This window comes from Esox lucius, chromosome 12, assembly GCF_011004845.1.
Source record: "Esox lucius isolate fEsoLuc1 chromosome 12, fEsoLuc1.pri, whole genome shotgun sequence".
Taxonomy (NCBI): Eukaryota; Metazoa; Chordata; class Actinopteri; order Esociformes; family Esocidae; genus Esox; species Esox lucius.
In genome coordinates this window covers 12,824,659-12,937,284 of record NC_047580.1, presented here as the reverse complement: position 1 = coordinate 12,937,284, position 112,626 = coordinate 12,824,659, and the positions used below count along the sequence as shown (strand labels likewise).

The 112,626-nt window shown below is 41.2% G+C and overlaps 3 protein-coding genes and 1 long non-coding RNA gene across 9 annotated transcripts; 2 read left to right on the top strand and 2 right to left on the bottom strand.

Moving 5' to 3' along the window:
• Positions 1 to 20,740: 20,740 nt before the first annotated feature.
• commd7 (COMM domain containing 7) lies at positions 20,741 to 28,910 on the bottom strand. Its single transcript, XM_010875726.4, has 9 exons — positions 28,765 to 28,910; positions 27,205 to 27,258; positions 26,998 to 27,100; positions 26,718 to 26,774; positions 26,562 to 26,599; positions 26,379 to 26,469; positions 21,465 to 21,514; positions 21,242 to 21,290; positions 20,741 to 21,146 (listed from the first exon to the last, which is right to left on the bottom strand). The coding sequence occupies exons 1-9, from the start codon at positions 28,858 to 28,860 to the stop codon at positions 21,070 to 21,072; spliced, it is 615 nt and encodes a 204-aa protein (XP_010874028.1). The 5' UTR covers positions 28,861 to 28,910; the 3' UTR covers positions 20,741 to 21,069.
• Positions 28,911 to 31,581: 2,671 nt separating this feature from the next.
• Positions 31,582 to 80,960, top strand: dnmt3bb.1 (DNA (cytosine-5-)-methyltransferase 3 beta, duplicate b.1). 6 transcript variants are annotated; one of them, XM_020052120.2, is made up of 22 exons: positions 31,582 to 31,705; positions 36,134 to 36,244; positions 46,027 to 46,177; positions 49,245 to 49,339; positions 50,392 to 50,568; positions 61,934 to 62,101; positions 62,502 to 62,660; positions 65,130 to 65,237; positions 66,175 to 66,316; positions 70,563 to 70,685; positions 71,136 to 71,180; positions 71,295 to 71,374; positions 73,779 to 73,891; positions 74,150 to 74,333; positions 74,815 to 74,899; positions 75,018 to 75,163; positions 76,266 to 76,356; positions 76,542 to 76,690; positions 76,898 to 76,983; positions 78,046 to 78,115; positions 78,274 to 78,392; positions 79,918 to 80,960. In XM_020052120.2, the coding sequence occupies exons 2-22, from the start codon at positions 36,185 to 36,187 to the stop codon at positions 80,057 to 80,059; spliced, it is 2,493 nt and encodes an 830-aa protein (XP_019907679.1). In that variant the 5' UTR covers positions 31,582 to 31,705; positions 36,134 to 36,184; the 3' UTR covers positions 80,060 to 80,960. The 6 variants fall into 6 exon arrangements, with proteins under 6 accessions (XP_019907679.1, XP_010874026.1, XP_019907681.1 ...); XM_010875724.3 differs by having other exon boundaries at positions 31,582 to 31,818; XM_010875725.3 differs by lacking the exon at positions 31,582 to 31,705 and adding an exon at positions 31,828 to 31,928.
• Positions 80,961 to 96,426: 15,466 nt separating this feature from the next.
• LOC105013881 lies at positions 96,427 to 109,288 on the top strand. Its single transcript, XM_010875722.4, has 25 exons — positions 96,427 to 96,766; positions 97,777 to 97,905; positions 98,093 to 98,238; positions 98,492 to 98,690; positions 98,796 to 100,375; positions 100,569 to 100,683; positions 100,854 to 100,919; positions 101,047 to 101,132; positions 101,221 to 101,277; positions 101,896 to 102,045; positions 102,177 to 102,284; positions 102,408 to 102,549; positions 102,674 to 102,994; positions 103,145 to 103,189; positions 103,315 to 103,394; positions 103,584 to 103,696; positions 103,866 to 104,049; positions 104,189 to 104,273; positions 104,952 to 105,097; positions 105,184 to 105,274; positions 105,553 to 105,701; positions 105,900 to 105,985; positions 107,424 to 107,493; positions 107,581 to 107,702; positions 107,787 to 109,288. Exons 2-25 carry the CDS (start codon positions 97,791 to 97,793, stop codon positions 108,007 to 108,009), a joined length of 4,479 nt encoding a protein of 1,492 aa, XP_010874024.2. The 5' UTR covers positions 96,427 to 96,766; positions 97,777 to 97,790; the 3' UTR covers positions 108,010 to 109,288.
• LOC109616437 lies at positions 106,386 to 107,648 on the bottom strand. The gene is made up of 3 exons (XR_004576643.1): positions 107,568 to 107,648; positions 107,339 to 107,469; positions 106,386 to 107,005 (listed from the first exon to the last, which is right to left on the bottom strand). It is a non-coding gene; the product is annotated as an uncharacterized LOC109616437 (long non-coding RNA).
• Positions 109,289 to 112,626: the final 3,338 nt, after the last annotated feature.

Genomic DNA, 112,626 nt, shown 5'->3' with positions numbered 1-112,626 from the left:
TGTATGTCACAGTACATGTTGGCATTCATGGTTCCCTCAATGAACTGTAGCACCCCAGTGCCAGCAGCACTCATGCAGCCCCAGACCATGACACTCCCACCACCATGCTTGACTGTAGGCAAGACACACTTGTCTTTGTACTCCTCACCTTGTTGCCGCCAAACACGCTTGACACCATCTGAACCAAATAAGTTTGTCTTGGTTTCATCAGACCACAGGACATGTTTCCAGTAATCCATGTACTTAATCTGCTCATCTTCAGCAAACTGTTTGTGGGCTTTCTTGTGCATCATCTTCAGAAGAGGCTTCCTTCTGGGACAACAGCCACGCAGACCAATTTGATGCAGTGTGCGGCGTATGGTCTGAGCACTGACAGGCTGACCCCCCACCCCTTTAACCTCTGCAGCAATGCTGGCAGCACTCATATGTCTATTTCCCAAAGACAACCTCTAGATATGACACTGAGCATGTGCACACAGATTATTTGGTCGAAAATGGTGAGGCCTGTTCTGAGTGGAACCTGTCCTGTTAACCCGCTGTATGGTCTTGGCCACCGTGCTGCAGCTCAGTTTCAGGGTCTTGGCAATCTTCTTATAGCCTAGGCCATCTTTATGTACAGCAACAATTATTTTATTCAGATCCTCAGAGAGTTCTTTGCCATGAGGTGCCATGTTGAACTTCCAGTGACCAATATGAGGGAGTGTAAGAGCGATGACACCAAATTTAACACACCTGCTCCCCATTCACACCTGAGACCTTGTAACACTAACGAGTCACATGACAACGTGGAGGGAAAATGGCAAATTGGGCCCAATTTGGACATTTTCACTTAGGGGTGTACTCACTTATGATGCCAGCGGTTTAGACATTAATGGCTGTGTGTTGAGTTATTTTGAGGGGACCGCAAATTGACACTGTTATACACACTGTACACTCACAACTTTACATTGTAGCAAAGTGTCATTTCTTCAGTGTTGTTACATGAAAAGAAATAATCAAATATTTACACAAATGTGAGGGGTGTACTCACTTTTGTAAGATACTGTAGGACTTGATGATTATTTCACAGGTTTCTTGTTCTTTAATGTTGTTTCAATAAATGAAATATCTGGACATTTGAGAGTCTATGTGACGATCCTGACTGGTTTATTTTGGTTTTATTGCACTCAGCAAGTGATAAGACGATACGTGTTGCTCTCTGTGGAAATTCTTTTACATTGATTTTTACAAACACATAGGCTCTCACACTAAACAGCTTCAACAGCTACTAAGCAGCATATCCATACGGTCCTACCATGATCCATGAATATAGAACGAGAATATGATTGAATTTCAAGTGAAAATGTTTTTGAGGTCTGTTTATTTATGGTCATTAATAGGATGCTTTGCTCAGCAGGGAGGGATGGAGTTAAAATTAAAACAGAGGATAATCCTGTCTCTGAATTAGTGATGCAAGTACACACACACACACCCACACACACACTGAGTGTCCCACCTCAGAAGTAATGGAGATAGTATCTTCTCCTATCCCTGACCAGAATCTGTAGAGAGTAAAATCAGCCACAAACAGAGCTGCTTAATACCACACACACATACACACAGTATGAAGCAAATCCCTTTCAGTGATCCACCCCTTTACATACACTCAAACACACACACAAACAAACAAACACACACACACACAGCCCTGTTGAGTTCCCCAAACACACACAAGCCAGTTCCTCCTATGTAAATGACCTAACTCTGTGAGTAAAATCAAGCATTAACTCCCATCCCCTGAAGACACACACTGACACACGCACACACAGACCCCAACACACACACAGACACATGCACACACAGAACCCCAACACTCACAGACACACAAACACACCCTGAAGAGACAAAAACCAACAGACCTAGAGACAGTGAGACAGTGGCTTGTGTTTGCCCTGGGCCAATGGTTGATGCTGCCCCCCTGCCTGTCTGCTTAGACTGTCCTGCTCCTGGTTCCATACACACACTTACACACATTAACACACACAGATATACACACACACACATTAACACACACAGACACGTATACACACAGACAACACACAGGTCCTCTCTGCTCCTTCTCTCACTCACCCGGCCAGCTGGAGCTCTGCGTTGCCATGACGGCAGTCAGCTGGAGGGACTGCAAGTGGGCGTTCAGGACGCCTGACCCCCCCATCCTGCCTCTGCCTGCCTGTGTGTGTGTGTGTGTGTGTGTCTGTCTGTGTGTGTGTGTGTGTTTGTGTGTGTCTGTGTGTCTGTGTGTGTGTGTCTGTCTGTGTGTCTGTGTGTGTGTCTGTCTGTGTCTGTGTTTGTGTGTGTGTCTGTGTGTGTGTGTGTGTCTGTGTGTGTGTGTGTGTGTGTGTGTGTGTCTGTCTGTGTGTGTGTCTGTGTGCAGGAAGGGTCCTAGAAAAAACTGTAACAAACAACAACATACCAACAGACACACTCATATATGGGCATTGACGTACCCACACACATGCACACGCACACACTCACTTGCCCTCATCAAACAGCTCAACAATCAAAATGCTATTATTTCTGATTCTGATGGTGGTGGCGAGGGTTTGTGGGGGGTGTTCCCCCCCCCCCCACACACACACAAATACAGTGACTTACACACACAAAGACAGACAGACGGGACAGACATACACAGACCGACTGATGACAGACTGGTGAGCACAAATTCAGGAAGACAGACACTAAGACTGATAGATGCTCACAGACACAAAGACAGACAGACGAGCGTAGACACAGGAAGACAGATAAAAAGACAGACGGGCACAGACATATACAGACAGACTGATGAACACAAACAAAAGAAGACAGACACTAAGACAGACAGATGCTCACAGACACAAAGAAAGACAGACAAGCACTGATACAGGAAGACAGACACAAAGACAGACAGAAAGACACACCCGCCCAGAGGAACCCTAAGAGATTTGAGCAGTAACCCACAATGTCACTGAGGAGGTCTGTGCCAGGTTCCCCATTGTCTTAATAACAGACCTACATATACAGTAGCAATCAGCCAGTCAGATACAGTCAGTCAGCCAGTCAGACACACAGACAGTCAGTCAAACACACAGACAGTCAGTCAGCAAGTCAGACACACAGACAGTCAGTCAGCCAGTCAAACACATAGACAGTCAGTTATACAGTCAAACACATAGACAGTCAGTCATACAGTCAGACACACAGACAGTCAGTCATACAGTCAGTCAGACACACAGACAGTCAGTCATACAGTCAGACACACAGACAGTCAGTCATACAGTCAAGTAGCCAATCAGACACACAGACAGTCAGTTATACAGTCAGACACATAGCAGTCAGTCAGTCAGTCAGTTAGACTGATCCAATACTATGATGCTTTCAGGCAGCCATACATCACCATCTAGAACACAGGAAGTGAAATAGGGAAATACGTGTTTGTCTTTGAAACCAGCACCAGATCAATATCTGTTTTGACGTGTTGCTCTAAGGTGTTGGTTCACACCTTTAATTATTGTTGTGATTATTTTCATCAGAGAAAAACAATATATTTTGAAGGGAATTTCCAGCAATTCAGAAAAGGGACATATGGACAAAACATCGTAGTTTGACGGCATGTTTTCTGTATTTGCATTTTGCGATGGGGAAAACATTATTAATGTTAAGAAGAAATAAAACAAATAATGTAAGAATATTCATATTATCATAGATCATAGACATTGGCGTCACAAGGATCACAATACATTCAGGGCTTAGCCCACCCACCGCTCCGCCCAGGACGGTACAGTGTTTTGAAAGTACATGAGGAAAACGTCAATGTACACGTCTACATTGTCATAATGCACAATCGGAATTATAGATGAGTAGATCAGGGGCTATTTTTTTATTCTAATTTATTTTGGTCAATTTGAGATCCGGGGCTATTCATAAAAGATGCCCAGGCCTAATGACGCCACTGGTCATAGATATTTTATATTCAACTTCACACCAGTTCTACACTTGACATGAATATATGCCATTTCAATATGGTATCTGAATAAACAGGACTACAAAAGTCAACAACTGTCTGCTAGAGGTCTGGGACCATTTGTACGATCCCTGGCTGGACTCCTGGAAGCTGACATGGCCAATGCCAAATATACACATGGTGCTTAGTTTCAGCTCCTCAAAGAGTCAACCAGGTTTACTGGCCAAAATATCCTGGATCTGGGAAAAGTTCAGAATGAAGAATTTACTGTAACAAAGACCCACAGAATCAGTGGAAACATAAGCCACAACTCTGTAACCATTGTAGAAACCATTGTAGAAACCATTGTAGAAACCATTGTAGAAATTTTTTTTGAAAACATTGTAGAAACTAATTTCCCATTTAACATTACTTTCACCAAACTGGTTCAGAGGCACTAATTATTCACTTAATATGCTTTGTATTACTCTGAGGTGACGATGATTATTTATGGATGGCATTCCATTTATCATGCAAATAATACTGCAGTATTATTTTAGTCAGAAAATGTCTCCTTGCTGCGACCCGATCCAGGCAGGTTGGTTACCGACTGGTACCACACCAGTTTATTAAGGGCAAGGAAACTGCTGCAAGCGGACTGCCTGGTATGCTCCTTGCATAATGCCGGTTGGCTGTAGACCCTACACAGCCCATAACGCCAGTTGGCTGTAGACCCTACAGCACCCATAACGCCGGTTGGCTGTAGACCCTACACAGCCCATAACGCCAGTTGGCTGTAGACCCTACAGCACCCATAACGCCGTTTGGCTGTAGACCCTACACAGCCCATAACGCCAGTTGGCTGTAGACCCTACAGCACCCATAACGCCGTTTGGCTGTAGACCCTACACAGCCCATAACGCCAGTTGGCTGTAGACCCTACAGCACCCATAACGCCGGTTGGCTGTAGACCCTACACAGCCCATAACGCCAGTTGGCTGTAGACCCTACAGCACCCATAACGCCGGTTGGCTGTAGACCCTACACCGCCCATAACGTTGGCAATACGGCTAAACCTATTCTTGCCCTTTTTCCCAAATGATGTGCGCCTCCATCTGTACATATTCAAGTCAAGTGCGGGGCATTGTGGCCCAACTGTCAACTAGTCAAATCACCCGACATAAATACTGCAGTCTTCCTGCCATCCTCTCTAGACTGCATCCCACAGGTAAGGAGACACCCGAGGGCCAGTCTCTAGCACACATCCCAGTGTAAAGAGTCCACCCACTGATCCATACCCAGGGGTGTAATAATTGCAGCGTCTGGCCTGTATAGAGGCACATAATGGCTATTTAACGACCTTCTATCCATCTTACGTAGCGGCTAAACAAGACGGCGCCCCGTGCTCTGGGGATGCGCACAGCGCTTCACATGAATCCATTATGTTTTGTGAAAATGTTTGGAATAGTTCGGCTGTAGGTCCTCGGGGGAAAATGCAGAACCACACTGTAAATAAACTTTGGCAACGGAGAGAAATATTCAGCAGCCGCCAATTTTTCCATGGAGTGATTTGAATACTGCACTATGCGACCAAGACACGGTGATGTGTGTGTGTGTGTGTGTGTGTGTGCGCATGCGTGTGTGCACAGGTGTGACCGTGTGGGGGAAAGCTTGAATAGAACAATCATTGTTAAGCTTGATTTCATTGATTACATTCACGCACAATCACCGAATGTCTCTGGTTTTATTTATATACCCGGGTACAGTTATTCTAATTTAAACTCACTTAGCTGGATTTCTGGTGAGCTGAGTATTTTGTGATCAAATAATAAAAATGACAACGGCAAAAAAAAATACAAAAAATAAAATGCTTTTCAGCAGGGAGGGAAAAGCAGTTGCTTGTGAGTCAATTTGTCCCGTGACCATCAGTAGTTGACCCCTGGTATAGAAACACAAACATATCTGGTCTGATTCTGGTCTCCAGAGGATGTGGTGGAGCTGGTCAGAGTCTTGTCTATTTGTGTAGAGCTACAGGGGACAGCCTTCTGAGCTGAGAGTTGACTATTCCACTCATCCTCTCTTTCTCTCTTAACACTCCCCCCCATCTCTCTTCACAACCTCTCCCTCCCTCTCTCTTCACACTCCCTCCCTATATCTCTCTATCGCTCTTCGCACTCCCTCACTCTCCCTTTACTCTCCCTCTCCACTCAACCTCTCCTTCCCTATCTCTCCCCCACTCTCTCACCACACTCACTCTCCCCTAACCCTCTCTTTCCACACTCCCTCTCCACTCACCCTCTCCCCCTTTCTATTCATCATATGCGCCTTTATTGTTTTTTAATATACCCCCCCCCCAAACACACACATACAATTAAAATGGCTGTTGCTGAGCTTCACATTGAGTCCTTTCGTCTAAGAGAGTGATGTCACAGAACCTATTGACTCATATGACCTCTAACCTCTGTCCACATATCAAGCCATGCCCCCAGGTGAGGGCTGAAGTGTGCTTTCAATTCAGCAGCCTTGATGGGGCTTGTAGGGGGTTGCGGACAGGTTGAGAGGAGACCCAGGCAGTGGGTGGGGGTGAGTAATTTTACACCAGCTTTCACACTGTTGAGTCCATTTAGCTATAATTAAAAAGGACAACCGCCCCCCAGCCAGTCCCCAGTCCAGGTTTTCTAAACAACCCCCCCTCCTTTCTGTAACTTTTCCTCCTACTCTCCGTCTCAATAAGCTGCGTCCCTTTCTCCACTAGACTGGTTGTGATTTGCACCTGCTAGCTCAGAGGAAAGAGCTGTTCACACTGACATCATAGCCCAGACTGGGAAGAGATTTGCCTCATAGATCTGAGATTTCCTTTATAAACCAGAGCTTGATATTTCAGCTACTTTGTTGTAAAATTCCAGTCAATTAACCATGATTGTGTTCTGCCAATCATGTATGTGTGTATTCAGAAACAAACCAGTAATGATATTGGGTAACACTTTATTTGGAAAGTCAATCTGTAGATGGTTTACAGACTATCAAAAACATTTCAATTAACCTCCTACCAACACTAATCCTAACCTTGAACATAATTGTGTACCTAAACTGAACTCTTTCCCTAACCCTTACCCTAACACTTAATCTAAACCTAACCCTGAACATAACTTTAGCAAGCATTTAGTAGATTTTTGATAGTTGCTGATAAGCTGAAATGTCTGTAGAGATGTCTGTATCTTGACAATCCAAACAATTTGTAACTTGATATGGTCACACGTTTATCCATGATCCACAGAATGGTTAGAATTGAGCACAATGTTTTGTAAAACAAACTGTGTTATTATGATTAAGTGTTTCAGTTTGTGCTGGTATTCAAACTTGAATTAGATGGGCCTAATTCTTCTTCCTGTTTTTCTGAACATGCATCATATAAACGCCCAGAGACTTTGCTGAGGAGAATGTGGGGAACCATGTGGTTGTTGTTCGCCCGTTGAATCTATGGAGGTAGAAGCCCCTGGGCAGCCGCACACCCTAATTCACTTGGTTGAAGGCAAACTCTGTGCTCAGTGCTGACAAATCAACAAATAAAATCAGTGTTAAGATTAAGGTTAGGACTAGGATTCTCTATATTTCTTCATTTCAATATTGCTGTTTAACAGCGCTCAACTGTAAAAGAGACCTGGTTCTCAGCTTGACCTCCCTGTTTATGTACAGTATAGGTAAAATAAAGGGTTAGGGTCAGTTTTAGGTTTAAGGGTCAAGAAATATAGTGGCTGAATATATGCCTGGCTGTGAGAGAATAACAAAGTAAGAGATGGACAGAATGTAAATATTTTAATATTTCATCTAGTTTGCTTTGGCGTTGATGACAACCACATTCATGCATTCATTTAAGGGGGAGAGAGAATGAGGGAGCCTTGTGTAGTGTTTTCACTGTAACTCGGTCCTCTGCCCCTGGCCAGTCTATCCAGGTCCTCTCCAACCCCTCGTGTCCTCCAGGGCTTTTGTCTAGTCCTCTTCCATTCAACAACAGCTGTGCCCTGGGGCTCACCTTGTCAACCCTCCCTCTTTCTCCCCAGTCTCCCGGCACACTCAGATTAAACCCACCCTCCTCTGTCTTGATCCAGTTCATTCAACTCATCCCTTCATTTGACTCGGTCTCATTCCTGCTTTTTTTGTCCCAGTATCGAAATCTCACCCAACGTCCATTGGGTTTGAACCATGTACATCTGCACGCGAACAGTGCCAACATCCACCGAGGACTCAAGGTGCCATCTGGTGTGGATTTAGATATTGCTATAGTTTCACCGCAGTTTTACACCTTTCTGTTCCCATGAATAAGAGATGATCTTCCCGTTCCTAAGTCCTAGCCTCAAATCACCGGTCAGCATGTGGTCAAACCTGACCCTGAACACTACCTCCCACGTGTTGTCTATGTCAAGACCATATCAGATTATATGTTTTGGTGGAGAAGCCTCAGGTATTTCAGCCACGACACCCACAGAAACAAACAGATTAACAAATAGATCACATACTTATGTATGTCATGTGAACACACTGTAGAGATCATATATATATATATGAAAATAGCTACTACTGACCTGCAAGAAATATCGTCCTTGTTCGACTTCTCTCTTAATTCCTATGCAGCAGCTAACTCTTTCCTACCAATAGAAAATTAGATGGTAGGATTTAGCAGCCTAATAAGAATTTTTTTAATTTTTAAATCCAACCCCACTAAATTGTCTTTATTTCAACCCCCCTAAATTGTCCCCTTGGCATGCATCTCTTGATCTGAAACCATTGTCTGGAGATGAACCACATGGAGAATGTTTGTACAACACTTCCCTCTGGAGTTGTGTGAATGAAAGTGCAGCTCATGAAGTTGGCACGTCTTTTCAGTGTTCTTTTGTTAGCTTAGTGACAGAATTGAGAATAAAGGTAAATGTGAAACCTATCATTGATTCTCAGCAAACTTTTACCCCAACCACTAATCTCCATATTCATTACCTCCACCTTTATTTTAACAGTAAAAAGATGAAGCACAAATCATATATATCATATAAATGTTGATATAAATGGCTTTTTGTTACAGGATGAAGCGATCTACAAACATCTCCGGTCCCATAAAGACATACTCCCTTCCTGTTTAAGACTTCCTGTTTAGTAAAAATCACTGTGCATTTTGTCAAAGCTTTATTAACCTGCTAATAACAAAAGTAGGTATGCGTGTACATTTATGTCAGCCTCTCAATGCAAGGCACTTCAACCCTATTTGGTGTTACAGAAAAAGAGTAACAATGCTGGGTTTATTTTTGTTGTGTTTGCATTTCCTTAGAGAATTACAGCACCCAGCACCAGATTTAACACAGTTAAGCAGTAGGGTGTTTGTTTTTCCTTTGATAGCTGTGAGGCTCAATTAACTGGGTCTCTTTTAAAGGCGTGTAAACAAACAAAAAAAGATGAGAGCTGTTCTCTGTGCCAAGGCCCAAATTGGCTGCATTGTTAATGATTAGCATCAATATATACCGTGCATGAGAATTCTCCTTACTGTTGTCCTGCAGCCAAAGGCAATAAGCTGCAGGTTTCAGCACCCTTCACATATGCCTACAGAAATGCACATGTGTATGTGTGTGTGTGTGAATGGGTACTGGTGATCTGTGCCCTGCCTTTTCTCCAGGGATACAGAGTGGAGTGGAAGATGCAGGGAGGGTGGGTGGCTGAGTAGGGAGGGGGCAGCCTTGGGACAGGCCCAGAAAAACCTCAGCAGGATCTCAGACAATGGGATGGGCATGGTTGCCAGGGAAACGTGATCTGCCAAGGCAACTGCAGCAACCGGTAACTAAGTAACAGAAGCACACAACTGAGGAGGATTAGAATGGCACCCTCTAGAAATGGCAGATTATGGAATGGGACATACTGCGGGGTCATGTTGGAACAGGGCTTTGTATGAACTATGACATTCACAGCCCAGCTGTGTGTGGGTGCGTGTGTGTGTCATTCATTGAATCAATCAATCAAACTTATTTATTTCACACAAATGATAAATATAAAGTGTGATAATAAAATAAGAATGCATTAAAACAAATGTAAAAAATGAGTAATATCTTCATCATCTTATTACTGTTCATTGGCACATGCCTTCTAATAACGCTGCCAAAGGATTACATCCCTTGTCAACATTTATTCACCTACTCAAAAATCTGACCCAAAGTTTTTTGAATTTCCAGTGTGTTATCATTATTCTTTCAATCATCTAAATGCACAAACAAATGATAATGAAATAAAACAATATCAGATTTTTTATTCAGTTTTCATCTAAATGTGTGCCTTCTTCAATTTAAAAACACCAAAGAATACAAAGTTAATACATAGGTTCACAATTTGAGGCTAAAATGGGGACCTGCTTTCTTGATCTTGGATCACTTTTGGTAGAATGTTTATGGTGCAATGTGTACACAGTGATGGAAAAACACAAATAATTTGCAATAGATACCGGATCAGTGCAAAATAGGTGCCAGAACTAACTGAGGCGCCAGAACAGGATCTGGCTCCAATAAATCAATGATCTAATGCAATATTTAAAAACGATGTATCTAAAGCCACCTAACTCCACAAAATAATAGTAATAATAATAATAAGTCCTTTAGAAATTATGTTCATATAGATTCAGCACCAAGGTTTACTAAAGTATCAAAAGCAGCACCAAAGTCCAGGAGTAGAATGACAAAGATATTTTTATCATCAGGGTTCATTCTGTGATCATTCACCAACTTTACTAGTAAAGCCTTTGTACTGTGATTGCCATGAATAATCAAAATATTTGAGTTGTATAGCCTATAGGGATCTGTCAGTTTTTCTTCCAAATTTTTTTTTTACATTTAAATTTTTTTCTGGAGCTGAACATTTTGAATTTGATGCCAGCAACACATTTAAAGAATGTTGGGAGGGGCATCTTTACCACTGTGTTGCATCACCTCTTCTTTTATCAACACTCTGTAACCGTTTGGGAACTGAGGAGACCAACTGCTGTAGTTTTATAAGCAGAATGTTGTCCTATGACAACATATAGGATTGCAGCTGTTCAACAGTTCGGGGTCTCCTTTGCTGTATTTGTCATTTCATAATGCAACAAATGTTTTCAACAGGGGACAGGTCTGGACTGCAGGCAGGCACCCAGACTCTTACTACAGAGCCATGCTGTTGTGTTATGTGCAAAATGTGGTTTGGTGTTGTCCTGCTGAAATAAGCAAGGCCTTCCCTGAAAAATACATAATCTGGATGGCAGCATATGTTGCACCAAAATCTATATATATTGTTCAGCATTAAGGGCGCCTTCACAGATGCGCAGGTCACCAATGCCATGTGCACTAATGCACCCCCATACCATCATCGATGCTGGGTTTTACCCTGTGCACGGATAAAAAGCCGGATGGTCCCTCTCCTCATTAGCCCGAAGGACGCAACGTCCATGATTCCCGAAAATAATGGTGCAGGGAAGATCATTACTGACTCCTCCGACCCTGGTCAATCACTGTTCCAAAACATCTACCTCAGCAAACAGAAGGCAGTGCAGTGGCCCTCAGCAACTGACCATCCTTCACACAGAGACTAATAAGACTGTGCGCACTAACAATACCTCATCATCAGTCAATACCAAACTGTTAAAGATGCCATCCAGGATTTGTACAATTGACAACATATTTTTGAAACCTTCTATTTTGGACTGGATGTGTAATAAAAATACAAACAATATCATACCTCAGCTTTGAAAGTGAGTGGTTTTGATGAAGAGGCACCAATTGACATACAGTATGTGACATCTTACAGAATGTTTGGTGACCCTCTTCTGGTTCAACAACTCCACTTTTCAAAACACGTGGGCATATATCCCTGAATGTATCTAGATAACATTTACTTTAACTGCTGGCTTCATGGCTGCACTATACTGTACTTAAAGCATTGTTCACATTCCTGCATCTTGATAGAATTTACAGGAACTGTAAATGTGTACCTATAAATCTATCTTAGAGTGGCCATCAAGTACCTGGTCACCTCCTTGACCAAGGCCGTTCTCCCCTCATTGCTTGGCTGAGTTTTGCTGGACGGTCAGCTCTAGGACTTGTGTTGGTGGTACCAAACTTCTGCCATTTAAGAATGATGAGGACTTCCCATGCTGCAAATCCTGAAGGTTTGCCCAGATCTGTGGGTCAACACCATCCTTTTTCAGAGCTCTACGAACAGTTCCTCTGACCTCATGACCTATTTTTCTCTAACATGGAGTGTCAATGGAGGATCTTATATGGACAGCTGTATGCCTTTCAAAATCATGTCCGATCAATTGAATTTAACACAGCTGGACTCCAATCAAGTTGTAGAAAGATTGCAAGGATGATTAGTGGAAACCTTAGGTCAGTTTCGAGGGTCATTGCAAAGTGTCTGAATACTTAAGTAAATGGGATTTTTTATAAATTTGCCCCAAAAATTGTTTGGTCTTCATCAGATATTGTGCATAGATTGATGAGGAAGAACGCATTCAATCCATTTTAGAATAGGGCTGCAACATAAGAAAATGTTGACAAAGTGAAGGGGTTTGAATGCTTTCCTAATAGACTGTATTCATTATATATTATTTTTTATCCAGGTCAAATCAACAGATTCTGTAGGGTCCCAGCATTATACACCTGAGAGTAGAAGGCCAACACAAACGCACACTTCTAGCTACTTTTGTACTCACAGTGGAAATTTGATTGAATATTAAGAAATTCTGTGGCAAAGGTTACATTGAAATTGAAGCTAGCTAGCTAGCTAAATAAAATGTAATTGCATGGGTTGAAATGTCCATATGCATTACGCATTTGTGAACTTATTTACACCACAGAGCCATAATGCTAGCAAAGGCTAGCTAGATTGCAGGCGTGGCTAGTTTTGAACTGCACACTCCTTCCAATCACTCTTGTCTTCCAGCACCTTTCATCCAACACCATTTTGGATGGCCAAGCAATTTTATTTAGTAGAATGATTGCCATCAGCCTGCGGTTTAGTGCTGATAGCATTGGGAATCCTTTTCTCTGTCGGCTATATGTTGTTGTAGCTAATGACTGGGACCCTTGTAGAAGCAAGTTGCGACACTTCTTACCTGACAGCCAGGTTCAACAACACATTATTCATGTACTGTTGAACGGAGCCAGAGAGGACTAATTGTCCAGTCAAATTGTTACATTCAGTGTTATTCCAGAAAAGACAAGAGGCATTTTATTAACTGATCCTCTGAACTCTATTATGGCAATTTTAAGCTATTTAAAATACATTTGTAAATATTGTACCCTTTTGTGTGTACAGTTAAGTATAGTTTAGAAAAAGATGTGTTGATCGACTCAAGAGGAAAGGTAATTACTTTTTTATTTCCGTATTGTAGATACAGTACCAATGCAAACTTGTCATCTTGACTTCCTGCATGTATATTTAGATCTACAGTCAACAGACTTACAGGTTTCTGAATCATTTCCTCATTCCTAACACCTCCTATGACTTTGAGCTGGGGGAACAAGAACATAAATAGACGGACAAAGCTCCATTAACAGTCATGTTTGTGCAAGAGGCTCAAGACAGTGGATACTGGGGACTCACCAGAGCCTACAGCTGAGTGCCAGGATGTCAGGCTGTCACACATTCTGAAGTTTTGGCAAGATAAACCTGCCACGGGCAATAAATATGTGTGGGGAATGGAGAAGGGGAGAGAAATAGCAAGCGTTCTTTTTTCAAAGCCCAAAGAGTGGAGAGGCCCCCCGTCCTGCCCAGATTAGAAGGCCTCAGTGATGGGTGAAATACGACGGGAAGCTGCCTTATCCACCGCACAGACGTGGGCTGTCACACACGCCCATACAAACACAGGCCTGGGCCCTTCAGTACCGTTAGTCCTGTGGTCGAGGGGAGAGGGGCTCACTGGCATGATTCTCACAGCGCTAAGCAGGAAGCCATCAATTACCCCCTACATACCCCACATCCAGACGCTCTGTGTGTGCCTGTGTGTATATGTGTGTGTGTGTCTGCACGTACATGTGTTAGGGGTGACAGAGATACAAAGAAACATAAAGAAAGACTGGAGCAAGAGTGAAAAGAGGCAAGCGAGAGAGAGGTTCATAGTAACAGACATAGAGGAAGTGGAATTAGTCAGACATGTCCTGTTTCCCCTTTGAAACCACAAGATGGAGGACAAAAAAACACTTCTTATCATCTGGGCCAGTCAGCCATGTGGTGAGCAAGGAGAGGTAAGGGCCCTATTATGCTCAGTTACGAAACACACGCATGCACGCACGCACGCACATATGCGCGCACACACACATAAGCACACATGGGCGCATGCACATTCACAGAGCCAACTTTCCCCTCCCATGACCCTGATGACCTGGTGCCAGGGTGTCTCCTGGGTACTGGCCTTCCTCATTACATGGGGAGAGTGGAGACATTGTGCCAAACACCAGGCTATGATCCTCTGTAGTTCAGTTAGTCATGCATTGGCAGTTAGGGGGTTTAATTCCTGGGACAAATATTATGAATGCATGACTGTTAGTTGCTATTGATGAAAACATCTGCAAAAATAATTGTATTGCTCCTGGTCTAGAGAGTGCAACTTTACACAATCTTCATAAATACAATTTCAGCTTTACGCAATATACTTTGTGTGTAACATTTTGTTTTTCATACAACCTATTACACACAAAGTAATTTGAAAAACAACCCATTGGGACAAGAAAGGTTCAGTTCTCTTTTGTTTTTTGTCTCCCTCTGTAGGTAGAGAAAGCTGACAGGCTTAAAATGGTCTAACCAGAATCCTCAAACTGTACTCCCTAGACACTACCACATACTCCCTAGACACTACCACATACTCCCTAGACACTACCACATCCTCCCTATACACTACCACATACTCCCTAGAGACTACCACATACTCCCTATACACTACCACATACTCCCTACACACTACCACATACTCCCTAGAGACTACCACATACTCCCTATACACTACCACATACTCCCTAGAGACTACCACATACTCCCTATACACTACCACATACTCCCTATACAGTACCACATACTCCCTAGAGACTACCACATACTCCCTATACACTACCACATACTCCCTAGAGACTACCACATACTCCCTATACACTACCACATACTCCCTATACACTACCACATACTCCCTATACACTACCACATACTCCCTAGAGACTACCACATACTCCCTAGAGACTACCACATACTCCCTAGAGACTACCACATACTCCCTAGAGACTACTACATACTCCCTTCACACTACCCCCTACTACCTATGTGGTAGTGTATAGGGAGTATGTGGTAGTCTCTAGTGAGTAGGGGGAGGGCTGGAGGCGGTGGTGCATGGCTAGGCAGTGGAGGCACAAAATAGTCTGAAGAATGAGGTTGCCATGGATTTAATTTAATGTAATGTGTATAGTTGACCCTGAAAGCGTCGTAATAAATATATCATGCTACTACTACAGATCACTGCATTAATATAATTCTATCTTGGAGGTCTACCGAGTTCTTTGGACTGGATTTTTTGCACTGACATTTACTGTAAAGTGTGGAATATTATATAGCCGTGGCTTTTTCTAAGTCATGTCCAATCAATTGAATTTGACATAGATGGACTCCAATCAAGCTCTAGGGAGATATCAAGGATAACCAAAGCACGTAGAATGCATCTGAGTTAAAGTTGGAGTGTCATGGCAAAGGGTCTGAATTAGAAGTATTTATATGATCCAAAATGTTTATCTTAGCCAAACTGTATAGGAAAAATTCCTATCTGTCACACCAATGAGATAAGTCAGCTTTTGTAAAAGCACTACTCAAGACTATTATCCAATCTGAGAAGATGTTCCAGAGATTAGGGTTAAATGGATCTAAGTTGTGTCGGCTATACAGTACCAGTCAAAGGTTTTGGCATAAGTACTAATACAAGTGTATTTCTTTTCTTTCTATTGTCCACATTGTAAAATAATATAAAAACTATAAAATAACACATATGGAATAATGTAGCAACCAAAAAAAGTGTAAAACAAGCCAGTTGAGAGAATGCAATGTGCAAAAAAGGGTGGCTACTTTGAAGAATCTATAATATGAAATTTATTTTTGATCTGTTTAACACTTTTTTGGTTACTACATGATTCCATGTGTTATTTCATAGTTTTGATGTATTCACTATTACTGTATAATTTGGTAATACCCTTGAAGTGTTTTTGACTGGAACTATGATAAGACCCAAACGTATCTGAAAGACAGAAAAAGCCTGTTCTATTTCCACATAGATTTTCTGTCAGCGGACATTAACTTTTCACAGGCATTTTGTTAGTTTGGATGATAAAATACATGGGTTAAGCTATACCCTTTCGTTTTCTTCAGAAATATATTGCACATTTTAAACTTTTAGACAAATTGCCTGTGCTGTAAGAACGCACTCCGCATCCCTCTCCAAAATGCGCAATCTGTCTTACTTGTGCGCTTTCATTTATTTCGTAGTTAAATAGGCTACTGTTTGAGCATATCCATTACCTGTCTTGTGCACAATGTACATGTGGGATGTAGGCTAGAATAGTTACATGAACTGCCCTCCAGAGCTGCAGAGCTTCTAAAATATAGTTTTTTATCACCCCATTCACAGAAAGTCAGCCGTGTTTGAAAGTATTTGTGAATAATGTAGCCTAGCTATTTACAATGAATTTACAAAAGTCCAAACTATAAAGCCTTGTAACACACAAGTATCTGATTGCATATCGCTATTAAAATCGTACCAAATGTGAATTATGTGATATGTATTGTTATTATCAGGGTTTCATGATTTCAGATACAGCCGGTAGCCTATTTCACATATTATTAAAATAATCCGAAATCTGTGGCCACCATGCTTGGTCCTACTCGGGATCCAACAGTCAACTGTCAGATAACGTTTCGTATCTCTGATAATGGGATTTCGGATATATCCGAGAAGACTACCAGTCTGAATGTTTACATGAGATATTTCCGTTGTTTAATATTCAATAAATTGGCACAATTTCCCCACCGTTTGTATTATCTCAGGGGTGGCCCAATATCAAACCTAGAAGAAAAACCAGTCTGCATCTGGGCAACACTACCTAATGGTAATTTCCTTGAAGGACTGAAGGAGATCCGGTTATGTGCTAGCTCAATATATTGTTGTGAGACACAGCAGCAAAGTACATTCTTTGACTGTGAGAAGTCTTACAAGAAATTGCCATCTTTAACTGATTGGAATTGGACCAAAGTCGATTCTTCCCCTATGGACAGTGAGGAGGATGATTTAAGGGGTATTTAGGATCACAGGGAAGACCTAGCACCTGAGTGCACCAATTCCATCCAAATATTGTTAACTACTGAAAAGCCCGCATCCCATCGTCCCTTAATGTATTTCATTTATTGTACCCCACATTGAAACCAGGGAGTGGACAGTGGATCAACATAAACCGTATGTGTTCATGCCTAACGCTATATCTCCGATAATAGCCCGATTGGTCAACGTGTGGATGATTATCTTTCCATAGAGATCCATCGGCAAAGTACATGGTCTGGCCAGATGGTGGCGCTTAGATCATTTCAAAAGGCAAACTTGCAAGTTAACACCCCTCACCAGGTTTGCATGTAATGATTGACATAATATTTAGGTCACTTAGCAGACACACGTATCCAGAGCTACTCACACTTATGTGTGCCTCTGTAGTCATAGCTTTATGTACTGGCCACCAGTGGGAATCAAAGCCATACGATGGATGTTGGATTTTCTAGCAATTAAAAACAAAAGCTTCAGATGCTACTTTTTTGGCACAAAATTATCAGTCTGCATGAAATTTGATGTGGTATTTATGGACCAAGATGTCTCAATGCAAATATTTCCCCATTACTACCTACAACTAGACAAATTGACCAATAAACATACAGTGGATATAAAAAGTATACACACCCTGTTAAAATGGCAGGTTCTTGTGATATAAAAGAATGAGACAAAGAAAAATCATCTCAGAAGTTTTTCCACCTTTAATCTACCTATAACGTGACCAAATCTATTGAAAAACAAACAAATCTTTGAGGGGGAAAAATAAAAAACTCACAATAACCCGGTTGCATAAGTGTGCACACCCTTAAACTAATATTTTGTTGAAGCACCTTTAGATTTTATTCCAGCACTCAGTCTTTTTGGGTAGGAGTCTATTAGCATGGCACATCTTGACGTGGCAATATTGGCCAACTCTTCTTTGCAAAAGCGCTCCAAATCTGTCAGATTGCGAAGACATCTCCTTTGCACAGCCCTCTTCAGATCACCCCACAGATATTCAATTGGATTCAGGTCTGGGCTCTGGCTGGGCCATTCCAAACATTAATCTTCTTCTAGTGAAGCCATGCTTTTGTGGATTTAGATGTGTGCTGTGGGTCATTGTCGTGCTGAAATGTGAACTTCATCTTCAACTTTCTAACGGACGCCTGAAGGTTTTATGCCAAAATTGCCTGGTATTTGGAACTGTTCATAATTCCCTCCACCCTAAGGCCCCGGTTCCAAATAAAAAAAAACAGCACTAAAGCATGATGCTGCCACCACCATGCTTCACTGTGGGGTTCTTTGGGTGAGGTGCAGTGTTGTTTTTGCGCCAGACATACCTTTTGGAATTATGGCCAAAAAGTTCTAACTTGTCATCAGACCATAACATATTTTCCCACGTGCTTTGGGGTACTTTGTGTTTGTTATTGCCAACTTCAGCCGGGCTTGGATGTTTTTCTTTGTAAGAAAAGGATCCCTCTGATGCTTTGGAAGCTCTCTGCGGACCATGACTTTTGCTCAGATGCAACTAAGAGAATGTCAGGAAATGCTACTAGAACAGCCGAACTATATTTGTGATTAATCAGTGTGTTAGGACTTCTATTTAACATAGTTTGAATGTTATTGGTTAATTCTGAACACAGCCACATCCCCAGTTATAAGAGGGTGTGCACACTTATGCAACCAGGTTATTGCATAAGGTTTTTATTTTTCAATTTTCCCCTTTGAAGATTTCAGTTTGTTTTTCAGTTGAATTGTTCACATAGGTCACATTAAAAGTGATTTTCCTTATCTCATTCTTTTACAAAAAAAAAAACCTGGCATTTTAACAGGGGTGTGTAGAATTTTTATATCCACTGTAGAATTAACTATTGTGCCTGATGTTATTGATTCATGGTCAGGATTGGAGCTAGAAGAGTGATACTGAACAATGTGGAAATGTGAACAGATGACCAATGTCAGTCCATGCAAACATCAAGTCTAAGGACATGTTTGAAGAAAGGCTGTAGCTTAAAGTTCTTGTACTCTTTTTTACACAATCTCTCAAGGGATACCCCCAGCTGTGTAATTATTACAAAAAGCATGAGTAATTACAGTAAGTTATACAAAATACTTAACCTGAATAAAGCTTCTACTTCCTCTTCTGTGCTTTACTCACTAAACGGTACACCCTTCCACAACACACATACAGTCAACTACACACACACCTACATACTGCAGATGGCAGATTAGCAGGTGGGCTTTGTAGTCATTAGGCAAGATATCATAATCTGATGTTTTATTTCTTTAGTTATAAAACTGTGAGGAATCCCCTTAGTCTGACAGTCTAAATCATACAAAGGACTTGCTATTGTTTCAATTTCTATAGAATAACTGCATATTACTGAAAAGAAGGGGGTTTCCCAATGAGTTTACAATGGAAATGAGAGTGGACGCAGATGGGTTGATGAGAAACAGGTGGATTTCTGAAAACATGCCAGTAGAAAAAAAAGAGTGCTCTTCTCATGCTTTCAAAACTGTAACATGTATATCAAATACCTATTACAAAAGTATAGGAACTGGTTGTTAGAATTGCCAAGCTATCCTGTCAATTCATCTGTAAAATCAGAATAACACTAACTTGTTTAAAATCCTCATTGTAGTTTTAGCTATACAACAAGGAATATAAAACGGTTGAACTGGTAAGGTGAATCAAGGGAGGGAGAAACAGAAAGGGGAAGATTGAGAGTGACGATTAGGGAAGGCACCATGAAACAATATTTCCATCTATTCTTCTGACTAAGCTTAGTATTGATTAGGATTAGCACTCTGACTCACATGGGACTGTCAGGGAGAAGGGTTATTAGCCAGATGTTGGTAAGAGACTGACCTCTATAACAGACATAGGGTGAGACCAATCAGAATGAATACAGGGTGAGACCAATCTGAATGAATACAGGGTGTGAACAATCAGAGCAAATTCACCAAAAGAATATGAATGAATGAGTAGCCAGCAACTGAAGATCTCATATTAAACATAAAGAACCAAGCCTGGACATTTAAATTGTTGTAGACAATAAATCTCCTGCTCCACATCTGAATATTTCAAACAGTAGGCTATTAACACATGCAGAAGGCAAGGGCTTGATTATATACAGTACATTCACGGAAGTAGAGAAAACATTTTCTTAAAGCTTGCATTTCTCCATTAACATACAGCTCCGGAAAAAAATAAGAGACCACTGCACCATTTTCTTTCCTTTCCAAAAAAGTTGAAAAGGAAAGTTTTGAGTGAGGAACAGAAGCGTTCAATTAGCAGTGGTCTCTTAATTTTAATCCTTCTGTTCCCCACTCAAAACCTTCTTTTTCACTTTTTTGGAAAGGAAAGAAAAAGGTGCAGTGGTCTCTTAATTTTTGACTCAACATCTTGTTGGTTAATATGACAATGTAATCAAGGAAAGTACACAGTGTTGTTTTATGCCTCTAGATTATATTCAAAACACTCACAATATGAAATCAGAATGTCCATAAATTACAGGTTATTGCTGTTGGGCATAACATATTTCCTTTTAGTGATTTTAATGTGCTTGATTGGTAAATGAAATAGTGAAAGTGTATTCCTTCAGATTCGTTAGGTTCTATTTTGAACTACCATGTCCAAAATGGCACACTGTTCTTTAGATTGTGCTAGATAGTAATGCCCCATTAAAGGAAATAGGGTGCCACGTCCACCCACGTTTTCTCCTGTCCCTCCAGAACACCAACTGTGATTAGTACATTATGTTACTGGCAAACAGGCTCAGCTGAAACAGTCCATACTGGCTTTGGCCCTCTCCATTTCATGAAGGAAATTATAAAATTGGGGAAGGGTCAACTCTGAAGAAGAAAAAAAAAAGAGACAACAAATGTCAAGAACAATAGACAAAGTGAATAGTGACACTGACAGTGAGGTGGTATAGAAAGATACTCACCCATATACACATTTTCTGTTGAGTTCCCCTTTCGGATGACCAACTTAAGCTGGAAGAAAGGTAAAGATAATTTCTAATAGTGTAGTAGAACACTGCAACATGCCAATGTCCTTTTTGATTATTATTCACTGAGTGGTCTGAAGGTTGTGCTAGCACAAAATATCTGTACACGCTATGCTCATTCTGACTGCTAGTTTCACAATAATGAAAACATGAACAATACCTGTAGGAAGATGTTCCCAACCTTATGAAGCTCGCTTGTCCCCACAGTGACTGTGGAGAAAGACAACATTCACACTTTAACCGCACTTCCAACTATCAAAAGAGAATCCTACGTCAAATAAAACAGTCCTTGGTTTAGCCAAGTCACCCATACACATGGGTTTCCAATGCATGCTAGGGCAATTCGTTGCATAGTAAAGACTGTACTTATCATACCCATGTACAGTAAATAGCATTCAATAAATGTCGCAGAGCGAATACTGATTAGTTTAGCCATTAAGACACTGTTAAATGAAAGCTTTTAAACCATTCACTGTTCAAGAATGTCTATGTGTTGTTGTGGTACATTTAATTACAACAAATATTTGAATGGGTCTACAGCCAACAAACCAAATAGGGTCTCTCTTGGCTCACATTCTCATGCCTATTTAAATGCCCAGAGCAATTTAGTTTATTTTGAACATTTCCAATGGTTCTACATAAAAGGCAGTGTTTTCCAAAGATGAGCTCCTACTTGCTACCTTTCCCATCCTGTCTGTGTTTCTCTGACTTCTAGACAGTTTCTACTACCTTTTTATACATGCACTTTTGAGACTATTTACATTGACCATTCACACATGGCAAACAAACTAACTCATTGGCATTATTTCGCTTATCAAAAGTGGATAAGTTCTTTGTGGGCCTTTTAGGGGTTATTCCTATTGACACTGTGAGGGAACCTCTGAGTTCTTCCAAGAACACTAAAAGGGTTCCTCAAAAATCCCTTTTTGGCGGTTCCTCAAATAAACCATTTGAATAACTAAGTGGGTTATTCATGAACTGCCACCTTAACGTGGTGGAGGGGTTTGAGTACCCGAGTGACCCTAGGAGCTATGTTGTCTGGGGCTATATGGCCCTGGTAGGGTCTCCCAAGGCAAACAGGTCCTAGGCGATGGGTCAGACCCCCTTAATGATGAGAAAAATGTTGAGGTCCTTGACATCGCCCGGTATGGCGCAGCTGGGGCCCCACCCGGGAGCCAGGCCAGGGGTTGGGGCTCGTACGCGAGCGCCTGGTGGCCGGGCCTTTCCCCATGTGGCCCGGCCGGGTTCAGCCCAAAGGAGCGACGTGGGGCCGCCTTCCCATGGGCTCACCACCCACAGGAGGGACCATAAGGGGCCGGTGCGGAGAGGATCGGGCGGCAGTCGAAGGCGGGGGCCTAGACAACCCGATCCCTGGAAACTAGCTCTAGGGACGTGGAACGTCACCTCGCTGGCGGGGAAGGAGCCTGAGATCCTGCGTGAGGTTGAGAGGTTCCGACTAGAGGTAGTCGGGATCACCTCTACACACGGCTTAGGCTCTGGAACCACACTCCTTGAGAGAGTATGGACTCATGGTGAGAGGCGGCAGGCTGGTGTGGGTTTGCTTATAGCTCCCAAGCTCTGCTGCCATGTGTTAGAGTTTACCCTGGTGAACGAGAGGGTCGTTTCCCTGCGCCTACGGGTCGGGGATAGGTCTCTCACTGTTGTTTGTGCCTACGGGCCGAACGGCAGTGCAGAGTACCCAACCTTCTTGGAGTCTCTGGGAGGGGTGCTGGAAAGTGCTCCGACTGGGGACTCTATCATTCTACTGGGGGACTTCAACGCCCATGTGGGCAAAGCCAGTGACACCTGGAGGGGCGTGATTGGGAGGAACGGCCCTCTTTATCTGAACCCGAGAGGTGTTCAGTTATTGGACTTCTGTGCTAGTCACAGTTTGTCCATAACGAACACCATGTTCAAGCATAAGGGTGTCCATCAGTGCACGTGGCACCAGGACACCCCAGGCCGCAGGTCGATGATTGACTTTGTTGTTGTTTCATCTGACCTGCGGCCGTATGTCTTGGACACTCGGGTGAAGAGAGGGGCGGAGCTGTCAACTGATCACCACCTGGTGGTGAGTTGGATCCGATGGCGGGGGAGGAAGCTGGACAGACTCGGCAGGCCCAAGTGACCTTTAAGGGTCTGCTGGGAACGTCTGGCCGAGTCTCCTGTCAGAGAGATCTTTAACTCCCACCTCCGGCAGAGCTTCGACTGGATCCCGAGGGAGGCTGGAGATATTGAGTCCAAGTGGACCATGTTCTCCACCGCCATTGTCGAAGCGGCCGCTCTGAGCTGTGGCCGTAAGGTCTCCGGTGCCTGTTGAGGCGGCAATCCCCGAACCCGGTGGTGGACACCGGAAGTAAGGGATGCCGTCAAGCTGAAGAAGGAGTCCTATCAGGCCTGGTTGGCTTGTGGGACTCCTGAGGCAGCTGACGGGTACCGGCAGGCCAAGCGGACTGCAGCCTTGGTGGTTGTGGAGGCAAAAACTCGGGCCTGGGAGGAGTTCGGTGAGGCCATGAAGAAGGACTATTGGCTGGCCTTGAAGAGATTCTGGCAAACCGTCCGGCGCCTCAGGAGAGGGAAACAGTGCCCTACCAACGCTGTTTACAGTAGAGGTGGGCAGCTGTTGACCTCAACTGGGGATGTCGTCGGGCGGTGGAAGGAGTACTTCGAGGATCTCCTCAATCCCGCCGTCACGTCTTCCATTGAGGAAGCAGAGAATGAGGGCTCAGAGGAGGACTCGTCCATCACCCGGGCTGAAGTCACAGAGGTAGTCAAGAAACTCCTCTGTGGCAAGGCACCGGGGGTGGATGAGATCCACCCTGAGTACCTCAAGTCTCTGGATGTTGTGGGGCTGTCTTGGTTGACACGCCTGTGCAACATCGCGTGGCGGTCGGGGACAGTGCCTCTGGGATGGCAGACCGGGGTGGTGGTCCCTCTTTCTAAGAAGGGGGACCGGAGGGTGTGTTCCAACTATAGGGGGATCACACTTCTCAGCCTCCCCGGGAAAGTCTATGCCAGGGTACTGGAGAGGAGAATATGGCCGATAGTAGAACCTCGGATTCAGGAGGAACAGTGTGGTTTTTGTTCGGGCCGTGGAACACTGGACCAGCTCTATACCCTCTACAGGGGTGTTGGAGGGTTCATGGGAGTTTGCCCAACCAATCCACATGTGTTTTGTGGATTTGGAGAAGGCATTCGACTGTGTCCCTCGCGGCATCCTGTGGAGAGTGCTTCGGGAATATGGGGTCCTGGGTCCTTTGCTAAGGGCTGTCAGGTCCCTGTATGACCGAAGCAGGAGCTTGGTCCGCATTGCCGGCAGTAAGTCAGACTTGTTCCCAGTGCATGTTGGACTCCAGCAGGGCTGCCCTTTGTCGCCGGTTCTGTTCGTAATTTTTATGGACAGAATTTCTAGGCGCAGCCAGGGGCCGGAGGGTGTCAGGTTTGGGGACCACACGATTTCGTCTCTGCTCTTTGCGGATGATGTTGTCATGTTGGCCCCTTCAAACCAGGACCTTCAGCATGCACTGGGACGGTTTGCAGCCGAGTGTGGAGCGGTGGGGATGAGAATCAGTACCTCCAAATCGGAGGCCATGGTCCTCAATCAAAAAAGGGTGGCTTGCCCACTTCAGGTTGGTGGAGAGTGCCTGCCTCAAATGGAGGAGTTTAAGTATCTAGGGGTCTTGTTCACGAGTGAGGGAAGGATGGAATGGGAGATTGACAGATGGATCGGTGCAGCTTCTGCAGTAATGCGGTCGATTTACCGGTCAATCTACGTTCCTACTCTCACCTATGGTCATGAGCTTTGGGTCATGACCGAAAGGACAAGATCCCGGATACAGGCGGCCAAAATGAGCTTTCTCCGCAGGGTGGCTGGGCGATCCCTTAGAGATAGGGTGAGAAACTCGGTCACCAGGGAGGAGCTCAGAGTAGAGCCGCTGCTCCTCCACATCGAGAGGGGTCAGCTGAGATGGCTTGGGCATCTGTTTCGGATACCTCCGGAACGCCTTCCTGGGAAGGTGTTCCGGGCCCGTCCCACCGGGAGGAGACCCTGGGGAAGACCTAGGACAAGTTGGAGGGACTCTGTCTGCCGGCTGGCCTGGGAACGCCTCGGTGTCCCCCCGGAAGAGCTGGAGGAAGTGTCTAGGGAGAGGGAAGTCTGGGCATCTCTGCTTAAACTGCTGCCCCCGCGACCCGGCCCCGGATAAGATGATGATGATGATGAAGTGGGTAGGTTGTTCAAATGGTGCTTTGAGTAACAAATCCCTTTGAAATATCAGGGTCCCGCCAGAGTTTGAAAATTAAGGATACTCCAAACCCCTATTGCTTTTAGAGAGTAGGCCAGAAATCAAACAGGGTTTAACAAATAATTTAGTTACATGGACTTGCTTTGTGTGATATAACTGGGACTTATATGTATTTTTTTTATGTTCACCCATTCCTCATGCCCCGTATATACAACAACCATAAGGAATTTAAAACTCTGAATTGACTCCTAGAGGAAAACTATATTAAGTCGGATTTAAACCAGATACTGGGAGATGAACTCAACTATCAGCAGGACCATAATCAACAACATAAGACCAATCTATGGGAACACTAACATTCCTAGCCATGATTTTCAACCTCTTCAAAGATAACAATTACGGCTATAAACACTGCCAATGGTGTTTCTAACTCAGAGGACTGACCAAATGTGAGTGTGTCGGTTTTTTACTTGCCAATAATATAAACAAATATACATATTTCTTCCACATACAGAGCAAAAATCTAAATGAATTTATATCCCACTTAACACAGTCAAATGTTAAAAAAATCTAAGAATAAATAATTTATCACTGTTGACAGGGCTTGTAATAATTCTGATGCATTAATCATTTTGATCTGTGTATGTAGCAAATTAACATTGATTCAATAAATACATAGATTAATGACAAGCTGGGAATTTTATAATTTATCCTCAAATTACTGCATTATAGGTGGGGAGGATTTCAAATATGGATCATTTACAACCAAATGTGCTACTGGTCTTTTATCGTATGTTTACGGTAATTTGTTTATAAATAAACTGTCTTACCACCAAACTTCCACTCCATGTCAATCAGTTGGTTGACCATGAGAGTATGTCCTACAGCCAGCCTGGACAGAATAGGGTAGTGGACACTCCACTGAAAGTAGAATACATTCAATCTCAACTCAATATGGTACAGGGAGTTCTGACACAACATGGAGGATATTATATAAAACGTTCCGACCATACCTGTTTTAGAAAATAGTCTGCTTTATCTTCACTGAGACCTGTACATTAAAAGGTTTATAGTTAAGATTATGCAATAACACTCTAATGCTGGGTAGCATTAAGGACTGTGAACCATGGAGTATTTGCAGCTTTGACACTGTACATGGGTTGACATACCTAAAGTGAGAAGGTCCTCTTTGATTTGGTCTGGAGTCAGATTTTTCTTAAGGGCACCTAAAATATACATATGTGTTTTGGGATTAAATAAACCACAACACTTAGGGTTGTCGGGTTGCCATAACCACACTAAATACAACACATTATCACTATGGTTCTAACAGTAAGAACCAGAAGAAAGGCGTTGTCCTTTATATGCGGCCATGTCAGATGTGACATATTGGGTTGCATGTGTTCTTTCTAAATCTCTGTGTTTGTGATAGTTGTCTGTCAGTCTTACCATGGGGAATCAGCAGGACACTCTTCATGAGGTTTTTCAGTGGGCCGGCACTCATCCCATTCTCCCCTGCAAATTCACTGAGCTGCTGCAGGAGCCTGTCAGTCTGCACAAACACACACCAAAACGAGGGAAGGGAAAGAGTCAAGTGGCTGTCCGTCCACATGACTATCTGTGTGTCCATCCATCTGTGTGCGTGCGTGCGTTTACCTCTTTTGGCTCCAATAGGAAACTGAAAAGAATCTCAGTCAGCCGTGTGAATTGCTGCAGAGAAAAAGGTTTAAAAGAGTGTTTACTGGCCTATACAATAACCTGGTTCATTTTCAAATGTGTTTATTGTTTGTCATTTAGCATATGCTATCAGAGAGAGCAAGTTACATGAGCAAATAGGGTTAAACCGAACGGCTTGGGGGTTAGATCTAGCCAAGCTCATTTGTAATAATTGTATTGACAACATCTCCCTTATCTATGTCTCTGCCTCATATTTCTGAACAGAAATATTCTAGCAACAATTTCCTAGACCTAATAAGCAGTTTTATACCCCAATATTTGCATTGATCTACTCTGCAATCAGTGTATGGTGAGTAAGACAAAGTATAATGATTGACAAATATAAGATAGATTACTAATAGGGGGACTGTGTTGAAGTCACCACGCCTCCATTTTGGAACTCCCCATTATTGTAAAAAAAAAAATAAAGTGGCCTGCACTTATCCCACAAGGCTGTCTCATCCCCATACTGTCTTGCTCTCCTTTTACAGACATTATGCTCTGAAATTATTTGGACAGGATGTTACTTCTTTTAGCTCAGTATTCAAGCTATTTTGCGTGATATCAAATACATGCAGACAAGCAGTCCAATCAGCATTTTCATGTTCTTTTTCACATTTGAGACAGAGGCAAGAAAACCAAAAATAAACCTGCTATTAAAAATTAGATATTTGCTCACTGACATACTCTGATAAAACAAAAAGTGGAATTCAGGGAGAATAAAATTATGTGCTGTTCATCAAAAGTGTGGTGGCCTATGTTCATTACCATTGTTATCGTCGGTTCAACAGAAAGAAGACAAATCAATATATTTTATTTTGCAACCCAGGCTACATTATAGCAGCTATAATGTAGCCTGGGTTGCAAAATAAAATATATTGATTTGTCTTCTTTCTGTGACCGCAGCACACCGACTTGATACAGTACATCCTTAAAGAGTGATTCATATTCTCCTCCCCGATTTATTGTGGTTTACAAATCCGCATATATTCTCGGTATAATCGGTAATACCTAGGCCTAATATTTAACTTAGTAAATAATGTATCTGACATGTTCAGGGAAGGTGATACATTACAGTAGTCACCATATTTCCTTCAAATTATTTTGTGGGAAGGAATGTCGTGACATACTAATAATAACTCATCGATTACGTTAGTTTAGAGGTCGTGGTTTAATTTGCTCCGTAGTCCAACAGCAATATCATAGACAATCATGTGACACTAATCATGTGATCTGACGTTAACTCAATCGCAAATAGTTAAAATAGTGCAACTCTAGCACATTACATGCACTCAGAATAGCCACAGAACTACACACATTTTTGTCGTCATTTTGCAATATACATCACACTAAAAACAACACGTTTCGAAAACAGCAAAGTATAATGTGAATTCACAAATTTACAGCAAAGCAGTTGCAGGCAAATGCAGTGTGTGTAAAGCTAACGTTATTATTTATACTGTTCTTATTTGATCCTGAATGCTTTTACTGAATGCTTACCTGTTCGCTGAATTTGTTCAAGTTAATAAAGTCATTGCTCACGGAATCTGGTAATGTATCCTTAGTAAATTGCAGTTGCAACATTGTTGCTGTCATACAGAATGTTTTACTTCGGTGGCTACTTCCGTGATCAATGTCAATAAGGGAGTCTTTCTATTCAATTCAGCACATTCAATTTTTTATTCTGTCCATACAATACTGTTTTCAGATTGCAATAAAATACTGTAAGTCTATGTATTACACGAAATGCAATATTTTATTAATGTATTATTTCATACTTCCTCAGTTTATGTTTTCTTTAGTGCACATCCTTAACTTCCCTGGAACATCGGCCATAGGTCTACACCGAACCTTAATAACATGGGTAGGCCTAGTGATAGCCATACGAGGCTTCATTTACCGTTCTTCTTGCAGCAGAATATTATGCTAGCAGCGCCAACGGACAAGTTCTTTTTCAAATTAAAAGCCATCGTTGAAATACATAAAGCAATATAGTTAGTAATCTAGTCTGTACATTTTATGTTTAATGGTCGTTCCATTATTGTTCGTTTTTGTTCTTTGTTACAGACTACATTGTATTTATTGTGATGAAGAAAATCTTAGTGCTGCCAGCATAATATCATGCTGCTAAATTAACACAGTTCTTTGCCACAGTGCTTTGCCACAGTATGCTGGCAGTATATTAAAAGAAACTGTGATGCCTTGCTTGCATATAATGATTGATACATTTGCCGAATTCCGTAATTTGAATTTTTACCAATGCCAAAACTGTTTACCAAGGCAATTACAGTAGTAAAAAAAAAATGTGGTGTGATGGCCATGGTATATGGGCTCACGTGCAACGGCTATCAGGCAATCAGAATTCAGGTTTCTAAGCATCCCGTTTATGAAACACGATACGTAGATCGAGAGGGAAAATGGCATTAATTACATGAGTAGCAGCCGTGAAACTATTTTAGATAAAAGGTTTAACGTCTCATGGAGATCTTCTGAAGGAAGAGTATCGAGGAAATGTATCCAAAGACTATTACCTCAAGAGGAGTTCAAAAATACATTTTTTTAGACAAATTAATTTGATAAGGAGCAGTACTGCTCTTAGGATATATTTTGCCTTAGGATTTGTTAACTCATTAATTTTTGCTTCTAACTAATCCTAGCCTAGTTATTACCAATATCCATGTCAAGTAGCCTAGGAAAGGTATATGCGCTCGGATCCTATATCTGCCTGGCCAGTAGAAACAATGCAGTAATGTTATATTTCATGTATTTGAAGCTACGTATGTATTGCTTTAAATCCTTGTTTTTGTCTGTGTAAGGGTCCTCTCTGTTGGTTTAGTTTTAAAATGTGATTCAAGTGATAAAAAAAGTGATATATAACAAAAGATAAGGTCATATATAAAAGTTTATTATACCTGAGTTATTACTACTAGTGTCTAAGGTTGATTAGGTAAGCAAACAAGGACAAAGGAAAAGGCTCCAGGAAAAAAACTCCACCCCACCTGACTGTGGTGTATCCAATTAACACAATGTCCCTGTGAAACAAAATACCTTATTTATATAATGTATTACTTCAAATTGGGAATAATGTGTGTTATATGTATAGTACAATCTAAAATGTTGCAGTATATTAAGTTATGTGGGTGGTTGGAATGGGCTTCCATAGTTTTTGTTTTGTATTCCAACACGCTGGTTTTAAAATGACGACATTTTGGTTATACTGACCTGTAGTAACCCTCATACTACCGTCAGAGGGCATTTTGAGCTACATAGTTGACCGTGTTCTCGACTCAAATGTAAAATGTGTATAGCCTACCATGTTGAACAACCTGGCCATCTACAGCCAATAACAAAGTTCTGAGAAATTAAACACTAATACTTCGATGTTGTATGCAGGCACGTTTTATGCAGGTTATAAGGTTGTTTTGGGGCTGCAGTTTAGTACAGTGGTTGAAGCAACAAAGCAATAACCAAAAGTTGGTTGATTGAATCCCCTGGCTGGCAAGGTGAAAAATCTTCAATTTTGTCTCTAACCAGGGGTAACGAATTTCTAAACAGAGCAAACCAGTTCATCCTAGTTCACAAAGGAAAATTAGAATGTGTTCTCACGGCAGTGAAATTTTCATGCACGCATGTACTAGTGGGATACAAAAATCCGTGCAGCCAAGCCAAGATTTAAGTTCGATGAAGCTGGTTGATAACAATTGCTGAAACATCATCATGTGAGGATCTTCAGAATGCTGTCCCATGCCAAGGTTTAACGGAAAACAAATGCAACCTGCCCATGATATGTTGTCTGTGAGCGTGGAAAGTATATACAAACAAATCAGTTTATGATTTCTAGGGAGTGTGCTATCTTTTAAAATGTTAATATTTATGCCTCTGTAGTTTCTCACCATCACCAGATTCTGATCTGAAAGCATGGTATAGCGCAATGTTTACAAACGTATTCTATTTTATGACTTGGACCACAGCGTCACTCATGGACCTACTAAGATGTTTCTTAATTCTATTTACTAATCAACCATGATGATCAGGAAAGGGTCGCCAAAATTGAAGATCTTCAAAAACAATATGAAAGCCATTCCCATAAAACACTTGCAAATAAGGGATCTTGATTATTGCTTGAATGTTGACCACATTTTTATTTGTTTTACTTTATCTGTTACTTAAAACCGGATTACACCTACACTTACTTTTAAGAACAAGTACTAAGTAGACCAGACAGAACAATATTTTATAATGCAATACAGGTTTATTAAGGGTTAACACTGGAAGAGGTAAATCTAGCTTCCATTCCGCTAAAACGTGATTCGAGACCCGGGAAAAGTCACGCCTGAATACCGTGGCAAAAAAAGAAAAGAATTCCAGTGGGCAAGCTTGAGGAGAGAATAACACCGCTAATATATATATTGTCCCCCATCTCCCAAGGGTGTAGGTTAAGGTAAGTAAAGTGACACGTTCGAGGCACCTTGGCAACCAGTGAGCAAGCAGTAAGAGAGGACCAATCAATCTCAACTCTTCCCCCTCTTTCTTTCCGAACAACCTCTGCAACAGGTAAATGTGTGTGCAGTTGCCATTCTCACAACAGGCTACTTTCTGCAGAACAGCATTCGGGATATTATTAGAAAGCATGCAACTTGGGACTGTAATAATTCCTGCATGAGGTTTGGTAACTTCTATTACAGTACATTTTAGATCAGTCAACTTATTTGTAACTTTTGCTGCGGGAAAATATGCTACATTTTGATTTAAAAGATGTTTAAAGGTTGCCTGGAAGATTAAGTTGGAGATAAAGAAGAAAGGGATTCCTTATATATAATGAAATATAACATCTAGGTATATTTAGCGTGAAATATTGTTTTATACGTTTCTGTATGGGAATGTTTAATATTGCATAGAATCAATTAATCGAGTTGCTCTGCGTCGCGCGCGTAAAAAAAATGAAATGTCGTGTGGCTAGAGGAATCGAATATTATTTTTTGTTTTTAGAGTGTAAGTTTATTTCAGTTGATTAAACTCAACTTAAACGAAAGGTCAGAATATGTAGAATGTGCGCCTTTCTCTCGTTACAAAGTTTATTTTGTCATTGGCATACGTTTATTGTGGCACGATTTCCTTAAAATTATACCTAGTTCGATTGTGTTGGTTTTCAATTAAGACAGCTTATAGTTAACTATTTCACTGAGTTTTCTTGTTTATCCTAGACTATATCATTTTCTGTTCGCCTGAAGTCTTGAAAATCCTGTCATTGTTGCAGATAACCGTGAACTGAACGGAGTTTTATATCCAGTTTGCGGTTTTACCTGGAAGTTGGGTCTGTTCTCGTGCTGTGCTTACCCGCTTCTGCGAGAAAATCGAGGCACATTTCATAAGCTTCCACCGCACTGTGTTTCTTGCGGCTTAGGACATGCACTAGACATGCCGTAGTGGAACGTCCAGAGATATATTTTAGATGCTTACAAATATAAGTTGTTTCTAATTTTCTAAAATGTTCGCTTTTGTTTTGTTCATCTCAAGGGCGAGTGATGGCACGCGCCAGTGGTTTCTTGTGACCGCTCATACACTGTTCACGGACACGTGCCTAAACGTAAAAAAAAGTAATTATTTCCTACAAATATTACCCTCATAATGAGGATGCATTCTTCAACCAATGAAATAGATGACAAAAACCGTCCTCATACAAAAATGGCAGGATTGTCGTTTTATGGTTTTATTTGAGATATTTAGCTAATGTCTAAAGAGAGGCTTAATGTGGTTATCTTCGCCCCAATTTCAATAACAAATGAAGCCTACATGGGGAGGAAAAAATGAAGGAGACACCACATGGAATAGGACTGTTACTTTGAAGTGACAAAATCACAATTACAAACACATCTGCAGAGATCACATTAGATGATTAGCAGCAAGGGCATTGGAGAGAGGTTCATATTGGAGGGGACATATTAATTTTTTTGGCAAAGTGTTCTTATTATAATTATTGTGTGTTTTTGTGGGGGGGAGGGAGGGTGGCACCAGTTTATCTGCTTCTATCATTGGGGGGACATTTTCCCCTGTGCTCCCTGCACTTTTGCCCTTGATTAGCTGTACATGCAGAGGGAGGGCAAAATAAAGTAAACAGTAACAATATATTAATATCAAGGACATAATAAGGAGTTGGGCCATATGTTGCCTCCAGTCCTTCTTATAATGCTATCTTACAATGTGTAGTTCTATTTCATCATTCTTCTAGAAAAGCCTCCAATTCTTTGAGGGATGAACAAAGTGGAAATGTAGTTCGCACTTAGCGCTTTAGATCTTCAACGAAAGGTTCAGTGATGTTCATACCTGGTGATTACAGGCCATCGAAAGTGTTAGGCATCATGATGATGTTCATAAAACCACTCTTGAATTTGTTTATCAGTTTATATGGAGGCATTATCCTCCTGTAATATTGGAACATCATTAGGGACCAGTGTTTGCACCGTATGGTGCACCTGGTCCTGTAAAATGGCCTCGTATTCCTTGGCTGTTCTCCGAAGTGGCAGTCCTGGCATAAATTCCAGGTGTATGAAACTCACAATGCACAGTTCTTGTTCAGACTGGGTCACAGAGGTGCTGATTCAGTTTTGTTGTAATTTTTAAGGCTGTACTTTTGGGGAATTTTGTGATTATTCTGCTAAGTGTCCAACTATCTCTGTCAGTCAACTTGCTCCTCTTTGCCAATGTAGTTGGTCCACGTTCGGCATATGCTGTCGTGGTTTTTTAGACTGTTGACCCTCTGTTATAGGTCCCAGATTTGGGACTGGGGCAGCATATAATAAATTCCAGTGAAACTGGATAATAGATGAGATGGGAGAAAATGGCTTCTCATCCAAAAGAGCATTCATAGTATTAACTTCTATAGTTTACTGTAGCTCAATAAGTGACCCTATTCAACCAAGTTCGAAAATAGTACATGAAAAGTTACGTTCAACTGTTTCTTTTATCATGCAAGCCTGTGGGTACTGGTATAACCCAGAGACAGAGATTACCCTCAGCCAACTGGAGCAAGCTAACCGCTAACCAGAGCTAGCTAACAGCCAAGCAGAGCCAGTTACCAGAGCCAGCTAACATTATTGCACACATCATTTAGGAATACTAAATGTGACACTGGGGACTGCAGAATCAATGGCGGTTGTGGGGACTACCCCTCTGTGTAAAAAAACAAGGCCGCCTTATCTCTGACATTCAGGCTGTTGTAAGAACTTTGATGTGGCTTTTTTTGCCCTACCTCTCCCCTTCATTTCTTTTCTTTACCCTCTGCGTTGCCATGGCTTCTGCCCAGTTTTAGCTTTACAAGTGTGGTTTTAAATTTGGTGTGTGCACACATTAGTGTTTTGTGTGTGTCTGTTTGTGTCCCATAGTTTACAGGATGCACCTGTGTCCCTGGCTGCTGTCTGGTCTTGCATATGGGCTTATTTTTTAATGTTGATCTCATAGGGTTACCCCATAAAAAAGACTTGGCTTGAAGGAGGCTGAAGGGATTTCCAAGTGACATACAATTGCCATTCATTCATTTTATAGTAATGTGTATAACCAGATTTTTTTATTGAGGTTAACAAATGCTACATGTAGGCAAACACAAATCTTCATACAAAGGCTTAAACAGCTCTGATCTTTTTCATTTATTTTGTGATCGGATGCTGCATAGTGGACATTGTTAATAACATTCAGTTAGTGACTGAAAGGATTTATCTTAAATTATCTCTTTAGTACAACAACTGCAGTGCCTGGACACAGGAATTGAACCCTGTTACTGCCTAATCACCAGGCATCTACCAGCCTTGTCTGGTATGTTGCTCAGCGGGGTCAAATCACTTTGAGACAAATTCCTTTATCTCTCTGCAGAGGCATGTTTGACAATACTATTGATCTGTTAGGGCCTTCTCGCCCTTTGTGTGTTTGTGTGTGAGTGTCTTTACACCAGGGACACAACTATGGGCATGTCTGGTCTGCTCCCGGGCCTCATTATGAGCCCATTGTCCTGTATCCCTGCCCCTGGCCTTAAACTTAAGAAAGAGTTGCGCTTCATGCTCAGATACAGTACTTTAATGTTGCTTTTAGGTTGCTGATTTTCAGTAGTTGTTAGAGATGTGACAAACTGAAAATGTTCCTTAATGTTTATATAGGGATTTTCTGTCAGTTTTTCTTTATAACAATAAGAAAAAAATAACATTCAACATGAAATTGCATGTATAACAACATACATTGCATGTATGTTGTTGTCCAATTACAATGTCATTAAACCAGCTCTAGACAAAATTCAAATTGGAGCCTTCATGTAGCAAATGTAGGCGATATCTGTCTAATCATGATGGAAATTAATTGATTGAACTAAATCTTGAAATGAAAACATGCTACAGCATCAAACTAATATTATTAACTTATCATTTGAATGGAATTGGAGGGTAGACACAACAGTGTGATGTTTTCACTATCTCACTGTTGTTTAAACGTGAAAACATTTAGACCCTAGTAGTTGTTGCTATAACCTCTATTGTTCAAGTTATGACTGCATCCAAATCTGTTTTTATATGCACATTTTCTTTCTGAGCTTATTTTGATGGTGATTTTGTGCAAGCCTAATTTATGTCTTTAGATTTTATTTCATACAGATATATGTAGTTTCTCTAGTTTTGTGATGTTAGTGTCAAGTCTGATGCCTAAAGACAATTAGCTTAAGCAGTAGACTGTTATTGAATATTCAGGACCTTTCAAAACAAATTAACTTTTTTAGGGAAGTTTGAGAAATTGACATTTGTTTCTGATATTTTTCAGCTGAAAATAATGTAGAATTAAAATGTATTGTTTTTAACTCTCTGCTACACTCTGTTCTTTGGTTTACCTCCAGGTTAGAAGAGAAACCACTTAACAATCATTGAAGAAGACAACTGAAACGGTAATGCCATCCAACAAGTATTCCTCATCCATCATGGTGGAGAGTGACAAGATGACAGCAATAGTAAGTAGTGGGCCTTCTGATTTTGTTCAGTACTTGTCAAGACAGGTCACACTTCTGTTATAGGGCTCATACACTCCACCATCCTCTTTATGGTTCGGGAAGTAGAGAATACATGTATTTACCCCATAGACATTTTGTGATTAAAACTACTTTTTTTCCACTGTATTTTTCCTTCAAAATCCAACCACATCGGCACAAATTATGTTACCAGCTTGCATTTTATCTCCAAATAATTATGAAAAACCTAATGAATCAGCACTGTAAGCATTTATCTCAAATACATAGTTACTGTTGTTTAGCTAGCTAGCGGCTTTTAACAGTATAGAGACAAATCAGAACATCTCAAAAGAAGATATGGTATCAAGAGTAGGATGCTAATAGCAGCTTTTTGTAATTTGTCCTAAGTAACCGACCATTCAGAATTAGAACAGCAAACATGGTTTTGGGGACGTTGTCACCACACCCGTCTGTAGTCTACATTTCTATCTTCATCCCTTTGTAATTCAGCGTCCTAGTGTTATTGACAGACCCTCCTCCTGCAATTGCCAAAAAATGCCTCAGGACTCAGCTCCGTCCATCATTCAACTGGCCTGTGTCTTTCAGGCTGAATGTGCATAATCAATTGGCCAGGAAGAATGAACTGGCAAATCCACATATCTGGCCTGACATGTTGTAGTGTTTCAGCTGTTTTTGTAAAGAGAGCGCAGTGCCTTAAATGTACTTCTATAATCGGAACATCTATAATAATAATATATATATATATATATCAGTATATACAGTATCTCACAAAAGTGAGTACACCCCTCACATTTTTGTAAATATTTGATTATATCTTTTCATGTGACAACACTGAAGAAATGACACTTTGCCTCAATGTAAAGTAGAGAGTGTACAGCTTGTATTACAGTGTACATTTGCTGTCCCGTCAAAATAACGTAAATAACTCTTTACGTAAGGTCTGAGTCTATCAGAATGAACAAAACAAATATCTAAATCCTGAGCCCTCTAGCCAAAATGTTTGCCCTTCCTTACTTTAGGGTATCTAAGGCTGTGTGGATCTTTCCACAATAAAATTGCGACTCTATCAGCAACGGAAAATGGATTGATATAGCTTACCTACCCATCTGCAGTGTATGTGTGGAGTGGGAATCATTGTTCATGTTGGTTTCTTGTAAGAGTACATATTCAGAGGATAGTGCTTTCAGGTGGCTAAGCCATTCCTTGATTGCCTGGTTGAAGCCCTTCACATTCAAGGAGGTGGATATAATCCTTAAGTAACCACGTATTAATGCGCTGAAGGATAAAAAGGTGCATACTGTATGTAGTGCCCCAGTACCCAAGCAGCGTCTGCCTGAGATTACACTTGACCCCGAGACTTTGTGCGTGGTGTCCCTGCCAGGTGGGCTGATTCCAGTATGTCAGAAACAGCTACCCTGGGCTTTTCAAACACAACATTGTCTAAATTTGCTATGTCGATGTGACAAAAAAAGTGTGGGAGAAAATACCTTACTGAAGAAAGTGATCAGAGGGATCATGCAAGCTAACCTGCAGGCCACGGACAGGCAAATTATGGCGCTGTACAACAGTGATGTGTTGAATGGAATCATAGAACCGAACGTGTCGGTTCTTGTTACAGCTCACATGTTCAGTGGCCATCTAATTACCACAACAGGAGTGGTAAAACGTGTGTTGTCCTTTTTTCATACTGAAACCATGTGTATGTTACACTTTTTCAAAACAGAATGTGTTAACTACAGGTGCTGGTCATAAAATTAGAATATCATCAAAAAGTTGATTTATTTCAGTAATTCCATTCAAAAAGTGAAACTTGTATAATGTATAAAGTCATTCCACACAGACTGATATATTTCAAGTGTTTATTTCTTTTAATTTTGATGATTATGACAACTAATGAAAACCCCAAATTCAGTATCTCAGAAAATTAGAATATTGTGAAAAGGTTCAATATTGAAGACACCTGGTGCCACACTCTAATCAGCTAATTAACTCAAAACACCTGCAAAGGCCTTTAAATGGTCTCTCAGTCTAGTTCTGTAGGCAACACAATCTTGGGGAAGACTGCTGACTTGACAGCTGTCCAAAATACGACCATTGACACCTTGCACAAGGAGGGCAAGACACAAAAGGTCATTGCTAAAGAGGCTGGCTGTTCACAGAGCTCTGTGTCCAAGCACATTAATAGAGAGGCGAAGGGAAGGAAAAGATGTAGTAGAAATAAGTGTGCAAGCTATAGGGATAACCGCACCCTGGAGAGGATTGTGAAACAAACCCATTTAAAAATGTGGGGGAGATTCACAAAGAGTGGACTGCAGCTGGAGTCAGTGCTTCAAGAACCACCATGCACAGACGTATGCAAGACATGGGTTTCAGCTGTCGCATTCCTTGTGTCAAGCCACTCTTGAACAAGACACAGCGTCAGAAGCGTCTCGCATGGGCTAAAGACTAAAAGGACTGCTGCTGAGTTATGTTCTCTGATGAAAGTAAATTTTGCATTTCCTTTGGAAATCAAGGTCCCAGAGTCTGGAGGAAGAGAGGAGAGGCACAGAATCCACGTTGCTTGAAGTCCAGTGTAAAGATTCCATAGTCAGTGATGGTTTGGGGTGCCATGTCATCTGCTGGTGTTGGTCCACTGTGTTTTCTGAGGTCCAAGGTCAACGCAGCCATCTACCAGGAAGTTTTAGAGCACTTCATGCTTCCTGCAGCTGACCAACTTTATGGAGATGCAGATTTCAGTTTCCAACAGGACTTGGCACCTGCACACAGTGCCAAAGCTACCAGTACCTGGTTTAAGGACCATGGTATCCCTGTTCTTAATTGGCCAGCAAACTCGCCTGACCTTAACCCTATAGAAAATCTATGGGGTATTGTGAAGAAGAAGATGCGATACGCCAGACCCAACAATGCAGAAGAGCTGAAGGCCACAATCAGAACAACCTGGGCTCTCATAACACCTGAGCAGTGCCACAGACTGATCGACTCCATGCCACGCCGCATTGCTGCAGTAATTCAGGCAAAAGGAGCCCCAACTAAGTATTGAGTGCTGTACATGCTCATACTTTTCATGTTCATATTTTTCAGTTGGCCAACATTTCTAAAAATCCTTTTTTTGTATTGGTCTTAAGTAATATTAAAATTTTCGAGATACTGAATTTGGGATTTTTATTAGTTGTCAGTTATAATCATCACAATTAAAAGAAATAAACATTTGAAATATATCAGTCTGTGTGTAATGAATGAATATAATAAACAAGTTTCACTTTTTGAATGGAATTACTGAAATAAATCAACTTTTTGATTATATTCTAATTATATGACCAGCACCTTTACAATAGCTATTATTAAGCAGCAAATACTGTGCACTGGTGCCTGATAACATGTGTGCAGCGCATGCTTAAAGCATTGGTTTTAGTCACGCATTCTTATTTAGCTAACTAGCACAGACAGCTAACTTGATCTCTTAATGAATATGGCATATGGCCTGAAAAATAAATGTGTTTTTGAAACATTACTATCAATGCGTTAGCTTGCCTGCTCTTTTTTAAGTTGTCAGTTCGGAGCTGAATCATGTAAACTGAGTAGCTGCTATAGCTCTCTCGTCCAGCAAAACATGCAAACGAATCACAGCCAATGAGCAGGAATAGTATGTAATTCAGTGCATAGTAATATTGGTGCTTTATTGGTGGAATAAAGTTTAAAACAAATGTTTTTGTGAAAGGCTAAAATGTATTCAAATTAGCCAGCCAACCAAGACCAACAGTTATACCTTGAATACTGCCTTTCTGTCTGGACTTTAAACTTGTTTTTGTTTGACGTAATTCCCGATTTGTGCTTTTTCCTGATCTCCGTATAGAGGGATCTATACCTGCACTGTCCAACTCCAGGCTGGAATGATACAGCTGTATTGCGAGGCAGTGATTTAGACCAGTGGTTCTCAAACTTCTGGTGGCCCCAAGCCATCGCATATATTTTTTTGTTGCCCTGAACTAGCTCACCTGAAATTCAGCAGTCAAGGACTTGATGATTAGTTGACAAGTTGATTCAGGTGTGTTACCTCTGGAATACATCTAACAAGTGGAATGGCAGGGGACCCCGGGGAGTGGATTAAGACGACCTGGAGCCCCCACACTGACCAACTACAGACTATCTGATCTGGTGCCATGCTTTCTGAACCTTAAGGCACTCTTGCAGTCAACTAGTTTTGCAGAACTGTTAAATCCGTACTAAATACTATAGAGTGGCAGTAAAGTTTTATCCATCCCATGCAGTAGCGTGCCTGATGGATCCATGTGTCTTTGTGATTCACTGGTGAGGGAAGCAGTGTCCTTTGTACTACAGCACATAAGAGAGTACAATTGTGGAGCAGGTGTACTAGCAAGGTTGATGGAGCAAATGTCTTTATTACAGTACTTCAGAAGGGTACAGCACTTAACTATGGTATATTGGGAATATACCACAAACGCATGACATGCCTTATTGTTATTATACACTGGTTACTAACACAACTATAATAGTAAAAGGTTATGTAATGTCATACATGTGGTATACTGTGTCTTATAAACTGTATGGTTTGAATCCTGAATGGCTGATAGCTGTGGTTTTTCAGACCGTGTGTGATGGGTATGACAATAAAAACAATCCTGTATGCACACCTCACAATTCACAAACAGACAGACAGGCAGGCAGCCAGGTGTTGCTCCACAGTCTCTCAACACAGTTAATCAATCCACACATGCATCGTCTTATGGCAAGACTCCAATACATGACCATAGTTGTGTGCGTAGATATGTGAGCTTAGTAGCTCACTCCCCTGGCCAGATGTGGGTCTGAGAGGGGATGAGGGATGCAGATGGGGCTACGGCGGTGTGAGGGGTGTAGCAGAAGAAACAATGACACTCGCAGAGGGGTGTCTTGTTCTGGGAGAATGTGTTTTTCTCAGTTAAGATCTCACTAATGAGATAAACTCCGGAGGGGACCTGCCAATGTGGCTGTGTCACTTTCTATCTGTTTCTCTCTCTTTGCCTTTCTCTTTATACATATATTTTCCTCTAATTATTTTTCTCCCTTCCTTTCTTTCTTGACCTCTCCCTCCCTCTCTCTTGATTTTATAATCCCTTTATCCAGGGTGCATTGAGTGCATTGGGGCCTATGGCTGGTCTGTATTGTGCCGTGACCTACTGTTTTATTCTGTGTGAGACCCAAGTTGGCCTAGTTCAGGTGCAATTTGGGTTGACACTGTTGGAGGTGCATCAGAAAGAATCTCATGGCGCCTGAGGGCTCCCTTTTTTCCTCCCAAGTTTTTGAGGAGCAGGGAGAGGGGAAGAAAGGAAGGGAAAGAGAGTAGCGTAGAGACCCTGCTTGTGTATTTTATAGCGTTTGTATTTTATTTCTGGTTTCCCGGACTATGAGAGAGTGTTTCATTGAACCGTGCTCTGTGCTAGCCTGGGTTGGGTTGTGTCGTGGCCTGTGCCTGATGGATTGTCTGCGTTTGCTTTGGAGAGTCACTATGCCACTGGAGGACAGCTGTGGCGGGAAGGAAAGGGAACCGTGTCTGAGTCTGGCATTCCTGGGGAAGATTCCTGATATCCCACAGCAGCCTGCATTGTTCCCAAGGCCAAGGGCTTATGCTTCCTAAGAAGGAAGCCTGACTCTGCGGTGAAGGCTATTAACTCTCTCACCCCCAACTTCCTGGCTTTCTCTCCCTTACCCCTCGTTCTTCCTCTCTCACCAACTGCTCATCCTTCTACCTTTCACTCTCTTTTTCCTATACTTCTGTCTCATTCTATTCTCACTTTCTTCCTTCCTTCCTTTCTCCTGTCTCACACTCCTTTCATCTTCCTTCCCCCCTCACACCCTTTTTGCTGTCTCACCCAATTCCCACCTTCCTCTCTTCCTCATATCTCACACTTTCCACTTTCCTCTATTACCCTCTTGATTAAGCCTACGTAATAGGTGCAAAACTATTGACATACTGTATATGGAGTATCTCACAAAAGTGAGTACACCCCTCAGATTTTTGTAAATATTTGATTATATCTTTTCATACAGTGGGGCAAAAAAGTATTTAGTCAGCCACCAATTGTGCAAGTTCTCCCACCTAAAAAGATGAGAGAGGCCTGTAATTTTCACCATAGGTACACTTCAACTATGAGATACAAAATGAGAAAAACTAAAATCCAGAAAATCACATTGTAGCATTTTTTATTAATTTATTGGTAAATTATGGTGGAAAATAAGTATTTGGTCAATAACAAAAGTTCATCTCAATACTTTGTTGTATACCCTTTGTTGGCAATGACAGAGGTCAAATGTTTTCTGTAAGTCTTCACAAGGTTTTCACACACTTTTGCTGGTATTTTGGCCCATTCCTCCATGCAGATCTCCTCTAGAGCAGTGATGTCTGTGAGAGCCAGATATCTTGCTTGTTTGTAGGTGACCAAATACTTATTTTACCGAGGAATTTACCAATAAATTCATTAAAAATCCTACAATGTGATTTTCAGGATTTCATGTACCTATGATGAAAATCACAGGCCTCTCTCATCTTTTTAAGTGGGAGAACTTGCACAATTGGTGTCTGACTAAATACTTTTTTGCCCCACTGTATGACAACACTGAAGAAATGACACTTTGCTACAATGTAAAGTAGTGAGTGTACAGCTTGAATAACTGTGTAAATTTGCTGTCCCCTCATAACAACACAACACACAGCCAATAATGTCTAAACCGCTGGCAAACCGCTGATATTATTATGGATGGTTACACAGCCAGACAGCAATCAGCACTTGCTTGTTTGTGTTTGTCTGTGCAACATGCTTGAATCTGGCTAAAATAGCAAACTGACAAGTTTTGTGTTAGTAGTTGAACCTTAAACGCAAACTAAACAACCAAATATAAACAAAACAATGTAAATAGCAGAGAAAAATGTATGTAGGTCCTTTAAAATATATCTTACAGCACGTTTCTAGGCTACAGGGCCCACTTGGCCACACAGTTACTGAGGGAGGTGGCTAATATTTTTAACCCAGCTATTAAACAAAATTGAATAAATGTTTTTGTAACATTTGGCTTTTGCAATGAATTGCAACATTCCTATACTCATACTTGACTTTTGACTCTGTTTAGTTGCAAAACGTAAATGAAATGCTTGAACTGTACAGCCCTGATGAAACTCCAGCTGTGTGGCTAGTGAACTTGAACTTCTTACCCACCAATGATAACATTTACTTATGTAGATTTATTCCTTGCTAGCAACTATCAAAATGTTGGTTTTTATATAATCATCACCAAATTAGACTACTAATTTTGCCGTCATGTGCCCCATACATTTTTTGTCACACTTATCCAGATATTTTATCAACATAAGATAAAGGTATTTTCACCCAAAAAATTAGCAAAAAAGGGCACTCTGCAACCAATATGAATTGGGGAAATCATGTTATTTCCAGAACAACAGGATTATATGGCCTGTCTCTGTAGTCCAGGTTGCAGGATCAGAAGGAAAACATGCCATTGCATGTCTGCACCATGAGCAATCACTTTTCCTTATAAATTCTGTGTAATTTATTTCATCTTGATCCCATTATATTGAAGGAAGTATTATTTTACGGCTGTTTTCAGACATCGTTTTGCCAATAGCCACAAAGTACAATATTAAATATGGGAATCATAAATAGAATTTTCAAATGTAGCCTATTATTGCAAAGACCTTAGATTGCTCAAATGTATTTTATAGAATAATATAAAACAAACTTTTTTTAAGTATATGCATCAGATTTTTACTGGTATCCTAATGGATTACAGATACTTAAAATAAAAAAAGCATAGAATGTAATTTACTACCTAACTCACCTACCTAAAATCCAGCTAGGATTCCCCTTTTATCTATGTATTTAAGGAAAAAAATATTTGGACAGTAAAAGAGTAGGGGTTTCCAGGATTCTTTCGTCTTTTCATGTGACAAAAAAGTCAGTTATCGTCGTCTATATTGATAGTTATTGTATCAATGTCATTCACAAATGAAGGAAAAACAGCAGAGTGGCATCTGAAATTGTCAGGTATCATCTTGATGTGCAACACATCCAGGAGAACTTTGGACAGGGACAGCTACGAGTCTTTTAAGTCAGGTACTCCTCAGGTGTGGGCCAAGACCTCATGTCCTCCTAAGTTTAAACAGAGCAGGAGACAGGGAACATTTAGAAAATGCATTCCTTACATCTACAAGGATTTACAGTGGTGAAAGAGAACTGACCCTACTCCCTCCCGCACAAAAGTATAGCAGCGTAAGACCTTGGGCCTGTGACGGGGGTCCAGTGACACTGTGGCAGGGCCCAACATGCAGGAGCTCATTCCACCCACATTGCCAAGCATCCACTAAAGGGACATCAAACAACCGCAACCACCCTGAAATGTGGGCAGAGTATTGCCAGCAGAGTTCAACCCAATTGCACAATTGTTTATATGGGGCATATAGGAACAGGTTAATCCTGTTGCCACTGTTGTCCAATCAGTGATGTGACTTAGACCTAGTAATATACATATTAGTGTATGAATATATTCATATTAAAAGTGGGAGCTTCCACTTACAGTATACCAGATATATCCCTCCCATGACATACAACCATCCTACCCCTCCCTTCACCATATACACCCCTCCCTTCACCATATACATCCATCCCTTCACCATATACACCCCTCCCTTCACCATATACACCCCTCCCTTCACCATATACATCCCTCCCTTCACCATATACATCCCTCCCTTCACCACATACACCCAACCCTTCACGATATACACCCCTCCCTTCACCACATACACCCCTCCCTTCACCATATACACCCCTCCCTTCACCATATACACCCCTCCCTTCACCATATACACCCCTCCCTTCATCACGTACACCCAATTCTTCACGATATACACCCCTCCCTTCACCATATACACCCCTCCCTTCACCATATACACCCCTCCCTTCATCACGTACACCCAATTCTTCACGATATACACCCCTCCCTTCACCATATACACCCCTCCCTTCACCATATACACCCCTCCCTTCACCATATACACCCCTCCCTTCATCATATACACCCCTCCCTTCATCACGTACACCCAACCCTTCATCATATACACCCCTCCCTTCATCACATACACCCAACCCTTCACGATATACACCCCTCCCTTCACCATAAACACCCTTCCCTTCATTACGTACACCAAACCCTTCATCACATACACCCCTCCCTTCACCATATACACCCATCCCTTCACCATATACACCCCTCCCTTCACCATATACACCCAATCCTTCACCATATACACCCCTCCCTTCACCATAAACACCCATCCCTTCACCATATACATCCCTCCCTTCACCATAAACACCCATCCCTTCACCATATACACCCCTCCCTTCACCATAAACACCCCTCCCTTCACCATATACACCAAACCCTTCACCACATACACCCAATCCTTCACCATATACACCCCTCCCTTCACCATATACATCCCTCCCTTCACCATATACACCCCTCCCTTCACCATATACACCCCTCCCTTCACCATATACATCCCTCCCTTCACCATATACACCCCTCCCTTCACCATATACATCCCTCCCTTCACCATATACACCCCTCCCTTCACCATATACTGGTTCCTTTTAAATTCAACCCTATTACATAATCTGAACTAGCATATTACTATTGTGAAACGACAACTTTTTTAATTGCTTATCCTTGTGTCTATCTCTTTTCCTCAGGCTGAGGTGAATGGGGACATGCCTGTGGCCGAGGGTCTGTCAGAGAACGACAGTGGTGTGGAGATGACCAGTGAAAACAGCCCACTCACTGCCGCGGAGCCGCCCTCCCCCTTCAGCCCGAAGCAGAACGGGGACGCTGCCTCACCTGCAGGTCCGGAACATACACACACATAACTCCGTAATACATACAGACACACACACCTGGGCAAGCTTTCACCCCCTCAGAGCCTTTTTTGTCTTTTTATACAGAGAATGTAAATGAGTAACAAACAAAACCGTAATGTGCCGTATTTTAGATAGTAATTTTCATAATTTACACAAAGCTGACAAAGAGGCAGCCTCTTATTTCATATGGTGTATAAAGTATATTAAGCTACAATTAGCTACACAAAAGCTGAGTCAAGTTTTAACAGCTTATTAGCCAGAAGTAGGCTTACTAGTATTTAACTTACTACTTGAACTTAACACAGCCACAGCTATTTCATGGCACAAAACCTTTCATTTGGCATTGATACAATAACTATTATTATAGGTGACGATAACGGACATTTTCATCAAGTTAAAAGATGAGAGAATTGTGGAAACCCCTACTCTTTTACCGCCCAAGTGGTTTTAATCCAGCCTATATTACCCCAAAAATCATCCACGGATGCATACTTCAAATATCCACCAGAAATAGTTTTTGTCCATCCTGACCCAAAAAGTTGCAACACAACCGGGAACAGTTTTATTTTAGTCTTACTATACGCTACTGAAAGCTACTGAAAGTTGTAGCCAGCAAAGTTTTTATCTATCCAGAACAAATCCCAATGCGTAATTTGCTTTGACTGTGATGAGAATCGAACACGGGACATATTAGTTGCAGGTCCGCATCTCTAACCACTACGCAGGGTCGGTCATTTTTCCTCCATCCTTGCCTTGATGCCACATCATTTATCCGCTTCTCCCAACAGCTGTAAGCTATTTGGCTGTGCTGCTGGTGCTCATCCAACGTCTTCACATTTGTATATTTATATTGTTAGTGACTTAAATATGTTAATTGTATATTTTTACACTGTATATTGCATATAAAATGTTGTTGGGGCTGTAGCCTACATACCCTAATCGAATCGTCTTTTCACCAGTCATCTTTGTCTGCCACAGAAAAAAATCTGTGATTCTACAATACGTCATCTGAAACGTTAACAAATGTTATGCGGATTGGATGTGGTTTATGCGTTATTAAGTTGTATTAAAATATTTTGACATGCTTGGGTATAAAACAAAACTACTGTAGGTTCCACTTGTTTTTCTGACGTTACTCATCTCTGCAACGTTCCTCCTACCTTCACATTCCCTGGAGTATATCGCTGGTGGCCTATTTAGCATACGAGTGCAAAATAATGTTTTACCATGCTGACACAGAGGCGGTGCAAGATTTTGGGAAGGCGGCCGCCTTTGAGTTTTGTATGCAGGAAAATCCCCGAACATGAAATGTATGCGCTGCCCATGACATTGTGTACATCATTATGTTGTATGTCTGTCTTTGTCAGCTTTGTCAGGGTTCTAGGTGTCTTAACTTGTGTTGTGAAAGTTGCACTGTCTGTTTTGGCTGTGTCTACTTATGGTCCTGTGTTATGTCATAAATCTGTTAGCAATTTTTGCTATTAGCGCATAGGATGGGTAATCAGTTGACTCACCATATCCCAGTCTATAAGCCAATAACAAATACCCCAAAAAAATGTTTGTTAAAAAAGTCACATCCACAATACATGTTCATTGGATGGACTGAATGCCAATCACGTCTGTGAAACTCTAACCCTGAATAGATAATATGGCGAAATATTTCAAAGAACAGTGAATGACGTCATACATAATTGATATGTAATCACCATTTTAGCACACTACGAGCAAAAATATTTCTCTGTGGCATCAATCAGCTGGCTCATCTTCTGTGAGATGCTAGACTCATCAAAAAGTTCCTGAAAAGTCCCTTTACCTAACAAAAATGATAAAACCTGTTAAGAAATTTTCAATGGAAAATCAACTACATTTCAACATGACTATTATTTTAATAATATTTATTACACTACCTGACACTGTGGTGCTGCTTTGTCATGGCTGTGCATACATTTACAAACACTGTCAAAACAATGTTACAGTTGATAAATCTCACACTTGAAATGGTCCCACTCACATAGCTTTGTGCCCACGTGTTACTGACAAAGAAAGTTTGTTATAAGCGGGCATAGGATGAGTTAAGACGGCAAGCATTATAAGGGACAGCATCTGCATCAACCGTTAAAAGATGGAAATGTGTAAATTGTTTATATTATTATTAACGGTCATTTTGATATCTGTTCATGGGAATTATTATATACAGCTCCAGAAAAACTTAAGAGACCACTGAACCTTTTTCTTTCCTTTCCAAAAAAGTTGAAAATAAAGATTTTTAGTGAGGAACAGAAATTAAGAGATCATTGCAAATTGAATTCTGTTCCTCACTCAAAACTTTCCTTTTCAACTTTTCTGGAAAGGAAAGAAAAGGGTCCAGTGGTCTCTTATTTTTTCCCGGAGCTGTATGTTCCTCATGCTTACAAGATTTTTAAAGGACTTATTTTGAATTACCCAGAATTTAGAGTACCTTCCGCTATTCTGCTTTCTGTCTATCATAACACCTACATTAGGGGTTTATCGCCTAAAGGATCATGTTCTTACATTTCAGCATCTTATAAATCTGGATATGTTCTTAAATGTCTTGGTTAAATTGCCAATTTGAAAACAATTCATTTGTATCCATTTCTTTTGGTTGTTGTTTTTTCCCATTCACTTTACCCTAGAATTTGTTTAACAGTGTGGTGTTCATTCACCTCTCCTCCATTCCTTCTTTCTTTCAATGTAAAGTTATCATAAATCAATATAGCCGTTTGTGTACTGTAACCCAAGAAGGGTTTTCACATCAGATTCACCTTTTTGGTATTTCAGCTTACTTCTGATCAGTTTTGAAACCCTCAAACACCCTCTAAGCACCAGATTTATTCTCACTACTTTTAATGGTATCATAACACAATCATGATGCTTTGAGTGTTACTATCTTTAACTTAACTAAATGGGTTCCTAAATACAATCCTTTATAAAAATGCAAAAGTCTCATAATTCTTATATCACCTCTCAATGTGTTCACACTCCCTCTGATCCCTGTGTTTCCCCATTTCTCCCATCGGTATCCCTATCTCCAGACTCCGATGTCAATCAGTTGTCTAGTGGCAGAAAGAGATCCAGGAAAAGGTCTTCAGAGGAGGAGGAGTGCAGCTGGGATTCTCCCTACAGTGAGGTGAGTCTCACACAGACGCAATCTCCCTCCAGGCACAATCATGCCCGTGAACTAGAATAACTGTCAGTCTGTCTCGCAGCCAGCAGGATGAACTGGTTCTCAGCAGGATTGACTATTTCTAGCTGCTAGGATCATGGTACCTTTTAAGCAGATTAAACACAGAGCTTCTGTATAGTTGTGCATAACTAGATAAATTGTCTCTGCCACTCCAAGATCCAGTTATGGTGGCTGGGATACATGGTTCTGGTACATGACTGTGATACATGGTTCTGATACATGACTGGATACATGGTTCTGATACATGACTGTAATACATGGTTCTGATACATGGTTCTGATACATGACTGTGATACATGGTTCTGATACATGACTGGATACATGGTTCTGATACATGACTGTAATACATGGTTCTGATACATGACTGTGATACATGGTTCTGATACATGACTTTGATACATGGTTCTGATACATGACTGTGATACAAGGTTCTGATACATGACTGGATACATGGTTCTGATACATGACTGGATACATGGTTCTGATACATGACTGTGATACAAGGTTCTGTTACATGACTGTGATACATGGTTCTGATACATGACTGGATACATGGTTCTGATACATGACTGTGATACATGGTTCTGATACATGTAGCAGTAGCGTGTCACAGAACTCATAGATTGTGCACCAGAGCCAGGGGTGCTCAGTGGGCTAGTCTAGATGATGCTGGTTCAAGACGAGACTGCCCCTCTAAGTCAGGTTGGCCAACAACATTCTAGGTAACTAATTACTTGTTACACTCGATTCTATTGCTAAATCTTTAGATTAAATAGTCATCCTGATTTATTAAGTTGGCTTGGTCAGAGAATGTTTTGATTTGTCACAATAAAGTACATAAATGTTTTTATCACGATACAGCTCGTTTTGCATCCTGCAACCCTGCAACAAAGCTTTGAGGCAGAAGAAAACACGTTGCCCAGCCTTATTATCAGTAATAATGTGTTTTCCCTCATTACCCGTGACAGTGTGGTTGTGCTGTGTTTTCACTACAGAAGAAGGCCAAGGTGGCTGGGGCCGGGGGCTCAGAGGCAGGCTTGAGCCTGAGACAGAGACCCCCTCCCAGGACCATCTTTCAGGCCGGTCTGTTGGCCTCTCACAGCAAACCTCGCAGTCGTGAGCACAAAGGAAAAGGGCGCCAGAGCAAGCTGGAGCAACAAAGCAGCCCTCTGGTGAGGAAAAAACCCCTATACAACTACACACTACACGACGACACACTACACGACGACACACTACACGACGACACACTACACAACTACACACTACACAACGACACACTACACGACTACACACTAGACAACAACACACTACACAATGACACACTACACGACATCACACACTACACAACGACACACTACACAATAGCACACACTACATGACTACACACTACACAATGACACACTATACAACAGCACACTACACAACAACACACTACACAACAGCACACACTACAGTGGGGCTGCAAGGATAGGCTACATGTTTTAGTAACTGTCCTGTATGGTACGGGTCTCTTCAAGGTTCAAATCTGAGCACATTTGAATGAATACATTTAAAAAAAAAAAAACTAAATAAATAGCAAGTTATGCTTTGTTGAATCGGTGTTAGCAGGCCTGCCAACATGCACACATTTTGCTTACCAATTACGCAATTCTCTGTCTGTGTACACAGGTACGAGATCCAGGTTAAAAGGACGCAAAAATGACTAGGGCCTAATTATTGTTTTTGTTTTTACATTTTAATAAAATCCATGCAATACAGAGACATGTATGGAGTTTTGTCAATGGACATGGAGATTAATGCATCATTATTCGACATAGCTACGTCTGCCCCTCCTGTTTATTGTGAGGCTGAGTTTTTCAGCTGTAGGTAAACACATGGACAAATCCCTTTTCGACTCTGTGTTTGTGAGAATAGATTGAATGTGCTTAAAACATTTGTTAACATTGTGTATTTCTGGCTGACACGTGGGTTAATTGTTTTCGTCTGGTTGTTGGCCGTACTGTAAGATAAGTAATTGTTTCAAGCTTAACGTTAGCGGATATAAGATGGACATTCAGTGGGCTCTTAAATGCCAGCAGTTCCCTCACATTTTCTAGTTAAAGAAATTAAATGCAAGTGTGAAAAATAATTTAGTCACATTTGTGCTGGCTGTGATACATTTATGTTTTCCACCTAACATTATGAGGATCACGCAACCTGATGGACTGTAACTGTAATTTTGATCTATGTCACAATAGCCATACAGAAGTATAATTAAAAACAAATATAAACATCTTGGCATTAAATGGAGTTGGGAGTTTGGAGGAATGCACGATTAAGAATGAATGGTTGTCCGGTATTAGCTATAGAGGCAATGCTTCTAAAATGCCTTTGCGCTAGATGAGATTTAATCAATAAAAAAAATCTGAAATTATGTATACGCGGCCAAGAAATACAATCGGCACCTTTACGTAGGCTGAAACACCACTCTTCTAGCAAACAGCATTCAGATTCCCTTTGCGGTAGCCTACAAATCTTTGCATAGCTAGTTTGCAGTCTGTGTCCTTGCAATCATTTGTTTTTATGTTTTCAAAATGATTATGCTTTTAGTGTTGATTAGGTACCATGTATAGAAAGCAAATACCTGTGAAATAAACATACAGACAATTTGTGCTAATTCCACAAAACATATTTATTTTATGTTATGTAAATATCTTTTCAGAGGACTGAACTGAACCAAGTGTGATCCATAGTGTTTGTCTAAGCTCATAAAATAAGTAAGCGTAGGTCCCATGCATTAGCAGAATTAGCAGCTAATTTAGCAAATCTTGGTTATTGCAGCCAGTCAGTAAAGATATGTCAGACCATGAGAGTGAGGAGACTGAGAGAAACAGACAGAGCAGCAGCATTAACCCTGCACACCCCCAACCAGCTTAAGTGTATTTTTCCATATAGACTCAACCAATATGTTTTAATTAAAGACCAGGGGTCTTGGTAGCTTACAAAGTCTCCTTTTTTCCAAACACAAACCACCCAAAAGTGCTCTGTACAGTCATGGAAATCCTGGAAACATCATGGAATTTGAAATTTGCGTTTGCTAGGCCTGGAAAAGTTTTGGAAAAAATCTTGCCGCTGGAGTTAATCTTGTAGGCTGAATAACTCACATTTGTGTACTTGCTGAACCGCAGTTTCTCTGATGATCAACTCTTGAGCTTGTCATATTAACTGCTTGCCACCTTCACTGCTTGAGCTTGTCATATCTTTTACCTCAAACTTATGTTGTACACCACTCCAATAGTAACCAGCTAACAAAACTTAGCTATCGTGCTATCTAAAAATCACTAAGAATCAACGCCTGGCTACACATGTCATAATATTCGTCATAGATAGGCAAAGGTCCAAACCCAGGGTGTGCAAAATACAAGGTATGTGTTAAAGATACCTATGAGAGGAAATATGAGAGGGGAAAAAAGTCATCAGCTGCATGACACCTAAGGCGACCATCACCCGCATCACATGTATAGTAATACCCGTTATATACATTTTGGGGCGATTTCCCAAACAAGGATTAAGCCTAGTGCTAAACTAAAATCTGAAAAATATTTTTTTTGTAAGTTTCACAACAAATAAGGAATTTGTTTTGGCCTGGTAGTGCAACAATTTACACACAAGAAATGGAAAATAAATAAAAACAAATAAGAACAGTGGACTGAGCATTAATAAATTGATAAAGCCTAAAACTAGGCTTTATCCCTGTCCGGGAAACCGCCCCGCAATGTCTTACTGTTAAATCTGTGAAGGTACAATATACATATTTATAATTTTATAAATTGATACTGCTTTTGTTGCTTATTTGTAAAATCTTTTAATAAATATGTTCAACCTATTTGTGTAATTTCTCAGTTATAAATTAGGTTTTGCAATATTGGGACTTAAATTAATTATGAAAACATGATATTTTTAAATATGTAAATGCCCCAAAATTATTTGTCATGGAAATTTGGCCAAATGTCATGGAAAAATCATGAAATTCCATTTGACAAACTGTGTATGAACCATACAAAACAAATGGAATGCTATCAAGAAAGAAAGGGGGGGGGGGCCCAATTTGCCCCACGCGTCTGGTACTCTAAAAGGTTGGATAGTGTTGTCAGGTCTGTGTTCTGCTTTCGCAGAATTTGCCGTACGAGAGCTGTTTTCTGAATGAGTGTACAGTATGTGTGTGTGTGTATATATATATATATATATATACATATATACATATATACATGTGACAACACTGAAGAAAGGACACTTTGCTACAATGTAAAGTAGTGACTGTACAGCTTGTATAACAGTGTAAATTTGCTGTCCCCTCAAAATAACTCAACACACAGCCATTAATGTCTAAACCGCTGGCAACAAAAGTGAGTACACCCCTAAGTGAAAATGTCCAAATTGGGCCCAATTTGCCATTTTCCCTCCCCGGTGTCATGTGACTCGTTAGTGTTACATGGTGTCAGGTGTGAATGGGGAGCAGGTGTGTTAAATTTGGTGTTATCGCTCTCACACTCCCTCATACTGGTCACTGGAAGTTCAACATGAAACCTCATGGCAAAGAACTCTCTGAGGATCTGAAAAAAAGAATTGTTGCTGTACATAAAGATGGCCTAGGCTATAAGAAGATTGCCAAGACCCTGAAACTGAGCTGCAAAAAGGTGGCCAAGACTATACAGTGGTTTAACAGGACAGGTTCCACTCAAAACAGGCCTTGCCATGGTCGACCAAAGAAGTTGAGTGCACATGCTCAGCGTCATATCCAGAGGTTGTCTCATTTCATCATCTCATCTTCATCCGCTTATCCGGTATCGGGTCGCGGGGACAGCAGCTCCAGCAGGGGTCCCAAACTTCCCATTCCCAAGCCACATTTGCCAGCTCTGACTGGGTGATCCCAAGGCGTTCCCAGGCCAGTGTCGAAATATAATCTTTCCACCTAGTCCTGGGCCTACCCCGAGGTCTCCTCCCAGCTGGACGTGCCTGGAACACCTCCATAGGGAGACGTACTGGAGGCATCCTTACCAGATGCCCGAACCACCTCAACTGGCTCCTTTGGATGCAAAGGAGTAGCGGCTCTACTCTGAGTTCCTCACGGATGACTGAGCTTCTCACCCTATCCCTAAGGGAGAAGCCAGCCACCCTTCTGAGAAAACCCATTTCAACAACTTGTACTCGCAATCTAGTTCTTTCGGTCATGACCCAGCCTTCATAACCATTGGTGAGGGTAGGAACGAAAATATACCGGTATATCGAGAGCTTTCCTTCCGGCTCAGCTCTCTTTTCGTCACAACGTTGTGGTAAAGCGAATGCAATACCACCCCCACTGCTCTGATTCTTCTGCCATTCTTCCTCTCCTTTGTCCCCTCACTTGCGAACAAGACCCCGAGATACTTGAACTCCTTTACTTGGGGTAACGCCTCATTCCCTACCCGGAGGAGGTACTCCATCGGTTTCCTACTGAGAACCATGGCCTCAGATTTAGAGGTGCTAATCCTCATCCCAACTGCTTCGCACTCGGCTGCGAACTGGTCCAGTGAGTGCTGAAGGTCACAGACCGATGATGCCACCAGGACCACATCATCCGCAAAAAGCAGCGATGAGATCCCCAGCCCACCGAACTGCAACCCCTCCCTAACCCGACTACGCCTTGATATCCTGTCCATAAAAGTTACAAAGCCAACCCCCACCTGGAACGAGTCCGACTTACTACAGAGAACCTGAACACAGCTCTCACTTTGGACATACAGGGATTGGATAGCCCTCAGAAGGGACCTCCTCACCCCATACTCCCGCAGCACCTCCCACAGTATCTCCCGGGGGAACCGGTCATACACTTTCTCCAGATCCACAAAATACATGTAGCATATGGGCATACATGGGCATATTCCCAGGCCGACTCCAGGATCCATGCAAGAGTAAAGAGGTGGTCGGTTGTTCCGCGACCAGGACGGAATCCGCATTGTTCCTCTTCAATCTGAGGTTCGACTATCTGCCAAACCCTCCTCTCTGGTACCTTTGAGTAGACTTTCCCAGGGTGGCTGAGAAGTGTGATACCCCTGTAATTGGCACACACCCTTTTTGAACAGGGGAACCACCACCCCGGTCCGCCACTCCTTTAGCACTTTCCCCGACTCCCACGCAATGTTGAAGAGGCGTGTCATCCAAGACATCCCCTCCACACCCAAAGCTTTCAATATTTCTGGACAGATCTCCTCAATCCCCAGAGGTAGTCTTTGGGAAATAGACGTATGAGAGCTGCCAGCATTGCTGCAGAGGTTGAAGGAGTGGTGGGTCAGCCTGTCAGTGCTCAGACCATAAGCGGCACACTGCATCAAATTGGTCTGCATGGCTGTTGTCCCAGAAGGAAGCCTCTTCTAGAATGACAACCCGCAGTGTTTTGGGTCCTGAGGCCTGGAGAATCACTGTAATAGAGGGGTCACGAACTTTTTCTTGCATGAGAGCTACTTTAAAAAAAAATTAAGTGGTCTGCTACTACATTCATGGAAACGCAGTATAAATGGGGCCTATAAAATTTTATATTTTTCCCAAAAACATTGTGTCGAACATTTTCTCAAATTCATTTTTCTCAGTTGGATTTTTATTAGGATTATTTAGTATGATTTCTTTTGGTAGAATTATAGAGCAAAAATGATATTTTAGTCACTTTAAATGATAAAGTCACATCAAAATGTTTTAAAAAGTTTTTTCCGTATAATGGTCCTTTAAAGGCGAATGTGGCCCATTAATTGTGCCTCTAGCAAATCAGAAATGTGTAGGACTCTGCTTTATGCAAATAACACATACAGTGGGGCAAAAAAATATTTAGTCAGCCACCAATTGTGCAAGTTCTTCCACTTAAAAAGATGAGAGAGGCCTGACAAAATGAGAGAGAAAAAATCCAGAAAATCACATTGTAGGATTTTTTTATGAATGTATTGGTAAATTATGGTGGAAAATAAGTATTTGGTCAATAACAAAAGTTCATCTCAGTACTTTATGTACCCTTTGTTTGCAATGACAGAGGTCAAATGTTTTCTGTAAGTCTTCACAAAGTTTTCACACACTGTTGCTGGTATTTTGGCCCATTCCTCCATGCAGATCTCCTCTAGAGCAGTGATGTTTTGGGGCTGTCGCTGGGCAACACAGACTTTCAACTCCCTCCAAAGATTTTCTATGGGGTTGAGATCTGGTGACTGGCTAGGCCACTCCAGGACGTTGAAATGCTTCTTACGAAGCCACTCCTTCGTTGCCCGGGTGGTGTATTTGGGATCATTGTCATGCTGAAAGACCCAGCCACATTTCATCTTCAATGTCCTTGCTGATGGAAGGAGGTTTTCACTCAAAATCTCACGATACATGGCCCCATTCATTCTTTCCTTTACATGGATCAATTGTCCTGGTCCCTTTGCAGAAAAACAGACCGAAAGCATGATGTTTCCACCCCCATGCTTCACAGTAGGTATGGTGTTCTTTGGATGCAACTCAGCAATCTTTCTCCTCCAAACACAACGAGTTGAGTTTTTACCAAAAAGTTCTATTTTGGTTTCATCTGACCATATGACATTTTCCCAATCCTTTTCTGGACCATCCAAATGCTCTCTTTGGAGTGTGACTGTTTGAGGTTGTGGACAGGTGTCTTTTATACTGATAACAAGTTCAAACAGGTGACATTAATACAGGTAACGAGTAGAGGACAGAGGAGCCCAGAGGTGGGGGACTCGAGTCACATGACTTGACTCGAGTCTGACTCGAGTCACAATTTTCAGGACTTGTGACTTGCTTGATTAAAGTATGAAAACAAGTTACTTGAGACTTGACTTGACTTGAAGTGGAAGACTCGACAATGACTTGAACTTATAATAATCAAACAGCAATAAAATTATTTTATATGTTGTGACATCAGCACCACTAATCAGCGTATGTGCCTTTAACGCTGCACAATTCAAACCGCGCCAAACATGGCAGACAGTAACGTTAGTCGAGCTCCACAAATAGTATAGTTTGGATACAAAGACTTTGAACTGGACCGTGTGAATAAAAAAAGATTTGCCAGATGCAAAATATGCAACAACGTCAAATTTCATTCGTTATTTTAAGAACCACAAGGAAAGGTAAGAAAGTAATCTCTTTATATTCAGTTTCACTAAGATCTATAACGATTAAGTTACTAATGTAATTAATTAATCTTTTGTTTGTCATAATTTGGCCTTGGTTGCATAATTATGTTTTGTTTTTTTTCTTGTTAGAAATGTGACCACTATCATTACTGAATACGTCTGGTAAATAGATGTAAGGGAATTTGACTATAACAGTGGCATAGCCTGAATTGTAATGTTGATGAGCATCTTAAAATTAGCGGGCATGTATATTATTACACGTAGGCTATAATGTCTGTATTAAATGTGGGCACTTTCAAGTGTTTGTGGACTGCGTGTGGAAACTAAAAAGCATTGTGCTTACACCATAACAGTTAACTTTACTGCATGAAAGGCTAACATGGAGGCGCCGATGTGATTACTTAGCACCTAAACATTTCGAAGAGGTTATTTTTTTTACTCATACAGACAAGAATAATTACAACGTAATTACATATTAGGCAGTTTTTCAGTCACAATAATTAGTTTATAAGGTTGTTATTATTAGCCCTTATTACATGGATTGGCTGAAATGTTATTTCTTGATAACAGACCGTTGCCATGAAAATTGAAGCAGCAGGATTCTAACCAGAGACGGAACGGACTATTTTCTTTAGAGGAAGCAATACAATCGTTTTGAAATCAATAAATTCCTTTTGAAATCAATATTTTGTGTCAAATTATAGATTTATTTGGTAGGTAGCCATGTAATAAGCGGGATAAGGTATAGCGAGGTGGTTGTTATAGCGAATACAACCCCTTCAGGCTGATTCAAGATCCCTCCGCTTCGTCCCCCCAAAAAATTGTACCGCGGAGGAGAAAAATATTTGATTTTGAAATCGAGCTTCGCACCGAGCGCACGTCAGAAACAGAGGACAGTGTGTGTGTGTGTTCATGTCTTTAGTACTGTGACTTGACTTGACTTGACTTGACTTGAAACTTATAAGGACTCGACTTGACTTGCTTAGGGTGAACCCTTGACTTGACTTGACTTGCTTGATTTATCTGAACTGTGACTTGAGACTTGACTCGAGACTTGATGGTTTAGACTTGAGACTTGCTTGGACTTGACCATTTGTGACTTGTCCCCATCTCTGGAGGAGCCTCTTAAAGAAGAAGTTGAAGGTCTGTGAGAGCCAGAAATATTGCTTGTTTGTAGGTGACCAAATACTTATTTTACAGAGGAATTTACTAATAAATTATTTTCCTCATTTTGTCTCACATAGTTGAAGTGTACCTATGATGAAAATAACAGGCCTCTCTCATCTTTTTAAGTGGGAGAACTTGCACAATTGGTGGCTGACTAAATGCTTGTTTGCCCCACTGTAAGATGTTAAACCAATCTTTCAGTAAACCTGTCCCTTACCATTTGTTCCAAATAAACAAAAGAAAATATTTTCAATAACTGACAATATATTTTTGCATTGTACCAAATCCGTGCTTAACCGTGACCCTGAAACCAGGTGTACTGTTGCACCCCTGGAATATATGACACGAAATTTGGACTAGATTGAATATAAACCTACTTAACCTGTTTAGAACCCAATCAAATTCTAGAATACTGCTGTAGATGAGAGTTCTCCACCCACCTCTTCCTCCACCTCTCACTCTTCTTTCACCTCTCACTCTTCCTTGCCTTGTGAATCCTTCTGTCCCTCTCACAGATTTCCCACTATACAACTTCTCTAAGCAGTTGCCTGACAGACAAACCAGATATTTAGCTTGCTACAGCAAGCAGCTTTCTGATTGACATCTGTAGAAACAAGCACACATATCTAGTTTGTCATATACATAAAACGAACTGCTCTTATAACAAGATTAAGCTAGCAGTCATTCAAGGCTTATAGCTAATGTAATCATTACACATATTTTTGCAACTTCTTAAAAAACTGAAATATCACATTTCCATAGGTATTCAGACCACTTCACTCAGTACTTTGTCAAAGCACCTTTGGCAGAGAATCCTGTTTCAAATCTTATTGGGTATGGTGCTACAGGCTTGGCACACCTGTATTTGTAGAGTATTTCCCATTCTTGTCTGCAAATCTTCTCAAGCTCTGTCAGGTTGGATGGGGAATGGCATTTTCAGGTATTCCTAGATTGAGTTCAAGTCCAGGCTTTGACTGGGCCACTCAAGTATATTCACATTTTTCTAAACACTATTAATATTAAAATCTATACGATCATACAGCCTCACATAAAAATAAAAAATAAACATTTCTAAGTAGTTTTATGGTATGCATTCTTTGCACATGTTTTTGTGTACAATCGTCAGTCAGAGCCATAGTGGTGTGGTGTTCCAGTCAGTATATGCATAGTCTAATGTTAGCAAGTGGATAAAAGTGAACTAATTCAAGGAAGGATGCATTATATTACTGGAATGAATTGTTAGCTTTGAAAAGTATTTGGTATCAATATATATATATTTATATATATTTCGGGTAACCGAATACTATCAGAGTAATAACAAATGCTATTCGGATAACAAAGCCATGTCCAATGTACATCCCTAGCCTTGGCTGTGTGGTTTGGGTCATTGACCTGTTGGTAGGTGTACCGTTGCCCCAGTCTGAGGTCCTGAGCACTCTGGAACAGGTTTTCATCATGGATCTGTCTGGACTTTTCTCTGTTTATCTCTCCCTCGATCCTGTCTCCCAGTACCTCTTGCTGAAATGATCCCTATAGCATGATGCTGCCACCACCATGCTTCACCGTAGGGATGGTATTTTATAACTAATTGTGACCACTGTTTTTTTGGGCTCTGATTTAAATCTTTCATAGCGTTTACAAAAATGTCTAAAAACAAGTTTTGCTTTCAAATTAAGGGGTATTGTGTATACATTAATAAGGAAAAGAAATGTATTCAATCAATTTTAAAATAAGGCTATAATGTAACAAAATTTGTAAAAAGTGAATAAAACAAATTTTCTGCGTTCTTGTTAATGACAGCATCCACACAAACATTTTTAATGAAGTGCATTTTATGATATTTACACAAATATTGTTGTTAAAGGTACAAGGCTGCTTGCGGCTATTACAGTAATTCCTAAAGAGTTAATGAACAGAAATTATACAGCCCAGGGGGCATATTCCATTCAGATGTTCTCTTGTGTTCATATGGTGATGTAGTTAATTTATAATTAACCTCAATGAGACGCAGATCTCCTATAAATTATTTATGATTTTACAAATGTGTTAATTGAAATTCCACAATGGTAACAGGACTACGTAGTCAACAAGCAAAGAGTTAGACAAGACCTGTGGCTGAAGGAATGTGCCTCTGTGTTTTCTTATCTGTTCTCCCAGGTTCAACGAGACAGCACCTGTAGAAACACACCATCCGAGAATGATTTGTCACTCTCAACTGTCCAACATACACACACACAATAGATACTGTGTGAGTAGGCACAGAGGAAAAATAAAAAAAAAACTGTTAGAGACATAACACACACCTTTGTGTGAAAATATATGGCAGTTTTTCTTCGTTTTTCATCTATGTCGCCAGAGCTAGTTAAAACATGCTTGTCTGACTCTGCAATCACTTGTATGATAAACTTTCAAGTAATCCGGTATCTTTAAAGTGGCATTCCTTTTCACATGATTTAACACCAGATTTACCTAATATTAGATAGTCCAGGGAAGTCACGAAATTGCTCAAGGGGTAAAAGGCTTTCATCTTTTGTTCTGTATTGATCCTCTGTCCTCTAGCAAGAGGTAGAGGTAAAACAACCTTCCATCAGGCCCAGTCCTTGAATGCCTTACTCCTCAAAATTTGTCCTTAAGTACTCTTTGGCTGTGATTATATTTATATAACTTTTACAGGTATAATTACTATATAAATAACATTTCACACTGTAAATGAAAAATAGTTGCTGCAGTGCTGATTTGCACTGACCTGCAAGGCTGGTAAACCCACTGACAATGCTGTTTAACGTTTACTAACATGGCGCTCTCTGTCCAACAAGTGCTGTTCCTGGTGATTGTAGCATTTTTTTGTTGCCAATGTGAGATGTTTTTAGTTGCTAGTAACAACTTTTTTAGATTTTGTTAAAACATTAAAAGCAGGATCAGACTTCATACATCACTGGGTATTTTTCTTTCTCCTTCATTGTCTCTCTATCACAGGTCTCTATTTCTTCCTCTCATTCCCTCTTGGTCTGTTTGCCCGTCTGTCTATACCTCCATTAGGGTTGACTTGGTTCACTTAGCGATTAGCAACACATAATCGAACAATCGAAACAAATAGATCTAAAAGTTGGGCTTGGTTAGAGACTTAATTTATACTAAACGTAGGTTTAACAGTTGTATCTACCTGGTAACCCTGTGTCATCTTTCTAATATGTCATCCCTCCATCCCCCTCCCCCTCTGTCTCTCTTCTCTCCATAGAGCCTGGCTTGCAGTGTTGGCCCCGGGCCTCTGGTATCAGTAGTTCCTGAAAGCCCCTCCCTGGAGCTCATGGAGCAGGACTCCAAGGACTCAGCCCAGAGCCTCTCCACCTCCTCCGCTTCCCTGACCTCCCACAGCACAGAAATGGCCTGCCAACCAGAGTACAAGGTAATGAAAAGAGAAGTCAGTAGATAATAACGTCAGTGCATAAGGGAGTAAAGATTGAACAGAAAGAAAGCAGAAATGAGAGACAGTTACTGGTCTCCTTGTTTGTCCATCAGCAGAAACAGTATAGTTGGAGCAAAGCTGACTGTGTGTCCGTTAAAGCTTTGACGTCTGTAGCCCCAGTGGAAGACAGAAAGTTTAAACCTGGTCTCATGAGCCAGATGCATGATGTATTCTCAACCATACTACTGGAGCCCACACTCCCCTATAAGTGGGATATCTGTTAAGATCGAGTGACCATGCTGGTGTGTCAACGCACTGACTTGTCATGTAGTCACACAGATCTGGCAAAGACAAACCATTTCTTTACCTCTCCTAACCACCCCCTCCACTCCCCTGGCAGGACAACAAGGGTTTTGGCATTGGGGAGCTGGTGTGGGGGAAGATCAAGGGGTTCTCCTGGTGGCCGGGCATCGTTGTCACATGGCGTGCCACGGGCAAACGGCAGGCTTCACATGGCATGAGGTGGCTACAATGGTTTGGCGACGGCAAGTTCTCTGAGGTAAAGACTGAGGACATGTGTTAGAGGTTGACACAGGAGTGACATGTCTGGTCCTCTTAAGATTTTCCCATACTGTCGCTATCCGGCAAAAGATTTTCCCATACTGTATCTATCCGGCAAAAGATTTTCCCATACTGTCCCTATCAGGCAAAAGATTTTCCCATACTGTCCCTATGCGGCAAAGGATTTTCCCATACTGTCCCTATCCAGCAAAAGATTTTCCCATACTGTCCCTATCCGGCAAAAGATTTTCCACACTGTCCCTATCCGGCAAAATATTCTCCCATACTGTCCCTATCCGGCAAAATATTTTCCCATAATGTCCCTATCCGGCAAAAGATTTTCCACACTGTCCCTATCCGGCAAAATATTCTCCCATACTGTCCCTATCCGGCAAAATATTTTCCCATAATGTCCCTATCCGGCAAAAGATTTCCCCATAATGTCCCTATCCGGCAAAAGTTTTTCCCATACTGTCCCAATCTGGCAAAAGATTTTCCCATATTGTCCCTATCCGGCAAAATATTTTCTCATACTGTCCCTATCCGGCAAAAGATCTTTCCGTACTGTCCCTATCCGGCAAAAGATTTTCTCATACTGTCCCTATCCAGCAAAAGATTTTTCCATACTGTCCCTATCCGGCAAAAGATATTTCACTGTGGAGCTCCTGACCAGTCCTCACTTCCGTGCTATCCCTAGCAAAACAAAAATGTTTTGTGAATGTTTAAATGTTACTGAGATTACAGGAGGAATGTGCCTCTGTGTTTCCTGAAATGTTTTAAATAAAAGTACCAGTTACAGGTACCTAATTCAGCAATGCTGTAAGAGAAAAGGTTTAGTAACTGTATTTGTATGATTTTAACTTTTAGTTCTGTCATTTTAATTATATCAGTCTAGTGCCAATTTGGTGTCTTTTCTTATTGTTTTAACAAAAACAAAAAAAATAAAAGCCAATCTAGGAAACCAGTCAGTGACTCAAATCACTAACATACATTTAAAGTTCACAAGTTGGTCAGGTAAAACACTGCCAAGTACTACAATAATAACAGTAAACCAATGAAAACCTGTGTTCCATCTCTGCAATTCGCGTCTGCTTATCACGTTTACTGTTGAAAAAGAAGCAAACACGGCTGGTTCCAGATCAAAGGAGAGATTTCTGTCCAACAAACTTACTATCAAGTAAAATATATTTAATATTTGCAAATAATACATAATGAATATATGTAAAAAAGTTTATCTTTGACTGAAATGGCCATTCCTTTGGGATGCTGACCCGGTCCTGTCCCTAAACTTGATTCAAATTTGATGACTGTTCATGATGGAATCCCACATGACAGGCTAGACCCGCAAGAGTCCTGTTCCCATGTAAACCTCTAACAGGGATTAACAGGGTTACCACAGGGTTAAATATTACCCTCAAAACACCAGTCTCAATGTCAACAGTGAAAGGGTGACTCTGGAATGCTGGCATTTTAGGCACTTCTTCCTCTGTCCAGTGGCAGTGTTCTTTTGCTTATCTTATTCCTTTTTTTTCCATTTGCCAGTCTGAGATTTGGCTTTTCTTTGCAACTCTGCCTAGAAGGCCAACATCCCAGAGTCACCCTTTCACTGTTGACATTGAAACTGGTGTTCACTGTTGACATTGAGCTGCCAGTTGAGGACTTTATTTCTCAAACTAGACACTAATGTATTTGTCCTCTTGCTTAGTTGTGCGCTGGGGCCTCCCACTCCTCTTTCTATTCTGGTTAGAGACAGTTTGGGCTGTTCTGTGAAGGTAATAGTACGAAATATTCAGTTTCTGGGCAATTTCTTACATGGAATAGCATTTCTCAGGACAAGAATAGATTGACGAGATTCAAAAGAAAGTATTTTGTTTCTGGCCATTTTGAGGCTGTAATCAAATCCACAAATGCTGATGCTGAAGATACTCAACTAGTCTAAAGAAGGGCAGTTTTATTGCTTCTTTAATCAGCACAACAGTTTTCAGTGGTGGTAACATAATCACAAAAGGTTTTTCCAATGACCAATTAGACTTTTAAAATGATAAACTTCGATTAGCAAACATAGAACACTGGACTGATGGTTGCTGAAATATGGGCCTCCAGACACTTATGTAGATATTCTATTGAAAATCAGCTACAATAGTCATTTACAACATTAACAATGTCTACACTGTATTTCTGATCAAGTAGATGTTATTCTAATGGGCAAATAAATGTGCTTTTCTTTGAAAAGCTAGGACATTTCTAAGCGGCCCTTAATGTTTCAACAGTAATGTACATCTTAGCACAAATTTCCCACAAGGTTAAAAAAACAGAGTGGGAGATCTGATCCAGGATCACTTTTTTCTTTTAGATCATAATAATTACGATCACAATGAGACGTAAGGACCTGATCCTTGATCAGCATTACCCGATTACCACCTGCTGATTGACATCTTCTTGCTTCCACTCACGGTCCCATACCCAGGTGTCTGCCGATAAGCTGGACTCCATCGTCGCTTTTCCCAAGTTCTTCAACCAGGCCTCCTACACCAAGCTTGCTTCCTACCGTAGGGCTATCTTCCAAGCACTGGAGGTGAGGAGAGAGAGAAGGGGGAGGGTGCCAGTGCCTAGGTCTTGCATTTTAATGTTTGTGTTTGTTTGCATGTCAATAAATCCAATGGCATATGTGAGTGGGCTTGTGTGTATGTGACAGCTGCAAAGTCAACACAGTCCGCAGGTTTGTTACAAGTCTATGTCTCCTTGTATTTCTACCTGTATGTCTCCCTGTATGTCTGCATGTATGTCTCCCTGTATGTCTGCATGTATGTCTGCATGTATCTCCCTGTATGTCTCCCTTTGTCTGTGTGTCTCCCTGTATGTCTCCCTGTAGGTCTGTATGTCACCCTGTTTGTCTGCATGTGTTTGTTTGTATGTCTCCATCTGTCTGTATGTCTCCCTGTATGTCTGCATGTGTCTCCATGTATGTTTGTATGTCTCCCTGTGTGTCTACCTGTATGTCTACCTGCATGTCTCCCTGTATCTCTGCATGTGTCTCCATGTATGTTTGTATGTCTCCCTGTGTGTCTACCTGTATGTCTACCTGCATGTCTCCCTGTATCTCTGCATGTGTCTCCCTGTATGTCTCCCTGTATGTCTGTCTGTATGTCTCACTGTATGTCTGTATGTCTCCCTGTATGTCTGCCTGTATGTCTGCATGTTTCTCCCTGTCTATCTGAAAATCTCTGTGTCTGTCTGTATGTTTTTCTGTTTGTCTGTATGTCTGCCTGTATGTCTGTCTGTCTCCCTGGCCTGGATTGACATGTCATGCCTGTGCAGAGCTCTAGTGCAGCTGCCTATTAGCATAATTGTTTTTTTTTTATTAGTAATGGTTTCTCTTCAAATCCCTTTTCCACACCCACTATGCCACTCCTCTTTCTCCTACTCCTCTCTTTTTCTTCCCCCTGTCTATCCTTCCAATTCCTCTATTTCCTACCCTTTTTTCCTCACCTCAACTCCTCTCCCTCTCTAAGATGGCAAGTTTGCGGGCTGAGAAAACGTTCCCTCTATGTGAGTCAGAGGGGCCAGAGGACCAGATCAAACCCATGCTGGACTGGGCCAATGGGGGATTCCTGCCTAAGGGCCAGGAGGGCCTAAAACCCACAGAGAACCCTGGTGAGTCTCACAAACCAAACCAATACACAGTCCAACTGCTGTGCTGTTCCTAAATTCCATATTAATGGCAAATTTGTAATGTTTCTCCCCTGTGGTAGTGTTGTTTTTCACATTGAAAAATCCAATTAAGTGTTAAGTTGTCAAATACAGTACCTTCAGAAATGCTTCAGACACATTCTCCTTTTACATGTTTTGTTGTGTTATAAACTCAGTTTGTAATTGATTGACTGTACCCAATACCCAATAATGACAAAGTGAAAATTCATGTTTTTCAAAATGTGTTGTATGTACCTAAGTATTCAGACCCTTTATTCAGTACTTGGTAGAAATGGCAGCGGTCAATCAATCAAATTCAATCAAATGTATTTATAAAGCCCTTTTTACATCAGCAGTTGTCACTAAGAGCTTTTACAAAACACCTGGCCTTAAACCCCAAGGAGCAAACAACAGTAGTGTTGAATTTCAGTGGCTAGGAAAAAGAATGCCAAAATTTAGGATGAAACCTTGAGAGGACCCAGGCTCAGAGGGGTGACCAGTCCTCTTCTGGCTGTGCTGGGTGAACATATTAAGATTACAATTGTAATAATTAATAAATGCATGTGGGCTGAGTCCAGAGTCTATTTAAACTTAGTCCAGGTCGGAAACATGACCGGATGGACAAGGAAAGGGACAACACGGGGGAGGGGGAGGTGTCAGAACAGTGGCAGCTGAAATCGTCAGGTATCATCTTGATCTGAAACACAGCCAGGAGGACTTTGGACAGGGACAGCAATGGGTCTTTCAAGCCTGGTATTCCGCAGGTGTGGGCCAGGACCTCATGTCCTCCTAAGTTCAAAACAGGAGGAGACTGGAAAATTCAGAAAATGCATTCCTCATATCAACAAGGATTTATATTGGAGAAGGAGAACTTAGTGGAGAACAAAAACTGACCCTACTCCCCCAGCTCAATAATATAGCAGCGTAAGACCTTGGGACTGAGACAGAGGGGTCTGGCGACACTGTGGCCTTATCTGGGGGAGGACCCAAACAGGGCTCAACAGGCAAGAAATCCACCCACTTTGAAATAACAGCTTACAGTCTTCTTGGGTATGCCTCTACCTGCTTAGCACACCTGGTGTGACGGCTGCTCTGCTTGGCACTGCGGGTTCTCTTCCTCTCCGACGTTTCACCTCGCCGGTGTACTAACCGCCTGATGGAGCAGATGGCAGCAACGCACCTGTCTCATACACACACCTGTTTTGAGGTCGTTATTACAATGTCTATTTTAGTTCCTGGTTTTCACCTGCACCACACAGGTTATTGTGTCTATGTCTGCATGAGCATTTTCTATTAAGTCAAGAAACCTAATTCTTCTTGTCGGTGTTGTTTGGTTACTTTAGTTTTTGCCTCTCCTTTACGCCCTTGCTACCCTCACACCTGGATTTGGTTAGTTTCTCTGAATTCTTCCTTGTAGATCCTCTCCATCTCTCTCAGACTGGATTTGTAATATAGGTGAACTGGGATTTTCCTACAGATGTACAATGGTGTTTGAGTCTGGGCTTTGATTGGGCCACTCAAGGACATTTAAAGATTTTTCTGTTCCAGCATTTTCCTGGCTGTTTGCTTTGGGTGATTGTCTGAAAGATGAGTCTTTGCCCTCGTTTTAGGTCCTGTGTGTTCTAGATCAGGTTTTCTTGAAGGACCTCTCTGTACTTTGCTCTGCTCATCCTTTCCTCAACACTGACCACAGCCTGCTGCAGAGTAGCATCCCCATAGCATGACACTCCCACCACCATGATTCACTGTAGCAATTGTATTTGCCAGGAGATGAGTGGTACGTTGTTTTCGCTAGATGTGGGAAATCTGGCCTAATAGGTTGGTTTTCGTCTCATCAGACCAGATCATCTTTTTTCATGCTGCCATGTCATATGCTTTTTACTTGGGAGGTGCTATAAAGCCCTGATTGATGGAAGGCTGCAGAGTTGACTGTCCTTTTTGCACTTACATTCATCTCTGCCGAGAAACTTGGTAGCTGTGTTAGAGTGGCCAATGGGTTCTTAGTCTCCTTCCTGACCAAGGCCCTTCTCACCCATTTACTTAGTTTGGCCGGACAGCCAGCTCTAGGAAGAGTCTTCGGTTGTTCCGAACTTCCATTTGTCAATAATGGAGCCCACTGTGCTCCTGGGAATTTCAATGCTTCATCAGTTTTTTAGAACCTTCCCCAGATCTTTGTGTCCACATAATTCTATCTCAAAGGTCTTTGGAGAGTTCCTTGGACTTCATGGTTTGTTTTTTGCTCTGGCGTGCCCTGTGAAGTGTTGGACTTCATATAAACAAGTATGCATTTTCCTGCTGAAAGAGACCAATGCCATCAGGGAATACCGTTCCCACAAAAGGATGCACATGGTCTGCAACAATGCTTAGGTAGGTCAAAGGTCCAGTTCTGATGCTTACATGGTCATTGTAGGCACTCTGACTGGTCTTCAGCTATGCAGCCCCATACGCAACATACTGTGATGCGCTGTGTGTTCTGACACCTTTCTATCAGTACCAACATTAACTTTTTCAGCAATTTGAGCTATAGGAACTCGTCTGTTGGATTGGACCACATGGGCCAGCCTTCGCTTACCACATGCATCAACGAGGCTTGAACGCCCATGACCCTGTCGCCGGTTCACTGCTTTTCCTTGGACCACTTGTGATAGGTACTGACCACTGCAGACCTGGAACACCCCACAAGGGCTGACCCAGTCGTCTAGCCATCAGAATTTGGCCCTTGTCAAATTTGCTCAGATCCTTACACTTGCATATTTTTTTTTAACACATCAACTTTGGGGACAGAATGTTCACTTGCTACCTAATTTATCCCACCCACTGGTGCCATGATAACGAGATTATAATTGTTATTCACTTCACCTGTCAGTGGTCATAATGTTATGGCTGATTGGTGTATTTCCGTTCATTATTTTCAAAACATGTGCACTCACATGTCATTTTCTTTTCACTTTGTCATTATGGGCTATTGTGTGTGTGTAGGTAGCGCAATTAGCGCAGTAATGTCAGCAGCAAAACACACATTTCAATAAACAAACAATATATTTTGAATCTTGCAAATAAACAAATTAATCCCAATGTTACGTGTGGAAGGAGGGAGAGCCAGTCTCAGGAGGTTGCACAAACGCAGGTTTATTGTTGAACAAAACACTCACACAGTGTAAAACAAAAGGTACTGCACAATAATGCACAACCAGACAGTAGAGAGTCAAATCTTTTTGTGTTAAGCGTTATTTGTTTCATGTTAAAAGAAAATTAATGTATGAAAGTACATTGCAATTTGTTGGGACCAGAATATTATTTCATGTTAACCGATTTTTCATTTTATGCATTTCATGTTAAAGTTACAACTATTTTCCAAGCAACTTAGTACTTACAGCATTTAGGTGATTTTTTTAAAACTTGTTGTCCGACCGTGGTAGGCCAGTTTGAAATCACGTAACAAAATGCCTTTGTCTTATCTTCATTTAATTTAAAACGCTCCCACACAGTTGAGCTCTTGAGCATTTTGTGGCAACAACTGCTTGCATGCCAATATTAGACGGCCAAGGTGAACTAAAACATGACGTTGATGTGGCGCTCACAAAATGTATGGCCATATACCACAACATCCAGTTACCCTATGGCTACTATTAACTGGTTACTAACACACTTGCAACAGTAAAAAGTAATGTTACATAATTCCCATAGTATACACGCTCTTATAAACCGCATGGCTTGGATTCTGAATGGTGATTGGTTGATAGTCGGTTTTTGAGACCATATATATATATACATATATGGGTATGACATCACATCTCTTCTTACTGCTCTATTTATGTTGTTAATTTGTTCATTAGCACAATAAGGCACCTTGGGGTTTGTGGTATATTGGCTATAAACCCCACCCCTTGTGCCTTACTGCTTGTTTATAAGCCAGGTGGTTAGAATGTGTATTGGCTTATAGCCATGGTATATGAGACTGAATACCACAACTATGACATTCCGCGATGTGCTGTGACTAAGAACTGTGGTATATTGGCCATATACCATACCCCATTGTTCCTTTTTACTTACATACTTACATAATCACAGTCTATACTATTTTTACATCCTTTCTTCAAAATAAATTATTAGTTTCTTGTGTGTGTGTGTGTGTGTGTGTGTGTGTGTATGCGCACCTATGTCTGTGTGTTTGTTTGTTTGTGTGTGTGTGTGTGTGTGTATCCTCCAGACAGCAACCCGCTGAACCACCAGGTGTTGGATGTCAGCCTGCCAGAGTATTTCCCCACAGCCAGGAGGGCCCGCATCAGCCTGTGTAAGGCCAAAAGCAGCCCTGAGGAGGTTTACAGTCGAGGTCAGAAGGTTTTCCAGGCGGGGTTACATGGGGTCACCAGGGTCATGTTCATTAGGCACCAAAGTGAAGAACACACACTGAAACAGTTTCCAACATGTTGTGCATTAATGAATATCTGGAGTTTTCCATCTAAAACAAACAGTATTCTAATTAAGACTTCTTTATTGCTGTATTGTTTTTTGTATGTCTTTGAATATTGAACTGGATGTGTTTGTGCCTCACGGTGTGATTATTACATTAAAGACATTTTACATTTAATTGATTTAGCAGATGATATTCGGAATGTTTTCTAGTGAGTGTATGCATTTTCATACTCTTTTTGTACTTGTACCTTATCTAAATGAAACCCACAACCCGGGCATGGTCAGCATTATGCTCTACCGACTGGGCTACATTGGACTACAGTTATTGATTACAGGCCTGGGTGTATGTCTCCTCTCTACCCCTCAGAACAAATGGTGCATGACGTTTTGAAGAATAACAGAAGTATAGAAGGTATGTCCTCCTTTTAGTTTCAGATATTTCATAAAATATGTAGCCTTGAAACATGAACTGTGAAAAGTACTTTCGTTTGATGACTTCAGATGTCTCATCATTTTTTTCGAGCAGAGTTCTGCCTCTCGTGTGGGAAGACAAGAGTGGCAACGTTCCACCCACTTTTTGAAGGAGGCCTTTGCCAAGCATGCAAGGTAAGTAGCCTACTCTCAAGTCATGAATTGCTCAGTTTCATGAAATACCCCTATAGTATATTACACTTCCCCCTGATCTATCTCGCACCACTATCCTTGAAAATAATAGTTGATGAGTTATGCTGTCAACTCCAAGCCCTTCAATGTGTCAGAGTGTTTATTCACGTGTTTGTGCTGTTTTCTAGAAGACCAATGTTTTCAGCAGGCTAATAACTATTTTGTCAATAGAGCCTTAGTGTTAGACACGTCTGGACCTGACTCTATCTTGCGTAAGGGACTAGAGGCATCGATACTATTTGTTTCCAATAGACCGGTTTGTTGTATAGCAACAAAACCTACATGAGGCAAACTAAGGAGCAAAATAGTCTGGGTGTGCTTGGGCTGCTGACGACATAGACATTATATTATATTAAAATGGTATTTCAACGTCACATTTCTTACAGTTACATGCACTCCAATGTGCATTTACAAAGTAAAGTAAAAATGAAATATTTCAATGTAAACAGTAAATAAAATTGAATAAAAGCACTGTAACGGGTTGAGATGTGTGAGGAAAAAGACAGTTGTGTGCGTATGATGGAGAATGTATGTGTGTATGTGACTGAGAGTGGGAGTAGGGCATGTGAGAGGGTGTGGGAGCCTGGGGAGAGTATGTGTCAAGTCATCACGAAAGGATGTCATTTAACGAAAGGATATCATTTCGAGTTTTCCCATTGACTGACACAATGACTTGCCGGTCGATAAGTATTCCTGTAAATCACTGGTATGGCCTCGGAGTTGTGCAAATAAGAAAGTATTAGCAGTAGCTTAACCGAACATCAAACGTGATAGCAGGTGCCATGGGGGCGGGGCGAACAGAGCACCGTTGGCACTAGGTATAATGATAGTCAGCTTGTTATCATTAGTCAGATGTTAGTTGTGACAGAAATGCTCTGAAAATATGCACATTGCCTGGCCTTAAGCACTTTTGTGCATTTTCTTCTTGTGACAAAACTTTTTTTGCCTCGTACTACATCTGCGCCATTGCGGCCAGGGACCGGAATGGAGTGAGACATGACAGACCGTTTGCTACAGACAGTTGACAGCTTTGTTATTTGTGTCAGTTATTAAAGGCTTGTTGTCTGTCGCTTTTTACAGTTTGCAGACATACGCACACCTTGTTTGATCAGTTTCCCAAACAGACCACAAACAGTGGTGAAAAAATACCCAATTGTCATACTTGAGTAAAGATACTATAATACAAATCACTGAAGTGGAAATCTTCAAGTAAAACCATACCAAACAACGACTTAAATGGAATATCCACCGCAAGACCTTATTTGGTTGTCTTTCCGGTCTCCCTAGATAATGTGTTATAAGAGAAGGATTGGGAAGCATTGAAGACATAGTTACTCAGCACAGCAGTACTTTTTATTTTATTTTTACAATTGGGGACTTCATGTTTTGCAGCAATTATTTTGGCCTTTGTTTTTTGCTAATTGCTCGATTACACTAGTAGGTAGATATGATTGTCCTTGTTCAAAAGAGCCATTCGACTTGTCTCAACTATGTTCATATTGGCCATGACTTTGCAGGATAGTCACTTTGATAAGTTTTCTCTGGCTTTATAAAGAATAGCGTCTTAAGGTAGCCTTACTTGTCCAGTTTGAATCCTTTTAAAGTAGGCTTCAAACTGGGAGTGTTAGTAATTTTCTCCGGAGCTCACTAGTTAGTCTTCTTGAGATTGCGAAACAATGGCTGCTTAGATGATTCAATTTCAATTTCAATTTATTAATGGATAGCCTCTTGAGATGCAGCATCTCATTTTCAAGAGGGTTCCTAATTATAAGAGTCCTGAAACCATAATGCATTCTGGATATTTTAGTTTGCTTACACCCAGGATATGTAGATCACGTTTCCATCAGCGAAATGCATAAACATTTGCATTTACATCACATAAGGAAATTCAAAATTTTAATTGACATACAATATGTTGACATAGGTAAATAAAGCACAAGTGAAATATCCCTTTAAGTAGTACTTGCTATGTAATTTACTTTACACCACTGCCTGAGATGAAACAAGTGTTTAAAGTAACTGTCGTTTGGAAAACAAACTTTAAAAGATGCAATTCTTAACTGATACCCTGGTAACGTTATTGGATACACCAATATTTCACACCAGAATATAGAATACATTTGGCAGAGAAACTCTTCAGAAGTTAAACTCAACAGAATTTCTACACCTATACCTGACGGAGGTATAACTTCAAAACAAATGTGAAGGGTGTTAGTTAACTCTTTGTTTGGGCCATCTAGATATGGTTGTTTTGTAAAAGCACCTTGTTACAACTGCTGTTGTAAAAAGGGCTTTGTAAATGAATGTGATTGGTTGGTTGTGTAAGAGGGTTCTCTATGTTTGTCAGGATGTGTATCTGGAGATCTCCTACATGTATGATGATGATGGATACCAGTCCTACTGCACGGTGTGCTGTGGGGGCCGTGAAGTGCTACTGTGTGGGAACGCCAACTGCTGCAGGTGGGGCTCGACTCCCTTTTATGCTCACCCCATCCAGACAGGTTCAGTTTCGTTCTGTCACTCTTCACTGTCGGTGGCATGAACACATGTCTTCCATGTTACTTTTCTTTTTAGTATCAGTTCCATCTGCCTTGCATCCCTGCTTTCTCTCTGTCCCCCCCTGGCCTGTTTCTCTCCCTTCCCCACTCCTTTCTCTCACTCCCTCATCTATCTTTCCTCTTCTCCCTCTGCCTTATCTTAACCCGTCTCTCCCCGCAGGTGTTTCTGTGTAGACTGTCTGGATATTCTGGTGGGCGCCGGGGCGTCCAATAATGCCCGTAACCTGGACCCGTGGCGATGCTACATGTGCCAGCCCCTGCAGCCCTACGGCGTGCTCAAACGACGCCACGACTGGAGCACCAAGCTGCAGGAATTCTTTGTCAATGACAACGGCCAGGAGTTTGTGAGTCCCACCCAGATACTTTAATTCTTCACGCCAGCACTTGTGAAAATACGTCTTCATTTAAATTATCTAGCAGAATCGTATCCGGAGTGACTTACAGAACTGAGTGTGCACCATCCTTGGGGAAGGTTACAAAAAGACTGCTAAAGAATTGATAGGTCCCAGGAGCACAGTGGGCTCCATCATTGTGATATGAAGAAGTTTGGAACCACCAAATATGCAAGAATGCCAAGCGCTACATCTGGCAAAAACAGGCTTCAAGAAACAAGCATCACCTGGCTAATACTGGTATATATTGGCTTGGCAAATACAGGTCCACAAAACAAATAAAATACTAAGGCCCATCCAAGTTCACACATTATCTAGGGCCTGCTGTATTTCTCCTGTCGCAGGGTACAGGTCACAGGGTACCACAGATAGCATGTAACTACACAGCTGTGCTTTTTAATAAACACTTTGATTTGCTCTATATGTTTCTCAGGAAAGCCCAAAGATCTACCGGGCTGTACCAGCAGAACAGAGGCGTCCCATCCGTGTGCTTTCACTGTTTGACGGCATTGCCACTGGTAAGTGTTTGTGTGTGTGTGTACATGTGTGTGAAAGCACATAAGTATCAATGAATTACTAAACATAATAATCAATCAAAACTATCTCCTTTTTTTATTTACTTGTGCATGTGTCTAGGATACTTGGTTCTACGAGACCTTGGGTTCAAAGTGGACCATTATATTGCATCAGAGGTTTGTGAGGATTCCATATCGGTGGGGGTGGTCCGGCACGAAGGGAGGATACAGTATGTGCACGACGTACGCAACATCACCAGGAAGAATGTAAGCAGATCGTCTCACTCCAAGTCTTCGCACTCTTTACATATGAACTGGCAGAACAAACAGTCAGGTCAAGGGGAAAGTCCACGATCCTATCCCAGTGACTCATTCTGGTTCTGAGCAAACCAGGTGCTTCTCCCAATTCAGCGTATGGGGAGGATTATCAACCATTGTAATGTATCAACATTATTAATCTCCCGGGACAACGTTTGCCAAGAGCCGAGGGCTGGTGCCTTTGTGTCCTTCATAGTCGTCTTTTTCAGTGCGTAGCCACAGCCCTGTTAATGGCTCAAGGGCACAGCAGTACCTCAGTGTACCTTGTTGAGCCTCAGCTTAGTTCATTTAAACCGCACCTGATTAGAGTTAGGGTTGAAGGGAATGCCCTCGATTCACACTCACACAAATACTGATGTATGGGATTGGCAGGGCTCTTTTGAGACGGAGAACAAAAAACGTGTACTACATTAACCACACACAAACTTGATCCATGCAGCTTCATCTGTTTTTTCATTAGAACACGCACCTCCCGCTCGACTCCCAAGTCAGTCCTGAACACATAGCGCCACCACAGCTGCAGACAGCGGTGCGCTGGTGATTTGGAAGCCAGTCTGTGATGTCATCTGGGCTAGAGGACAAAGTACAGCCTCTTGTCAGGGTTAATCCCCCAGAACCCATTCACCCCTTTGTCTTCGACTCAGAGCACTCCTCAAAGAGGGTCTGGGCCCGGGTGGGTAGGCTTGGCCCCTGCTTGGGGAACCCCCACCCCCTGAAAAACACCCATTGGCTAGAGGGTCGGCCCCCCCCCCCCGGCTCACTGTTGCATAAGAGGCTCAGGAGGCACAGTCGATTTTTCTCTGTCCCCCATGAGCCCTTTGTCACAGATGAAAAGGCCCCTATCTATGGCTGTGGGGATTCTGTAGGAAAGTGGGGGGAGGGTGTGGCTCGGGGGCATTCTGTAGGACTGTTGAAGGGGGGTGTTGGTGTAATATACCACCCTGTGTTAGGGGGAGGAGGCATGTAACCAGTAAAGGGCCTAACAACAAACTGGAGCATTGATGTGTGTTAAACTCAGTCCGACAGTAGGTGGTGCTATTGTCTTACACAGATAGAGGAGTGGGGCCCATTTGACCTGGTGATTGGAGGAAGCCCCTGTAATGACCTGTCTATCGTCAACCCTGCCAGGAAGGGACTGTATGGTCAGTATTAATCTAACACAAAATCTATGCATGCTTCAGTTTACTTCACTCATATGTCAACAAGTGCCAGTGAAGTGTGTGCTTTTGAACATGTTTTCATATTCAGGAGCTCCAATAAGTCCACATGTAACACCCAACATGGGAATACATGTTCTAACGTGGTCTCCTCATTCCCATTTGTCCAGAGGGCACAGGGAGATTGTTCTTTGAGTTCTACCGCCTGCTCAGCGAGGCCAAGCCAAAGGAGGGCGAGGACCGCCCCTTTTTCTGGATGTTTGAGAATGTGGTGGCAATGGGCGTCAACGACAAGCGGGACATCTCCCGTTTCCTCGAGGTCTGTTTTATCCACAGTATGAATGGATCCATATCGTGATCGTCTCTTGGTTCTTTGGTGTTACCTCGGTAGCTTTCTTAGCCTTTCTACGTCCACACTCAAATCCCAACACAAGGATGTTGTAAAGAGCAAAGATTGTGTAACCCATCATAGCATTAACGTGTTGAATTAAGCCCTAGCCGTTCTCTTGGTGTGTGCGTCTCACAGTGCAATCCAGTCATGATCGATGCCATTGAGGTGTCAGCAGCCCACAGGGCCAGGTACTTCTGGGGGAACCTACCAGGGATGAACAGGTGCGTGATGTTTCCCAATAAGTCACATGTTATAATAAATGCTATTGGTTGAATCATATGGGAATTATTTAAAGCACCACTTACTACATTTATTAATTCAGTAAAAGGTGTCATCTCTCATTTACTTCTACTATGACATACCTGTCCCTTTAGTCATTGGTTGAACTAATGGCACTATATCCTTGTTCCACATGGTTACCAGGGTAATAAAGTTCCCAATTTTGAATGGTGCTGAAGCATTTGTGTACCCAAGAAGTGGGCGTCCTCTTCTAGGCTGAGTTGCTGTTATGTTTAATACTTTTCATTTGTGAATGTATTGCATCACAGTGAAGAAGCATAGTGTGGTTTGCGTTCACCTATGTGGGTAACACCAAACTGACTCGGTTGACTATTTATCAGTCCCACCCAAACTCTTTCCTACAGATCTCTCCTTTGATTGCTCTCAGCCAAGATTCTACTTACCTACTTGATTTATCCAATGCAACATGGGGTTCACTTATTTTTGCACCTTCACTAATTACTTTCTAATGTAGTTTTTCTACTACACGCATGATTCCCTCTAAACCAACATATGGAATTGGTAACTATAGACCTTGTACATCAGATTAAAAAAAGTATATAAAAGAAGATTTCATAGTGAACAAAAAAAAAATCTATAATTCCACAAGGGATTCAAATAATTTTAAAAAAGCAGGAAAGTTTATTTATATAGCACAATTCATACATCGAAGCAATTCAATGTGCTTTACAAAGAAAAATACAAAATATAAAAATACAATAACATACTCAAATGAAAACATCATAATAAGAAAAACAGAACAAGAAAATATAATAAAATAATACAATATAATATATAGGCAGCACTATACATAGAGTGTCGTGTAGAATTTCTCCCCATTATATTTGTTGTGACTATTTGGTAGTTGCCAATTATGTCAGGACCTACATATTGGTGCCCATTGTGTAGTCAAGTATTGTAAAATATAGTGCTTGCCAGTTTATGTCACTTGATGGATATTTCTTGAGGGATTCCATTTCTAAGTCCTGTTCTCCATGTGCCAGGCCCCGGTGTGCGTCGGGAATGGACAAGCTAGATTTGCAGGACTGTCTGGAACATGGCCGTGTGGCTAAGGTAACACGTCTCACTAATGAAAAATAGTCTGCAATCACTGGTGGTTTTAATTCAATATATTAAAAAGTGTGTATGCTACAGAAAACACATGCCCATGTGCAGTGCTGTGCAAAGGAGATTAAAGCACTGATTAATACCAGTGTAAATTGTATATGTAGTTTGGAAAGGTGCGCACAATCACCACCCGCTCCAACTCTATCAAGCAAGGCAAAGACCAGCACTTTCCAGTCATGATGAATGGCAAGGAGGACATCCTGTGGTGCACCGAGCTGGAGAGGTGAGACCTGGAGAATTGGCACTCACAGTAAAAATTGCTAGAGCAGGAACTGCAGCACCAAGCTCATAGAGGTGGTTAGAGGGCCTGGCTAGGGGGAAGGCCTTTTAATATCGAAGACGTCTTCAATTATAATGTAGTCAGCTGGGTGGGACTTCAAACCTCATTGTCACAGGCACTATAACTAAGCTAAAATGCTTCAAAGGACTCTTACAGTGCCTTTGGGAAGTACTCAGACAAATCTTTCTCTGTTTTGTGGGGGGAATTGTTTTTGGCATCAATTTGCTTTTGTGCCAATTTGTTGAAAATGAACAAATGAAAGCTTTCATGTACATAGGACTTCAAACCATTTATTATGACACAATTTTAGCTCAGATGCATCCTGTGTTATTTAATCATCCTTGAGATGTCGCTAGAACTTGACTGAAGGCTACTTGTGGCAAATTCAATAAATAGGACTTGGTTTAGAAAGGCACACGTGTCCAACAGTGCAGGTCAGAGAAAAAAATAGAACCTTCCACTGATCCAAGGGAACTGGACCTTGGAGCAGTAGAAGTAGAATGCCTGTTTCGATGATTCCCGTTTTCTTTTACATCAAGTGGACAGCTGTGTACATGTTTACTGTGTGCTGTTTACTTGGGGAAGTGGAACCAGGATACACTGTGGGAAGACGACAAGCCAGTGAGATGAGTGCGATGATCAGAGCAATGTTATGCCGGAAAACCCTGGGTCTGGGTATTCATTTGGACTTCATGGCCTCTAAATTTCCCAGATGTCAATCCAACTGAACATCTGTGGGGTGTGCTTGAACAAAAAGTCCACACACGATCCACAGCGGCTACACCTTGCAACTTACAGGACTGCTGGTAATGTCTTGGTGCCAGATACCACAGGACACCTTCAGGGGTCTGTGCATTGTTTCGGTGGCATGCTGAGGACCAACAGCATATTAGGCACATGGTCATAATGTTTTGGCTCATCAGTGTACATTGTCACAGTGCATGGAAGACTCAGCTAATAGTGACCTACTCGTAATTTGTTGGCTTAATATCATATACCATTTGGGGCTACCTTCACCAGCCAACCAGCTATGCAATAATTAGTGTTAGGGTTGGCAGTGGAGAAACCTTTGACGTTAAGAACGTTTTTAGCTTAGTTCAGCGGATGTTCTACTATAGTTGCCAAGAAAACACTGGCTTAATAATTATCATATAGTCCGGTCACATGGTCATCCATATGAATTCTCTTTACTGCTGAATAGTCCCACTAAGAAATCATTGATTTAAAAGCCAAAATAGGAGTCTGTTCGATCCCAACCTCTTCAAAGAGAGCAGTGTATCTCCCTCCCCAAATACCCTGCTTCACACCCAAACCTTATTTTGATTCCGATTTAATGGTGACATGCCTACGATAGGGTCAGGTCACCTTTAGACAATGTGAGATCCCAGTGTGTTTTGAGGGAAGCTTGGTAGTATCCATGTGACCAGAGGGCGCCTTTAACACCGCTGCTTTGATCCATTTCCTCCAGGATCTTTGGCTTCCCTGTCCACTACACAGATGTGTCCAACATGGGCCGCGGTGCCAGACAGAAGTTGTTGGGCAGGTCTTGGAGTGTGCCTGTCATCAGGCACCTATTTGCCCCCCTGAAGGACTACTTTGCGTGTGAATAGTACCTACCCTGGCCCCACCAGTCAATACATTCCCAACCTCCCTACACTACCACACCTTGGGAGCGGGATCTGGATCTACACTCGTTGGCCTTCTGTGGGGTCCCCCATGGAACACACTAGACCGGGCCAGTACACATGGAGACTCTTACGCCTCTCTGTTCAGCCTCAACGTTTTCACCAGGCACAATCTACATACACCCAACAAAGGGACAAACCTGCTTCTACTGAGCAAAACCAACTGTCGCGCCCTGTAGTCTCCTGCTCACCAAAAGGTTGGCTGAGAGCAAAATAGAAAGTACCACGGATTGTCAAACAGACGTGCCAATGCCAAGTCTTGGTATCCACTGATAGCCAAAGTGTTATTTTAGGCTTTTAAGGTTTAAAACAGTGCTTTTATTTTTCTAACCAATCACTTCCTATCATGTTGTCTTAAACTGGATTTGTTGTAATCACATTTTTTTACGTCAAACAAAGTCACACTGACTTTTATAAACCAGTTAAGTTCTTTTTATGAATGAGTAGACATTTCTTTGTTTAATTTTTATGTCAACATAATCAGGGTTTGAAAATACTGTATATATGTTCACTCCCAATTGCCAATGTGATCTAATACTTGAAATAAATAAATCCAAACCAGGTGAGACAGAATGAAGAATCCATTTCTAGCCATATCTGAATATATTCGAAAATATACTGTAAAATCAGCATAAAGACTTATCAATATTGGAGATTTTGACATTGGTCATGTGCTACTGTTATGAATATGTAATATACATATTTTTTAAACTGGACTTTATTTGTTTATTTTGTTGTTACTTTTACCAAATGTGGGCATTACCATATCATTCAGGGCTCCATTGTTCCTGTGTAGATTTTGTCTGTTAGATAAGATGCATAGAACAAAAAAAAAACTTGAGTCTGGATTAAAGTCAGGAATTCATCCATTCAAAAAATTGTTGATATGTGTTTAAACATATCCAATAGGTAGAAGCCAGATAGATAGCCTTTGAAAAACTGTGCCCTGGGCATCTTAAAACCCTCGTTGGCCAATTACGATAAAAAAATGTTTTAGCCACTGGAATGTTTTTATACTTTTATACCTAATTGTTATACTGTATATATGAAAATGTTTACAAGATTTAACAATATTTGAATTGGTTTTATTGTCTTAGTGTCATTTCAATTTGATATGTTTATGTAAACTTTAGTGTCTACTCATTTCAGCTAGTTTTAAGGTCTTTTTTGTTTTTGTAATTGAATATGTAGTTTGGGATTTTATGCACGTTTGCAGTGACGTGCCAGTTATGTTTTTGAGTTGTTTGTACTTTACGTAACCAGCACTTACCTACTTCAACAGGAATTATTTTACTAAGATGCCAAAATTCGTAATTTGTTTACATACTTCATTAATACTACTGTATGCTTTTAAGTTTGCTGACTGTCATTGTTATGACGGTATATTAAAAATAGTTTTTCTGTGTTTTTATATGCTTTTACTTATTCACCTTTCAAAATCTTTTATTTTATAAAGCTGATCTGCTCACTTACAAAATAGTAGAATACTATGTCTAAGGCTCGATTTTATAAGTATATATATATACACATATATATATATATATATATCATTGTATAGAGTTTTACAATAGGATTTTTATCAATAGTATTTTTATTGTCATTGTGTGCTGTTAGATTTGCAACTTAAAATGTTAGATGTATATGATTTATCTTTTGTTAAAAAAAAATGCTTTCTCCAATAATGCTGTACTTCCATTGTGTTTTCTAAAAAGGATTTACCAATTGTAAACAACACTTGTTCTGTGTAATGCAAGTTATGGAGTGAAAGTACTAGTTATTTTGGCTAGACAGCGAGAAAGGATTTCTGTATACTCTATATATTACTTTTATTCAATAAAAAAAGCATTTAACTGATTTTCTTTGCTGTTATTTTTCTTGTACTGAATTGTTAACTGACAATGACTGTCACCAGCAGTCTCATACATTAGGGACCCTGTCATGGGCAAGGTCCTCCAGAAAGACCACCTATAATGTCCACAACAACTTACCACTTCGAAATAAAAAGAGGTAGTGATAACATTACCTCTTGACTGGGAGGTGCACAAACGTATGACCGATCACCAGTGATGTCGCTAGGCCTATTTTAGGGGGTTTTAGCCCCCTTCTTCACCTCTTCTTTTAAAAACACTAAGTGTTTGGGAACTAAGGAGACCAATTGCTGTTGTTTTGAAAGTGAAATGTTTTCCCATTCTTGCCTGATATAGAATTGCAGTTCAATCAATCAAATGTATTTATAAAACCCTTTTTACAACAGCAGTTGTCACAAAGTGCTTTTACAGAGACACCCGGCCTTAAACCCCAAGGAGCAAACAACAGTAGTGTTGAATTTCAGTGGCAAGGAAAAACTCCCTAAGAAGGCAGAATTTCATGAAAAAACCTCCATTCCTCATATCAACAACGATTTATAGTGGAGGAGAACTTAGTGGGGAAGGAGAACTGACCCAATCCCCCAGCACAATAGTATAGCAGCGTAAGACATTGAAACTGAGACGGGGGGTCCGTCGACACTGTGGCCCTACCCTGGGGAGGCCTCGGACAGGGCCCAACAGGCAGGAAATCATTGCCAGGCATCAACCAAAGGGACACCCACCAACCGCAACCACCCTGAATGAGGTCCAGCTCAATTGCGCAACAGAGAGACAACAACAAGCCAGTGACTCTTCCCCCGAAAGGCATTGGAGGGAGGGCATCCCAGTGGTGATGAGAGCCCACCTGGCAAGACAGCAAGGGTGGACAGTATCAAGCCTACTGGACACCTTCACACCCCCGGGTTTGCATTTCTAACCTTAATTGGCAGATCATTCCACAGTAGTGGAGCTCTATGAGAAAAGGCCCTGCCTCCAGCTGTTTGTTTAGAAATTCTAGGTACAATTAAAAGGCCTGCATCTTGCGATCGTAGGTTACATGTACGTATGTATGGCAGGTAAGTAGGAGCAAGTCCATGTATTGATTTATAGGTTAACAGTAAAACCTTAAAATCAGCCCTAACCCTAACAGGCAGCCAGTGTAAGGACGCTAGGACAGGAGTAATGTGTTAAAAGAAAATTGTTCTCGTTATGATTCTAGCAGCCATGTGCAGCACTAATTGGAGTGTATTTATTGATTTGTCAGGGTAACCGGAAAGAAGAGCATTGCAGTAATCTAGTCTAAAAGTAACGAATGCATGGATAAATGTTTCTGCATCCGTTTTTGATAGAAAGTTATATATTATATATGTTCTTCAAAGAAGAGGTCAGTTGCAATTCAGAGTCCCTTTGTTGTATTTTTCGTATTTACAGGATTTGGTTTATCTGACGGAGATGAATACAGACAGACCATCAGACAGAGCAATGGGTCTTATGGTGTCAGGAAAGGGCAGGACAGCAGAAAACCATCTCCCCCAAGGGCCTCTGGTCTAAGAAGACCACTTTTCAACTGGGACAAAAAAGGGCCAGCCGGCTCTTACATCCACTAAGAGAGTGAGAAGGAAGAAAACAGTGACCAAGCAGCACGGTATTCCAGTCGCTAGTGTTGAAGTATATGAATGTAGGCTTGTTTATGTTTAGAAAACAAAGAACATCTGTTTATCTGTACACAGGAAGTCATGTTCATTCAAAGCGCGACAGTAATTAGCCAATGGGCTTACAGAACTCGGATGTGTATTCTGTTTGGGATGTCTATTAAGCTAAGGTACAAGGCTAAGTCTGTAACATTATGAACACACTATACGAAATGGCTGATTTCTAACAGCATGGTGCCGCGACCTGATGGACAAGTTTTAATGATTCTACTAAAAATCTATTGGAGAGCTTAGGGGCTCATTTTGCAATCGCGAGGAAGGTTTTTTCCTGGTTACTGGTTGCTCAGAAGAAATGAACAGTGAGTCGTAAAACTACACCATATAACCTTACTGTTGATACAAGGTGCTGCCATCTTGGTTTACGACCTCAGGGCAAGTGGGGTTCTTCCGACATTCCGAGTTGAAATTCCGACAAATGGAACGCACCATAGTATTATAAATTATATAGGAAAATGACCACAGTATACTAATAAAGTAATTTATTTATCTTTCAGTAAGCTTCAGTCATTTGTTTTCCTTATTTGTTACTTCTCCCTTTTTATCAAATACATCTAGCCTACTCAATGTTTTGCACTCTCCAAATGTATTAGGAAGTCCAGCCTACGAATCCCCCCAAAATTTAAATAATTTCATCTATTCACAGTAAGCAATTAAAATAACTTTTAGATTTTTTAATTTATATTTTTCAGTATTGTGTGGGGAATCACATCTTTGATTGACTATATCATTTCAGGTTTTCCTCCTTTCAGATACAGTTTCTCACATAGGATTTAAATCAGGCTTGCAACAGGCCCTTTAAAAATCCTACCCTGTGTTGTGAATCCTATCCCAAAAAAACACTGTTGTCAGGATTGTCTGGAAGAGTTCACCCGACAGAGTGTCTTAGTAATAGACAACGTGGGTGACAGTGCAGGGTACATACAGGGAGGAAGGAGACTGTGTGACGACAAAGTTCTTCAGTATGACAGGCTTTCATTTGGAATTCTCCTTCTGTGTGCTTTACAGTTTCAAATACTGTTTATTTGAAATCTCACTGGTTATTGTCCCGCCGTCACGTCTTCCATTGAGGAAGCAGAGGATGAGGGCTCAGAGGTGGACTCGTCCATCACCCGGGCTGAAGAACCTCGGGAGGAACAGTGTGGTTTTCGTCTGGGCCGTGGAACACTGGACCAGCTCTATACCCTCTACGGGGTGCTGGAGGGTTCATGGGAGTTTGCCCAACCAGTCCACATGTGTTTTGTGGATTTGGAGAAGGCATTCGACTGTGTCCCTCGCGGCATCCTGTGGAGGGTGCTTCGGGAATATGGGATCCTGGGTCCTTTGCTAAGGGCTGTCAGGTCCCTGTACGACCGAAGCAGGAGCTTGGTCCCGGCAGTAAGTCAGACTTGTTCCCAGTGCATGTTGGACTCCGGCAGGGCTGCCCTTTGTCGCCAGTTCTGTTCGTAATTTTTATGGACAGAATTTCTAGGTGCAGCCAGGGGCCGGAGGGTGTCAGGTTTGGGGACCACACAATTTCGTCTCTGCTCTTTGCGGATGATGTTGTTGTGTTGGCCCCTTCAAACCAGGACCTTCAGAATGCACTGGGACGGTTAGCAGCCGAGTGTGAAGCGGTGGGGATGAGAATCAGTACATCCAAATCCGAGGCCATGGTCCTCAGTCGGAAAAGGGTGGCTTGCCCACTTCAGGTTGGTGGAGAGTGCCTGCCTCAAGTGGAGGAGTTTAAGTATCTAGGGGTCTTGTTCACGAGTGAGGGAAGGATGGAACGGGAGATTGACAGACGGATCGGTGCAGCTTCTGCAGTAATGCGGTCGATGTATCGGTCTGTCGTGGTGAAGAAAGAGCTGAGCCGCAAGGCAAAACTCTCGATTTACCGGTCAATCTACGTTCCTACTCTCACCTATGGTCATGAGCTTTGGGTCATGACCGAAAGGACATGCGGCCGATACAGGCAGGCGAAATGAGCTTTCTCCGCAGGGTGGCTGGGCGGTAGAACAATATTAACGGTCTTTGCAGTATTTCCTCTTCGCCTTATTGTTTGGGTACCATGGGAGGCATCAAGACGTCCATGAAGTCCTAGAGATATAGATTCTGAAACTTGATGTCCATCATCATGGTAATCTATGTGATAGATTCCTGAAACAAACTGGGCTGTGAGAGAGGTTTCTGCTGGGCGTCAACCGGGGTCAGCAGAAGTTCATGGCCACCAGTTTGATGTTTCCTGGGCCTCTCTGGAACAGAGTCCTTGACCACAGTGGGGGGTGGAAGAGGCTCCTGATGGATAACTGGGGTTAGATATGTTTCCTGGGCCTCTCTGGTCCTCAGGCGGTTCAGTGGTCTCAGAGCTCCACCCAGCAAACAGCCTGGCCCAGGTTAGTAAGGGTCCTACCCTGCAGGGGTGGGGTGCTGGTCCATTGTTTGGGTACCATGGGAGACATCAAGGTGTCCATGAAGTCATTAAAGAAATATGGATTCTTCAACTTGATGACCGTCAACATGTTAAGAAACCAAAATGTCTGAAAAGATCTGTTCATAATTAAAGAAGCAGCAAATTCGTATAGAGAAAGTAAATAATATACACATGCTCGGGAAGATCGTTCAGGTCTGAGAATTTTTGTCTGCCAGGCATCTTTATTGTCATGTGTAATCGAATGTTTGTCTATGACATCACCAATGGCCCATCATCCTGTGATCTTGAATGGTGAGAGTTAGAATTCTAATTCCAAACTGTATGGTAAGGACATGAAAGGATTGTGTCTCTGTGACATCATCAACAAGTCATGGATCTAAAATGAAGGAAAACAACTTTAGCTTGTACATGTCATTTGCATACCATCTTGCATACCATTTTGTCACAGTATTTGAACCCTTGTTAATTCCCCCATAGAGCAGTTAGCATGAAATAAACCAGTGATAGTCCTTTCAATAAAATCTATTAAAACGTTGTGCTGCGCTCGCAAAGCATTTACGTTTGTATAACACTTTTTTTAGAATGTTTGCAACTTGTATGCAGATGGCATATGCACATAGTTGTCCATTTAAAAAGAACTACACCAATCTACAGTAAGTACAGTGGATTTAAAAGTTCAAATGCCAGGTTTTTGTGATTTAAAAGAATGAGACAAAGATAAATCATGTTAGAACTTTTTCCACTCTTAATGTAACCTATAATGTGAACAATTCAATTGAAAAACAAACTGAAATCTTCGAGGGGAAGAAATATAAAAATCACAATAACCTGGTTGCATAAGGGTGCACACCCTCTTATAACTGGGGATATGGCTGTGTTCAGAATTAACCAATCACATTCAAACTCATGTTAAATTGAAGTCATTACCAACCTACCTCATGTAAAGTGACTCTGATTCATCACAAATAAAGTTCAACTGTTCGTAGGATTTTCCTGAAATTATCTTAGTTGCATCTCAGAGCAAAAGCCATGGTCCACAGAGAGCTTCCAAAGCATCATAGGGATCTCATTGTTGAAAGATATCAGTCAGGAGAAGTGTACAAAATACTTTCCAAAGCATTAGATATACCATGGAAGACAGTGAAGCAGAAGTGGGAGATTCGAGTCACATGACTTGACTCGAGTCTGACTTGAGTCACAATTTTCAGGACTTGTGACTTGCTTGATTAAAGTATGAAAATGACTTGACTTGACTTTGACTTGAGAACAAGTTACTTGAGACTTGACTTGAAGTGGAAGACTTGACAATGACTTGAACTTATAATAAACAAACAGCAATAAAATTATTTTATATGTTGTGACATCAGCACCACTAATCAGCGTATGCGCCTTTAACGCTGCACAATTCAAACCGCGCCAAACATGGAAGAAAGTAACATTAGTCGAGCTCCACAAATAGTATCGTTTGGAAACAAGGACTTTGAACTGGACCGTGTGAATAAAAAAAGAATTGCCAGATGCAAAATATGCAACAACGTCAAATTTCATTCGTTATTTTAAGAACCGCAAGGAAAGGTAAGAAAGTAATCTCTTTATATTCAGTTTCACTAAGATCTATAACGATTAAGTTACTAATGTAATTAATTAATCTTTTGTTAGCCTTGGTTGCATATTATGTTTGTTTTTTTTTCTTGTTAGAAATATGACCATTATCATAACTGAATACGTCTGGTAAATAGATGTAAGGGAATTTGACTATAACAGTGGCATAGCCTGAATTTTAATGTTGATGGGCATCTTAAAATGAGCGGGCATGTATATTATTACATGTAGGCTATAATGTCTGTATTAAATGTGGGCATTTTCAAGTGTTTGTGGACTGTGTGTGGAAACTAAAAAGCATTGTGTTTACACCATAACAGTTAACTTTACTGCATGAAAGGCTAACATGGAGGTGCCGATGTGATTACTAGCACCTAAACATTTCAAAGAGTTTTTTTTTTTACTCATACAGACAAGAATTATTACAGCGTAATTACATATTAGGCAGTTTTTCAGTCACAATAATTAGTTTATAAGGTTGTTATTATTAGCCCTTATTACATGGATTGGCTGAATTCCAGTGCAGAATTCGTGTTATTTCTTGGTAACAGACCGTTGCCATGAAAAACAGCGCGTTGCTATGGACGCAGCAGGATTCTAACCAGAGACGGAACAGACTATTTTCTTTAGAGGAAGCAATACAATCGTTTTTAAATCAATAAATTCCTTTTGAAATCAATATTTTGTGTCAAATTATAGATTTATTTGGTAGGTAGCCATGTAATAAGCGGGATAAGGTATAGCGAGTCGGTTGTTATAGCGAATACAACCCCTTCAGGCTGATTCAAGATCCCTCCGCTTCGTCCCCCCAAAAAATTGTACCGCGGAGGAGAAAAATATTTGATTTTGAAATCGAGCTTCGCACTGAGCGCATGTCAGAAACAGAGGACAGTGTGTGTGTGTGTTCATGTCTTTAGTACTGTGACTTGACTTGACTTGAAACTTATAAGGACTCGACTTGACTTGCTTAGGGTGAACCCTTGACTTGACTTTCTTGATTTATCTGAACTGTGACTTGAGACTTGACTCGAGACTTGATGGTTAAGACTTGAGACTTGTTTGGACTTGACCATGTGTGACTTGTCCCCATCTCTGCAGTGAAGACAGTCATCATCAAGTGGAGAAAATATGGCACAACAGAGATTACCAAGAACTGGACATCCTTCCAAAATGTATGAAAGGACGAGAAGAAACCGGTTAGGGAGGCTTCCAAGAGGCCTACAGCAACATTAAAGGAACTGCAGGAATGTCTGGAAAGTACTGGCTGTGTGCTACATGTGACAACAATCTCCCGTATTCTTCATATGATTGGGCTATTGGGTAGGGTGGCAAGACAGAAGCCTTTTCTTACAAAGAAAAACATCCAAGCCCAGCTGAAGTTTGCAAAAACAAACATCAAGTCTCCCAAAAGCACATGGGAAAATGTGTTATGGTCTGATGAAACCAAGGTTGAACTTTTTGGTCATAATTCAAAAAGGTATGTTTGGTGCAAAAACAACACTGCACATCACCCAAAAAACACCATACCCACTGTGAAGCATGGTGGTGGCAGTATCATGCTTTGGGGCTGTTTTTCTTCAGCTGGAACCGGGGCCTTAGTCAGGGTGGAGGGAATTATGAACAGTTCCAAATATCAGGCAATTCTGGCAAAAACCCTGCATGTATCTGTTAGAAAGCTGAAGATGAAGTTCACCATTCAGCACGACATCGACCCAAAGCACACATCCAAATCCACAAAAGCAGAAGAAGATTAATATTTTGGAATGGCCCAGCCAGAGTTTGGACCTGAATCCAATTGAACATCTGTGGGGTGATCTGAAGAGGGCTGTGCACAGGAGATGTCCTCGCAATCCAACAGATTTAGAACACTTTTGCAAAGAAGAGTGGGCAAATATTGCCACGTCAAGATGTGCCATGCTAATAGACTCCTACCCAAAAAGACTGAGTGCTGTAATAAAATCAATCATGTAATAAAGTGCGTAAACAAACTATTAGTTTAAGGGTGTGTACACTTATGCAACCAGGTTATTGTAAGGTTTTCCTCCTCAAAGATTTAAGTTTTTTTTTCAATTGAATTGTTCACGTTACAGGTCACATGAGAAAAGTCTGAAAACGTGACGGTACTCGTTTTTGTAAAGTACGGCTGTGCATCGCCATTGTTCAAAACAGAGTCTGTGAAATGAGGTGGTATATACTTTGTTGCAGGTATGTTGGCAGCATCTGAATAGGCCAGATAGTTGTGCAGTGCAGCACAGCTCATCACAACATGTGTACATTTGTCTGGTAGGAATTCCAGTGGTCGGCCTAGAATTCTCCACCTTGCGACCATCATACCATATTAGTTTTCAATGACACGTCTGGCCCGTGAATGTTGATAGTTGTAGATCCTCATGCTTTTGTCCAAATTGGCACCTGGTAAAGCAGAATATACATTGACATTTTAAATAACATAACAAAAAACCCAATGACTTCTAAATGCATTTGGTTGTACTGTACTTGTACTGTTCAATGATAAAGTTGAATCTATTGTTATTGAACAAGTGCAGTACAAAGAAATGCAGTTTGCATCTAACCAGAAGTGCAAATAGAGGGCAAACTATTTACAAGTATTAAGTATATGTATGTACAATTAGTATGTATAGATGTGCAATTAATGCAAATGCACTACATATGGCAATTCTAAATGTGCAATTGAAGCAAAAAGAAGGCAGAATATTTACGAGTATTAAGTATAAATCTATTATTAATCTAATATATTATTTGCTTATGATTTAACGCTCCAAATGTTTTTAGAATATTAATAAACAATTGCTTACTTTGAAAAGGCTTCATCAGATTTACATGCAATGGAAAAGCAGCATCTCCAGTGATGACATGGGGATGGTGACTCCTAGCCCAGGAAGGTTTGCAGGTGGAGGGATAGCAATTTTAGCCCTGAAGCAGGATTGCATGAAGTGGGTAGCTTGATGTGTAATAAATGGTTTCAAGCAATGCAGAAGATCATTGAAACAATTAACCGACATGCTAAAATATTTTAAATACAACTCTTCGTCCATCTTACGCATCTGCTGAACAAGCACACTGTATTCTAGCTAGCTATTATATTGTTTACCAACTATACAAATACTTCTTGTGTGAAGTTTTCCTGCTCTACAAGCGAACAAACCAGGTGCCAAGCATCCTTTCTTTCCTTCTTTCTGTCCTCCTCTTCATTTATTTTACTAGTTCTCTCAGAAGCATAAATCTCAGAAGCATAAATAAGGCTTTATACCCAGAGGGAAACATGTTTTACAACTATTAAACCTCTTGAGATTAACCTGAAACAGAAGCATTTTCAGCAAGGAGTTGCCTTACTGGAATTGTCTTACTGAAGAAAGAAGTGTTAATTTCATCCAAAATATTAAATATGTAAATGAAGTGATTAGTAATCCATTACCCAAAACAAAATATAAAAAAACTACTTCAAATACATTACTTTGTAGATGATCTTTGATAAAGTAATTACATGCACAAAAACCTTTATGAAATAATAAATACCTGACTGCTTTAAAGTTTTAATCAATTATCAGTTTCACTTACATTTTGCAACTTTGAAAATGTTTTTTGGATCACTTGAAATAATATCACATTCTTTAAACAGGGGAAAAAAATAATAGTCAGAAATTATTTTAGATTGTCTGTTTGCAGTACTTATAGGTGAGCTTGGTTAGTTTTAAAAAAAAAACACTAGGGGGAGATACACACTCAGAACTTGTTCTGCTCCTTAGCCAATGTTAAATGATTCCCAAAACCTGCAGATTTTCCCCAACCAACTTGCTCAAAGAGTCCTCCATTGTCACATGTTGCTGACCACATTTGGAGGGTGACTTCCAGAATGTGGCACAGGGATTCATAAATCCATCATCTTTGGGACACTTTGATTTGAAGGACGCAATTCATGTTTTACTTTTAAATAATAAAACAAGTATACAATCCAAATGAACAAATCCCCTGCCACAATTTTCAACATATAAACCTTGGTAACAAATAAACATGTATTTAATATTCATTTAATCATTTGCATGTGTCTCAAAATCAGACAAAATCAAGTGTATCTGTTTTATAATTTGGCACACCTATCCTCACGTCTTATAAACACCTACAATATCACTCCCTCAGCCTCAGTTTTAAGCGGGCGTGCAATTGGCCTGATGACTCCAGGAATTTCTATCAGATAACCTTCTTCAGTCACCTTAGATGAAAATCTGTTTTCACAAGGTGTATAGAGTGATGTGGACATCAGCCAATGTAAACGTTGTGAACAGTGCCCCATGGTGGTTGTTAGGTGACGGGCAGGCATGAAGAAAAAAACTGTTATATTCATGCAAATACCGCTTTTCTGTCCCTGGATGAGGAAGTCTCTTTTTCCTTTGTCCTTTAGAAGCACATGTCCTCTTATTTTTCTTATTATTGACAACAATTTTAGCTGAATGGGGGGAGAGAGGGTCATCTTCCATGTCTGTGGATGGTTTAGACTGATCAACAGTGTACCTGTCCTTGGAGGGGGATGCATTAAAGGAGTACTTTGGACTAGTAGGGGAGGAGGGTATTTGGTTTCCACAGCAGTTTTGGTAACTGAAATGGTCAAAATATAATGGACAAATATATGTGTGTGTGTGTGTGTGTGTATTAGGATTAGCCAATGGTTAAGTACAGTTTTACAGTATTTGTATAGTTCAGTTGAATGTTGTATTCTGTCTCTACTGGGTAGGTTTAAAACAGTATTTTCAACAACCAACATATTCCAAGTTCAAGGCATCATCAAAAACATCAACATAATGTATCTAAAATAAATTGCACAGTACTTTAAAGATATTGTCTATTTTTAGTATTTTGTGTACAAGGTGTTTCTTTATTAAACCCACCCAGTAAATAGCTTTGGCTATTTACTGGGTCTACAGCAAGGGCTGTAGACATCTTGTCATGCCGAACTTCACAGAGCAGCTGGTGAGACATGTAGACTCACCATGCATGGGAAGGGGACACAGTGGGCTGGACTGAGTGTATAGAGGCCTCAGCTCAACAGGCAGATTTTGACTGACTCTTCTGAGAACAGCTCCAGGTTTGCAAATCTTGAATAAAGCTTTACTTGAGAAAATAATCTAGTCTCTGTGCCTTTCCCATTTAGTGATTCCCACAACACCTTCAACATTGTATCTATATGGTGGAATTCTGGAACCCCTCTTTGTACACTGGCCCCCTCCTTTCATATTCAATCTGGTCATCAAGTCATTTGGGAATAGCCTACAGGGTGGAAAACCTTTTCATGAAGTGCACACTAATTCACTATCTTGAAAAGGTAAAAAAGCATGAGATTACAATCAAGTTTTTGAATGTATGTAATTAGACACTTGAGTGGAATGAAAAATTTGGAATGCAGAGAAAGAGTACAATGATGCAACATAAGATACAAGCATATACAAAGAATATTTAAAGTTACTGTTTGTTCTTATGAGTAAAGACATCATTACTATTTGTGCAGTCACAGATGTTTACATACACTGCAAGTAACTTATTTAACATGCAAATAACAACTATATGCAATACAGTCCAAAAGTAGTCTGTCATTGGTAATGTAGATCCAGCGATATGCACTTATCCACTTTAAATTAATGCAATATTTTCACAGACACAAAAATGAAAATAACATTAAAGTGCTTATCTTCAGCATTCATTTGGGTTTAAGGTATTCAGCTATGCAACAAATTGCCTGCTACATGGACATGCCTTAACAATAGCCATGTTTTAGGTGTAGAAATGTAAATGTTTAAGTCAAATATCCCTTTAACTGTGATGTTCTTTCTTTTTTGTTTCCATTGGAAACAATGACTCCGTCCTTTGGCGATTAGACAGTGCCCTTTGCTATAACAAATAAATAATGTAGGCATACAATGAGATGACTTACGTACTCACTGATGTATCCTTCGTAGCTCTTGAACAGTAAAAATAACAATTCCAAAACGGTTTTAAACACATACGTAACATCCTCAAGCAGGCACACCAATACTTGGACCGCATGTAAGAGCAGACATTTTCCTAGTATCTGCTCAAGCCAAACCTATTTTAATCCAGGTAGTATTTAGTTTTGTGCTTTGATTATAGTAACTAAATAGGTTCACCAAGTTTGGGTGTCTGTGAAGCAGTGGTATTTCTGGGAGCTGACACATTACTGTCATTCATCCTGGAGAGCAGGGAGTTGGATTGAGATGCTCTCAGAGGTTCTTAGAAAACAGTTAACCACACACTTCGCTTCAGCATCATGTATTATTAAGCAGTCCATTTATGGCTACCACAATTATTAACAGACATGAGTATAATTAATCTTGGAAGGGCTAAATAGCCCTTCCAAGCCAGGGCACAAACTTTATTGCACAATTTACTAGCTGTTGTATTATTATATGACAGTAGTATTACCATGTCTGGTGGTTAGTAAAGGTGATGTCCTTGAGGTTCCTTAAACAGAGATAAAAAAAAAAAATCAATTTAGTATGAAAAGATCACTTAATTATGTAATTACCATTTTTAAAGTGGGCACGTCACAAAAGAGATCACAGCGACCCCAACTATTATACCGTCACTCCCTTGTGGTGGCTGAGGAATTGTTCTAGATCAAACAATTTCCACACAAGTTGAAATATAGCCCTGATCAGTTATACTAAGGCTCAAACTAATAACATTACTAGCAGTGACGTCGTTAGGCCAGGGCGTAGCCCCGGACCAAAACAATAAATTATAAAAAAAATCCCCATATCTATTAATCTATAATTCCGATCGCACATTATGATAATGTTTGAGTTTTGCCCGCTAGCATGCGCTTAGAAATGTTCTTATAGCATATACATTCAGAATCCTGTATTTTCCGTACGAGGGGGAGGGGGGCTGACCTCCGAATGTATTGTGATCCTAGCAACGCTTCTGGCTACTAGTAGTCTACCACTACAGCAGTAATGTAACAGTTATTAATGGTAATGTAACGGTAATTTAAATGCCTAGATACAATAATCCAAATTAATGTGTACAAATTGTCAGTGTGCTCGCATCCGCTTTCTCCAAGTGTACTCCGCTTCGTTATCCCAAGAGTATGACTCCGCGTCTTGAATAAAATAGTTCTTACAAAACATGAATACAACTTTACAATTTTTCGTGTTAGTTACATTTAGTTATTTACACAAATATGCGTCTAATAATTGACATAAGCCCTTAGAGGTATTCAAATGAATGTCACTACATATAGCCATTTCGTGTTTATGAGAACGCATTTTGAAAAGTTAAAATGTAAGCGGAAGTAAGGCCACGACGGGCGGACTAGATTTTAACGTCTATTGTTCAGTGGGTCAGCCTCAGTAAACCAGACATTTAACTTCCTCAGGCACATTTTGGGCGATTTTGCGGACAATGATATTAAATAATTTTGCTTGCGTCATCACTTAGATGTAATAGGACCACAAAGGCAATTGTCATAACTTTGTTTCACACTGATCTGTGTTTCGTATAGGCTTACACCACGTCGCCATTTTGATATCCGTGTAAATATCTATAGACAAATAAAAATAAAAAAAAAGGGCTAAATATAAGCAAGGTAGAATTTGCAAATTGAAGGAAATATGTTGACCAAAGTTACCTTGTCCTGACTAGATCTAGGCGGTGGTCAAAATGCCAATCCCGGTTAAATCGAAACCAGGAGTGGGCTAGGAAATTCCATCAGGCCCGCGATATGTAATAAAATAGTTTTGAGGGGAAGTAAAACATAACTCACCAGCCCATTCTTATACATCTGAATTTACATTATTTATACATTCTTATTAAATTACTGAATGAAAAAAAATTACAAAACAAATGTGGCCCTACCATGGTCTAAACAAAAAACACAACGTATTTGAAAATATTCTAAAATTCGTAATGGAATCCCGAAAAGAGCATTTATCACATTGTTTAGCCGCTATGTTTTATGGGGATTATGAGCTACAAGGGAATTACAGAACTGTTGCCATAACTAGTTTATTTTAACGCTATGAACTCTTTTATTGTAGGTCAAAGACTGCTTACTGTACTTGTATTCAGTGTTTCTTCGTTTTTTGGAAAGAACTGTTTGTGCCGAAATTTACCAAGAAATGATTGCCCGAAATAATTGACCTCTATCTTCATTCGTAGGACTGCGTAGATAAGATAATTCTTATAATCATTTTATCGTTGAAAACCCGGTGTTAGGCTTCGAAATTGTTCATTTGAAGTGATTTCCACCCAGTAGCCTACCGAGTCCACCGACAGTCGCCATTTTACACTTCCGACACAATGGGACTAAGAAAACTATACTTACCTGTTGACACCGAATGTTTTGACTAAATAGAATGGAATATTTCAGTTATTGAACCATACGCATTTTTAACTTTATTTGCCACCCATGAATACAGACCATATTTTATGAATGAAGGCGATGACAAGCTATTTCAATTAAGGCCGCGCCATACAAGCAGAAGTCGCATCCCATGTTTCTTGTAGTCATTAATCGTGAATCTTTTGCTGCATTCGTTAAGTGGTTTTGTGGCCACATTTAAAAAAATGTTGGATAAAGTCAGATTTGCAAACAATTGTAACCTAGATGCCTTGACTGATTGTAATGACATTAGTTCGAGTACTGCACACGTTATGGCTTTCAAAAACCCACCTCTATAATAATACAGCAACACTTTGCTATTTCCAGACAATGTTTATGCTGTCTGTTTTGAAAGGTGGTCATAGCAAATGGCTAATACACGATATAGCCTAGCTTGCATAAAAGCGTACGAAGCAGGATCGGTTCATCCGCGGTCTCAAGTCGTCCAACCCATTCCACATTTGCATAGCGTGATCATTGGTTGGAATCGCACCGACGACGCGTATGGGTCTTGGGTTGAGTCGCAGTGCATTTAATATACCGCATCACCGGAGATGAGTTGCTTGGTTGCATGACTGAAAGGATTTGGGATCTTTATCAGCCGTAATAACGCGTGGTCAATAGACTACTGTGTTGATCAAGGGAAGCTAGGTGAGTGCACACGTCTTAACAATATTATTAATCAAGCGTGTAGTACAGAAGGCGCTTACACCCAAAATGCGCATATATCATACATTTAGGCTATCGTAATTGAGTAGCAGTCTGTGGCGTCCTACTTTTACTAGGGAACACGTAATGTGTATGTTCATGTGACATACACATGGACTAATCTAACAAAAGAACAGTTTAAATGTATACACAATGTGTAGTATGATATTCCTTTTTTGTTTGCTGCAAGTCTACGGTACAACATAAAAAACACTTATTGTGTAGAATTTTCGAATGACAGAATGTAAAGATTGTTTACATTTAGGCTTAACAACAGTACCAGCCTCGTTGACATTGGTAGCAAGAAATTGGTTGGCAGTGTTATAAGAACATTTGACATAGGCTTCATGAATAAATAGTCACAAATGTTTACTTTTTTCTACCATTTGTCTCAATACTGCAAGGTTAATATTTGGCCAACTCGTGGCTTTTTGTGTGTCAGCTGTTTAAATGAGTTTCTCTCATTGGTCCAAATAAACGCGATACATTCCTTCGGTCTTTTCGCGGGAAAAAGGCTATATCAGACGTGACAAATAACGCACACGATTAACCCATTTCGATTTTTGTTTGGAAACATTTGATAATCAGATCTACTACGAAACTGTAGTCTGTTTGGATATCCACAAGTTAAAAGTGAAACAAGAATGAACAATGCATAAGCACATATATATCGATATTGATAACATCGTGTACATAGGAAATCGATAGTCAGATGTCGCAGTCAGTTGTGATACAAACATATCTAACATTTTCTCGACGTTCGTCTAGTTCCCATTTTTTAGTAAGGACATTAATGTTGTGTGTGTGGCAGAAAGTATCAGTTTTTGGTGGAGCTCATTAGGCTACTGATTAAAAACACATTCATTTCACACACAGGCTGCAATGGAAAACAAAAACAGTTTCCTCTTGTTTTTGTCATTAGGTTAAGTAATGTATTAAGTGTGGCATTACAGGTGGAGCCCTAGAAATGGCAGTGAATGTCCAAGTCAATCCCATAGCAACACAAAACCGCTATATGTTGTTGGCCTGGCTCAACGAATGTTTGCAGACCAGGTTCACCAAGGTGGAACACACATGCTCAGGTAAGCTGCCAACAGTCAAACTGGTGGTGATGTTGTCTCTTCTCTAGACATGCTGTGTATCTTCTCTAGACCGTTTCTGGTCACGTCATACTAATTAGAGCTTGCTGGAGAACATTTCACTGTGTCAATCATAAAGCAAACCTGTTTGCCTAGGCATGGATGGTGATAACAAATGTGTGTTTTCCAGGTGCTCCGTTCTGCCAGCTGATGCACTGGCTGTTCCCTGACTCTGTGGACCTAAAAAGAGTAAGATTCCAGAGCCAGGGTGAGTTGGATGCCCTCCACAACTTCAGTGTGCTGCAGGCCAGCTTCAGGAAAAGTGGGGTAATCAAAGTGAGTAACAACCAGCAGGGCCAATTTGATTCAGGTCATTTGCTCTGAGAATGAGATTTCTAGAGTGGGGGTCGTGATCGAAAAGTGTCCTTAGCCGTGGCCTATATTATATGTAGAATGCTATTTAAATACATTTCATGAAAATTTATGTTTTTACATAGTAATTGAAAAACCATTGTATATTAATTGTGTAATAATTGCTTAGTGTAGACATTTTCTGAAGTCAATTGTGTTGTCATCTGTTCCTCTAAAGGCAGTCCCAGTTAAGGATCTGATCCAAGGGAACGCTGCAGTGGGACTGGGCTTCCTGCAGTGGTTCAAGTTGTTTTTTGACTCTAACCACAATGGCCTGGAGTATGATGCCCTCCAGGCCCGGGCTGGACAGAGCATGCTGTGCGCTAATGATGATAAACTGCCCGAACGATCCAATGGCCCCACACAACAACATTTCTGTAAGATTCCCCCCGACGTATTCTTCAGGCATGAAATGCTCTTAATTTAAATACTGTCAATTTCAATTTATGGTAGCTAAATGTTGTCCTTTTTGTCACTCAAAGCTACTGATGTCGAGATGGCTGAGAAGTCCTCCCAGAACAAGGAAACACCCGTGGATGGTCAGACTGCAGAACCTGAAGGGGGGAAGGAGGGTACGGTTTTACACTGCAGCCTCAGCCTGATGCAGCTCATCCAGCAGCACTGGCCCAGCCCAGCAAAGCACGGGAAGGAAATGCCACTGGATAATTTAGCCAGACACATTCTGGGTAAGAAGTACCCCCAGGATATTGTTAGAGCCTGCTCCCACACCCCCTACTGCCTCTACCTGTATCGAGGCTTGGAGCTGGGAAGAGAGGTCAAGCAGACCGCTAGCATGCTTCTGGTGGGCTACTTTGACCTGGGTTCAGGGGTCAGAAAAGTGCGCCTGCTTGACACCCTTCTACATGGGGACTGCACTAGGTCAGATTCTGTAGACGAGCTGGACGCTCTGGTGGAGACCCTGGGGAGGTTTGAGATCCCCATAGCAAACCTGGCCATGTTCTACTGTCAGTCTGCAGACTGCAATGACTTGGGGCTGTGCCAGCTGTTGGTGTCTGGGCTCAGGGCTCTGAATCCTGGACTGGTGTCTCTATGTGGCCTCCCTGGCCTGGCTGGACGTGCGTGTCATGCAGGCGTTACATTGCTGCCAGAGACAGTTCTGGAGCTGGTCAGGAAAATTCACCACCACTACTCCACCTGCAGCACAACTAATGACAATCTCAAGGAGATGTTTGCCTACGTGCCAAGTTTGAACCCCCTCCTCCCCCTGTCGTCCCAGGTCCTTTTCCTGGGTAGGATGGTGCAGAATATGACTGACGCCTGGCCCAACCTTCTCCAGTATTTTGAATCCAGAGGCAGCGAGGGCGACTCAGAGTCTGTGTGTGTCCTTCTAAGGGACCTGAAGGTCAGACTGAGCCTTCTATTCACTGGGCATGCTCTGGAGCCACTTTTTGCCTTCCAGGATCTTCTTGAGCAGGACTCCAGTGACATGTCCACCATCCTACTCCAGGCCTCCAGCCTGGTGCACTCCTACGCAGCCAGCTTCCTCCAGGCTCCCGCGGTGGACCAATTCCTGAGGCGGCGAGACTCTGGGTTCCTTGCCAACAGTAAGGACTACCTCCAGGGATTAGAGGTGAACCTTGGCGCCGGTGTGGAGGACTTTTTGTCAGAACACCGGGCAGAACTAAAAGATGACGCTGTTGACTCTTTTCTGGAGAGCAGCGTGTCCTTCTACAAGGCTATTACCTGGAGCCTAATAGAAGGCCTGCCGCTACCCTCAGTGCTCCTAAAGCACATTCCCTCTTTGCTGTGGCCGGCTGGGAGGCTGGAGGTGACAGGCAGGTCAGTAGTTGAGCTGGGGACCGTCATGGGGCTGTGTGGTGTCCCAGTGGACACAGACCTTCTGACCGACGAGTTCCTGGATTATATGATCTCGCAGGCTGAGGAGCCTAGACCCAACTCTCGCTCTGTTGGAACCATGGTAGAGCAGCATTGGAGCCCGCTGCTGAGGACCATGGGAAAGAGGTCTATCCTAAGGAAGCTAATCCTCTCTCTTCTCGCTCTCCCCTCTGGTTCCCTGCAAAGGGACATGATTTTTGCTCAGGTGCGTAGCTAACTGGACTACATGTGAATGAGGCATGTTTGGCACGTATGCTGGTGCCCTTTTGTAACCCGCTGCTACTAAATGCTGACACATTGATTTGCTATGTGTAAGTTTAGTTTTTTATATATATATATTTTTGGGTCTGTTCATACAGTGCATGAGGATGTTACTGAGCATGTCTGTGCTTGTCTAGGCTATCGTGCTGGGTGATGGTGGTCTGAATGAGGATGTGTGGCTCACAGAAGTGACAGAAGACAGTGAGGACGACGTCATATCTATGTCTCCGCCAAATCCTCTAAAACAGAAGAGTATGTCACCTAATAAGACTCTTATAAACATTTAGTGTTGTTTGACATGCCAGTCATTTAAAACAATGATTTGTTGATTGTTAATCTGGGATTAAATAAATGAATAAACAATAAGTGAATTTACATGGTTTGTAGTACTGGTTTCCCATAATTCTACTTTTTGTTTCCAGCTGTGATTGACCTCACAGAGCCCACTGAGACCGAACCCTCTATTGTTACAGAAGGCAAAAGCCCAGGTCAGCATAGCACTGAGAATCACTGTTTAAGGGTGCATTGTCAGATAATTGTTGACATGTTGTATATAGTACAATTATTCATCTTCATTTTCATTAATATTGCCCTATTTTTGTTGCACAATGTCAGAGACGAAGACTTCTCAGACGTCTGACATTATTGATCTGGATGACAGTGACGATGATGTTATCTGGACCGTGACCACAAGAAATAAGGTAGATTTTTTGTTGTTGTTGCTACACCTCTTCTCATTTAATGGTGCAGTGAAGGTCCTTTGAATGTATGCTTCTCCTTGACCCCCAGCCTTCCATTCCCATGGCCCCTGAGGGACCTTCTCAGAAGTCTTCCTCTATGTACCAGGTACCTACCGCTGCGCTGGAAAATAGAAATCTACAGCAGATATTTTCCACACTGTAATTAGCGATTAATGGAAAGCTATAAACCATAGCATTTTACCATTTGATTGTATGACACTTTCTTTCTGTTTTGATGTCTTCTTTTGCATCCAAAAAAAGTATTATTACCGCACATAAAAAACATGCACCATTATTGAGATCAAATAGTTTTTCAAATTAGCTCTACTCTGTTTAAAAAAATATTTTTATATATCATAACACTTACATCAGAGTTTACATTCAAACATCTCCCACGCTAGATCTCCTGATGGTTACACTACTTTTAATGGTTTCATGGTTGAGTCTTCCTATTTTTACAGTTTGTGAATCCATCTGCAGAACATAGTCAACACTGTTCTAGTTGATCTATTCTGATACATTTGTCAAGCAGTAATACGTTGTAATGTCATCACTCTGACAAGCTGAAGTGGGTTAAATAATCGCTTCTTTTCGGCTTTATACTGACATTACTGTGAACTAGGAGGATAACAACAAATGTCAATAAACATATATAGATGAATGCAGTTAAATGTCACCAGGTGAAGGGTGTGACTGACTGTCTATGCTGGGTGTTTCCCTACAGGATGGAAAGGGCTACACTGTGGGAGAGCTGGTATGGGGAAAGGTGGAGGGATACTCCCTGTGGCCAGGGATTGTCCAACCCTGGAAGAGAGAGCAGCCTGCTGTTGGCATCCGAAAAGTCGAATGGTTTGGGGATGGCATGTTTTCTGAGGTGAGGAGCGATGGACAATGAGATTCCATGGTATTAGATTGTAAGCGTAACCTGATATGACTGTTAGAAATAAAGAGGGGGTTGCTGTGAAGGAGGGGGGCACAAGACTCACCATTTATTCTGTCTTTCAGATACAGTGTCAGGAACTGCTGCCATTTGGAGCATTTGCGCAATATTTCTGCCCAAATAGCTTCGCTACCCTCGTTACATATAGGGACGCTATATTCCAGTCCCTGCAGGTCAGTCTCTCTCGCACGCATGCACAGACAGACAGACCGAGAGTGTGTGCACTGAGATTGTGTAACCTCTATCTGTGTGCGTCCTGTCTCATGATGTGTTGTTTGATGTGTGTTATCATGCAGCTGGTTGCTTCAAGATGCAGGAAGGTGTTTTCTCTGGGTTCAGATGAGCGGGAGGAACACCTCAGGGTTATGCTGGACTGGGCCTTCGGGGGTTTCAAACCCACTGGCCCAGATGGCTTCAAACCCCCCCTTCAGACAGAGGGTAAGCTAGTCTGACTAACATGAATCCATGACATACATGGTCACACAACATTGTGCGTCTCTCGTGCTGCAGATGTCATCCCAACTTGTACAATTAGGAATAATTTCTCTGTTACATTATTTAGATCAAACTACAAGTAAAAAGACGTCGGAAGACATACCGCCGGCCCAAACATCATCCACTTTCAATATAATGAAGGCAACATCCAGAAACGTTGACCTCTACAACCTGACCAGGGTGTCTGTGTGTCTCACCAAGCTCTCCCTAAACCTTGACAATGGCACCTTCAAACTCAAGCAGAAGGAAGATGAAAGTGCCTCACCAAACCGGGGGAAAAAGAACCGAGATCTGGCCTACAAGCCACCAGTGAAAAAACAAAGGCAGCAGAGCAACAAAAATAAAGATCCTGACTATGTATATGTGCAGCCGGATCAGAAATACAGAGGTGGGCACCCCGTTCTTCGCAAAAGATATGTCCTCAGTTGGTCCTTATGTTTCACATCTCTGCTATCTGGGGAATTTTGTATTTACTTCACTTCTTTCAATGCACTGCTACAGCTTATGCGCATATATTTGGGTGTCTCTATATTAACAGAGGAGATGATTCAGAGGGTGAAGAAGAAAAAAATGGACATTGAAGGTAAGAGCTTATAATGACACTCACACACGTTTGTAGTAAATAGTGGCATTATTGTAATAGTCTGGTTCATTCATAATTTCGTTCAGTAATAAATCCCAAAACTGTTCCTGTTCCCTCTTTCAAAGCTTACTGTCTGTGCTGTATGACTGACGAAGTAGAGATTTTCCATCCACTGTTTGAAGGAAGCCTTTGCCTTGAATGCAAGGTAAAGTAGACATATTCCTCTTATGGTTCTTGCTTCATATTTCTATGTTCTGCCGGTCACGGAGCTTCCAAAACCATATTACACAAAATGCATCATGGGTGTGTTGCCAATTCTCATTCAGATGCTTTTGGCCATTTCTCAATCTTTGTATTGGAGGTATTTTATAACATAGCCTCCTCTTCTCTACAGGATAACTTTACTGAGACTCTTTATCGGTACGATGAGGATGGTTACCAGTCCTACTGCACAGTGTGCTGTGCTGGCCTGGAAGTCATCCTCTGTGGGAACGACAGCTGCTGCCGGTAAGAAACAGTTTCTGAACATGCTTAGTTTATTTCTTTGATGGAGGCTTGTGAAGGACATAATGAACATCCTCCACATTGTTTCCACCACTAACCTCACCCGTTGCTATTTTGTACTCTAAACCTTCCCGAGATGGGTCATGTTTTTAACATCTGTGTTTTTTGTCAGCTCTTTCTGTTTGGACTGCCTCGACATCTTGGTTGGGCCAGGTACCTTTGACTCTCTGAAGGAAATTGATCCGTGGATCTGCTACCTGTGCCAACCACACAATTCTTACGGTTCCCTGAAACCCCGTATGGATTGGAGCATCCGTGTCCAGGGTTTTTTTGCAAATGACAGTGCCTTTCAGTTTGTGAGTTCCCCAGCTGTCCATATGTTCTTATAATGCTGCCTTTGATCTTTGTTTTGATTTGGGGTTTTAGCAACATTCCGTTACTGCTTTTATTGGTCAATGACCAAATTGTCTTGTTTGACCTTGAACCTTGATGTAGGAGCCCCACAGGGTATACCCATCCATCCCTGCCAACATGCGCCGACCGATCAAGGTCCTCTCTCTTTTTGATGGGATTGGCACAGGTAAGCTTAATTCTATGATTTTAAGGGGGCTTCGATTGGCTTCTATCCTCAACCACAGAGTACGGGACATATCCACTGCTATAAAAACACACCCATTGCTCGTAGATTTGTCAACACAGCACAGCCAGAAGAGGACTGGTCACCCCTCTGAGCCTGGGTCCTCGCTAGGTTTCTTCCTAAAATACGGCCTCCTTAGGGAGTTTTTCCTAGCCACTGAAATTCAACACTACTGTTGTTTGCTCCTTGGGGTTTAAGGCCGGGTGTCTCTGTAAAGCACTTTGTGACAACTGCTGTTGTAAAAAGGGTTTTATAAATACATTTGATTGATCAACATGTTTGAGGTGTTAGCAACTGTAGGCTACTTTGGTCAACCAGTGGCAACATGCGGTTAATGTTTTGTTAACACGTATCTGTTTAGTAGACACAAAGCTGACAATTTATTAAAAAGAGGCTGACATTTCCAACTTTGGTTTTTCAATGCAGTGCACTTGAAGCGCCGATGTATTTTCAGCCTTATTCTAATGTTACTTTTATTTTTTGAAAATTGCACTATACACCTCTTAGGTTGTACAAGGGGAGGTACTTCAATAATCAGTGACTGTGCAATAACACTTAACCGGATGGTGAGTGCTGACACGCATCTGAATGGTTGTTAATGTGTTGTCACTCAACCCTCAGGTTACTTGGTACTGAAAGAGTTGGGATTCAAGGTGGACAAATACGTGGCCTCTGAGATCTGTTCAGACTCCATCGCTGTCTCTGAGGTCAACCACGAAGGCAAGATCATACACATGGATGATGTCCGGCTAATCACTAAAGAGCATGTACGTGAACTTCCATTTTGTTCACACGGCACATGATGTGAAAGATGGGTCAGTACTAAAACAAACCTCACTGCTGTCCAATCCAGATCCAGAAATGGGGTCCATTTGATCTGCTCATTGGCGGGAGCCCTTGCAACGATCTGTCTATCGTCAACCCTGCTCGAAAGGGCCTGTTTGGTATGTAAGGGACTTGGAATCATTCGCTTATAAAAAAATATGTAAATGTTTTTCTTTCCATAGTGTGGCGTAGACATTACCAGTAGAGGGCAGTGAAAGACAACATGGCACCTTTCATTTAGAAAAGTAGAGTGCAGTGTGTTTTAATGTGGATATCAGTTCTTGTAATAGTCAACATTGTGTTGTTTATTATACTAGTTCAGTGGCATACCCATCTACTACCTGACCATTCCCCTGTGTTATGGCTTCTTAGTAATTCTTTGTCATGTCATCTTTAGAGGGAACGGGGCGGCTCTTTTTTGAATATTACCGGCTTCTTCACATCATGAAGCCCAAGGAAGAGGACCCGCGGCCATTCTTCTGGATGTTCGAGAATGTGGTGTTCATGAATAGACACGACAAGGCCAACATCTGCCGCTTCTTGGAGGTCAGACTTTCTACGTAACATTTTCCTGTAGATATTTACACAATTATCGTAACACTGCAGTGGTGTAAGCCTACACAAAACACCTTACACAACTGGATGAAGTTAAAAACAATTATGATTTTGATTGCTTTTGTACCAAGTGTCTTATCTCTTTGGATACAAATCATTACTCATTGAAAGTCTGATCTTTTTTTCCAGTGCAACCCAGTTTTGGTGGATGCAGTGAAAGTGAGCCCTGCCCATCGGGCGCGATACTTCTGGGGCAACATCCCTGGGATGAACAGGTATGTGTCTCCACTCCGGATTAAACTGAACAACTAACCTAATACAAGGTCCTTTTTCATCAATCCCATTGATTCTTACTTTAGATATTTTAAAAAAAATTGACAATCTAAACACTACCTGTATTTAATAGTCTACTGTAAAGTGAGTGTGACATCCAGGTGTGGAATTTTGTAATTTGAGGGGCAAGGCCATTTGGCATTCGGTGTCACAAAAATGTTTAGGGCACAAAGGCCACATTGCCAGGGCACAAATGCCATTGATTGAAATAGCCTTTGATTTGTAGTTTACAAATAAACAACTTCAATTACTGATAAGAAAAAAACACCCGTGACAAGAAACATACATTATTCACTTTCTTAATATAATTATTTTTAAAAAAGTTCAATTATCATGTATTAATCCTTGAAATAACATCTACTCCCATAAAATTTTATAGATTATGGAAATCGTTTCATTTCAGGAGTTTTAGTTGAGAACATTCCCATGTCGACACCCACCAGGCAACTGTATTGACAGTTTAGTAACGTTATAGTTAACTAGCAAGAAGGCTAACATTAACTCTGTTACACAACAGTAAACCCCAAAGTATCCTTTAACATCACAATCACCTGTGTAAATGTGCACGGCCTAAATAAACAAATGTAGTGACTTATTTGTGCGTGGAGCAAGTCATTTACATGTATTTATTTTTCCTCCCCAAATGTTGCCATGTCTAGTGATGTCAAACCTAACGTTAGTTCTCAGAGCTCTTAAGAAACCAGGCACGCCTAGTTCAGCCGGTCCGCAGTAGTGTTGAATGTGTTTTGATTGTAACGGGAGTCGAACGCGGGACCCTTTGCTATGTAGTCCACGTCTCTAACCACTATGCTGTTTAACATTGGGCCAGCCTGCCAGCATTCGCTCTTCTAGGTCGGCTCCGCTTACGCGGTCCGGCAAAAAGCGTTCAGGGGTCTTCTCCAGGTGTATTCTCCCACTCAGAGATTGGAACTTTCCCACTTCGCAGTTGCTCATAAACGCACCTTCCAAAACAGAGGTTTGATTCAGTTAAGCACTAAATAATCTTAACAGATCTATCAATCACTAGCTAGCTAGCTTGCTTACCTGCATGTAGTCCGTTCTTGTGGTTGTTCTCAGCTGCGAACTACAAACAAACTTACAAACCGACTGCTGACCGCCAGTAGCAGGAAAAAAAGGCCATGGTAGCCGTAGGGCGTACAATGATTTTTCGGGGCATCACGGCCAGAGTGAAGGGCAATGACGGCCATGGCTGTCGTGAAATTCCTATTCTCCTCTCTATGCATAAATCAGTGTGACAACCTTATTCTCCTGTCAGTGTTTTCATAATAACTTACTTTTGGTCCTGCTTCCTTAGAAGATCTTAATTATGCCTTTGGGAATGTTCTTCTGTTTTGTTTTACGTGTCTGATTCGGTTCCAGGCCCATCATCGCATCCCAGAACGACAAGGTCAATCTCCAGGACTGCCTTGAAAGTGGAAGAGTTGCCAAAGTGAGGACATTTTAAAAATAGATTTTCATTTTAAACTTAAATTCTCTGTCTTATTTTTCTTGCTCTTCTCTTACATTTTTTCTTTAGTTCACTAAAGTAAGGACAATCACTACCAACCCAAACTCCCTCAAGCAGGGTAAGGATGTGAGAAAGCTCCCAGTATCACAGAAGGGCAATGATGACAACCTGTGGATCACAGAGATAGAGAAGTAAGCATTTTTTTAATCAGCATTTTTTAGGGGGTTCTTGAATTTGTGGACAATAACAATTGTCTTCTGACTGCCATTTTGAAGGATCTTCGGCTTTCCCAAACACTATACCGATGTGAAGAACATGAACCGCCAGCAGAGGCAGAAGGTCCTAGGGAAGTCTTGGAGTGTGCCTGTGATCCGTCATCTCTTTGCCCCACTCAAGGACTACTTTGCCTGTGAACAGTTTCCTACATCTAGTTCCTCAGCAATTGATATGGAGGCGGCATCGGTGATTGGAAACTCATGGTGTAGTCCTATCGAGTGACCGCTGGTTTCAGCGAGGAAGCCTAAAGTGTAGGCAACAAGACTCCTTCCTCTATGTCAGGACCTTCCCTGTGAAAGCTCCTTCCTTTCAGGACGACTCCGTTTAGGTCTCTTCCTTGTGTGGTTTCCACATGCTGTGATGCTCGTGGCTTTAATGTATGGCAATAGTCGAGTAAAGGGGGCCAAGTAGCTCACATCGCATCACACCATCACCCCCTCATTTAACAAGAAAAATTATTCTCCAAATCAGAAAAATTATTGCACATCTTTCACATGCTGACATTTCAAAACATAAAACATCTTGGTTGGAGCATAGAAGAATATAAATAACTGTCATAAATGTTTTTGTTTTTTATGGGTGCAAAATCTCATTTTAAATTGTTGGCATACATGGCTGGTTTCACCTTTGACCCCTTTGGGGTGTGATTTAATCTCCTAGAATGCTGTGCTTGCAGGTCATCTTGAGCCTGTGTTGATTAACTAAAAAAACGAAAAGGTTTGATAGAATTTTGTATTCAGGTTTTGCGCATGTGAAGCTTTGTCCTCCAGAGTGACAGACTGTCCGACGCATTTTTGGCCGAAGTGTTGGGAACTCTTTCTTTTTTATTAATCTATTTACATTAATTTATCCGAAGACTCCAACCCACTCACAGGATGCAATGTCAGACTTTTAAAAAGCTCTTTCACTTATAAGGTATCATAATTATGCAGTACTTCTTTAAGTCTCAGAGTGTTGAAATATATTCTGTATGTCAGACACAGGAAAAACTAGTTTGTTGAGGGTTATGGAGGTTATACATTGTTCTAAAAATGTTTGGCCACAACTCCTTGTTACAAATGTGATATTTGGTCTGATTAGATTGAAATGTGATGTTTTTATATTTTTAGATGATTTTATGTCACATTATGTAAATGGCCTTCCTATTGTGCGCACTGACACTTTCATTTAGGTAAAGGTTTGCATTCAGGAATGTTCTCAACAAAAATGGTTTGTTCCAGCAAGACTACCTCTTTGTGGTGTTTATTGTGGTGCTTCATAGTAGGCATATGGGCCTAACTCAAACATATCTGCTGCTAACATGCTGCTGTGTAAATATAATGTAGGCCTAATTTTGTAATTACAAGTGTGGTTTATAATGTTGGATGATGATGATGATGATTTGGACACCTATTGAATGTATTGAATATAATTTCTTGGTTGTGGGAAAGGAAGCCTCTGATAGAATTGTGTAATTCTATTTCATGTAATATTTTGGTAATTGTACAAACATTTTTTTTAACCTTTATGATGTGATGGACTTTTAATTGTATTGTCAGTAAAATGCATTGGGTAATTATCTGTCATAACCTAAACTCACACAGCAGGATCTGTAAATTCTGCAAGATTTTAACTTGTGTTTTAGAGATTAGTCACAAACTAGCATAGGATGAGTGACAGGGCTTTCTCATATGTAGCCCCTCAACTCTGGAACTCTCACATGACATAACAATTATTGCTCTTACTGACACCATTTAAATCCCTTTGAATGAAAAAACATCGTCCCTGTGATCCAATGCAACTGAATTGGCTTACAGAACGCCAAATTTAATTCACAATGTCGCTGCTGCGGTCAACCTAGCCAACTCTTGAAAATACAGGTGCTGGTCATAAAATTTAGAATATCATCCAAAAGTTGATTTATTTCAGTAATTCCATTCAAAAAGTGAAACTTCTATAATTTGTACATTCATTCCACACAGACTGATATATTGCAATTGTTTATTTCTTTTAATTTTGATGATTATAACTGACAACTAATGAAAACCCCAAATTCAATATCTCAGAAAATTTTAATATTGTGAAAAGGTTCAATATTGAAGACACCCGGTGCCACACTCTAATCAGCTAATTAACCCAAAACACCCGCAAAGGCCTTTAAATGGCCTCTCAGTCTAGTTCTGTAGGCAACACAATCTTGGGGAAGACTGCTGACTTGACAGCTGTCCAAAAGACGACCATTGACACCTTGCACAAGGAAGGCAAGACACAAAAGGTCATAGCTAAAGAGGCTGGCTGTTCACAGAGCTCTGTGTCCAAGCACATTAATAGAGAGGCGAAGGGAAGGAAAAGATGTGGTAGAAAAAAGTGTACAAGCTATAGGGATAACCGCACCCTGGAGAGGATTGTGAAACAAAACCCATTAAAAAATGTGGGGGAGATTCACAAAGAGTGGACTGCAGCTGGAGTCAGTGCTTCAAGAACCACCACGCACAGACGTATGCAAGACATGGGTTTCAGCTGTCGCATTCCTTTTGTCAAGCCACTCTTGAACAAGACACAGCGTCAGAAGCGTCTCGTCTGGGCTAAAGACAAAAAGGACTGGACTGCTGTTGAGTTATGTTCTCTGATGAAAGTACATTTTGCATTTCCTTTGGAAATCAAGGTCCCAGAGTCTGGAGGAAGAGAGGAGAGGCACAGAATCCATGTTGCTTGAAGTCCAGTGTAAAGTTTCCACAGTCCGTGATGGTTTGGGGTGCCATGTCATCTGCTGGTGTTGGTCCACTGTGTTTTCTGAGGTCCAAGGTCAACGTAGCCGTCTACCAGGAAGTTTTAGAGCACTTCATGATTCCTGCTACTGACCAACTTTATGAAGATGCAGATTTCATTTTCCAACAGGACTTGGCACCTGCACACAGTGGGTTTGTGGTTTAAGGTCCATGGTATCCCTGTTCTTAATTGGCCAGCAAACTCGCCTGACCGTAACCCTATAGAAAATCTATGGGGTATTGTGAAGAGGAAGATGCGATATGCCAGACCCAACAATGCAGAAGAGCTGAAGGCCACTATCAGAACAACCTGGGCTCATAACACCTGAGCAGTCCCACAGACTGAATGACTCCATGCCACGCCGCATTGCTGCAGTAATTCAGGCAAAAGGAGCCCCAACTAAGTATTGAGTGTTGTTATGCTCATACTTTTCATGTTCATACTTTTCAGTTGGCCAACATTTCTAAAAATATTTTTTTTGTATTGGTCTTAAGTAATATTCTAATTTTCAGAGATACTGAATTTGGGATTTTCATTAGTTGTCAGTTATAATCATCACAGTTAAAAGAAATAAACATGTGAAATATATCAGTCTGTGTGTAATGGATGAATATAATATACAAGTTTAACTTTTTGAATGGAATTACTGAAATCAACTTTTTGATGATATTCATTTTTATGACCAGCACCTGTACTCGGCCAAACTAACCATTCATAAAAATTGTGTGCGCGGCTATAACATTTATATACGTGGGAGCACCCTGAAAGCAGACATAAGTGTGTCTTGCTCAACCGGTTGAATATTTGGAGAAGTTAATATTTAAATATATAATGAATCTCTATGGAGATGTTAATGCTGCAACACTTAAAGCTACATAACAGGCAAAATTCCTATAATTAGTTAATGAATACACATGATTTCTGTTAAGGAAGGTCTTTATATGTACACCACATGAGAAATGTTTACCTTAGCATGTTTGAGAAAATTGAATTTAAAGGTATTGTGCATCTCTACAGTGCTCTACTTGTGTACACATAGAGGGGACCTACCTTACACTCAAATCAAGTAAAAATGTTAACTAATAATAGGAATTGAGTGTTTACTGTAGCTTTTAATGTAGCAGCATTCTTGTCTCCATAGGGACACCTTATAATTTCAGTGTAAATGTATCCAAAATACTACAGTAAAATGTCTATATGTGGTGTATACATTGAGGGGATGTACCTTAACTCAAATCTAGTAGACTATTTTATTAATTATGGGAATTGAGCCTGTAATATAGTTTTAAGTGAAGCAGCATTCAAGTCGCCATAGAGATGCATCATAACTTTCAATCTGAATTTCTCCAAAATGCTACAGTAAAATTGCTTATCTTGTGTATGCATAGAGGGGACGTACTGTAACTGAAATCAATAAGAATTATTAATTATGGGCATTAAGCCTGTAATGTATCTTTAAGGGTGACAGCATCCATGTCTCAAAAGAGATGCATTATACCTTTCAATGTGGTTTCTCCAAAATGCTACAGTAAAATTGCTCTACTTTTGGTGTACAGTGCTACCCCTTCAACCTCTGCAGCAATGCTGGCAGCACTCATATGTCTATTTCCCAAAGACAACCTCTGGATATGACGCTGAGCATGTGCACTCAACTGCTTTGGTCAACCATGGCTAGGCCTGTTCTGAGTGGAACCTGTCCTGTTAAACTGCTGTATGGTCTTGGCCATTGTGCTGCAGCTCAGTTTCAGTGTCTTAGCAATCTTCTTATAGCCTAGGCCATCTTTATGTAGAGAAACAATATTTTTTTTCTGATCCTCAGAGACTTATTTGCCATGAGGTGCCATGTTGAATTTCCAGTGACCAGTATGAGGGAGTGTGAGAGCAATAACACCAAATTAACACACCTCCTCCCCATTCACACCTGAGACCTTGCAACACTAACAAGTCACATGACACCGGGGAGGAAAATGGCTAATTGTGCCCTATTTGGAAATTTTCATTTAGGGGTGTACTCACTTTTGTTACCAGCGGTTTAGACATTAATGGCTGTGTGTTGAGTTATTTTGAGGGGACAGCAAATTTACACTGTTA

Excerpts from the sequence above, each read along its gene's own strand:
- commd7 (XM_010875726.4), bottom strand. The coding sequence starts at position 28,860 with ATGACAGCAACAATGTTGCAACTGCAATTTACTAAGGATACATTACCA. Across the intron at positions 27,259-28,764 it reads TGAACAAATTCAGCGAACAG|CAATTCACACGGCTGACTGA; the intron begins GTAAGCATTCAG and ends TTTTCTCTGCAG. Across the intron at positions 21,515-26,378 it reads CATGGAGTGGAAGTTTGGTG|TCACTGTGGGGACAAGCGAG; the intron begins GTAAGACAGTTT and ends CTTTCTCCACAG.
- dnmt3bb.1 (XM_020052120.2), top strand. The coding sequence starts at position 36,185 with ATGCCATCCAACAAGTATTCCTCATCCATCATGGTGGAGAGTGACAAG. Across the intron at positions 46,178-49,244 it reads GGACGCTGCCTCACCTGCAG|ACTCCGATGTCAATCAGTTG; the intron begins GTCCGGAACATA and ends CCCTATCTCCAG. Across the intron at positions 50,569-61,933 it reads AGCAACAAAGCAGCCCTCTG|AGCCTGGCTTGCAGTGTTGG; the intron begins GTGAGGAAAAAA and ends TTCTCTCCATAG.
- LOC105013881 (XM_010875722.4), top strand. The coding sequence starts at position 97,791 with ATGGCAGTGAATGTCCAAGTCAATCCCATAGCAACACAAAACCGCTAT. Across the intron at positions 98,691-98,795 it reads CCCCACACAACAACATTTCT|CTACTGATGTCGAGATGGCT; the intron begins GTAAGATTCCCC and ends TGTCACTCAAAG. Across the intron at positions 100,920-101,046 it reads TACAGAAGGCAAAAGCCCAG|AGACGAAGACTTCTCAGACG; the intron begins GTCAGCATAGCA and ends GCACAATGTCAG.